This window comes from Haliotis cracherodii, unplaced genomic scaffold (genome assembly GCF_022045235.1).
Source record: "Haliotis cracherodii isolate W230 unplaced genomic scaffold, xgHalCrac1.p SCAF_23, whole genome shotgun sequence".
In the NCBI taxonomy this organism is placed as follows: Eukaryota; Metazoa; Mollusca; class Gastropoda; order Lepetellida; family Haliotidae; genus Haliotis; species Haliotis cracherodii.
In genome coordinates, this window is record NW_027266279.1 from 5,184,461 (window position 1) to 5,312,401 (window position 127,941).

Here is a 127,941-nt window from a genome sequence, read left to right on the forward strand (position 1 = left end):
AACCGAAAATAAATTTAGAAAAGATGTTTGTCTAGAAATAGTGAGTATTTGAAGACCGTCGATACACTGCATTTCCATGCGATGATATATTGCCAACGTTTATGTATTGAAAAGCTTCTGTGATGTAAAGTGCAAAACAGTCATTGTTCAGTCATGTAATTTAACTATCAACCTAATATTCATCAAATGTCTTTCTTATCCAATTCCCGCTCATACCATTGCTGACAACAGCGTAAAATAAGATATTGCCTTCTTCCTACTTCTTACAAGGAAACACATATTAGTCATTGAAAGGCTGACGTGAGTTAACATGTAATGCTATACAATATTATTATTGTTCCCAGTATTGTTCCCGAGTTAACATGATATAAATGTAGTTCATGCCATAGTATCCAGTTAAATGTATAATTTAAGCAGTAAATGTTCCTAAAATTGGTTTCAAGTGTGTCGAGATAATAGAATTTTGACATGTGTTTAAAAGCCTCATCTTTGCTTTGTCATTACTCTTAATTGAAGTAAATTCAGAATTCATCAGAATAGTCAAACAAACTATTGAACAAGAAGCGTATTTTGGTATTAACTTGTATATTAAGATAAACAGTTTCATTCCCTCTTTGTTTGACCCAAGGAGGGCTAATACTTACGAAGACTGTATACATCTTCTTTACTTAATATATTCTATTGTGAAATTAGACAGGGGTTATGGGCAGAATCCGTGGTCTAGTGCATAGAGCAACGTTATACCCCAGTTCACCTCACCTCACCTCTTCGTGGTTATGACTCGGGATTATGAAGGATTATCTACAGGTAATTAAAAACTGCAGGATCATCATTACTAGAAGTGGAAAAATCACTGACACACTGGCACATCGAAATACATAAAAGTTTCCCCACTTTAATGACAAAGCAAAATATCTATACACCATCCTGTCCTGTTTAAACCAGCAATCCAAATAATGTCACGACCTGCTTTTATCCATAGGTAGGAGTTGTGTGTTCATGTTTGGGGGAAGACAAAATAATACTTTCTTTCAACATTAAATACTGATTTATATTTTGTATACTGTCAAATGCCTGGGAATTAATGTGTGTTTGTTCACTGTATTGTCCTTCCTGTATTATTGGGTGTACCAGAAAAACAAAATGACGCTCTGTTGTACACTGCATTCTCGTCCAGCACCAATACATGGAAATATTGTGGTAATTACTGGTGAAATAATAAGTACGCGTCAAGAGTATTTCGGTAAAAGAATGTTTTTTATTTGTAACGCAATATGCTGTGAACTTTAATCATGTATTGGTTCCCTATTCGTTAGAATTACTGTGGGAAGTATGTGGCTAACAAGAATATTCTTTATGCTGTTAACAACTAGCTGATTTGTAGAAGAAGCAACGGGGCCATAACCCCACAATCTTACATGACATAAGTAAATAATACAAAACTCTACAATTACATTACTGTGAAAATACCGGCATGTATATATCAGGTAATGTACCATGGACTCTTCAATACATACTTTACTTCATACATATCCATTTATCTGTCTGGCTACTGTAATGAAGTGTAAACAATAAACTGTTAATGGAATCACAACATATGTACCCTGAGGTGCAACTACTACTACTACTACTACTAATAATAATAATAATAATAATAATGATAATAATAATAATAAAAATAATAGATTTTTTAAAGAAAATTTAGAAATCTTTTTTTGTTAAGTGCTTTCATTTCTTTATTTTTAAGAACAAAAGATTCTGAGTCTAAACTAAATGAAACCCAATAAATGCGTTCAATTTTTTACATTTTCACAAAGTAATGTGCGCAAAGAATACTATGTCAATTCATTATTATTATTATTATTATTATTATTATTATTATTTACGGATTAAAAAATAAATATGCAGCAAAGAGGTTTGGGTGATCCTGGCACAGTCAGCCTGGTTAGGCTCATCATCAGCTCAGGGCCCTTGCCCCCTCTACACACAGCCTAGGCAGCGACTAGGACTTTTCCCAGGAAGCGATGCCTAGTCGAATCCACCCAGAACTTGTCGAATAAGGTGAAGATTTCCCAACATTCCAGCCTTCTGTAGTACCCAGATTGTCAGAAGGGCTGTATTCCTGGCAGCAAACCCGGGTACTCTTCCAATGTCAGTCAACAGATTGGGAGGTACCAAACCTAAGGCACCGAGAACAGTGGGGAGTCGGACAACTTGGTACTTGAGATGCACGCGTGACATTTCGAAAGCAAGGTCCGCATACTTGCCATGTTTTTCCTGAATCTTGTCAATCACATGTGTCAAAAAGGACAGAAAATTCAATGATATATATGATTTCATTAGAATTATCAAAAAGGATAAGATTAGGTCTGTTGGCCTGGATAGGTATGAGGCTGTACACGGGCCTATTTCAAATAATTTTGTATTCATCATTTTCCTTGACGCCGTTTACATATTCTGGGTCGTACCTTGGATGGACCACTTCGCGTGTGTTAAAACCACAAGCATAGTGAAGACGGTAATAAAAGTCACTCCATCATTTCGCTTAAGAAACTGTGCTTGTGTCAAAGCTATTATTATTATTAGTATTATTATTATTAAATATATATTTAGATTTTTTTATTAAGATAAGACTTCAAATGTCATACAAATTAAAGGCTACACAATAACAAAAACAAGTAACATAAAGTACTAACAACAACAATTTATATACAAACACGACCTTTGAAAACTAAAACACTATATCTAAAACTATATTAGAAGCAACACTGAAGCATTTACCTAAGACACGTTGGAATTTTGAGCTGCTCGTGTTATTTGTCTCCTATGAATCACGAGGTATGCATGACCCATCCCTTCTGTAGAAGCCATTAGTGGTCGAACAGTCAGTTTGCGGTTTACAGCTGTTCAACATGTTCAAGGTGGAACAACGCAATTGTTGAATTCACTCCAAATGAGACCTTACTATCATTCAGACATTAGACAGAAAAAGGACCAATAGTAAAAACTCTGTGGACAAATTTGGTTTACTTTGTAAAATAAAAAACACAGTTCGCAAAAGAAAATGAATATGGTTAATAATGTAGAACACTGGGGTTAAGCTCACCTCGTGTTGGCCTGATATTAATGTCCAGTATGAAACACCAGTCCGAAATGGCAGTGAGTTGTTATTGGAACCAGTGTTTATTCCATCTGTACTGAGAAGGACATCTGGCCACATGGAACTGACCAGCAACAGGATGTAAGGAGTGGACGGAATGCGACACTCCTAGAAGGAAAACAAATGTAGTATTCATATTGTATTTGCCACGACTAAATGTATTTTCACATTATAACAGAGATTATTGGCTACAAAATAGCATGCAGTATGAAGTGAAATTACGCTTTCTCCACAATTGCATACGCTGTATATACAAAGGACCCCCTAACAATGATTCGTTAATGCGCGTACTTTAAGATCATTATCTGCCTTAAAAATTTTTCATTGATTTATGGTTTTGATAATGTCCGACACGATGCCTCATTTGGTAGCTGTGTCAGAGACCCTCACTGCTTCAAAACACCCCATTCTGTACTGTGGAAGCAATTAAAAAAGCAAGTTTTTAAGGTCGCTTCCCCTATAACGAGAGCAGTTTTGCCTCGGTTCAAACTGCATGCCCATCGCCCCGGGGAGTTTTTACAACCCAAACTATCCCTATGACGCTAGTTTACAATCTCACTGTACTCATTCGCTGAAGGGTGTAAACATTGAACAAAGGATTACAAAATACAACCTGAATTATTTTTCAGATGTAACAGTTCCCTAAATTAACAAAGAAATTTGACAAGTGATGGAGTTTGCATGTTAATCATATAGTTACATGATGGAAAGCATCACGTGGATTTCAAAACAACTAAGCGTCGACCTTATCGCTTACATATAGCATACAGCATTTATTTCTGCTATACAAGGTGGATTTGATACTTCCGTAACATGTACAACTTTAAACAGTCAAAGAACACCGGATACTTTCATATTACAGTTAATCTATTTAACTATTAACTGCAGATTAACTTCAGTAATATGAAAAAGATCGGGTGTTTTTTAACTTCTTTTGAGTAGTATAAATTAGCTACATGTGTACACAGCGACTATGCGGGTTGTACATTAGGAATAAATCCAAAGGCACTAAAAGAAACTAAGAGATTGTCTATGAAATGATACTACGTTCATATCATTTTGTACGAAATCCTCTAAAATAAAGCATTATCTTTAATTATAAGAAAAGCGCCCACTTCGAAATGGAAGAAATCTGGACTTGCCAAACTATTCGAGAGTTGCGTGGGGTTTCCCGAATAGTTATGTTTCAGGGTCTTTGTGAGAGACTATTAGAGGTGATTGCTGCATTTGCCTTATTTGTCTTTAGGTTATAATTTCCTGAGAAAAATTAAAAGGTATCACAAGTTCGAAGGTAGCAAAGCTGTAGAAGTAGAAGCCACCAATCACAAATGTATAATACCTTTGAAAATGTTTCATTTAATCTATCCCAACGTGTAAGAAATTAAAGTTTGTTTGAAAATGCAAATGACAAGATGAAGAACTGCCGCTCGAGACGAGGAGTGGCGCTTCAGTCTCATCATCCATCACTGTTGTCGTTGGTGCATTCATCTTCTTATATAATTACATTATTGCGGAATAGGTAACCTTGAATAACAAATACACACATCCAGGCTGTATTTAAAGTACACATGGGCACAACTTGTATAACTTCAGTAGGGATGCATTTAAAAAAGGAAGTTATTCAGGATATACACTAGTGTGATCATAATAAAAAAGACAGAAGGTATGTTCATAGACTAACATATGACCCCTGACATAAAGTTATGTGTTAGGTTCAATAACATCATTTCTGTAAAGAAACCCTTGACTAGTGTGCAAACTAACACAGTTTCTTAGGTTAGGAGCTGAAAAGGGGATGAGTATAGGCTGCTAAAGATGAGAGTGAGTGAGTGAGTGAATGAGTATGGTTTTACGCCGCTTTTAGCAATATTTCAGCAATATCATGGCGGGGGACACCAGAAATGGGCCTCACTCATTGTACCCATGTCGGGAATCTTTAACCACCAGGCTACCCGACCGCCCAGCTAAAGCTGAGAAGGGCGTTGGGAGTGGAGTGGGGTGAATATTTCATTAAATCAACTGCCTGGCAAAATAAAGTATACACTTGAAAATTCACACTTTACTCTGGTACTGTGAAATTGCGCCACCTATGTTCCTTGAGACGTCACGTGCACGTCTCCTGTTGTGAGACACTCATTGATATGATGCATGTGATATCGCCTAAGATCCCGCATCAAATACATCACCACCGAATTACCAGTTTTTGTTTGTTTCATTTTTAGCCACCATCAAACATTGGTGTATACTCTCTTTTGCCCGGCAGTATATATACTCTGGTTCCTGTAAGTGAGACTAGTATGTTAAGATCATGCCCAATTACCTTCTTTGTGCAATTTTGGTCATGTGGCTTTGCATAGAGTTTGCACTATATTTTGGGGGGACAGCAAGCCCTATCTTTACGTTATTATTGAATTTCAATTTCAACATGTTCAAAATTTCCAATTAATAAAAGAGAAATAAAGAAAAACACGTTGATAGATAAAACAATATATGTATTCAAAGGTTAACCTTTATACTGAACATCTTTGGAATCAAATATATTTTATATTATTTTTTCTGCATTGAAACATACAATGAATTCATATATGTTATCTCATATCATTATCAACGATTACGATCTAACTACCACCAATTATTCAGTTTGTATTACAAGATCTGTTGACGATGTCACAAGTATTGCATAGTCGATGGAGGAGTTGTCCATAGTCCATGGCGATTCATACGACATTGGACGCAAACCCGCTGTTCTTGCACGCACGCACACACACGCACGCACGCACACACACACACGCACGCACGCACGCACGCACGCACACACACACACACACGCACGTGCATGTACGTCGATATACAAGTGAAATAATCTTGAACGCGACGATAAACCCCATTTCAAACACACACACACACGCTAAAAATATATAATAATAAGTAATATCGGAATTAATATTATGTGTGACATATCTACGAAATACATATCTAAATAGTTCGTACAAATAATAAATCGTCCATAAATCAAACTATAATGAATGTGTATTCCTTTACTGTCGGAGTGTACTGATCTCAGTCTGGCAAGATAAGGTGAGGTAGCCGAGTGGTTCAAGTGTCAGCTCGTCAACCCAAAGATTCTATTTCCACCAGGGGTGTTGTTGGTGTCCCCCCTCGTAATATGGATGAAATATTGCTTAAAAAAAACACTAAGTAAAATCCCCCTCACTCATCAATCGGGAACCTTTTAGAATAACGTACACTTTTATGGATTATAACTTCTGGTTTATTGCATATAGCGAAGTTTCGATGTAGATTCTTACACCGTTATCAAGACAGAGTGGATGATTCTACATCGAAAGGTCGCTATGGGAAAAAAAACCAGAAGTTGTTATGCTCAAAGTTGAACGCTTTCTTATTTACTCACCAACTTCTAGAATGAATACACAATGACATTTAAAAGTGGTCCAATGTAACAAATGTTATATTTGTGATAACACTTTCTTAGTAAAGTACAGATTCTAGTACGTTTTGTACTAGAGTCTGTACTTTACAAAGAAAGTGTTATCACAAATATATTTTGTTAAACTTCTATAATGCCAATCAGAGTTAATCAGGAATTTCATTTTACACAGTTGAGAGTTGGGGGGTCTTGCATGTCTTTAAACTGCCACATGTTCGTGTGGGAAGACGCTACAGTTATAGGGTGCGCGCACATCACGAGAAAACAGAGCATGTTGTCATGACAGGGCATCTGTCATTGCTGGGGATCTGTCACCGTGTCGCCCCTCCAGGGCGTGGTGTGCGGAGGGTGTATTTGATGCTGACATCAACTGCCGAGTATAAGAAAGTATACACCCACGTTTGATGGTGGCTAAAATGAAGCAAACAAGAAATAGTTATTCGATGGTGATGTATTTGATACGGGTATCATAGTTGCGTTTTGGACCTGAAGTTTGCAGTGTTTCGGCGACTGTTTTCAGCCTAGTAACGTTTGTATTATTTTTGTCGGATGCAAATGTCAAGTGTATACTTTTTATCTGTTAAGTGAAGACCGGTCTGCAAGGTTTTCCCCGATAAAATACACTTTTCAGTTTGTTTACAGTCCAAGTAAATAATGAACAGCTCAAATAACTGAGTAGACTGAAAATGAACAGCATAACTATCCTTTGTAAATGAATTGATGAAATTCAATAATCTTTTGAAAACCTTCCTTGCATGGTGTGCAGCTTTTCCTTGCATGGTGTGCAGCTTCTGCTGTATAAATAACATGTAGGCTTTGAACTCTGATCCATTTGTTTGATGTCAACGTCTCCACAACTTAGGTGAGGTGAGGAGTGAGTGAGTGAAGATGGCTTTACGCCGCTTTTAGCAATATTCCAGCAATATCACGGCGGGGGACACCAGAAATGGGCTTCATGTCGGGGAAATGGGGCTCAACAACGCGTCAAGATTATTTCACTTATATAGCTGTGTGTGTGTGTGTGTGTGTGTGTGTGTGTGTGTGTGTGTGTGTGTGCGTGCGTGTGCGCGCGTGTGTGCTCTCCAGGCAGACGCCCTCTTCACAAGACCATGGAGGCGGGAATAAGGGGGTTGTCTCAAAACCAAAGAATTATTATCCGACATCAAACTTTTGAACTGCTCCCTAAATTGAAATAAACGAAACACGCTTTCGCTTTTGTCTTCCTGTTGTACCGAAAATTCAGGATATTCTTGTTTCTAAACTGAATAAACTTAGCTTTCAGTTAAGAATACATATAAATCATTTCGCGGAAAAGTGGGTTCGAGCAACGGATATGTCAGTCCAAGTACCATTTCCGAGAGGTACGGAGAAACTGGTTACTGTTGGTAAATGGTATTAAGTATTTGAATGTTAACCTTTGAAACAAATGGCAACAGCTCTGGTTTTAACGCGTCACAGTTGTGTTACCTCCAGCTATCTCTATTGAAGCTTAGTGGGGGGCGAAAGTGATGTAACCACACTCTGGATGGTAGATTCGAAGGCCTGAGATAGAATTGTAATAACCATTTTAGATCCCCATCAAAGAAATGTTTCCTTCTCCAGAAAAAAACAACAACATATTCTTAGTGCGGCATGTGTTATAGTTACAATTTCCAGGCAACTCAATATATATATGTGTAAAAATTGCAAGTGATCCCGTGGCTAACCAAACAACATTTTTGCGTTTCTGTTTCCATGAACCGAAAAAGAAATTAGGGCACGCCCATAAACGGAATACGCTTTCCTGATTGGGCTATAGAGTGGGCGGGACTTGTGTTGCATTATTGCGCTGAACGATGTCGCTAATTTCGTATTGTTGTCTACAGTTGTTTGTATGTTTCGATGATAAAATAGACAGTTTGTGAAGTTATTATTTGTTTCGCATTATTAATAAGAATTAATTTTAACATGTTTTTTGCGCTTATGCAGTTATAAACGGGAAAAACTGGCGTGCACACAGTGGAAAAGCGCGCAGTGTGCACATCGGTGTTTACGTTTACAGTCTATTAACGCTAAAACCCATTTCAGCCTCAGTCTATAATACTGAAACTGAGGAGCAATAGAAACTGCACCTCTCAGATGAATGTATCATATGTTTGATTTTCAATTGAAAATATCTTAATTAAGCGATGTTCCATCCAACAAGGCAAAATGTGAGCAGGTTTCATTAATACCCCTAACCTCGACTCGAACATATTTCTAAGTTCAAAACATGAAACAAGCAATGTCTTCTCAGAAAATCGATTTGTCGAAATCAAATATTGCACTGCACCTCTTGTATTGTTATAAAAACTGTGACCCCAAATGGAAACAAATAGATGGAATAGTTTCCATGTTATAGGTCGCACAAATGTAGGGGAAAAAAAGGTATAAAACATGAAAAAATATCAGTTTCTCAGAAAATCCACATATCAAAATCAAACTTTGCACTGCACTTACATTAGTATGGAAACTAAAAGAATCCATGCATCAGTTTTCAAGATTTAGGTCGCACAAATGTGTTAGTAAAAACGTTCGAAGTGAAAAAAAGGAAAAATAGCTGCATTTTAAAAATAAATCAAAATATTTAATTCAAACATTATAGAAAATGTTTAAAAAGAATCTACGCAATAGTTTTCAAGTCATAGGTCGCACAAACAAAATCGGAAGGACAGACGGATGGACGGAATCTCTTGGTATGACTTTATTCCCTTTATTTATTATAAAACATGAACTGTACTTGCGCTTAGTCAGGACTCAAAGAATACTTCTATTTGGTTTTAATTTTTCAATTTGATTTAAAACTTTTAAAACTGAAAAAAATGTGTTCGCATAATTACTCTTGATGCGTTTCTTCGATGTTTTATCTTTGAAAGTCAATAAATTTGCCTTTTTTCGGCACAAATTTACAACATTTCAAACAGGGTAGGGGTTATGTGGTTGCAAAGTAATTTCTTATCCCAGTCTTCATTGAACCATATTACCGTTTAAAAACTGTTGCTTAAATGAGTGATGGTAAAATAGACATAATCAACTTTAACTCGGTATACTTTCTTTTGTCCCTCAGAATTATACCTCGTGCTTAACTATCACATATTTTGGCCTTAAACATGTTATTTCCTTAGGGATAATTTATTTGTCGTTTGTTGCGGATCGGAGAGCTGGGATAACTCTAGAATGTAGATAAAACATAAAAAACAATTTACTGCTGTCGTGAGCAAATACAGTAATCCAATGTGATGATGTAAGATCACGTGTTACTTTAGGTCTTCCAGTCACTGGGTAATACTCGATGGCTTCCTTCAAGGCAATTCCGGGTGACGACTGTCATATGACTTGCATATGAAGCAAGGGCATCATATCAAGCAACTTTAGTCAGCAGTGAGCACGCATTCAACATGCCGGGATTTACCTGACAAACTCAACTAGACACTGATACGGATATAATCAATATCTGCACGCGAAGAGCGACCGAGACTTTCAGCCGTGTACAGAGTCGGACGTCTAAAAGAGCAGGGAGATGAAGACTGCCTCCGTGGTCTTGTGGATAAGTCGTCTGTCCGGAGAGCGGAAGGTCCGGGGTTCGATCCCCGGCCGCGTCATACGAAAAGACGAAAAGTTAGAAGATGGTACTTGTTGTCGAACGCTTAGCATTAAGGAGATAATACAAGAACTGGTAGACTCGGAGTCAGTACCATGTTAAACTGAGGCTGGTATCTCACTACGAAACCGGCATTAGTCCGGACGAGACAGCACACACAGACACAGACACACACACACACACACACACAGACACACACACAGACACACACAGACACACATCACTTATAGTAGACAAACAAACTGAATGACATGCGTACTGTACATCTGTATTATGGTCACCATGACACAACTGTTCAGAGAACCATTGATATTTTATTCATGGCATTCAATATTCTTCATTTGGGTTTCCTATTATACGGCTGTGTTACATTCGCTGATTTTCACTTTGTGTTATCAATGATAGGTGGTCATCTGGGAATTCACTGGAAAAACGTTCAACGAATTGAGAACATGATGAGTTACAACATGTACACATTGTCAAGACTGCATTTAGGAAGCTTTAGCAACATGGTTTATAGAATGTAACAAATAAGTGTATAGCCCTATGCAGTTACTTTTTCAGGCTAACAATTACCCTGCCTCTGCATGTGTTTGTATTTACCTTATGGCGAACACCTGGTGTAATCACTGTTTGATAGTGATTCATAAACACATGCTCATGATGTAGTCGGACGTTCGAACAACGAACGTTTGTTTAAGTAGAGAATTATTATGGAAATGGCCTTTGTTTATATTTCTCTATTTGGCATGTAACACACATCATAAACAAGGTATATACGCAATAACATGCAAGGTATTTCTAAGGTGGACAACGAGGCACAGGTAAATATCTTCTTACTTACAGTGTAAAGCATTTTTCTTTGTACAAATATAAAAGGTGCATATGATTCCTATTCGTGTATGTGCTTGTGACAATTAGTGTACAGTGTTACCAATTCGTGTATGTTCATGTACAGTGTCACCCAGTCGTTTATGTTCATGCACAGTGTCACTCATTACTGTATGTTCTTGTACAGTGTCACCCAGTCGCGTATGTTTATGTACAGTGTCACTCATTACTGTATGTTCTTGTACAGTGTCACTCAGTAGTGTATGTTCATGTACAGTGTCACCCATTCCTGTATGTTCATGTACAGTGTCACCCATTCCTGTATGTTCTTGTACAGTGTCACCCTGTCGTGAATGTTCATGTACAGTGTCACTCATTACTGTATGTTCTTGTACAGTGTCACTCAGTAGTGTATGTTCATGTACAGTGTCACCCATTTCTGTATGCTTATGCACAGTGTCATCCATTCCTGTATGTTCATGTACAGTGTCATTCATTCCTGTATGTTCATGTACAGTGTCATCCATTCCTGTATGTTCATGTACAGTGTCACCCTGTCGTGAATGTTCATGTACAGTGTCACCCTGTCGTGAATGTTCATGTACAGTGTCATTCATTCCTGTATGTTCATGTACAGTGTCATTCATTCCTGTATGTTCATGTACAGTGTCATCCATTCCTGTATGTTCATGTACAGTGTCACCCATTCCTGTATGTTCATGTACAGTGTCATTCATTCCTGTATGTTCATGTACAGTGTCACCTGGTCGTGTATGTTTATGTACAGTGTCACCCTGTCGTGTATATTCATGTACAGTGTCACCCAGTCGTGTATGTTTATGTACAGTGTCACCCTGTCGTGTATATTCATGTACGGTGTCACCCCTTCCTGTATGTCCATGTACAGTGTCACCCAGTCGTGTATATTCATGTACAGTGTCACCTCTTCCTGTATGTTCATGTACAGTGTCACCCCTTCCTGTATGTGCATGTGCAATGTTACCCATTCCTATATGCTTATGTACAGTGTCACCCTGTCGTGTATATTCATGTACAGTGTCACCCATTCCTGTGTGTCCATGTACAGTGTCACCTGGTCGTGTATGTTCATGCACAGTGTCACCCTGTTGTGTATATTTATGTACAGTGTCACCCCTTCCTGTATGTGCATGTGCAATGTCACCCATTCCTGTATGTTCATGTACAGTGTCACCCATTCCTGTATGTTCATGTACAGTGTCACCCATTCCTGTATGTTCATGTACAGTGTCACCCATTCCTGTATGTCCATGTACAGTGTCACCCAGTCGTGTATGTTTATCTACAGTGTCACCAAGTCGTGTATGTTCATGTACAGTGTCACCAAGTCGTGTATGTTTATGTACGGTGTCACCCATTCCTGTATGTTCATGTACGGTGTCACCCATTCCTGTATGTTTATGTACAGTGTCACCCAGTCGTGTATGTTCATGTACAGTGTCACCAATTCGCGTATGTTCATGTACAGTGTCACTCATTCCTGTATGTTCATGTACAGTGTCACCTCTTCCTGTATGTTCATGTACAGTGTCACCCATTCCTGTATGTGCATGTACAGTGTCACCCTGTCGTGTATATTCATGTACAGTGTCACCCATTCCTGTATGTGCATGTACAGTGTCACCCATTCCTGTCTGTTCATGTACAGTGTCACCTTTTCCTGTATGTTCATCTGCACTGTCACCCTGTCGTTAGTATGCATGTACAGTGTCACCCATTTGCGTATGTTCATGTACAGTGTCACCCATTCCTGTCTGTTCATGTACAGTGTCACCTTTTTCTGTATGTTGTTAGTATGCATGTACACTGTCACCCATTCGTGTATGTTCATGTACAGTGTCACCCATTCCTGTATGTTCATGTGCGGTGTCACCCATTCCCGTATATTCATGTACAGTGTTACCCAGTCGTATATGTGCATGTACAGTGTCATCTCTTCCTGTATGTTCATGTGCAGTGTCACCCTGTCGTTAGTATGCATGTACAGTGTCATCTCTTCCTGTATGTTCATGTGCAGTGTCACCCTGTCGTTAGTATGCATGTACAGTGTCATCTCTTCCTGTATGTTCTTGTGCAGTGTCACCCTGTCGTTAGTATGCATGTACAGTGTCATCTCTTCCTGTATGTTCATGTGCAGTGTCACCCTGTCGTTAGTATGCATGTACTGTGTCATCTCTTCCTGTATGTTCATGTGCAGTGTCACCCTGTCGTTAGTATGCATGTACAGTGTCATCTCTTCCTGTATGTTCATGTGCAGTGTCACCCTGTCCGTTAGTATGCATGTACAGTGTCATCTCTTCCTGTATGTTCATGTGCAGTGTCACCCTGTCGTTAGTATGCATGTACAGTGTCATCTCTTCCTGTATGTTCATGTGCAGTGTCACCCTGTCCGTTAGTATGCATGTACAGTGTCATTTCTTCCTGTATGTTCATGTGCAGTGTCACCCTGTCGTTAGTATGCATGTACTGTGTCATCTCTTCCTGTATGTTCATGTGCAGTGTCACGCAGTCGTTTGTGTGCATGAACAGTGTCACCCATTTAGATACACATGTTCGCCTAGATACCTTCATAAGTTACACATGAATATGTCATCGTGTGTGTGAGTGCGTGTGTGTGTGAGTGAGAGACAGAGAGAGTGTGTGTGTGTGAGTGAGTGTGTGAGTGCGCGTGTGTGGGAGAGTGAGTGTGACTGTGCGTGCGTGAGTGAGTGAGTGAGTGAGTGAGTGCGTGCGTGCGTGCGTGCGTGCGTGTGAGAGAGAGGTATATTTTTTGACATATAACAGGCCACACTAGTTCTAGATCTTCCACAAAAGGAGCATGTTTCCTTCCGCTGAAAACTATGACAGTCATGTGACACAACCTGTGCGACTGAAACTGCTGTTCAAAACAGAAAGTGGAACAGGGAAACACTTAGTAAAGTGTTGTAGGGACATGACCAGGAAGTATAGCATCCCCCGAGCTCCAGCATGCAACAATAGAACATCACGACCAGGTCATCACGACGCGACCTCCACTGACCCCATGCAGGCGTCAGTGTACTTCCGGGTCACTGAATGTATGCCTGTATTTCCTTCTTATCATGGGGTGGCTTTATTGAGGAACTAGTCAGATACAATATGACAAGTTTATCAAATCACACATGGCGGAAAGTTTTCTTTCCTGGGGAACTTGGAAGGAAATTGCAACAGAGCTGTGTTTGTTAAGCTGCATTCTTCAATAAATTTAGATATGAAACTTAAAATATTGACACTTTTGATTTTCAAAATATTTTATGTTATGAAGAGGAATACAGTTTCAGTTTTGCAAATATTATTTAAGTTTTATAAAGATGGCTTCACCCTACACATTTGCCGATTTATATTTACCAACGAAAGTTGTGTATGTGAAGGTTGCGAAAAAGAATTCCAAAGTAGTTTGACAAACTGTTGGCGAAAAACGGAATCGGTCTAACCAATATCATGGCAAACAATTTAGTGTTATCAAACTAGAAAATGATGTGTGAATGATTGTCAAACATATGTCGGTCGCATACAACTAATCCATAGATATCACATGATGTTTGTTTACATCCTACAAAATGGAGTCGGCATTTGATATAAGTGAAGCCGCCTTCATTTATACTACTCACGGAAACATTTTATTTCGATTAAAGTCTTCCTTTGAACAGAATAGGCATGACGCCCTCCAAAGAGATACAAAAGTATAGTTACTCTTTGTATAAAACGTCATTTGGTTTAGAAATGTTCCTAAATATAAGTAAAATCTCAAAGTTTAGAAACTGTCTTGTAAAACACAGATGCAGTTCCCATCAGTTTAGAATTCAAACCGGACGACACTGCAAACAACCAAGATGCGAGAGAGTGTGTTAACTGTGTAACAAATTGTATATAGAAGATGAGAACCATTTTACCGTTGTTTGTGATATACATACATTCACCAGGAACTGTCATATACAAGCAAAAATCTGTGTCAAGTCTTCTATAAATAATTTTAATATCATACAAGTCTACACGAATCAGAGAAGCCACAATAGAACACAATAATACCGTCTCCCCTTTGTACTATGTGATATGGACCGCTGGCCGTCACACCCGAATAAAGCCCATTGAAACATACCATTGATACATCTTTCTTCCCAATGGACTAAATGCGGCTAAAAACGATGTGTTCAAATCGGCTCAACACAACATTGTTGGTTAGATGTGGTTGGTTAGATGTTTGCAAGATGTGGTTGTTGATTATTTGGAAACAATGAATATGCGGAAGTAAAAACATGATACCGCACAGGGCACATAAGGAACACGCTACTACTGTAAAACGAGGAAATATTTGTCTCATTATAAGGTCAGATACCCCCCCACTGGTCAACTTCCTCAGCGACATTGCGCAAGATGTTTTCTGTCTCACACAGTTTCAGTATGAAATCCTTGATTTGAAGAAAGATGGGGTAATATCCGTCACCTTGAACTGTGCAACATAACTCACATGACCATGCTAACACAGAACAACCCTTGTAGCGTCACTGTCGAGGGTAATATCACACAGACAACATACAACCATATGTGTCTGGGCTCAATAGTGAGTGAGTGTGGTTTTATGTCACTTTAGCAATATTTCAACAATATCACGGCGGGGGACACCAGAAATGGGCTTCCCACTTTGTACTAATGAATCGAACCCGGGACTTTGACGTGACGGGCGAACGCTTTTACAAGGCTACCCCAACCGCCCGGTTTAATAGAAAAGGGTATGGTATCTGACACAAACTGAAAGGGAACTTGATGTTAAGTCTTGGTCTAGACGTTATAATAGCTGGCATTACATGTTGGGCAATATTACAGCAGCTCCAGCCTTTGATGTGACGGCTGCTGGTGGGATAGGGCAGGCTCATCTTTTCACCTGGTATTGTCACTTTCATAAACACTCTTTTTTTCGCAGAGATTACTTACGATTAGGGAAAAGGTAGACTAACATCGAGTCTCCGAAATTAACATGTTTTACACAAAAATAGTTGTTAAATTATCTTAATAAAATATAATAAAAGAGACCCCTAGAGATTCGATTCATTTTCAGGAAACTGCAGTAATCTAGACATGATCACTATTATAGACTTGCTTGGACAGTGTTAGATATATACATTTCATGGTCTGTGTGACAGACTACGCAAATGGTTTTGTCCCTTTAAATTATTTGATTTATGTTTTATTGTAAAAAAATATATACACGAAGAAGATTATGTTCCAGTAAAGTTTAAGCTTTTTCACATCATTTTTTTATTTATGTATAGTTCATAAGTAAATGAATAAGGAGTCTATAGGATACTTGACTGCTACTGTAACAAGGTAACCAACTGAAATCAAAACCATTAGATTTACATACAGTGTTCCTAGTTACATATACTCTGGTGACAAGTATGCATTACAATGTATCATGCTTATGTTATGTCGCTTCTATTTTTGTAGAGGCAATTTGGGCATTCATCAACTACTGGGCTGATATGGTCCATAAAGTATGAGTTACAGACAAACAAGCTGGATTTGGAATGCCTTGAAACAAATTTGCTAGGATTGCCAACTGACTGGTGCCATGTCCTTTCAACACTGATTTGATAGTGTACGTTCTTCATAAGATCGCGACCGCCTTCGTGATGAAGGGGAAAAGAAGTCTATTCGGAGAGCGAAAGGTCGAGGGTTCGATCCCCTGCCACGTCATACCAATTATTTTTTTGAACATGGTACTTGTTGTTTCCCTGGCTGGCGTCCGGCATTAATGGATTAAATCAAAGACTGGTCGGCTCGGAGTCAATATTCTGTGTCTGAGTGGTGTATTCATGATAAACTGCGGCATGGTATCTCAGTGAGCTAGCACTATAAATCGGCATCAGTCCGGACTAGTACAAGCAGTCACACACACGTGGATGCACGTCGCTATATGAGTGCAATAATCTTTGACGCGACGTTAAACTCCATTTCACCTCGCCTCAGTAGGCTAGTGACTATGAAAACGGCATTAGCTGGAACTAGTAAAAGCACACACACACACACACACACACACACACACACACACACACACACACACACACACACACACGCACGTGCATGTACGTCGTTATACAAGTGAAATTATCTTGAACGCGACGATAAACCCCATTTCAAACACACACACACATGCTCGCGCTAAACCCCATTTCACACAAACACAATAAATAATAAATGCAATAACCTTTGACGCAACGTTTAACCCCATTTCACTTCATTATGTCGCTTTCATGTCTAGGGTCTTGTTCAGTTTCCCCCGAAATAGATACAGATATATGAATATAGCAGAGACGCGTTTGTTCACATAATTCCGACTTGATTCCTGGTTTCAACCCCGATTACAATTGCAAGTCACCGTGACTGATATGGACTTATATACTAATTCCTGCTCCAGATAATCTGCGACGACAACCATCTTCGTAAAAGTACATAATTTGGCATAACTTCAGTGAAGCTAACTTATAACGTATCATGTCTTAGTTACGACCACACAGTATATAGTAACCCCAACATCAACAAACCCACACAACACCCGCATATTGTAGCGCTTGCCGGGATTCCAAGGAAGGTCTGTAATGTTACTGAAAGCAGTTTTGGAACATTTTTGGTACTTAATGGGTAGATTGTCTTTGGTGCGTAAAACAGTGGGTCTTATGCATGTTGTTCTTAATATAGGCTTATGGGTATTGTCGAGTGCACTCATTATCCTGTGGAATAGCTATTTCAAGGAAGCGTTGGTCTCCGTACACTGTATCTGTGCCAGAACGTAAGGCAGCTGCAATACATTCATAAAGACAGAAAGGAATTTTAAGAGAGGCATAGCCGCATTTAAGGGCGCAAATGGACCTTATTTGGCCCCAAAGTAGGCCTTAATACATAATATAGCTACTAGTATCGTGATAGGTAAGACCAGATTCTCCATGCGGATCATGAGGAATTTTCTACGATGTCTAGACGGATGCTCAGACGGAATATCAGCTATAAAAAGGCATTAATTCTAAATTTCCAGCGACACAAAGAAACCTAGGGATGTTGATGCTTGTTGATCTTGTAGACTGGAGAATGTTGGGGTGAGTGGATTATCAGGCCATTGTCATCGACACTGCGAGTTTTCGAACACAGTGACTGATAAAAATGGCATGGCACACCACAAGACACATCTTGCTCTGTCGACGTCCTCAAAATGCTGACGATAGACTTTTCCCACACAATGCGAATGAAAGAAATCCAGCCTCGTCATTGGCTAGTTGGTATGGCTTCCTCGCTGGGCAGCCAATCAGAGGGCGTTTGACGCACACTGATTGGTTGTCCAGTCAATCCTTATTCAGAATGATCATTTTACATGGCAACCAGTTTTGATCTTCTTCCTCGTTTAATCAATAGGTTGTTTCGTCACCGGGAGAGTCGCCAACAGGGATGTTATACGAACGGGAAGCAAATTGCATTGCTAACTTTGCGCTACTCGAGAATGTTGACTAAATCCCTCAGTTGGTCCAGATCATGGTCACTGGTGGGATGAAGGAGATATGATATATCTAATAACGCGAACTATAAACCTAATATTAGAACACTGTAGTGGATATCGCCCTACTTTAAACAACATTTCGTCATGATTCGGCGGGGAAAGTCCTTCACGGGATTTTGAAGATGTTTCTCGCATGGAGTAGTGAAAATAATCCTTACTCTGAATACTGATACTCAGTTTTGCAATAAAAACCCAAATCACTGCATATCAAAAGAGATATATCAAGTTTGGTTTACAATAAGGGCTGGTTACACGAGAAAGACTATTTACAATGGCCGAAACGGAGTAACGCAGCCTTTAGCAATATTCCAGCAATGTCAAGGTTATACTAAACACTAGAACCCTGACCGTTTTTACACAACGCCTAGCAATATTTCGTCAGTAGCAAGGCGATACATCATTATTAGAGAAGTTACTATTCTGACCAAAAACAATTAGCACAACGTTTAGAAAATTTTCAGCAGTTTCAAGGCGGTAAAAACCTTACGAGGAATTTACATTGACGGAAACGGTTTAACGCAGGGCAGAGCAATATTCCCGAAATATCAAAAAGATACAACCTACAAAGATACAAAGCAAAACATATCATACCTCCTCCGTCAGCCTTGCAGTATGGGAGACCTGCGTCGAGGCAGCCAGGTAGAGGTCGAGCCAGGTACAGATGCCGCAGGTTTGACTCCAAGTCCCAGGTGGAGGTGACGTCGTTTGCCTCTGTGTCCTTGTGTCCAGGCCAGGACCGAGTGAAGACCCCAGGAGGGCCAGCGACTTTTATACACCTACCAACCAATGGGGTGCTCGTTCTTTCATTTCCCGGTCACTTTATCAATTTTCCTTAATTTCGAGTATCAGCGAGGAAGAAGGAAACTCGCGGGCTCGGAGCTTTCTGTGCATCGACATCAACAAGGATAAAGCTAGATTTTGCCGGGTTAGCTCGTGTGAACTCAGTCTTTGGGAGGAAATATTATATTATTTATATCTCGCAGGTTTGAGGTGGTTGTTTATCATTGGTCAGTTTATATATTTTAACGCCCAATACGGTAGATAAATATGACTAGGTCACGTGAGACTTTCATTCTGATCTGAAACGGCTTCGCAAAGATTTGTCTGCGAAGGTGGTCGACGATTCAACGTTGGGAGTGAAACACATTCGTTACTCGGGGTTATTGCTGAAGGTGTCGGGTTCCCGGCAGAGGTAGGCTAATTAAGTGGCGTGTGGAATTAATTCTAAATAATTTAAACTTATGTAATTTATTGTTAAAAACTTGTTTCTATTTTCCCCCAGGTTTTGCTTGAACATTGTACAGTAATAAGAAAAACATTTTTATATAACTCTTGACATACTGACATATATTTTTGAAGTAGTTTAAAACTTCATATTACTATGTTCTTAATTGTAGGTTGACACTGTAACCAGTTGACGTTGTAACAAGAAGATGCTGTGAGCCGTTCACGATGTGAGCAGGAGATTTTGTAAGCAGTTAAAAGGGAACACGATTCTCGTTCCATATTTCACACGGTTATTTCAAATCAAAATATGTTCAACTCGTGCAAGTACGTCGCGGACCCCCCGAACTTTAATTAGCCGCGTTGTGGGCACATAGGGAAATATATTTCAATAATATGTTTTGAAGGATCGGCTTTAGTTAGGAGTGGTCTAAATTCTTCACTCGGGTTCGTTGAGATAGCAGAGGGTCGATAAGTTGATGATACTCGCTGCCGGGGAGATAAGTACAGGAACGTTTCATAAAGACTTACCACAAATCAGGAACAAATCTTAGTAATATCTAACACGTTTTGTTTATTAGTTATGACTAATTATGCTTGAAACCTGAGCATTCGTACCGCGATTTCGCACTTGGAAATACCGCAAGACCGCCATACTCGCTTCTGATCAGCCCTGATGCACTGAGCTAGCGTTAGAATTACCAGTCCTTGCAGCTCGGGTTGTATGCACTCGGAGAAACTTACATATAAACAACAAGCTTGTTACTGCGGAGGAAAATTAAAAATATTTGCATCTGGCGTTGTGCAAGTCCGACACATAGGAATTAAAAAAGAAAGATATGTATATTTAGAAAATGAACTCAGTTCGTGTGTGAAGAGATCTCGTTTAATGTGGTTGATTAAGCACTGAATTACCAGCTATATCAACATCAACAGACGATGACACTCCATCTTCGCTCACGAAAATCTCAACATATTTGTATTAGAATGCTGTAGATTGCAAAAGTATCGCGTTATTTATTTCAAAATTACAGATAGAGTTTCGGCGAAAAACATGCATGTTGATATAATTGTAAGAACACTTTGCGTTTTGCCACTCAGTTAAAATGGAACATGCGAAAAAATATTACCAAACAGGCCCGACATTTTATTATCTAGTATGGCCGGTGTAACAGGAATTGTTGCGTGACTACTGATCATGAGGTGTGACATGTCACTCTATGTTGATTACAGTGTCACACTGACCTACCTGACTTTCCTAGGTTATATATTAACATAATACACCTCCCATATATCCCATATTTCTCATAACTGTCTGTTCAAGCATCAGTTGAATCATCCGTTAATTCACAATGAGCGTGTGTCAAGAGCACATTTCCTTTGTATAAAGGTCATTAAGTTCATATATTCAATGAACGGCCCGCACAAGCAGCACACCGGGTTGGAAATATCTCACAATTCCGGGTCTAATTCTATAAATATATGAAAACGCAACATAACACAAAGGTATTCACTTCGGAAATTATTTCCGTGCAAAAATGTAAAAAATAGAGCCAATACATTATGTATGATTAATGTATATCTTTCAACAAGTTTGAAATTATAAAAGTTCATAAGCCTACTAACCTTAGTTGACGATGTTCCGAGATGGGGGTATATCTTGTGGTTGTCGGGATGAGGGAGTGCCAAACGATGGGCCGTATCCACAGACACTGTGGGAATCACACACAGTTCCTGACGGATAGGGCACAACGTGAGGCACAACGCCATTTTAAAAACCATTTGAGCTTAAAACATGCGCAGTCTTCACTTCCGGTGGTTCTCCATCTTCTTAATTTCAACATGGCGACAGACAATGAATTTTTAAAGCATCACACGCAATGATGAAGTCAAAGTCATTAAAGAAAAACATGTAATTCTTTCCTCAAAGCACAGCAGATGCCATCGAGACATTCTCCCGCGGTGTCTGTCGGAGTACTCTGCGAACAAGCCACAGAGCCCTGGTCATACCCCTATTTAAATAATGCAGGCATATTTCGTTGAGGCATTTACAAAACTGGTTGTTGATTGGCTTAGAAGTAGAGCAAGCATGCTTCCTGTGAATGGCTTCCCAAAACGGAATTTAGGATGGGCCAATCCTCTAGAGTTGGTCAGCTGTAAACCGCAAAGCTTGCTCTAAGAATGACAGGCCTGGTCTCGCCCCGAGTTAGGACAAAAACGCTTCGCGCCGCCCGTGCAGGGTGGCGTCTGTGTATCCAGAGACATTAGTCATTCATCTTTCTCCATACCTGTGGTTTTCCTGTTGCCATTATACCGTGACCTTATGAGGTGCACGAATATCATCTTCTCATAATAACATCCTACAGTATTGTCCACTACATCCAGATACATCCACCCATATACCGTTCACATCCGTGTGATGACACCGCCACCCTGTTTCTGTGGAGGTTAAAACCTTGCTAACCAACAAGGTCACTCCTTGTCCAGACCAGATGTGAACACACCTTCCTTTCTTGCTCTGACGACTTCCATAAACACACAGGCACACACACACACAAATACATATACCTACACACGCGGATATTTGTAGCTCTCTCCCTCAAGGTCGTGTATTTCTGAAGGGTTAGTCATCCCTGGTAGTCATTGCTTGCCAGACCAGCAATCATCTAAGCCTTCAACAACATGCCGATGATTAATCACACTCTTCCAGTAATGATAAGCCTAATTATTAGCAGTTTTGTTCATCCAGAATCGTATTACGAGTTCCAGTTGTTATATAGACACATCCCGTATGCGTTATCTCGTGAACCATGTTTATGACCACGGTAAGACAAAAAGGGTCCAGAATTACATTTTTTACACAAGCAGAGAAACTGAAGATTTAACAGATATATCGTGAACATCCATCGGTTCTTTTTCAAGAAAATAACAGCACGCGCATAAATGATGTTGTTTGCAATACGAGATATTGTAAAATTAAACAATATATTTCCATGGTATTTCTGAGCTGTATCAATGGAGACGAAGTTGACATGGGGTTCAACTTGTTTTGATGAAATCCATGTCACCCCTGACTTCATCGCAAAATTAAACTAACTATATTTCGAAAATGACAAAAAGCAAACCTAGGAAGAAATTGCATATCAAAATCAGAGTTTGTCAATGAGTTTCCCTATTGAGTGTAAGCCAATATGATTGTAATCTCCAGGAAACATCAATGAGCTGAGTCCAAGATCCTGTACCAGAGTAGCGGTCAGCTAGTAATATACCTTGCCTCAATCTAAAAACAGGTGATCATAAATCATTGTGGCAAAATTCGATTTGACGAGTAGCTTGTGAAAAATTATTTCGTCACCACAAATTACATCAGTTCTAAAAGCCCTATTTTAATAAATAATTTTCGCAGAATTGCATGGTTAATTTTGTTTTGTTTTTGAACGCCGTTGCAATGTTGATCAATAACATAGTACAACGTTACGTTCTGTTTTAATTTGGTATCTTGTTTATATCATTCTTTTGCCAAACGACGAAGGAAAGTGTAGTTATTTCCATACACTTCTGGTACCGTTAAAGTAAATGATCCCTTCTCCCTCGCCGTTGGAATTGAAGCGTATTTATAACTCTCCCCACAGTATACTACACAGGTGAAACGACTAACACAATCGGAATCTCGGGACGTCCTTCTCTGACAGTTTCCGAAATAACATTCACTGTAGTTCCTAGAACCAATAACCTTAACATCCAGAATTGATACACATAAATGTGGATGCGGATGCGTAGTATTGTACCGCTTTAGAAAAATATATATATAGAAACGTTGATGTAATAATTTTCCTGCCATGTGAAAAGTCTGAAGACGTTTGAAGACATATTTGAAAATCTAAGCGACATAATATTTGAAATAGATTTATAATATGGTCATTTAACTGTTCGTGGTTAAACCAGTGTGTAAGTGAATATGTTTATTATTTCTGATTAGTTTTTATTATAGTAAATTAGGACAAAAGCGATACTTTTAACCATACATTAAAACAAGATATCTTTACATCCTGGCGACTCCTCAAACATTAACCGAGATGTGCCCCGCTATTTTTAAAAGAAGTTGAAGCCACAATTGTCTTTTCTATTTTCAGGAGACACAATGCAATTACTTTACATTTTCCAACAATTTTAACAAAACAAATAGGGCAGAAAAAATTCAGCTTCAAGATGGTAGTGAAATTATCAGCATTTCAACGCGGTTTCAAATTTGATGTAAGTCCTTTTAGATCGGGGAATCTTAACCAAATGATACATAAATATTTAACATTTGACTTTTATGAAAATTATTGTTTTCAAATTCTTTCTTTTCAGACGCAGTCATAATAGTTCTGTTGTTTTTGTAACATTCGGTTAGAACAAAGCCCTTCGGTGCCATTAGCTCCTTGTGACTAGAGAAGATTTTAAATGATAAATATTAATTCACGTCGTCTCTTACTTGATTCAAATCATTTGTTACATTAGATAACGAATTTATCGATTAAAGCATCAATTTAAAACGTTTGCAGCCGTACGAAACATGCAAAGCGTTCCGACTGAAGACGATAAGAACAGAAAAATAACAAGGAGTTTTATTTCAAGAGCTGGGCGAACATCCCATCAGGGATGTTAAAATGATCCACACACCCTGAATTTCTTAAGGGTTATTGAAGGATGGCCATCCATGAAAATATTTCAAGAATAACGCGTCATGCGACAATCGCATGATTTAGCTATTTCACATTCCTGATCTTTTTCTTCTTGAAATTCTAGACTTGAACGCATTAGTTTTCTTCTCTGGAAAACTAAAAATATTGTTAAAATGCTTATGTTTAAACTCTTTTCCTTGTCACTACTATTTTAAGCTAAAGAACAAGAGGACAAACATTTCACACAACAGTTCGGTAACTTCCATTATTACGACGTTAGAAATACCAAGTAAAGTACTAAAATCTCGATTCTCTTTCCAAGATACTACCTGTAATTGCCCTTCATAAAAGCGTAATTGTTGACAATTACTTTTAAACCATGATCGTTGATAACAAAAAAAGTAAAAATTAGATATATTTCTCCTGAACTTGTTTCTTTGTCAAAATTATATTAAATATAGTCAAACAACAAAATCCGGTCGATCGTCTATAACACTTATATTTCTAACACGGAATGAGACCTAAATTTGATTTTTATGTAGCAAAGTTTTTCTTTGATGAACATTACAACGAGACATCAAACAAAAATATATATATTTATATCATATCATCATGAGTCAAGTGTAATATTTACCTCAAATACATCGAACAGAATGCAGAAAATACTACATTATTCTATGAAATATTGCAGTTTACACAAGGCAACTTTGACATTTTCAACGGTATGATCAATGTGTAAAACTATGTTAAAATAAATAAATGAATAAATAGTTCACAAAGGTTATTCAAAACAAAAGGCTTCTCGGTTGCTTGATTACCTGTTAATTTGTCTCATCAATGGTCGCCGTTTCTTTTAACTTTTGATTGCTTTGTTCACGCCACACCTGTAGACTAGAGCCAAGGTGAGCAAGTTCACTTCAGTTAATACGACTTATTGTAAAACTTGAAGCACTCTTAAGGCTCTATAGTTAAGGTAAGAGTTAAGGTAGAATTTCTGTCACAAAAGGCCACTCCTCGCTAGGGGAGACGTTTCGGTATTCCATAGATAGATATCAACTACATTCACCGTCTCATATTAGGTGGGGCCACCCTGCTAGCAGAGGTTAGAGCTGGGTGCACAGGTGATACGTAATAACATACCTACCACGCATTAAATAGAATGTGCCTCCTGGATCGTTAATCATAAACACTCTCACAGAATTCCCCGCGCCAATGTATTGTATAGCAGAACAGTATCCAGTCTCTGTGATTGAATTCCATAAGATTATTTCTTACATGTATAACGAAATCTACAAGCTACTCGATAAGACATTACTGGGAGGTGAAAAAATACTTTGCTGGCTGTTGAACGAGCTTGTTTTTTTTTAAAAATTTGCTGTTACAAACGTGTCCCAGAGTGTGAAGGTCTTATACGTGCGCATCTTAAGGTAACTTCGACGGTGAATACAATGATGTCTTTTTTCGCAGTTCAGTAAGCAGCTTCAGAATTGTCAGTGTTGGGGCGTAATTACCGTTATAATAAGTCTTCAGATAATTAAAAATGTGCGTTTATAAACGAGTGTAAGCTCGAGCTTAAAATAAGGAATAAAATGTCTGTCAACGGAACAACCGTTCCAATCATTATTTCAGTCACAAGTGAAATGACCATTTCTTCAGCAGCTGTCATCATGCATTATCAGTAACATCTGTAACAGCACCGGTAGTTGAAGTAGTTCACAATTGACAACATCATTAAATCCCAAGTATAGCAGTATTAGCAACAACAGTAGTAATAAAGGTCGCAGTAGCAATAGTTATAGGTTTTGAAGTGGTAATAGAATAGGAGCAGCAGCAGCAGCAGCAGCTGTAGTAGTGGTAGTAGTAGTAGTAGTAGTAGTAGTAGTAGTAGTAGTAGTAGTAGTAGTTGTATGATAAACAGCAGAGGTGGTAGTGGTAGTAGTATAGGAATAGGTTGTTGGGAAATAGGAGCAGGAGAAGCAGTAGCAGTCGAAAGAAAAGTAGCAACAGAAGCAGCAGAGGTAGTCGTAGTTATAATAGTAGTGGTAGTAGTAGTAGTAGTAGTAGTAGCAGTGGTGGTAGTGGTAGTAGTAGAACAGGAGCAGCAGAAGTAGTCGTCGTAGGAAGTGCAACAGGCAGAAGTGTTTGTGGTAGTAGTAGTCGTAGTAGTAGTAGCAGTATTTGTAAAACTAGCAACAACAGTAGAAGTCATATGACTAGCAGGAGTAGAAGTAGAAGCAGCAGTAGTAGACATCGTATGAATAACAGTTGTTGCAGTAGTAGCAGTGGTGGTAGTAGTAGTAGTAGACCTAGAAGTGACAGTAGTAGTAGTAGTAGAACTAGTAGTGGCAGTAGTAGTAGTAGTAGTAGTAGTAGTAGTAGTAGTAGTAGTAGTAGTAGTAGTAGTAGTAGTAGGGTAGTAGTAGTAGTGGTAGTAGTAGTAGCAGTAGTGGTTGTAGTAGAAGAACTTGATTTGCCATTAGTAATCGAAGTAGGAGTAGCAGTAGAAGTAGATCTAGTAGTAGCAGTAGTAATATTACTAATAGCAGTAGCAACAGTAGTAGTCGTCGTATGATTAGTAGTGGCAGCAGTAGTAGTGTGAGGTAGGAGTAGTAGTTGTAGCAGCAGCAGTAGACGTCATATGAATAACAGTAGTTGTAGTGGCAGCAGCAACAGTAGTAGTAGTTGTGGCAGTAGTAGACATGAATGGATTGTAGTAGTAGTAGTAGTAGTAGTAGCAGTAGAACTAGAAGTGGCAATATTATTAGAACCAGTAGTGGCAGTAGTAGTTCTAGTAATAGCAGTAGTAGTCGAAGTAGTAATAGTAGAAGTAGTAGTAGTAGTAGTAGAACCAGTAGTGGCAGTAGTAGTTGTAGTAATAGTAGTAGTAGTAGAACGAGTGGTGACAGTAGTAGTTGTAGTAGTAGAGTTAGAAAGGGCAGTAGTAGTAGTAGCAGAACTAGTAGTAGTAGTAGTAGCAGTCGTAGTATAACTAGTAATGGCAGTGGTAGTGGTAGAACTAGTAGTGGCAGAAGTAGTAGTAGAACTAGTGGTGGCGGTAGTAGTAGTAGAACTAGTGGTGGCGGTAGTAGTAGTTGTAGTAGTAGAACTAGTAGTGACAGTAGTAGTAGTAGAACTAGTAGTGGCAGTAGAAGTAGTAGTAGTAATAGAACTATTAGTGGCAGTTGTCGTTGTAGTAGTAGTAGTAGTAGTAGTAGTAGTAGTAGTAGCAGAATTAGTGGTGGCAGTAGTAGTTGTAGTAGTAGTAGTAGAACTAGTAGTGGCAGTAGTAGTAGAACTAGTAGTGGCAGTAGTAGTAGTAGTAGTAGTAGTAGTAGAACTAGTAGTGGCAGTAGTAGTAGTTGTAGTAGTAGTAGAACTAGTAGTGGCAGTAGTAGTAGTAGTAGTAGTAGTAGTAGTAGTAGAACTAGTAGTGGCAGTAGTAGTAGTTGTAGTAGTAGAACTAGTGGTGGCAGTAGTAGTAGTAGTAGTAGTCGTAGTAGTAGTAGTAGAGCTAGAAAGGGCAGTAGTAGTAGTAGTAGAACTAGTAGTGGCAGTAGTAGTAGTAGTAGAACTAGTAGTGGCAGTAGTAGTAGTAGAAGTAGCAGAACTAGTGGTGGCAGTAGTAGTAGAACTAGTAGTGGCAGTAGTAGTAGAACTAGTAGTAGTTATACTAATAGTAGTGGTAGGTAGGTAGTAGTGGTAATAGCAGCAGCAGTAGACATCATATGAATAACAATGGTTGTAGTGACAGCAGCAATTGTAGTAGTAGTAGTAGTAGTAGTAGTAGTAGTAGTAGTAGAACTAGTGGTGGCAGTAGTAGTAGTAGTAGTAGTAGTAGAACTATTAGTGACAGTAGTAGTAGTAGTAGTAGTAGTAATAGAACTAGTAGTGGCAGTGGTAGTAGTAGAACTAGTAGTGGCAGTAGTAGTTGTAGTAGTAGTAGTAGTAGTAGAACTAGTGGTGGCAGTAGTAGTAGTAGTAGAACTAGTAGTGGCAGTAGAAGTAGTAGTAGTAGTAATAGTAGTAGTAGTAGCAGAACTAGTGGTGGCAGTAGTAGTAGAACTAGTAGTGGCAGTAGTAATAGTAGTAGTAGTAGTAGAACTGGCAGTGGTAGTAGTAGAACTAGTAGTGGCAGTAGTAGTTGTAGTTGTAGTAGTAGAACTGGCAGTAGTAGTAGCAGAACTAGTGGTGGCAGTAGTAGTAGAACTAGTAGTAGTTGTAGTAATAGTAGTAGTAGCAGAACTAGTAGTGGCAGTGGTAGTAGTAGAACTAGTAGTGGCAGTAGTAGTTGTAGTTGTAGTAATAGTAGTAGTAGCAGAACTAGTAGTGGCAGTGGTAGTAGTAGAACTAGTAGTGGCAGTAGTAGTTGTAGTTGTAGTAGTAGAACTAGTAGTGGCAGTAGTAGTTGTAGTAGTAGTAGTAGAACTAGTAGTGGCAGTAGTAGTTGTAGTAGTAGAACTAGTAGTGGCAGTAGTAGTTGTAGTAGTAGTAGTAGAACTAGTAGTGGCAGTAGTAGTTGTGGTAGTAGCAGAACTAGTAGTGGCAGTGGTAGTAGTAGAACTAGTAGTGGCAGTAGTAGTTGTAGTTGTAGTAGTAGAACTAGTAGTGGCAGTAGTAGTAGTAGCAGAACTAGTGGTGGCAGTAGTAGTAGAACTAGTAGTAGTTGTAGTAATAGTAGTAGTAGTGGCAGTAGTAGTAGCAGAACTAGTAGTGGCAGTGGTAGTAGAACTAGTAGTGGCAGTAGTAGTAGAACTAGTAGTAGTAGTAGTAGTAGTAGTAGTGGCGGTTGTAATAGTAGTAGTAGTGGTAGGTAGGAGGAGTGGTAATAGCAGCAGCAGTAGACGTCATATGAATAATAGTAGTTGTAGTGACAGCAGCAACAGTAGTAGTAGTAGTAGTAGTAATAGTAGTAGTAGCAAAGGCAGTAGTAGACATCGTATGAATTACAGTAGTTGCAGCAGTAGTAGTAGTAGTAGTAGTAGTAGTAGTAGTAGTAGTGGCATTAACCACAAAGCTCCCCCATCGTCTCAGTCGTAGTATAAATAACAAGAGTAGCAGCAGTGGTAGAAGCAGTAATGTAAGAAATAGTCGTTGTGGTGAACAGGTTGTCATTGAAACCCTTCACCGATTTTACGCATTAGCTGTTTCTACATACAAAACAGAAAATACCTTGACATACACATGAACAAACTGAGCCAGAATGAACGTTGTTTTACACCGCGCTATCACAGCAATACCAAAACATGACATGGGAGCATGAGCATCCATCTACGTCATCAGGGTCAAGGAGACACCCCCAGTCACGTCGCACATTGGGACCACCCGATAACCACTTTACTGGCGACAAGCAAGCGCCACTGTGCATCTAGTCAAACACCGAACTCCCAAGAAATAAACAGCAAATAGAACAGACAAATGTGATTTTACAATTCATGATTGGGGCGAACATGCACTATACACAAGCCCGGTACATGGATACCCATCACCAACAAGAGAAGGGCCCCACACACAACAGCAGATGCAGCACGTGTGAATGTTGTCATGTCAACCAGCCACCACGCCCCGTTGTCCAACGCAGCGACTGACCAAACCAGGCACGTTCGGTTACCACAGTCAATACATCTGTCATTCTGTTGCGCAATAGCCGTGTTTTGGACGGTTGCTATGACGGACAGGACACACTGGAATTTCGAATTCTCGGTGATAAACAAGTTGTTGGTCAGCTAACAGTATTCTCGACCCTAGCGACGTCAAAACACATAATCGAGGAACTGAAAAGACTTAATATACGTCAAACATTTTTTTAAAAGGAGAAAATTGCAGCCTAAAGACTTCAGTAAAAAAATAAACAAGTAAGATTATCGGATTTTGTAATGCAGCGTGAAAGTGAATACCTAATTTGGAAGTGTTGGATAAAAAATGCGCGTAAAACTAGCCGCATAATTTCATTGATAAGAAAATAGTCAATATGTACATATTATATCAAACGCCCAATCAATAGGCCATGTTGTGATGACCCTTGCACAAAAACACATGCTAGCGAATGTTATGAATGAAGCCACGAGGGTGTTAAGAGTTACCTCCCTTCGTCCACATACAAATAATGATTGAATACGACCTGAAAAGCTATTTTTGTATATCTGACAAGGCCGATCGTAAATTTATCATCAAATAAATGTTAGCTGAAGTGATAAATCGATGGGTTGTTTCGTTTTAAACTATGTAAGAATATGATCCCGACCTCACGATACGCCTTTATCCCACGTGATTATCAGTGGGGTGTTATGAATGGTATCACGTGACACAGCAGTCCCACGCAGTACCAGCGCACCGAGAGCATATATGTAATTTCAACATTCCCCAGTCCGCAGTAAATACAACGTCCGATTTATCGATAACAGAGAGATTTGACACGCCCAAGCTTTCGAGAATCGAGCACTGTTGAACACAACACAAGCTAATTTGCACATAACACAATATTGTTTGAAACAGAGCGACGTAAGTGCTAACAGCAAAGTATCACGTGACACGTGCGAGCTTTGGTATTGAACAGCTCCCGGCACTGGTAGGTATCTGGGGCCCTCACGCAAGGGGAGGGGGGTGGGGGCGGCGGATGTGTATCATAATTCTACCCTTACTCATCAGCGAGGAGTGCTCGACTTTCAAATTCCAAACGGAAACCTGTCGACAGAGATATGCCTGAAGGGATGATAGAAATTCTTTGTTCACTTATAGTATGTACGTTGGAGAGTAGCTTTTTGTACTTAATGTGTGACGGATACGTCCCGCTGAAACCACAGTTGCGATTCCTTTATCTATTCTATGATATAAAACATAATGTAACTGTTTGTTACACTTTGTCTTTTATAACGTGTTTCAATTTGACCTTTATAACTTGTTTCAAATCTTACCCAAATTTAAAAATGCCTCACACATCTTTTGGTTCACAAAATATGAAGTATGTCTGAAGCAGAGAGAGAGAGAGAGAGAGAGAGAGAGAGAGAGAGAGAGAGAGAGAGAGAGAGATTAACACCCTGCAACACAATATGACCATGTGCTTGACAAAGATCACCAAGGCCTACCTGGTCTGTTCCCTTACCTGCAAGAAGTGAACAAGTTGAATCACGAACATAAATCAAGTTTTACGAGAACAAAGCCCCGTGGGCTCGCGCTCTTCCCACCCCCGCACGCGTGCCAATCGGCTTTGTTGGCGACTGGTCACAAGTAGGGTCGGGCCTAACATTGCCTGGCCCTGCTACATTGACATTCCGCGCGTTACTGGGGACTCTCGTTCAATCGCAATTGGTTGTCTTCAAATGTTTGAGAAGCTCGCCGCACAGCGAGAACAAAGGATACAAAATATTAATGCGCAATAAATGTCTTTATTTTGTTTAGGGCGGAGTGTGTGGGCGGGCTATTTGATGAATGGTTATCATTCGACCGATCGTTGAAATTACTCATTCGGGCGAGATAATTAATTCTTTAGAAGCGCATCAGGGGAGACTTTTAAAAAAAAAAAAATTGTCTGCTTCAGTGCCGTGAAAAATAATAGTTTATAACATACACTTAGTATACACACGTACATATGTAAACGCGCTGTAACATGGCTGTACTAAAATAGTAACACTGATCGATACCAACGGCACAGTTGAACTCGGAAAGAATAATGGGATACTTGCAAACCAAGGGAGATTAATTCAATTTTGAAAATGATTGATGGATTTATGATATATAAATTTGGAAATTCGTGTTGCTTACCTTAACCACGCTTCCGCCAGTCTTGTCAGTTTCCAATCATTTGCGTCTAAGTACTCTGCGATATGTCGTAAGTAGATGGCGGGTTGACTCAGTACAAAGGACTATTACGCGTGGCAGGCGTGGCATACGCTTACACATCGATCAATAGCCATCAAGAGGCAGTGTAGCGTTAAATATCAAATTTTATATGATCAGTCCAGTTACATGCAAATTCAATGACTACAATAAGCAATTATTTAAAACACATGTTGATACAACGCTGATGAAATATGTTCAAATATATCGTTATGAAAATCGATTGGGTTCCAAGAACCATTCCAATAGATGTACTCTATTTCGACCTTGTATCAAACATATGACACGAAAATAGGAGACATATGTCCAGCCAAGAAATAGATGCAAACTCCCGTGTAACCAAATTACCGATACAGATAGAAAACGTTGATATCTGAAGAAGAAATATCCCAACCAACCTTGAGTCGCCCGTAGGTATCGGTGCTCCTACCACGAGGCTCACCCGGACATGCTGAAACCATTAGCAACAATCCGGGGAATCCCCTCTCTCCCCAGGTCGCTGTGTAAACGACAACGATGACGTTGGCATTAGCGACGGCGGCAGACATAGCACATGACCTCACCGACAGCAGCAATCGCGGGTAGTTATCAGAGAAACACGACCACCCGTCTAACGATCCCGAATTCAAATCTTACATGCCAACCAGGCGACAGCGCAGAGATGGGATGGGCTCGTTCTGAACTTAATGACCGGCCGGTAACCACGTGGTCGAAAGTCTAGAGACATCATCAGTGAAATTTTACGGCTTGTAATATCAATATATACGAGGTTTTGATATCAGACCAAAATGGTAAAACAGATTCACAAATTGAATGATTTTACCCAATTAGCGTGAACGGGTTTAACGTTATACAAATGTATCCAGATTGTCTAGAGAAATTAAGCGATCTACCGTTCAACTTCCTTGTGTAAAACCGAGCAAGGATATGACACGAATTTCTCTCCTGTTGTCAGACAAGCTCAACTATCACGGATCAGGGTTCTCGCGCCTTCTCATTGGTCACTGATAACCAGGAAATGATTTTGCAGTCTACTACACACTGAACAATGTGGGTTAAATCCGGTCGGTAACGATAGAACGTTGTTATAACATATTTCGACATCAGATCTGGTAGATATAACCCATACATACACACATATTTATCAAAATTAAACTGTGGCTTGCAAAGGTTCAAAGTTACTACGATTGTTGGTAATTGTCGTGGATATCTGCCGTATAATTTTTCTCGGAAAACATTATGCAAACCTTTCGCAGTGTAATTTTAAGAGCGTAAAATGTTACAACATGTACATGACGATTAGGCAAGAAGGGTCTAGGTCGTTGTTGCGACATGTACGATGTATGCCAACAGTGGTAGGTTGGGTCCCTTAGGCTAAAGCGCAGTGCCCTTATCATGTATAATCATCAACTGGCATTTCCAACCATGTGGTGAAACACTGGGTTGGAAAAAAATAGACAAATTTAAAAAAATCACTGGTTTCAAAACGGCTCTCAAAACGTTCGCAAATAAAGCTCGGTCGTTGGATATTCAACGTTACGATTTCTGTGCCCACATCTTATTTGTCTCGATTTAAATGAATACTTGACATGGAGCAAATGACAGATCACCCATACTTGATAACGTGTTATATCGCAATCTGTTTGCAAATAGGACCATGGATAAAATCTCTATATCGCTCTGACAAACATCCATTTATATGAAAAAGTTAAAATATGTTTACAGCACAACGAAAGCGAAGGTTAGGCGATAGAGCTGATCGACACATATACTAAAGAATGTTGACGTGTGTATATGTCAAACCAATTATTAAACCTTCAGTTGACGAAATACATGCCTGTTGGGGGTGGGGCTGTGGGGGTTGGGGAGGGGGGGGGGGGGGGGGGGGGGGTTTGGGCTGCAATACTGTCAAACGTTACCTCCAGTGTCGGACCATGAGAACCAGACAACCGTATTTCCAGCTTGAGTCTAACTGAGATGAGACTATCCTATAAACCCGGTTGTAGATAGTATCTCTCTCCACACCCAATGATTCTGACGTCATGTCGTCATGTGCGTTGAGAGAGCGGTTGTTTAGGTCTTAAGGCGTAGACAAGCTGTATTTCAGTGCCGTATCCTATTGCATCGTGACATTGGTTCATGGTACGGACTTTTTAAAACATGACTGGCGATTGATGAAACACTACAGGAAAAGGAATTCACGACTTGCACATGGTAAAACACGACGAGCGATTAATACTAAAACGCGACCAGAAATTATAGTCGAACCTCGTTATCTCGAACCTACCTATATCTCGAACCTATTCTCCGGTCCCGACCGCATTACTATATAATGTTCAGGCCTCGTTATGTCGAATCGTTTATCTCGAAGCTACAACACGGTCCCGCAGGGTTCGAGAAAATGGGGTTTGACTGTACTTTCCCGAACACAATTCACTCTCAGAGGTTCCCTGTGTCACATTGTGTCTTTTTCTCTCATTCTCTATGTCACTTTGTGTGTGTGTGTCTGTCTCTCCCGCTCTAAAATTTAAAACTAACTCTCTCTCTCTCTCTTTGGATGTGGCATGACGTCTCTGTTGAACCACCCCCACACCCCCACCTACATGGACGTCGTCTACCCCTACCTCAAACACAAAGCTTTGTTAAAAGAAACAACCATGATGTTCAAAGGACATAAACTAATTACACAACTTCAAAAAATGAAACTCCAACCCAGCAGTTCATCCACCATACATTGTTACGCCACAACCTCGATATTCAAAATACATCAACAAATTAAACAATATTAAAAAGATGAATGAAATACGAACCTACCAGACACATATCCCAACCCGACATAATCCATCAGTCCAGAGCTGGGCGTTGAGTCGAGTGTTCACACCGCCATGAAGCAGATTGAATACAGCCGAGTCACTGGTAGCCGCAAGCCTATCCCGTGTAACACTGGGTGTAAGATCACGAGCCCGTAGTACTCTATCGTAGACCCAGCTCCATTGATAGGTCGCCCACGCACGCGGCCAGGAATGTCTGTCCCACCGACACTAGCTGCTAGATCTCGATGAATGCGTAGTGACATACTTCAGTCTGACAAGAAACTAGGAAACTGATATGTGTTCTACAATCCGAATTGTTTTTCCTTGTGTTTATTTTAACTGTTCTCCGTACTCCAATTCATTCTGTTGCAAGACTGATGAGAATAGGTCCACTCAATGAAAGGGATACTCTGCTCCATTTTCAGTCAATGTCTAGACGTTTCATGTGCCATATGTGAAATGAGACGATGTAATTTAGGTAACATCATGCAATTTGTGTTTGGATACTCACAAAGGGGTGTTAAATGTCTTGAATTCACTTTGCTAGGACTGTCAGTTTGCCCGAGCCTTGCAATACTCTTTAACTATATTTATTTCATTGTGGAAAGCAGTGTGAAGTCATGGATCATAGGACCCACCAAGTCAAGTTGTAATAAAACTACTTTCATAATACCCCTCGCCAAACTCGGTCTACGATCTCCTTTAAATCTCAGCTTTATCGACATACAGTAAAATCCGACACACACACACACACACACACACACACACACCTCTTTCCGGACCATTACATAGGCACAATATGATATCTTGATCGGTGCCAATTCTTCATTTTTCTGGATATGTGACCGTTCGAATGATTTCATTGGGAACGGATTAGCGGGGTTTCACTGTATACGCTATGCTAGTTTCTGATACAGTACTAAATACTTTGTTAAACTTGGCACTCGCCTATAACGCGAAAAATGTCTTGTCTCATCTGTATAACATTTCTGTCATCAGTTGATCCAGTACCGTAACCTGTGGGACCGTTTTAGGGACCTTCAAGTAGAAAAAATACTGGCATTTCTACTCATGTCTGAATGCCATGAAAAACATATTTGAAAAAAAACCCCAAAAAAATCGGCTTATTTCACACAACAAAAAGTGTATTTTAACCTATCTCTCGAGACCTACAGTCGGTACCCGGGTAGGGTCGGGTAATAGGGGGATTGGTACCCGGGTAGTAAATTTGGACTCGTCCCAGCCATACACCCCCCCCCCCCCCCCCCCCTAGCAATATATAACAGTCGCCCTTTATGTGAAGCAAAACATGAAGTCGTATTTCTGGATCACGGTCATTTATAAGTAACCACGAAGGGCGTTGTGTGTGATCGTCAGAGATCGTGTCAGTTTATACATCACATTAGATCTGTGTAAACACGGTAATAAAGGCCATAAATTTCCATCCACTCCCAAGCATTAACAGGTATATCGTGCTTCAGTGCAGCTGTGTATATCGGTACACGTATGCGAGGGCGATATCGACAAATCCCATAACTATTATGATATATTATTTGTACAGGTGAAGTATAGTTCGGACAAACATCAATCAAATATACTTATCCATGTTATGGGTAAGATGAATAATTACATCCGCCCTTGATCAGCGTATACATGTCGTGGTTAGTGACACGACGGTTTTCGTTAATTCCCTACCAGTTGACGGCATGTCGCAACGATAACCGGACTAGGATCCCGTCCAACATAGAACCTGTGAAACATTCACATAGCTCTGTGCGCATTTAAACAGTGGAACCAGTCACTTTCTGCTGGGAAAAACTGCATGCTTTCTTCGGTGGTTTTCTGACGGCCTATGGCGTGGTTTTATTTATACCGGTCCTACGACAACCCGGATGTAGAGATGACTTATATTCAGATTGTCCAAGTAAATCGTGTCACGGCAAAGCATTTCCGACTTTGAAATTCATATTTGTCATTATGAAATTGAAAACGTCATAATTTACGCATCTTTCCTTCCTTTCGGTAATATAATTATTTGCCAAGTTCATTATTCATTACAATATTTGGAAATTTATTCTATTTACATTCCAAGGGAAATTAATTGTCATGCATTATGCCTTGGATGGCGCAACTCGCATCATGACATATCCTGTTTTGGAACAAGATTTGTCACGTGACATCACGGGCGCATCCAAACTTCCGGTCACGACAGCAATTAATAAAAACAGCGGGAAAACTAATTGATTTCTTCTTCAAATGGATGAATTGTGTAGGTTTTGTTAAAAAAAGTTACACTTATAAGATTAGAAATTTACTTTGTGTCAACACATGGCTGTGCAGAGGCCTGTCATAAAGATTTTACTTCTTTTTTCCAGTCATTTAGTAAAGGGAGGCACCGAAAACGCTGTTTTGGGCAATATTCCAACCACGGTACCCGTGAAGATCCGGGTTAGAATTGGTCTTCAGCAACCCATGCGGGTCGTAAGTGGCGACTAACGGGATCGGGTGGTCAAACTCGCTGACGTGGTTCATGCATGTCATCGTATACCAATTGCGCAGATCGATGCTCATGATGTCAATTACTTGATGGCCTCGTATAGACTCACTTATATACCGATCGCTGTCAAATAGCTGCTGCGCTAAACAACAAACAAAGAAAAGCTATATCCCGACAAAGAACACCAGAAAACTACACTTACTATACTTGGGGAATCGAACCGTAAATTGAACGGGATAATTAACATAAAGGCTACCCCGCCACGTAAAGGCAAGCATGTAACTTCTAAATGCAAGATATGGCAAAGGGTTGTCATAGTATATATTATTGTTTGTGATGTTTATAAAGGATTCGGGTGCACGGGTGTCGGTTTCTAAGGAGTCGCAGCGCGGTTTGTAGAGTAAGCCACCACTTGTCTCTGATTACGATCCTTAGTTTGTCAGCACCGAACCTGTTAATGGGATGAAGTCAACGAACTGTTTCACTTGCCCCCTTCTTCATGATGGCCGTGATGTAACTTAAATACTGTCAAACGTGGCCTTACGTATAACTCACCTACTACATTCAGACCATCATTCGTTTGTTATCACAGCTACGCCATGAAGCACCGTGTCTCTTCATCGATTCTGTGTTTCACTGCATGCAGTGTGTGAGGTTGGATCACCCAACCTAACAGGTGCTCTCAGTACTGAATGGCCTGTACTATACGAACAGTGAGAAACTAAGACCAACCATTATCATTGGCAAATAACACAGGTCATGCACCAAAAGCCCAGGTTGGTATTCGACAAGATATCTTCAAGAATTTAATTCAAGTCCTGCTATTAATAAAACCACCGAACAATTAAGAAAACAAGTCATCTGTGGGTTGATCCAGTACAGATATCGTCATCACTGAACACGATAAACTGGGACAATCATATTGCACTTGAGTGACAGACACATGAAATATTGAGTGCACGCCATACATACTGAACTTGTACTGGGTTACAGCAGATGTGACACGAGGGAGGGGTCGACTGTACGCAGGGGTTGGGTACGAAGGGGGTGGGGTGGGGAAGGGTGGGGCTTAGGGTCATGAGGTGTGGAAGTACAGCGTAAAGCGAATGTTGGGGTTAAGGTGAAGATGAGGATGGAAGATAACCTGCAGAATGTAACGATGCGCGTGATGGCGAAGTAACGGTGGGGGTAATGACAAGAGTGGAAGATTGAGGTGGGGTACAGATTCTATGAGATGGGACAGGGAAAAATGAATCTGCTCGGGCAAATATTTGCAAAGACAACAGTTTGGGAAGGTTTTGGGGTGGGGGAGATTGGGGATGCGGATTCAATGATAAAAGTGCGCCTTGAGAAGTGAAATTGTGTGTGAGTTTTGTTTGTAACGTTCACATTGTTGAGCCAGATGTTGCAGGTAGCGTTGGGAGGTCGTATCCACGTGTTTGTTTGCTGTGTGGGTGGGGTTGGGGGTTGGGTGTTGGGTGTGAGCGCAGGGCGAAGTAGTGGTCGGGCCTGGAAGAGGTGACGAAGTGTACACGAAGTGTGACAATGCACCTTAAGTTCGCGGCTCAGATCAATAAGGATGCTACTTTGACTGCAACATGCTGAATCAGCGCAGTCATGCGTGTCGATGTCACCTGGTACTCTCTCCAGGTCGGCAGTGACTTCCATTTTCAATTAAATCAATAACTCTGTTTTTACAATAACATCTGATTCACACGTTCGATCACATCTACATTTTATATGCTCGTGTATATACACCATCGGGCGTAGCAACAGTGATAGCTTCACCGAGTTCCGGGTTTAGGACAACACGTGTGTGCAAATCAATGTTGTCACATCCCAGACAGGGACGGGTTTCATTCAACTTGATACAATGAAATGAATGTCTAACTGCACCTTAAACTCCACTTAAAACATGCGACAGATGAAAACATCGTATGATAATAAGTTTTATTTTCATAGGAAAATCCAATGAAATAACATTGAAATGACTTTTATAACTCATATTTTGGAAACAAATATTTCATCCAGTGACATACCATCTGATATCTTTTAATAAGTGTTTATTTAACACTTATTCTTAAGGAACATTTTGTACTGGCGTCCCGTACCACTTAGTGCAGAGATGAGGGACGGAGTGCAGTCGAGATGTTGTTCAGAAAGCGTTGCAGCCGACGACGTCAACTAGAAGGCGTGACAGTTTGTCATTAACTTCGTCATTCATCAGAAAAGTTGTCGGTTTTGAGCCTATAGAAGACTTTTGTCAGCATGTCGCGTGTTTTGCAGTTCATGGGTAAGGGTGCGTGAAAGGACTCCGTAATCAGCGACGCGACCGGTAAGGAGGGCGTCGGTTGTCTTCATAATGTCTTTGTAAGTTGTGCCGTCAGTTGGTACAGTCACAGGGCGCATACGTACACTGTACCCGATGTACACGGCAAGACGGGTAGCTGTTTACTATAAAAGTACCCTGGACTGGGGTACAGTCTTCCTGTGAAACAAGGTCAGGACATTATACCGGTGGACCTCTAAAAACATCGTGGCGTGCTTTGTCTCTTTGTTATCAACCGTCAAGGTCGAATAGGACGAGCTCTGACTGCAATATGGTAAAAGTGAATTTGGGACAAAACCAACTCAGATTGGCACTGCACTGAACTAGCTGACCATGTATAAAGCAAAGTGTTAGTAACCATTCACCAATAAGGTGCTGATGAGCGCGAAACCATTATTACCCCAGAAATAAGTGTCCACCAGGTATTCATTCTCAGCTCCCTGGGGAGTATACAACCCAAGTTGCCTGTGGGGCGCTAGAAGGTCCACCGCCACATTACCTTCTCATACCGCTGCTGGGTGACCAGAGGCATAATTATTTCGAAGAAGTAATAAGAAACATAATATTTCGAACTAAGGAGGCACTACATGTAGAACGTTCTTCAGTGTGAGGCAGGACAGAAACCCTTGAAACTCTCAGAAGTCAAACTGCCGAACACGGCCACCCAACCACCCACCTACTCTCCGCAACCAACGTCGCTTAACTGCTCCTTCCGCTGCAAACAGGACCACGTACAACGTAACACGAAGGCAATCAGGATGTTTCCATGTGGTGAAGTTCAAAGGATTTCACTGTGTTCATCAACTCTGACAATAAGGAGGATCAAAGTAACAGAAATATTAAAACATAATAACTAAAAAATAATAAATGTTATATTATTTTATTAAACCTACAACATATGTAATTACATTTATTGACGATTACTATTGGGAACATATACTTGTAATGAAGAATGTAATTAAAGGTGCGTGAGTTTCAACGCCGCATTGAACAGTATTTCAGCTAATCGCGGCGTGTCGGCTTGATGAGTGTGGGTGTGGTGCTGAGATGTGTATAATAAAAGGAACATTACTATCTGTCAATGTTTGCACAGTAACGTACAGATTATCGTGAATTAACCACATACAAAAGCAGTGGATTCTTTCTTAACAGTGATATGTAAATAATCCCAGATCATGTCCTGGTGGACGCTGTCGAGTGACCTTGACTAATCCTCGTGGGCGTAAAACTAAAAGCTGTCCACTGACCTTGACATAATACCACCTGCCAGAGTGACTCAACCCGCCCCACGTGGGTGTGGGAGGTCACTCCGATGGTCAGTGTGACTATTTATCCCTGGTATGTGCGTGGGTGGGGTCATTAGGGTACCTCTTGGTCAGCCGGATTGTGATTGACGCTTCTGTTGTGTTTGGTTAATGTAGCATGCAGGCTAATCGCTAAACAACAGAATTACAGTCATGGAATCGCTACTTGTTTAAAAGCTGGTGGTTGGTTAGTATAGGTGTTTGCTTGGTAATACCACGAGGTGTGGATGGAGAACGCCTACGAGTGTCAGCTGGTGAAGTACTGTTGTGTAAGTAACATGAGCGGAACTGTATTGACAGTCCGCCTTCGAGATTCCGAACACAATCAAATGAACTTTCAAAACTCAGAATTATGGTATCGTTTATCTCGAATAACCAATAAAAGAACATGACGGTACACAAGTGACAGAAGAGTCATGTCTACAAATGTCATGTCACGACACGAGGAGGTCCATGCGTGACACGTGCTCATTCGTTATGTTGAGGGTCCGTCTTACAGACCTCGAAACCAAAATACGAGAAGAATACAAAGTCTACATTAAATTGGCAAGTCTTGATCTCAGGGCTCCTTTCTATTATATATTTAGTGACAATATGACAAATAAATCTTAAAATATCTCATTTCAGAGACTGTAAGTTAGTCTAGCCTTCCACAAGAGAGAACCAACGTAGCCCGTCAAACTATATGTCACTAAAACGCTCCAACAAGAAAAAGGAATGTCGCTCCATTCACAAGGCGGTTCCCAAATCACTACCATATTATTGATCAGACACAATGCCATGAAAATACAACTACGCTCATCCGAATAGGTAAACACCGAGATGGTCGCCTCTGCTATTCAGATGTCGGTGTTTATGAGTTTATTGCGAAATAAAGGCGTCAACACGAGATCCCGTGTCTACCGCCCACCACTCGACATCACCTGATGTCGTTCATGCCAGTCGTCCCGAAAGACAAGTCCACGTGTTTTTCGGATCAATGCGCCTCGGTACACCTGTACAGTTTGCCGTATAGATTTATCGAGGTTCATAGCCGACCTGTTTATATGTAGGTCTACTCACAGTCTGGGCGCTGTCGGTAACATCGAGCATTAAAAACTGATATATAACCACGACGAAGAGCGAGTGAGTGAGTTGGGCAAGACTAACACACGGCCTGTGCAATACTTCATCCAACAACACATTTCTCTAATCTTCTCATTTCCTATATAAGAATTAAAAAAATAAATTAAATAAAAAACAATACATATATTCCACAGTCATGGTATAGGTCTAGAACGGGCCAATCATTTTTAGCTATTATCCATCAATATCATAGTGCGGACTTCAAAGGTGGACTAGCTTCCTGTTTTGATTTGATCCTAAATCTGCTGCGTGACCCCACTTTCATCACTAGGCTTGCCCCCCACAGCCACCGATAAAGGAAAATTCTGTGAATATAACCTTTATCACAATACCACCATAGTAATATAAGGATAACTGATAAATTAGTATTCGTTTTGATTTACGCCTAAATATAAACAAAGATATGTAAACCCACACTTACTTAGAATATAAGTTTTTCAAAATTATTATTTGGTTTAAATATCTTTTCCTAGAGAAATGTATCATCGTGTAATACAGATAAAATATAATGTTCTCATCAAATAGAATTGTTTACTTCACCAAAGTATATCTGTTTTTCATTCATTCACGATTGTCTGAATGTGGTGTCGGTGTTAATTCAAAGGGAAGTAACTCTTGGCTTCTTAATGGACGATAACGGAAAGACAATATCATCGTGACTAAATGATGACCCAGTTCGGTAATTACTAAAATGACGGCCTGTCTTGATGTCTCATACAACAGGTTCTTACTGATGACGGAATTTTACAAGCTCATATTATCTATGAGCAATGTCCCACTATGAGGAGAAGCTATTTTCGTCAGCCAATCGGAAAGCGTCACGTGTACATGAATATGCAATAGACCTTATTTCTATTTTAGGAAAGTGTGCAATATCCGAGGTTAATACAACTGCGCAAAAAGACCAAGCGAACACGTGGCCTCTGTGTGATATAACAGATTCTAAATACGCATCGCGAATAAAGATAACCAGTAATTCATAAGATCTCATTCCTAATAGATTGACAATGGTTTGTTAATATTCACGATATTAAATTTTTAAATATGAGGATTACAACTGAAAGGAATGCCTATATTAAATTTCGGAGAAAAGTGGCATGTGTTTATAGTTGGTTGCTCTTGACTGTGCGTGGAATGCTGTGCATCAAATAATTTCGACATCAACAAAGGGTTATCGCAATTACACCACGAACCACGTCGCGTGCCAACACCGCCCAAAGCAGGTGAGACGTAACTTGGTGATCAAAACAACACGACGGAATAATGACATGGAAAAACTCTACAGCAGGTGCGAGCAAAAACATTTCAAAATTTACGTAGTTAGTGGAACTCCTCACAGCGACCCAGCGCACCTGCCTGCCTGGTTAACACACACAATTCTTAGTGACATTGCTGCATTCAAAGGCGGAAATACCACACACACGAACTCACCTCCGAACCTCACATGGGCGTATTTTTTCATGTCACATGGGGTGTACTTTGTATTTTAGAACGCAGTAGACGAGATTGACGTTGTTTGGGACTTTAAACCTCGAATTTGTAGCTCCGGGGAAATCGGATAAACAGCTTTTGTATGAATCATTTCACAGCTTAAATACGTTTTTAGTGAAGAATTTCCCCGCCAAAAATATTTTGCATCTCATAAACATTGTTGCTGTAGCAACGGTGTGGATATAGTAGCCTTACATATGTTAATTCAGAGACTTATGTGGTAAATACAAATTTCTTAAAGAAACATATAAACAACAAATACCACGAATTGATGATAAAACTCAATGCATAATTTCATCAGAACTTACCGTTATTCAAAATAGTGCCTCCAAATGGATTCCTCACCATACTTTGAGGGTGCGGACGGACAAAGGGTAGCTGCCCGTCCCTTCACCGTCCTCAGCCCGACCCCACAGCCTGAATCTGTATGTATGCGTCAGGTGAAACTTCAGTCACTCAATGAATCACACCTATACGTAAGGGCGTATTTATAGTGTTGCGAGAACTTTCCGATCCCCGTGAACCGAACACTCCTTCAGTGGAGGGGAACCCCGACCTATTTCTAAAAATAGCACAGTCTCGACGAGTGGGGAATCTCCCAACCTGGCAGCCGTTTGTTTCATCGTTGTGGATTCGTCGGTTTTTATATCAGATAGGTATGGTTGCATAGATTCGGTGCTTAATGTGATGTTAATTAGCATGATACTGCGCACTAGATATGACCTGTATTGACTCACTGACAACTCACTGCTATCGATCTGTAAGCTTCATCACTACCGTGGCGCCTTCGCCTGCCTGCTATGTGTGAGCCAGTCTCCCGTTAACGCGCAGAAGATGGGACAGATATGATTGCAGTGTTCTACAAGCAGAAACAAATGCATATACAATGAAACCCCGTTTATCTGGTCGCTGAGTCCGGATTATTGGTACTGAATAATGTCACTTTGTATACGAGTCCCACTAGTTATTGACCTGACAGAGGGATTTCCGGATTAGCGGTGTCCGGATTAACGGGGTCCGGATTATAGAGGTCCGTATTATCGAAGTTTTCAATGTTCATGAATTCGATAATCTACACAACCTGCATCCATACAGACACGCATCCTCAACTCATCCTCAATCAATTATGGTTTTGAAATGATAATTAGTATTACGTTTTTATACAAGACAAAGTATTCAGGGAGTGAGTGAGAATGGACTACTACAAGGATGGAACTGTGTCGTAATACTGCCTGCAAACGATTTCTCGAAAGAAAAACACTAGTATTATATCATCGTTGCTAGGTTTGTTTAATCATGGTTTGAATACTTTGTAGCGCAAATACTCCTTGGGTAATTTTTATGCAAGTAATGATAACCTTAAAAGGATGGCTCGTTCACGTTTTATCTACACTTATTTGTATTACGGTACATGTGGCTGTTGGTCTCATAGATTAGAACATTGATAATATGTGTGTTATGAAACCATCAGTAGTCGCTCTTTGCCACCACAGCCGTGACCACCACGGTACTACTAAACCCATGCAACCGATGTTATGATGCATACGCTTGATCAGCCATATTTTGATCAACTTAAACTGGCATGGCCCCAAAGTTACTTGGAGTAGAAATTTTGTTGCTGTTGTGTCAAGTTACACATATAGTGGATTGTATATGGAACAAAGATTGCAGACGGTATGGTAGATTTGAAAAAATGCATAAAAAATCATGGAACCGATGGTATGCTACTAGTATTAGCACTATTTTGATGAACTTAAACTAGCACGTCACCAGAGTTTTATTGAAGGTAATACATACAGACGGTGTGGTATATTTGAATAAATGCAGAAAACCCATGCAATCGATGGTATGATGCATGCACTAGATCAGTAATATTTTGATGAACTTAAACTAGCATGTCACCAGAGTTTTATTGAAGGTAATACATACAGACGGTGTGGTATATTTGAATAAATGCAGAAAACCCATGCAACCGATGGTATGATGCATGCACTAGATCAGTAATATTTTGATGAACTTAAACTAGCATGTCACCAGAGGTGTATTTGAGGTAATACATACAAAACCTTTTGTCTTGACTTTTGACTATATTCGGTGTGTGTCAGCATATGTGGCACTATTTGTGATATCATAATTCTGTGTATAATACAGCCACTTTGGATTCTGAAAATTGCACTGAATAGAAGAAGAGATGTTAGAGCTCCTGATTGTAGCTGGAAGCTGTGTGTGTTTCAGCTATGAGTTTTAAACCGAGAAAATAACGACAGTTCATGCCTACACATATATTTGTTGTTCTCACCCTTGCTTCGAAGGCTTTGTCAGCCGTGATTCAGAGGTTTTTACAGCTTCTTACGGGTGATTTTTCTAAAACTACTAATTTGAGGCAGGAGGCAGACAATTGAGATTATATAATAGACTACCTATTTTTCAGTCGCATTGGAAACACGTGTACGTTTATCAATACAACTGACACATTATCTGTGTATATGAACGTGTCCTTTAAGGTGCAACAGGTGCTAAAATTAAGACATGTTTACTCGGAACCAGACCACTGATATATTATGCAAAGCATATTCGCACAATACAGATGTTGATTTTTGTTTTTACTTTCGATAAACAATCCCAATAACATCAGCTTTGCATTGATGCCTACTTTTGGTGAGGATACCAATTGTATGAGGTGCTGAAAATAGTTTCAGAAAGATGGTGAGCAATGTTTTTCAATAAAAACGACCTTCTTTCATCCATTGTGCCCTTGTATCAAACATGGGTTCTCAGTACATGTGGCTGTTGGTCTCTAAGATTAGAAATTAACAGCATGTGTGTTGTGTATCCAGCAATAATCAGCCTGTCAAAATAAATTCAAGAAAGGGAAGGCTTATTTCTCATCGTTTTATTTTCTACAGTATCTGAAAGTTGACATTGTACAGGGTGGTGCAGAAACCAAGGCTACAGTTGCAATAATGCTGTCAAATGTCCAGCAATTGGTAGGAATATGGAGACATAGTTGTCTTTAACCGTGGTGTCCACCTCCTTTGCCACCTCCTCCATGTCCGCCTCCTCCTTTGCCACCACCTCCATGTCCGCCGCCTCCTTTACCACCACCTCCGTGGCCGCCTCCTCCTTTGCCACCGCCGCCTTTACCACCGCCTCCTTTCCCGCCTCCTCCTTTGCCACCGCCGCCTTTACCACCGCCTCCTTTGCCACCGCCTCCCTTGCCGCCGCCGCCTCCTTTGCCGCCACCGCCTCCTTTGCCACCACCGCCGTGGCCACCATAGGCTGAACCAAAGAGAGCTGTGAACACTGCAAAGATAAACAGCGTATCAGTGGTTTTACATTATCAGACAGGGTATGCTTATACTTCTAAATGGTAGACAGTTTCCAAGCATAGCTTTATTAATATGCATTTAGCCGCATAACAGTTGAAAGAAGTAACCCATAATGAAAGCTTCAGTAAACACATCACTCAGGCACGTTTATAATTGATAAGTCAGAATGTCGATGTTAGAATTTCTGTACTTACCCAAGGCCACCACGAGAGCAACTTTAAATATTTGCATCTTGGAGCTAACGTCTATTCACTTTTAGAATAAACACTCTGGATGACAATGTGACAGCTTACAGGGTCTTATATACGAATGAAACAGGAAATCAACGTACTTAATCTCAATACTAGCACTGGATGAAGCATGATATTTGATTATTTACTGGTACTTTTTCCCCCAGCTTTTGTTTTGAAATAAAATTACATTATGTAATATCACCTTGACTTTTGTCATTTTCCATTCTTTATCATGTACATCTTCCTGCATGATCATCAAAGTCATGCTGTGTATCTGCGACCTAACCTGGAATCCCTGGGTTCTTTCACTGCTGGATCGCATGCTGGGTATATTGAATCATCCAATGAAATGACATCAATACCCATATAGAAAAAAGTGAATGAACAGAAGACTCATAAAAGGAAGCGACAATGCATTAGTGGCAGTGCCATATTTCGGAGATGTGCTGACGCTGGTTACTTGGAGTAGACATTTTGTTGGTGTTGTGTCAAGTTACACATATAGTGGATTGTATATGGAACAAAGATTACAGACGGCATGGTAGATTTGAATAAATGCATAAAAGTCATGGAACCGATGGTATGCTACTAGTATTTGCACTATTTTGATGGACTTAAATTAGCATTTCACCAGAGTTTTATTGAAGGTAATACATACAGACGGTGTGGTATATTTGAATAAATGCAGAAAACCCATGCAACCGATGGTATGATGCATGCACTAGATCAGTAATATTTTGATGAACTTAAACTAGCATGTCACCAGAGGTGTATTTGAGGTAATACATACAAAACCTTTTGTCTTGACTTTTGACTATATTCGGTGTGTGTCAGCATATGTGGCACTATTTGTGATATCATAATTCTGTGTATAATACAGCCACTTTGGATTCTGAAAATTGCACTGAATAGAAGAAGAGATGTTAGAGCTCCTGATTGTAGCTGGAAGCTGTGTGTGTTTCAGCTATGAGTTTTAAACCGAGAAAATAACGACAGTTCATGCCTACACATATATTTGTTGTTCTCACCCTTGCTTCGAAGGCATTGTCAGCCGTGATTCAGAGGTTTTTACAGCTTCTTACGGGTGATTTTTCTAAAACTACTTTGAGGCAGGAGGCAGACAATTGAGATTATATATAGACTACCTATTTTTCAGTCGCATTGGAAACACGTGTTCGTTTATCAATACAACTGACACATTATCTGTGTATATGAACGTGTCCTTTAAGGTGCAACAGGTGCTAAAATAAAGACATGTTTACTCGGAACCAGACCACTGATACATTATGCAAAGCATATTCGCACAATACAGATGTTGATTTTGTTTTTACTTTCGATAAACAATCCCAATAACATCAGCTTTGCATTGATGCCTACTTTTGGTGAGGATACCAATTGTATGAGGTGCTGAAAATAGTTTCAGAAAGATGGTGAGCAATGTTTTTCAATAAAAACGACCTTCTTTCATCCATTGTGCCCTTGTATCAAACATGGGTTCTCAGTACATGTGGCTGTTGGTCTCTAAGATTAGAAATTAACAGCATGTGTGTTGTGTATCCAGCAATAATCAGCCTGTCAAAATAAATTCAAGAAAGGGAAGGCTTATTTCTCATCGTTTTATTTTCTACAGTATCTGAAAGTTGACATTGTACAGGGTGGTGCAGAAACCAAGGCTACAGTTGCAATAATGCTGTCAAATGTCCAGCAATTGGTAGGAATATGGAGACATAGTTGTCTTTAACCGTGGTGTCCACCTCCTTTGCCACCTCCTCCATGTCCGCCTCCTCCTTTGCCACCACCTCCATGTCCGCCTCCTCCTTTACCACCACCTCCGTGGCCGCCTCCTCCTTTGCCACCGCCGCCTTTACCACCGCCTCCTTTCCCGCCTCCTCCTTTGCCACCGCCGCCTTTACCACCGCCTCCTTTGCCACCGCCTCCCTTGCCGCCGCCGCCTCCTTTGCCGCCACCGCCTCCTTTGCCACCACCGCCGTGGCCACCATAGGCTGAACCAAAGAGAGCTGTGAACACTGCAAAGATAAACAGCGTATCAGTGGTTTTACATTATCAGACAGGGTATGCTTATACTTCTAAATGGTAGACAGTTTCCAAGCATAGCTTTATTATGCATTTAGCCGCATAACAGTTGAAAGAAGTAGCCCATAATGAAAGCTTCAGTAAACACATCACTCAGGCACGTTTATAATTGATAAGTCAGAATGTCGATGTTAGAATTTCTGTACTTACCCAAGGCCACCACGAGAGCAACTTTAAATATTTGCATTTTGGAGCTTACGTCTATTCACTTTTAGAATAAACACTCTGGATGACAATGTGACAGCTTACAGGGTCTTATATACGAATGAAACAGGAAATCAACATACTTAATCTCAATACGAGCACTGGATGAAGCATGATATTTGATTATTTACTGGTACTTTTTCCCCCAGCTTTTGTTTGGAAATAAAATTACATTATGTAATATCACCTTGACTTTTGTCATTTTCCATTCTTTATCATGTACATCTTCCTGCATGATCATCAAAGTCATGCTGTGTATCTGCGACCTAACCTGGAATCCCTGGGTTCTTTCACTGCTGGATCGCATGCTGGGTATATTGAATCATCCAATGAAATGACATCAATACCCATATAGAAAAAAGTGAATGAACAGAAGACTCATAAAAGGAAGCGACAATGCATTAGTGGCAGTGCCATATTTCGGAGATGTGCTGACGCTGGTTACTTGGAGTAGACATTTTGTTGGTGTTGTGTCAAGTTACACATATAGTGGATTGTATATGGAACAAAGATTACAGACGGCATGGTAGATTTGAATAAATGCATAAAAGTCATGGAACCGATGGTATGCTACTAGTATTTGCACTATTTTGATGGACTTAAATTAGCATTTCACCAGAGTTTTATTGAAGGTAATACATACAGACGGTGTGGTATATTTGAATAAATGCAGAAAACCCATGCAACCGATGGTATGATGCATGCACTAGATCAGTAATATTTTGATGAACTTAAACTAGCATGTCACCAGAGGTGTATTTGAGGTAATACATACAAAACCTTTTGTCTTGACTTTTGACTATATTCGGTGTGTGTCGGCATATGTGGCACTATTTGTGATATCATAATTCTGTGTATAATACAGCCACTTTGGATTCTGAAAATTGCACTGAATAGAAGAAGAGATGTTAGAGCTCCTGATTGTAGCTGGAAGCTGTGTGTGTTTCAGCTATGAGTTTTAAACCGAGAAAATAACGACAGTTCATGCCTACACATATATTTGTTGTTCTCACCCTTGCTTCGAAGGCTTTGTCAGCCGTGATTCAGAGGTTTTTACAGCTTCTTACGGGTGATTTTTCTAAAACTACTTTGAGGCAGGAGGCAGACAATTGAGATTATATATAGACTACCTATTTTTCAGTCGCATTGGAAACACGTGTACGTTTATCAATACAATTGACACATTATCTGTGTATATGAACGTGTCCTTTAAGGTGCAACAGGTGCTAAAATAAAGACATGTTTACTCGGAACCAGACCACTGATACATTATGCAAAGCATATTCGCACAATACAGATGTTGATTTTGTTTTTACTTTCGATAAACAATCCCAATAACATCAGCTTTGCATTGATGCCTACTTTTGGTGAGGATACCAATTGTATGAGGTGCTGAAAATAGTTTCAGAAAGATGGTGAGCAATGTTTTTCAATAAAAACGACCTTCTTTCATCCATTGTGCCCTTGTATCAAACATGGGTTCTCAGTACATGTGGCTGTTGGTCTCTAAGATTAGAAATTAAGAGCATGTGTGTTGTGTATCCAGCAATAATCAGCCTGTCAAAATAAATTCAAGAAAGGGAAGGCTTATTTCTCATCGTTTTATTTTCTACAGTATCTGAAAGTTGACATTGTACAGGGTGGTGCAGAAACCAAGGCTACAGTTGCAATAATGCTGTCAAATGTCCAGCAATTGGTAGGAATATGGAGACATAGTTGTCTTTAACCGTGGTGTCCACCTCCTTTGCCACCTCCTCCATGTCCGCCTCCTCCTTTGCCACCACCTCCATGTCCGCCTCCTCCTTTACCACCACCTCCGTGGCCGCCTCCTCCTTTGCCACCGCCGCCTTTACCACCGCCTCCTTTCCCGCCTCCTCCTTTGCCACCGCCGCCTTTACCACCGCCTCCTTTGCCACCGCCTCCCTTGCCGCCGCCGCCTCCTTTGCCGCCACCGCCTCCTTTGCCACCACCGCCGTGGCCACCATAGGCTGAACCAAAGAGAGCTGTGAACACTGCAAAGATAAACAGCGTATCAGTGGTTTTACATTATCAGACAGGGTATGCTTATACTTCTAAATGGTAGACAGTTTCCAAGCATAGCTTTATTATGCATTTAGCCGCATAACAGTTGAAAGAAGTAGCCCATAATGAAAGCTTCAGTAAACACATCACTCAGGCACGTTTATAATTGATAAGTCAGAATGTCGATGTTAGAATTTCTGTACTTACCCAAGGCCACCACGAGAGCAACTTTAAATATTTGCATCTTGGAGCTTACGTCTATTCACTTTTAGAATAAACACTCTGGATGACAATGTGACAGCTTACAGGGTCTTATATACGAATGAAACAGGAAATCAACATACTTAATCTCAATACGAGCACTGGATGAAGCATGATATTTGATTATTTACTGGTACTTTTTCCCCCAGCTTTTGTTTTGAAATAAAATTACATTATGTAATATCACCTTGACTTTTGTCATTTTCCATTCTTTATCATGTACATCTTCCTGCATGATCATCAAAGTCATGCTGTGTATCTGCGACCTAACCTGGAATCCCTGGGTTCTTTCACTGCTGGATCGCATGCTGGGTATATTGAATCATCCAATGAAATGACATCAATACCCATATAGAAAAAAGTGAATGAACAGAAGACTCATAAAAGGAAGCGACAATGCATTAGTGGCAGTGCCATATTTCGGAGATGTGCTGACGCTGGTTACTTGGAGTAGACATTTTGTTGGTGTTGTGTCAAGTTACACATATAGTGGATTGTATATGGAACAAAGATTACAGACGGCATGGTAGATTTGAATAAATGCATAAAAGTCATGGAACCGATGGTATGCTACTAGTATTTGCACTATTTTGATGGACTTAAATTAGCATTTCACCAGAGTTTTATTGAAGGTAATACATACAGACGGTGTGGTATATTTGAATAAATGCAGAAAACCCATGCAACCGATGGTATGATGCATGCACTAGATCAGTAATATTTTGATGAACTTAAACTAGCATGTCACCAGAGGTGTATTTGAGGTAATACATACAAAACCTTTTGTCTTGACTTTTGACTATATTCGGTGTGTGTCGGCATATGTGGCACTATTTGTGATATCATAATTCTGTGTATAATACAGCCACTTTGGATTCTGAAAATTGCACTGAATAGAAGAAGAGATGTTAGAGCTCCTGATTGTAGCTGGAAGCTGTGTGTGTTTCAGCTATGAGTTTTAAACCGAGAAAATAACGACAGTTCATGCCTACACATATATTTGTTGTTCTCACCCTTGCTTCGAAGGCTTTGTCAGCCGTGATTCAGAGGTTTTTACAGCTTCTTACGGGTGATTTTTCTAAAACTACTTTGAGGCAGGAGGCAGACAATTGAGATTATATATAGACTACCTATTTTTCAGTCGCATTGGAAACACGTGTACGTTTATCAATACAATTGACACATTATCTGTGTATATGAACGTGTCCTTTAAGGTGCAACAGGTGCTAAAATAAAGACATGTTTACTCGGAACCAGACCACTGATACATTATGCAAAGCATATTCGCACAATACAGATGTTGATTTTGTTTTTACTTTCGATAAACAATCCCAATAACATCAGCTTTGCATTGATGCCTACTTTTGGTGAGGATACCAATTGTATGAGGTGCTGAAAATAGTTTCAGAAAGATGGTGAGCAATGTTTTTCAATAAAAACGACCTTCTTTCATCCATTGTGCCCTTGTATCAAACATGGGTTCTCAGTACATGTGGCTGTTGGTCTCTAAGATTAGAAATTAACAGCATGTGTGTTGTGTATCCAGCAATAATCAGCCTGTCAAAATAAATTCAAGAAAGGGAAGGCTTATTTCTCATCGTTTTATTTTCTACAGTATCTGAAAGTTGACATTGTACAGGGTGGTGCAGAAACCAAGGCTACAGTTGCAATAATGCTGTCAAATGTCCAGCAATTGGTAGGAATATGGAGACATAGTTGTCTTTAACCGTGGTGTCCACCTCCTTTGCCACCTCCTCCATGTCCGCCTCCTCCTTTGCCACCACCTCCATGTCCGCCGCCTCCTTTACCACCACCTCCGTGGCCGCCTCCTCCTTTGCCACCGCCGCCTTTACCACCGCCTCCTTTCCCGCCTCCTCCTTTGCCACCGCCGCCTTTACCACCGCCTCCTTTGCCACCGCCTCCCTTGCCGCCGCCGCCTCCTTTGCCGCCACCGCCTCCTTTGCCACCACCGCCGTGGCCACCATAGGCTGAACCAAAGAGAGCTGTGAACACTGCAAAGATAAACAGCGTATCAGTGGTTTTACATTATCAGACAGGGTATGCTTATACTTCTAAATGGTAGACAGTTTCCAAGCATAGCTTTATTAATATGCATTTAGCCGCATAACAGTTGAAAGAAGTAGCCCATAATGAAAGCTTCAGTAAACACATCACTCAGGCACGTTTATAATTGATAAGTCAGAATGTCGATGTTAGAATTTCTGTACTTACCCAAGGCCACCACGAGAGCAACTTTAAATATTTGCATCTTGGAGCTTACGTCTATTCACTTTTAGAATAAACACTCTGGATGACAATGTGACAGCTTACAGGGTCTTATATACGAATGAAACAGGAAATCAACATACTTAATCTCAATACTAGCACTGGATGAAGCATGATATTTGATTATTTACTGGTACTTTTTTCCCCAGCTTTTGTTTTGAAATAAAATTACATTATGTAATATCACCTTGACTTTTGTCATTTTCCATTCTTTATCATGTACATCTTCCTGCATGATCATCAAAGTCATGCTGTGTATCTGCGACCTAACCTGGAATCCCTGGGTTCTTTCACTGCTGGATCGCATGCTGGGTATATTGAATCATCCAATGAAATGACATCAATACCCATATAGAAAAAAGTGAATGAACAGAAGACTCATAAAAGGAAGCGACAATGCATTAATGGCAGTGCCATATTTCGGAGATGTGCTGACGCTGGTTACTTGGAGTAGACATTTTGTTGGTGTTGTGACAAGTTACACATATAGTGGATTGTATATGGAACAAAGATTGCAGACGGCATGGTAGATTTGAATAAATGCATAAAAGTCATGGAACCGATGGTATGCTACTCGTATTTGCACTATTTTGATGGACTTAAATTAGCATTTCACCAGAGTTTTATTGAAGGTAATACATACAGACGGTGTGGTATATTTGAATAAATGCAGAAAACCCATGCAACCGATGGTATGATGCATGCACTAGATCAGTAATATTTTGATGAACTTAAACTAGCATGTCACCAGAGGTGTATTTGAGGTAATACATACAAAACCTTTTGTCTTGACTTTTGACTATATTCGGTGTGTGTCAGCATATGCGGCACTATTTGTGATATCATAATTCTGTGTATAATACAGCCACTTTGGATTCTGAAAATTGCACTTAATAGAAGAAGAGATGTTAGAGCTCCTGATTGTAGCTGGAAGCTGTGTGTGTTTCAGCTATGAGTTTTAAACCGAGAAAATAACGACAGTTCATGCCTACACATATATTTGTTGTTCTCACCCTTGCTTCGAAGGCATTGTCAGCCGTGATTCAGAGGTTTTTACAGCTTCTTACGGGTGATTTTTCTAAAACTACTTTGAGGCAGGAGGCAGACAATTGAGATTATATATAGACTACCTATTTTTCAGTCGCATTGGAAACACGTGTTCGTTTATCAATACAACTGACACATTATCTGTGTATATGAACGTGTCCTTTAAGGTGCAACAGGTGCTAAAATAAAGACATGTTTACTCGGAACCAGACCACTGATACATTATGCAAAGCATATTCGCACAATACAGATGTTGATTTTGTTTTTACTTTCGATAAACAATCCCAATAACATCAGCTTTGCATTGATGCCTACTTTTGGTGAGGATACCAATTGTATGAGGTGCTGAAAATAGTTTCAGAAAGATGGTGAGCAATGTTTTTCAATAAAAACGACCTTCTTTCATCCATTGTGCCCTTGTATCAAACATGGGTTCTCAGTACATGTGGCTGTTGGTCTCTAAGATTAGAAATTAACAGCATGTGTGTTGTGTATCCAGCAATAATCAGCCTGTCAAAATAAATTCAAGAAAGGGAAGGCTTATTTCTCATCGTTTTATTTTCTACAGTATCTGAAAGTTGACATTGTACAGGGTGGTGCAGAAACCAAGGCTACAGTTGCAATAATGCTGTCAAATGTCCAGCAATTGGTAGGAATATGGAGACATAGTTGTCTTTAACCGTGGTGTCCACCTCCTTTGCCACCTCCTCCATGTCCGCCTCCTCCTTTGCCACCACCTCCATGTCCGCCGCCTCCTTTACCACCACCTCCGTGGCCGCCTCCTCCTTTGCCACCGCCGCCTTTACCACCGCCTCCTTTCCCGCCTCCTCCTTTGCCACCGCCGCCTTTACCACCGCCTCCTTTGCCACCGCCTCCCTTGCCGCCGCCGCCTCCTTTGCCGCCACCGCCTCCTTTGCCACCACCGCCGTGGCCACCATAGGCTGAACCAAAGAGAGCTGTGAACACTGCAAAGATAAACAGCGTATCAGTGGTTTTACATTATCAGACAGGGTATGCTTATACTTCTAAATGGTAGACAGTTTCCAAGCATAGCTTTATTAATATGCATTTAGCCGCATAACAGTTGAAAGAAGTAGCCCATAATGAAAGCTTCAGTAAACACATCACTCAGGCACGTTTATAATTGATAAGTCAGAATGTCGATGTTAGAATTTCTGTACTTACCCAAGGCCACCACGAGAGCAACTTTAAATATTTGCATCTTGGAGCTTACGTCTATTCACTTTTAGAATAAACACTCTGGATGACAATGTGACAGCCTACAGGGTCTTATATACGAATGAAACAGGAAATCAACATACTTAATCTCAATACTAGCACTGGATGAAGCATGATATTTGATTATTTACTGGTACTTTTTTCCCCAGCTTTTGTTTTGAAATAAAATTACATTATGTAATATCACCTTGACTTTTGTCATTTTCCATTCTTTATCATGTACATCTTCCTGCATGATCATCAAAGTCATGCTGTGTATCTGCGACCTAACCTGGAATCCCTGGGTTCTTTCACTGCTGGATCGCATGCTGGGTATATTGAATCATCCAATGAAATGACATCAATACCCATATAGAAAAAAGTGAATGAACAGAAGACTCATAAAAGGAAGCGACAATGCATTAGTGGCAGTGCCATATTTCGGAGATGTGCTGACGCTGGTTACTTGGAGTAGACATTTTGTTGGTGTTGTGTCAAGTTACACATATAGTGGATTGTATATGGAACAAAGATTACAGACGGCATGGTAGATTTGAATAAATGCATAAAAGTCATGGAACCGATGGTATGCTACTAGTATTTGCACTATTTTGATGGACTTAAATTAGCATTTCACCAGAGTTTTATTGAAGGTAATACATACAGACGGTGTGGTATATTTGAATAAATGCAGAAAACCCATGCAACCGATGGTATGATGCATGCACTAGATCAGTAATATTTTGATGAACTTAAACTAGCATGTCACCAGAGGTGTATTTGAGGTAATACATACAAAACCTTTTGTCTTGACTTTTGACTATATTCGGTGTGTGTCAGCATATGTGGCACTATTTGTGATATCATAATTCTGTGTATAATACAGCCACTTTGGATTCTGAAAATTGCACTGAATAGAAGAAGAGATGTTAGAGCTCCTGATTGTAGCTGGAAGCTGTGTGTGTTTCAGCTATGAGTTTTAAACCGAGAAAATAACGACAGTTCATGCCTACACATATATTTGTTGTTCTCACCCTTGCTTCGAAGGCATTGTCAGCCGTGTTTCAGAGGTTTTTACAGCTTCTTACGGGTGATTTTTCTAAAACTACTTTGAGGCAGGAGGCAGACAATTGAGATTATATATAGACTACCTATTTTTCAGTCGCATTGGAAACACGTGTTCGTTTATCAATACAACTGACACATTATCTGTGTATATGAACGTGTCCTTTAAGGTGCAACAGGTGCTAAAATAAAGACATGTTTACTCGGAACCAGACCACTGATACATTATGCAAAGCATATTCGCACAATACAGATGTTGATTTTGTTTTTACTTTCGATAAACAATCCCAATAACATCAGCTTTGCATTGATGCCTACTTTTGGTGAGGATACCAATTGTATGAGGTGCTGAAAATAGTTTCAGAAAGATGGTGAGCAATGTTTTTCAATAAAAACGACCTTCTTTCATCCATTGTGCCCTTGTATCAAACATGGGTTCTCAGTACATGTGGCTGTTGGTCTCTAAGATTAGAAATTAAGAGCATGTGTGTTGTGTATCCAGCAATAATCAGCCTGTCAAAATAAATTCAAGAAAGGGAAGGCTTATTTCTCATCGTTTTATTTTCTACAGTATCTGAAAGTTGACATTGTACAGGGTGGTGCAGAAACCAAGGCTACAGTTGCAATAATGCTGTCAAATGTCCAGCAATTGGTAGGAATATGGAGACATAGTTGTCTTTAACCGTGGTGTCCACCTCCTTTGCCACCTCCTCCATGTCCGCCTCCTCCTTTGCCACCACCTCCATGTCCGCCGCCTCCTTTACCACCACCTCCGTGGCCGCCTCCTCCTTTGCCACCGCCGCCTTTACCACCGCCTCCTTTCCCGCCTCCTCCTTTGCCACCGCCGCCTTTACCACCGCCTCCTTTGCCACCGCCTCCCTTGCCGCCGCCGCCTCCTTTGCCGCCACCGCCTCCTTTGCCACCACCGCCGTGGCCACCATAGGCTGAACCAAAGAGAGCTGTGAACACTGCAAAGATAAACAGCGTATCAGTGGTTTTACATTATCAGACAGGGTATGCTTATACTTCTAAATGGTAGACAGTTTCCAAGCATAGCTTTATTATGCATTTAGCCGCATAACGGTTGAAAGAAGTAGCCCATAATGAAAGCTTCAGTAAACACATCACTCAGGCACGTTTATAATTGATAAGTCAGAATGTCGATGTTAGAATTTCTGTACTTACCCAAGGCCACCACGAGAGCAACTTTAAATATTTGCATCTTGGAGCTTACGTCTATTCACTTTTAGAATAAACACTCTGGATGACAATGTGTTAGCTTACAGGGTCTTATATACGAATGAAACAGGAAATCAACATACTTAATCTCAATACGAGCACTGGATGAAGCATGATATTTGATTATTTACTGGTACTTTTTCCCCCAGCTTTTGTTTGGAAATAAAATTACATTATGTAATATCACCTTGACTTTTGTCATTTTCCATTCTTTATCATGTACATCTTCCTGCATGATCATCAAAGTCATGCTGTGTATCTGCGACCTAACCTGGAATCCCTGGGTTCTTTCACTGCTGGATCGCATGCTGGGTATATTGAATCATCCAATGAAATGACATCAATACCCATATAGAAAAAAGTGAATGAACAGAAGACTCATAAAAGGAAGCGACAATGCATTAATGGCAGTGCCATATTTCGGAGATGTGCTGACGCTGGTTACTTGGAGTAGACATTTTGTTGGTGTTGTGACAAGTTACACATATAGTGGATTGTATATGGAACAAAGATTGCAGACGGCATGGTAGATTTGAATAAATGCATAAAAGTCATGGAACCGATGGTATGCTACTCGTATTTGCACTATTTTGATGGACTTAAATTAGCATTTCACCAGAGTTTTATTGAAGGTAATACATACAGACGGTGTGGTATATTTGAATAAATGCAGAAAACCCATGCAACCGATGGTATGATGCATGCACTAGATCAGCAATATTTTGATGAACTTAAACTAGCATGTCACCAGAGGTGTATTTGAGGTAATACATACAAAACCTTTTGTCTTGACTTTTGACTATATTCGGTGTGTGTCAGCATATGCGGCACTATTTGTGATATCATAATTCTGTGTATAATACAGCCACTTTGGATTCTGAAAATTGCACTTAATAGAAGAAGAGATGTTAGAGCTCCTGATTGTAGCTGGAAGCTGTGTGTGTTTCAGCTATGAGTTTTAAACCGAGAAAATAACGACAGTTCATGCCTACACATATATTTGTTGTTCTCACCCTTGCTTCGAAGGCATTGTCAGCCGTGATTCAGAGGTTTTTACAGCTTCTTACGGGTGATTTTTCTAAAACTACTTTGAGGCAGGAGGCAGACAATTGAGATTATATATAGACTACCTATTTTTCAGTCGCATTGGAAACACGTGTTCGTTTATCAATACAACTGACACATTATCTGTGTATATGAACGTGTCCTTTAAGGTGCAACAGGTGCTAAAATAAAGACATGTTTACTCGGAACCAGACCACTGATACATTATGCAAAGCATATTCGCACAATACAGATGTTGATTTTGTTTTTACTTTCGATAAACAATCCCAATAACATCAGCTTTGCATTGATGCCTACTTTTGGTGAGGATACCAATTGTATGAGGTGCTGAAAATAGTTTCAGAAAGATGGTGAGCAATGTTTTTCAATAAAAACGACCTTCTTTCATCCATTGTGCCCTTGTATCAAACATGGGTTCTCAGTACATGTGGCTGTTGGTCTCTAAGATTAGAAATTAACAGCATGTGTGTTGTGTATCCAGCAATAATCAGCCTGTCAAAATAAATTCAAGAAAGGGAAGGCTTATTTCTCATCGTTTTATTTTCTACAGTATCTGAAAGTTGACATTGTACAGGGTGGTGCAGAAACCAAGGCTACAGTTGCAATAATGCTGTCAAATGTCCAGCAATTGGTAGGAATATGGAGACATAGTTGTCTTTAACCGTGGTGTCCACCTCCTTTGCCACCTCCTCCATGTCCGCCTCCTCCTTTGCCACCACCTCCATGTCCGCCGCCTCCTTTACCACCACCTCCGTGGCCGCCTCCTCCTTTGCCACCGCCGCCTTTACCACCGCCTCCTTTCCCGCCTCCTCCTTTGCCACCGCCGCCTTTACCACCGCCTCCTTTGCCACCGCCTCCCTTGCCGCCGCCGCCTCCTTTGCCGCCACCGCCTCCTTTGCCACCACCGCCGTGGCCACCATAGGCTGAACCAAAGAGAGCTGTGAACACTGCAAAGATAAACAGCGTATCAGTGGTTTTACATTATCAGACAGGGTATGCTTATACTTCTAAATGGTAGACAGTTTCCAAGCATAGCTTTATTATGCATTTAGCCGCATAACGGTTGAAAGAAGTAGCCCATAATGAAAGCTTCAGTAAACACATCACTCAGGCACGTTTATAATTGATAAGTCAGAATGTCGATGTTAGAATTTCTGTACTTACCCAAGGCCACCACGAGAGCAACTTTAAATATTTGCATCTTGGAGCTTACGTCTATTCACTTTTAGAATAAACACTCTGGATGACAATGTGTTAGCTTACAGGGTCTTATATACGAATGAAACAGGAAATCAACATACTTAATCTCAATACGAGCACTGGATGAAGCATGATATTTGATTATTTACTGGTACTTTTTCCCCCAGCTTTTGTTTGGAAATAAAATTACATTATGTAATATCACCTTGACTTTTGTCATTTTCCATTCTTTATCATGTACATCTTCCTGCATGATCATCAAAGTCATGCTGTGTATCTGCGACCTAACCTGGAATCCCTGGGTTCTTTCACTGCTGGATCGCATGCTGGGTATATTGAATCATCCAATGAAATGACATCAATACCCATATAGAAAAAAGTGAATGAACAGAAGACTCATAAAAGGAAGCGACAATGCATTAATGGCAGTGCCATATTTCGGAGATGTGCTGACGCTGGTTACTTGGAGTAGACATTTTGTTGGTGTTGTGACAAGTTACACATATAGTGGATTGTATATGGAACAAAGATTACAGACGGCATGGTAGATTTGAATAAATGCATAAAAGTCATGGAACCGATGGTATGCTACTAGTATTTGCACTATTTTGATGGACTTAAATTAGCATTTCACCAGAGTTTTATTGAAGGTAATACATACAGACGGTGTGGTATATTTGAATAAATGCAGAAAACCCATGCAACCGATGGTATGATGCATGCACTAGATCAGCAATATTTTGATGAACTTAAACTAGCATGTCACCAGAGGTGTATTTGAGGTAATACATACAAAACCTTTTGTCTTGACTTTTGACTATATTCGGTGTGTGTCAGCATATGCGGCACTATTTGTGATATCATAATTCTGTGTATAATACAGCCACTTTGGATTCTGAAAATTGCACTGAATAGAAGAAGAGATGTTAGAGCTCCTGATTGTAGCTGGAAGCTGTGTGTGTTTCAGCTATGAGTTTTAAACCGAGAAAATAACGACAGTTCATGCCTACACATATATTTGTTGTTCTCACCCTTGCTTCGAAGGCTTTGTCAGCCGTGATTCAGAGGTTTTTACAGCTTCTTACGGGTGATTTTTCTAAAACTACTTTGAGGCAGGAGGCAGACAATTGAGATTATATATAGACTACCTATTTTTCAGTCGCATTGGAAACACGTGTACGTTTATCAATACAATTGACACATTATCTGTGTATATGAACGTGTCCTTTAAGGTGCAACAGGTGCTAAAATAAAGACATGTTTACTCGGAACCAGACCACTGATACATTATGCAAAGCATATTCGCACAATACAGATGTTGATTTTGTTTTTACTTTCGATAAACAATCCCAATAACATCAGCTTTGCATTGATGCCTACTTTTGGTGAGGATACCAATTGTATGAGGTGCTGAAAATAGTTTCAGAAAGATGGTGAGCAATGTTTTTCAATAAAAACGACCTTCTTTCATCCATTGTGCCCTTGTATCAAACATGGGTTCTCAGTACATGTGGCTGTTGGTCTCTAAGATTAGAAATTAAGAGCATGTGTGTTGTGTATCCAGCAATAATCAGCCTGTCAAAATAAATTCAAGAAAGGGAAGGCTTATTTCTCATCGTTTTATTTTCTACAGTATCTGAAAGTTGACATTGTACAGGGTGGTGCAGAAACCAAGGCTACAGTTGCAATAATGCTGTCAAATGTCCAGCAATTGGTAGGAATATGGAGACATAGTTGTCTTTAACCGTGGTGTCCACCTCCTTTGCCACCTCCTCCATGTCCGCCTCCTCCTTTGCCACCACCTCCATGTCCGCCGCCTCCTTTACCACCACCTCCGTGGCCGCCTCCTCCTTTGCCACCGCCGCCTTTACCACCGCCTCCTTTCCCGCCTCCTCCTTTGCCACCGCCGCCTTTACCACCGCCTCCTTTGCCACCGCCTCCCTTGCCGCCGCCGCCGCCTCCTTTGCCGCCACCGCCTCCTTTGCCACCACCGCCGTGGCCACCATAGGCTGAACCAAAGAGAGCTGTGAACACTGCAAAGATAAACAGCGTATCAGTGGTTTTACATTATCAGACAGGGTATGCTTATACTTCTAAATGGTAGACAGTTTCCAAGCATAGCTTTATTATGCATTTAGCCGCATAACGGTTGAAAGAAGTAGCCCATAATGAAAGCTTCAGTAAACACATCACTCAGGCACGTTTATAATTGATAAGTCAGAATGTCGATGTTAGAATTTCTGTACTTACCCAAGGCCACCACGAGAGCAACTTTAAATATTTGCATCTTGGAGCTTACGTCTATTCACTTTTAGAATAAACACTCTGGATGACAATGTGTTAGCTTACAGGGTCTTATATACGAATGAAACAGGAAATCAACATACTTAATCTCAATACGAGCACTGGATGAAGCATGATATTTGATTATTTACTGGTACTTTTTCCCCCAGCTTTTGTTTTGAAATAAAATTACATTATGTAATATCACCTTGACTTTTGTCATTTTCCATTCTTTATCATGTACATCTTCCTGCATGATCATCAAAGTCATGCTGTGTATCTGCGACCTAACCTGGAATCCCTGGGTTCTTTCACTGCTGGATCGCATGCTGGGTATATTGAATCATCCAATGAAATGACATCAATACCCATATAGAAAAAAGTGAATGAACAGAAGACTCATAAAAGGAAGCGACAATGCATTAATGGCAGTGCCATATTTCGGAGATGTGCTGACGCTGGTTACTTGGAGTAGACATTTTGTTGGTGTTGTGACAAGTTACACATATAGTGGATTGTATATGGAACAAAGATTACAGACGGCATGGTAGATTTGAATAAATGCATAAAAGTCATGGAACCGATGGTATGCTACTCGTATTTGCACTATTTTGATGGACTTAAATTAGCATTTCACCAGAGTTTTATTGAAGGTAATACATACAGACGGTGTGGTATATTTGAATAAATGCAGAAAACCCATGCAACCGATGGTATGATGCATGCACTAGATCAGCAATATTTTGATGAACTTAAACTAGCATGTCACCAGAGGTGTATTTGAGGTAATACATACAAAACCTTTTGTCTTGACTTTTGACTATATTCGGTGTGTGTCAGCATATGTGGCACTATTTGTGATATCATAATTCTGTGTATAATACAGCCACTTTGGATTCTGAAAATTGCACTGAATAGAAGAAGAGATGTTAGAGCTCTTGATTGTAGCTGGAAGCTGTGTGTGTTTCAGCTATGAGTTTTAAACCGAGAAAATAACGACAGTTCATGCCTACACATATATTTGTTGTTCTCACCCTTGCTTCGAAGGCTTTGTCAGCCGTGATTCAGAGGTTTTTACAGCTTCTTACGGGTGATTTTTCTAAAACTACTTTGAGGCAGGAGGCAGACAATTGAGATTATATATAGACTACCTATTTTTCAGTCGCATTGGAAACACGTGTACGTTTATCAATACAACTGACACATTATCTGTGTATATGAACGTGTCCTTTAAGGTGCAACAGGTGCTAAAATAAAGACATGTTTACTCGGAACCAGACCACTGATACATTATGCAAAGCATATTCGCACAATACAGATGTTGATTTTGTTTTTACTTTCGATAAACAATCCCAATAACATCAGCTTTGCATTGATGCCTACTTTTGGTGAGGATACCAATTGTATGAGGTGCTGAAAATAGTTTCAGAAAGATGGTGAGCAATGTTTTTCAATAAAAACGACCTTCTTTCATCCATTGTGCCCTTGTATCAAACATGGGTTCTCAGTACATGTGGCTGTTGGTCTCTAAGATTAGAAATTAAGAGCATGTGTGTTGTGTATCCAGCAATAATCAGCCTGTCAAAATAAATTCAAGAAAGGGAAGGCTTATTTCTCATCGTTTTATTTTCTACAGTATCTGAAAGTTGACATTGTACAGGGTGGTGCAGAAACCAAGGCTACAGTTGCAATAATGCTGTCAAATGTCCAGCAATTGGTAGGAATATGGAGACATAGTTGTCTTTAACCGTGGTGTCCACCTCCTTTGCCACCTCCTCCATGTCCGCCTCCTCCTTTGCCACCACCTCCATGTCCGCCGCCTCCTTTACCACCACCTCCGTGGCCGCCTCCTCCTTTGCCACCGCCGCCTTTACCACCGCCTCCTTTCCCGCCTCCTCCTTTGCCACCGCCGCCTTTACCACCGCCTCCTTTGCCACCGCCTCCCTTGCCGCCGCCGCCGCCTCCTTTGCCGCCACCGCCTCCTTTGCCACCACCGCCGTGGCCACCATAGGCTGAACCAAAGAGAGCTGTGAACACTGCAAAGATAAACAGCGTATCAGTGGTTTTACATTATCAGACAGGGTATGCTTATACTTCTAAATGGTAGACAGTTTCCAAGCATAGCTTTATTATGCATTTAGCCGCATAACGGTTGAAAGAAGTAGCCCATAATGAAAGCTTCAGTAAACACATCACTCAGGCACGTTTATAATTGATAAGTCAGAATGTCGATGTTAGAATTTCTGTACTTACCCAAGGCCACCACGAGAGCAACTTTAAATATTTGCATCTTGGAGCTTACGTCTATTCACTTTTAGAATAAACACTCTGGATGACAATGTGTTAGCTTACAGGGTCTTATATACGAATGAAACAGGAAATCAACATACTTAATCTCAATACGAGCACTGGATGAAGCATGATATTTGATTATTTACTGGTACTTTTTCCCCCAGCTTTTGTTTGGAAATAAAATTACATTATGTAATATCACCTTGACTTTTGTCATTTTCCATTCTTTATCATGTACATCTTCCTGCATGATCATCAAAGTCATGCTGTGTATCTGCGACCTAACCTGGAATCCCTGGGTTCTTTCACTGCTGGATCGCATGCTGGGTATATTGAATCATCCAATGAAATGACATCAATACCCATATAGAAAAAAGTGAATGAACAGAAGACTCATAAAAGGAAGCGACAATGCATTAATGGCAGTGCCATATTTCGGAGATGTGCTGACGCTGGTTACTTGGAGTAGACATTTTGTTGGTGTTGTGACAAGTTACACATATAGTGGATTGTATATGGAACAAAGATTACAGACGGCATGGTAGATTTGAATAAATGCATAAAAGTCATGGAACCGATGGTATGCTACTAGTATTTGCACTATTTTGATGGACTTAAATTAGCATTTCACCAGAGTTTTATTGAAGGTAATACATACAGACGGTGTGGTATATTTGAATAAATGCAGAAAACCCATGCAACCGATGGTATGATGCATGCACTAGATCAGCAATATTTTGATGAACTTAAACTAGCATGTCACCAGAGGTGTATTTGAGGTAATACATACAAAACCTTTTGTCTTGACTTTTGACTATATTCGGTGTGTGTCAGCATATGTGGCACTATTTGTGATATCATAATTCTGTGTATAATACAGCCACTTTGGATTCTGAAAATTGCACTGAATAGAAGAAGAGATGTTAGAGCTCTTGATTGTAGCTGGAAGCTGTGTGTGTTTCAGCTATGAGTTTTAAACCGAGAAAATAACGACAGTTCATGCCTACACATATATTTGTTGTTCTCACCCTTGCTTCGAAGGCTTTGTCAGCCGTGATTCAGAGGTTTTTACAGCTTCTTACGGGTGATTTTTCTAAAACTACTTTGAGGCAGGAGGCAGACAATTGAGATTATATATAGACTACCTATTTTTCAGTCGCATTGGAAACACGTGTACGTTTATCAATACAACTGACACATTATCTGTGTATATGAACGTGTCCTTTAAGGTGCAACAGGTGCTAAAATAAAGACATGTTTACTCGGAACCAGACCACTGATACATTATGCAAAGCATATTCGCACAATACAGATGTTGATTTTGTTTTTACTTTCGATAAACAATCCCAATAACATCAGCTTTGCATTGATGCCTACTTTTGGTGAGGATACCAATTGTATGAGGTGCTGAAAATAGTTTCAGAAAGATGGTGAGCAATGTTTTTCAATAAAAACGACCTTCTTTCATCCATTGTGCCCTTGTATCAAACATGGGTTCTCAGTACATGTGGCTGTTGGTCTCTAAGATTAGAAATTAAGAGCATGTGTGTTGTGTATCCAGCAATAATCAGCCTGTCAAAATAAATTCAAGAAAGGGAAGGCTTATTTCTCATCGTTTTATTTTCTACAGTATCTGAAAGTTGACATTGTACAGGGTGGTGCAGAAACCAAGGCTACAGTTGCAATAATGCTGTCAAATGTCCAGCAATTGGTAGGAATATGGAGACATAGTTGTCTTTAACCGTGGTGTCCACCTCCTTTGCCACCTCCTCCATGTCCGCCTCCTCCTTTGCCACCACCTCCATGTCCGCCGCCTCCTTTACCACCACCTCCGTGGCCGCCTCCTCCTTTGCCACCGCCGCCTTTACCACCGCCTCCTTTCCCGCCTCCTCCTTTGCCACCGCCGCCTTTACCACCGCCTCCTTTGCCACCGCCTCCCTTGCCGCCGCCGCCTCCTTTGCCACCACCGCCGTGGCCACCATAGGCTGAACCAAAGAGAGCTGTGAACACTGCAAAGATAAACAGCGTATCAGTGGTTTTACATTATCAGACAGGGTATGCTTATACTTCTAAATGGTAGACAGTTTCCAAGCATAGCTTTATTATGCATTTAGCCGCATAACAGTTGAAAGAAGTAGCCCATAATGAAAGCTTCAGTAAACACATCACTCAGGCACGTTTATACTTGATAAGTCAGAATGTCGATGTTAGAATTTCTGTACTTACCCAAGGCCACCACGAGAGCAACTTTAAATATTTGCATCTTGGAGCTTACGTCTATTCACTTTTAGAATAAACACTCTGGATGACAATGTGACAGCTTACAGGGTCTTATATACGAATGAAACAGGAAATCAACATACTTAATCTCAATACTAGCACTGGATGAAGCATGATATTTGATTATTTACTGGTACTTTTTCCCCCAGCTTTTGTTTTGAAATAAAATTACATTATGTAATATCACCTTGACTTTTGTCATTTTCCATTCTTTATCATGTACATCTTCCTGCATGATCCTCAAAGTCATGCTGTGTATCTGCGACCTAACCTGGAATCCCTGGGTTCTTTCACTGCTGGATCGCATGCTGGGTATATTGAATCATCCAATGAAATGACATCAATACCCATATAGAAAAAAGTGAATGAACAGAAGACTCATAAAAGGAAGCGACGATGCATTAGTGGCAGTGCCATATTTCGGAGATGTGCTGACGCTGGTTACTTGGAGTAGACATTTTGTTGGTGTTGTGACAAGTTACACATATAGTGGATTGTATATGGAACAAAGATTGCAGACGGCATGGTAGATTTGAATAAATGCATAAAAGTCATGGAACCGATGGTATGCTACTCGTATTTGCACTATTTTGATGGACTTAAATTAGCATTTCACCAGAGTTTTATTGAAGGTAATACATACAGACGGTGTGGTATATTTGAATAAATGCAGAAAACCCATGCAACCGATGGTATGATGCATGCACTAGATCAGTAATATTTTGATGAACTTAAACTAGCATGTCACCAGAGGTGTATTTGAGGTAATACATACAAAACCTTTTGTCTTGACTTTTGACTATATTCGATGTGTGTCAGCATATGTGGCACTATTTGTGATATCATAATTCTGTGTATAATACAGCCACTTTGGATTCTGAAAATTGCACTGAATAGAAGAAGAGATGTTAGAGCTCCTGATTGTAGCTGGAAGCTGTGTGTGTTTCAGCTATGAGTTTTAAACCGAGAAAATAACGACAGTTCATGCCTACACATATATTTGTTGTTCTCACCCTTGCTTCGAAGGCATTGTCAGCCGTGATTCAGAGGTTTTTACAGCTTCTTACGGGTGATTTTTCTAAAACTACTTTGAGGCAGGAGGCAGACAATTGAGATTATATATAGACTACCTATTTTTCAGTCGCATTGGAAACACGTGTTCGTTTATCAATACAACTGACACATTATCTGTGTATATGAACGTGTCCTTTAAGGTGCAACAGGTGCTAAAATAAAGACATGTTTACTCGGAACCAGACTACTGATACATTATGCAAAGCATATTCGCACAATACAGATGTTGATTTTGTTTTTACTTTCGATAAACAATCCCAATAACATCAGCTTTGCATTGATGCCTACTTTTGGTGAGGATACCAATTGTATGAGGTGCTGAAAATAGTTTCAGAAAGATGGTGAGCAATGTTTTTCAATAAAAACGACCTTCTTTCATCCATTGTGCCCTTGTATCAAACATGGGTTCTCAGTACATGTGGCTGTTGGTCTCTAAGATTAGAAATTAAGAGCATGTGTGTTGTGTATCCAGCAATAATCAGCCTGTCAAAATAAATTCAAGAAAGGGAAGGCTTATTTCTCATCGTTTTATTTTCTACAGTATCTGAAAGTTGACATTGTACAGGGTGGTGCAGAAACCAAGGCTACAGTTGCAATAATGCTGTCAAATGTCCAGCATTTGGTAGGAATATGGAGACATAGTTGTCTTTAACCGTGGTGTCCACCTCCTTTGCCACCTCCTCCATGTCCGCCTCCTCCTTTGCCACCACCTCCATGTCCGCCGCCTCCTTTACCACCACCTCCGTGGCCGCCTCCTCCTTTGCCACCGCCGCCTTTACCACCGCCTCCTTTCCCGCCTCCTCCTTTGCCACCGCCGCCTTTACCACCGCCTCCTTTGCCACCGCCTCCCTTGCTGCCGCCGCCGCCTCCTTTGCCGCCACCGCCTCCTTTGCCACCACCGCCGTGGCCACCATAGGCTGAACCAAAGAGAGCTGTGAACACTGCAAAGATAAACAGCGTATCAGTGGTTTTACATTATCAGACAGGGTATGCTTATACTTCTAAATGGTAGACAGTTTCCAAGCATAGCTTTATTATGCATTTAGCCGCATAACGGTTGAAAGAAGTAGCCCATAATGAAAGCTTCAGTAAACACATCACTCAGGCACGTTTATAATTGATAAGTCAGAATGTCGATGTTAGAATTTCTGTACTTACCCAAGGCCACCACGAGAGCAACTTTAAATATTTGCATCTTGGAGCTTACGTCTATTCACTTTTAGAATAAACACTCTGGATGACAATGTGTTAGCTTACAGGGTCTTATATACGAATGAAACAGGAAATCAACATACTTAATCTCCATACGAGCACTGGATGAAGCATGATATTTGATTATTTACTGGTACTTTTTCCCCCAGCTTTTGTTTTGAAATAAAATTACATTATGTAATATCACCTTGACTTTTGTCATTTTCCATTCTTTATCATGTACATCTTCCTGCATGATCATCAAAGTCATGCTGTGTATCTGCGACCTAACCTGGAATCCCTGGGTTCTTTCACTGCTGGATCGCATGCTGGGTATATTGAATCATCCAATGAAATGACATCAATACCCATATAGAAAAAAGTGAATGAACAGAAGACTCATAAAAGGAAGCGACAATGCATTAATGGCAGTGCCATATTTCGGAGATGTGCTGACGCTGGTTACTTGGAGTAGACATTTTGTTGGTGTTGTGACAAGTTACACATATAGTGGATTGTATATGGAACAAAGATTACAGACGGCATGGTAGATTTGAATAAATGCATAAAAGTCATGGAACCGATGGTATGCTACTAGTATTTGCACTATTTTGATGGACTTAAATTAGCATTTCACCAGAGTTTTATTGAAGGTAATACATACAGACGGTGTGGTATATTTGAATAAATGCAGAAAACCCATGCAACCGATGGTATGATGCATGCACTAGATCAGCAATATTTTGATGAACTTAAACTAGCATGTCACCAGAGGTGTATTTGAGGTAATACATACAAAACCTTTTGTCTTGACTTTTGACTATATTCGGTGTGTGTCAGCATATGTGGCACTATTTGTGATATCATAATTCTGTGTATAATACAGCCACTTTGGATTCTGAAAATTGCACTGAATAGAAGAAGAGATGTTAGAGCTCTTGATTGTAGCTGGAAGCTGTGTGTGTTTCAGCTATGAGTTTTAAACCGAGAAAATAACGACAGTTCATGCCTACACATATATTTGTTGTTCTCACCCTTGCTTCGAAGGCTTTGTCAGCCGTGATTCAGAGGTTTTTACAGCTTCTTACGGGTGATTTTTCTAAAACTACTTTGAGGCAGGAGGCAGACAATTGAGATTATATATAGACTACCTATTTTTCAGTCGCATTGGAAACACGTGTACGTTTATCAATACAACTGACACATTATCTGTGTATATGAACGTGTCCTTTAAGGTGCAACAGGTGCTAAAATAAAGACATGTTTACTCGGAACCAGACCACTGATACATTATGCAAAGCATATTCGCACAATACAGATGTTGATTTTGTTTTTACTTTCGATAAACAATCCCAATAACATCAGCTTTGCATTGATGCCTACTTTTGGTGAGGATACCAATTGTATGAGGTGCTGAAAATAGTTTCAGAAAGATGGTGAGCAATGTTTTTCAATAAAAACGACCTTCTTTCATCCATTGTGCCCTTGTATCAAACATGGGTTCTCAGTACATGTGGCTGTTGGTCTCTAAGATTAGAAATTAAGAGCATGTGTGTTGTGTATCCAGCAATAATCAGCCTGTCAAAATAAATTCAAGAAAGGGAAGGCTTATTTCTCATCGTTTTATTTTCTACAGTATCTGAAAGTTGACATTGTACAGGGTGGTGCAGAAACCAAGGCTACAGTTGCAATAATGCTGTCAAATGTCCAGCAATTGGTAGGAATATGGCGACATAGTTGTCTTTAACCGTGGTGTCCACCTCCTTTGCCACCTCCTCCATGTCCGCCTCCTCCTTTGCCACCACCTCCATGTCCGCCGCCTCCTTTACCACCACCTCCGTGACCCCCTCCTCCTTTGCCACCGCCGCCTTTACCACCGCCTCCTTTCCCGCCTCCTCCTTTGCCACCGCCGCCTTTACCACCGCCTCCTTTGCCACCGCCTCCCTTGCCGCCGCCGCCGCCTCCTTTGCCGCCACCGCCTCCTTTGCCACCACCGCCGTGGCCACCATAGGCTGAACCAAAGAGAGCTGTGAACACTGCAAAGATAAACAGCGTATCAGTGGTTTTACATTATCAGACAGGGTATGCTTATACTTCTAAATGGTAGACAGTTTCCAAGCATAGCTTTATTATGCATTTAGCCGCATAACGGTTGAAAGAAGTAGCCCATAATGAAAGCTTCAGTAAACACATCACTCAGGCACGTTTATAATTGATAAGTCAGAATGTCGATGTTAGAATTTCTGTACTTACCCAAGGCCACCACGAGAGCAACTTTAAATATTTGCATCTTGGAGCTTACGTCTATTCACTTTTAGAATAAACACTCTGGATGACAATGTGTTAGCTTACAGGGTCTTATATACGAATGAAACAGGAAATCAACATACTTAATCTCCATACGAGCACTGGATGAAGCATGATATTTGATTATTTACTGGTACTTTTTCCCCCAGCTTTTGTTTTGAAATAAAATTACATTATGTAATATCACCTTGACTTTTGTCATTTTCCATTCTTTATCATGTACATCTTCCTGCATGATCATCAAAGTCATGCTGTGTATCTGCGACCTAACCTGGAATCCCTGGGTTCTTTCACTGCTGGATCGCATGCTGGGTATATTGAATCATCCAATGAAATGACATCAATACCCATATAGAAAAAAGTGAATGAACAGAAGACTCATAAAAGGAAGCGACAATGCATTAATGGCAGTGCCATATTTCGGAGATGTGCTGACGCTGGTTACTTGGAGTAGACATTTTGTTGGTGTTGTGACAAGTTACACATATAGTGGATTGTATATGGAACAAAGATTACAGACGGCATGGTAGATTTGAATAAATGCATAAAAGTCATGGAACCGATGGTATGCTACTAGTATTTGCACTATTTTGATGGACTTAAATTAGCATTTCACCAGAGTTTTATTGAAGGTAATACATACAGACGGTGTGGTATATTTGAATAAATGCAGAAAACCCATGCAACCGATGGTATGATGCATGCACTAGATCAGCAATATTTTGATGAACTTAAACTAGCATGTCACCAGAGGTGTATTTGAGGTAATACATACAAAACCTTTTGTCTTGACTTTTGACTATATTCGGTGTGTGTCAGCATATGTGGCACTATTTGTGATATCATAATTCTGTGTATAATACAGCCACTTTGGATTCTGAAAATTGCACTGAATAGAAGAAGAGATGTTAGAGCTCTTGATTGTAGCTGGAAGCTGTGTGTGTTTCAGCTATGAGTTTTAAACCGAGAAAATAACGACAGTTCATGCCTACACATATATTTGTTGTTCTCACCCTTGCTTCGAAGGCTTTGTCAGCCGTGATTCAGAGGTTTTTACAGCTTCTTACGGGTGATTTTTCTAAAACTACTTTGAGGCAGGAGGCAGACAATTGAGATTATATATAGACTACCTATTTTTCAGTCGCATTGGAAACACGTGTACGTTTATCAATACAACTGACACATTATCTGTGTATATGAACGTGTCCTTTAAGGTGCAACAGGTGCTAAAATAAAGACATGTTTACTCGGAACCAGACCACTGATACATTATGCAAAGCATATTCGCACAATACAGATGTTGATTTTGTTTTTACTTTCGATAAACAATCCCAATAACATCAGCTTTGCATTGATGCCTACTTTTGGTGAGGATACCAATTGTATGAGGTGCTGAAAATAGTTTCAGAAAGATGGTGAGCAATGTTTTTCAATAAAAACGACCTTCTTTCATCCATTGTGCCCTTGTATCAAACATGGGTTCTCAGTACATGTGGCTGTTGGTCTCTAAGATTAGAAATTAAGAGCATGTGTGTTGTGTATCCAGCAATAATCAGCCTGTCAAAATAAATTCAAGAAAGGGAAGGCTTATTTCTCATCGTTTTATTTTCTACAGTATCTGAAAGTTGACATTGTACAGGGTGGTGCAGAAACCAAGGCTACAGTTGCAATAATGCTGTCAAATGTCCAGCAATTGGTAGGAATATGGCGACATAGTTGTCTTTAACCGTGGTGTCCACCTCCTTTGCCACCTCCTCCATGTCCGCCTCCTCCTTTGCCACCACCTCCATGTCCGCCGCCTCCTTTACCACCACCTCCGTGGCCGCCTCCTCCTTTGCCACCGCCGCCTTTACCACCGCCTCCTTTCCCGCCTCCTCCTTTGCCACCGCCGCCTTTACCACCGCCTCCTTTGCCACCGCCTCCCTTGCCGCCGCCGCCGCCTCCTTTGCCGCCACCGCCTCCTTTGCCACCACCGCCGTGGCCACCATAGGCTGAACCAAAGAGAGCTGTGAACACTGCAAAGATAAACAGCGTATCAGTGGTTTTACATTATCAGACAGGGTATGCTTATACTTCTAAATGGTAGACAGTTTCCAAGCATAGCTTTATTATGCATTTAGCCGCATAACGGTTGAAAGAAGTAGCCCATAATGAAAGCTTCAGTAAACACATCACTCAGGCACGTTTATAATTGATAAGTCAGAATGTCGATGTTAGAATTTCTGTACTTACCCAAGGCCACCACGAGAGCAACTTTAAATATTTGCATCTTGGAGCTTACGTCTATTCACTTTTAGAATAAACACTCTGGATGACAATGTGTTAGCTTACAGGGTCTTATATACGAATGAAACAGGAAATCAACATACTTAATCTCAATACGAGCACTGGATGAAGCATGATATTTGATTATTTACTGGTACTTTTTCCCCCAGCTTTTGTTTTGAAATAAAATTACATTATGTAATATCACCTTGACTTTTGTCATTTTCCATTCTTTATCATGTACATCTTCCTGCATGATCATCAAAGTCATGCTGTGTATCTGCGACCTAACCTGGAATCCCTGGGTTCTTTCACTGCTGGATCGCATGCTGGGTATATTGAATCATCCAATGAAATGACATCAATACCCATATAGAAAAAAGTGAATGAACAGAAGACTCATAAAAGGAAGCGACAATGCATTAATGGCAGTGCCATATTTCGGAGATGTGCTGACGCTGGTTACTTGGAGTAGACATTTTGTTGGTGTTGTGACAAGTTACACATATAGTGGATTGTATATGGAACAAAGATTACAGACGGCATGGTAGATTTGAATAAATGCATAAAAGTCATGGAACCGATGGTATGCTACTAGTATTTGCACTATTTTGATGGACTTAAATTAGCATTTCACCAGAGTTTTATTGAAGGTAATACATACAGACGGTGTGGTATATTTGAATAAATGCAGAAAACCCATGCAACCGATGGTATGATGCATGCACTAGATCAGCAATATTTTGATGAACTTAAACTAGCATGTCACCAGAGGTGTATTTGAGGTAATACATACAAAACCTTTTGTCTTGACTTTTGACTATATTCGGTGTGTGTCAGCATATGTGGCACTATTTGTGATATCATAATTCTGTGTATAATACAGCCACTTTGGATTCTGAAAATTGCACTGAATAGAAGAAGAGATGTTAGAGCTCTTGATTGTAGCTGGAAGCTGTGTGTGTTTCAGCTATGAGTTTTAAACCGAGAAAATAACGACAGTTCATGCCTACACATATATTTGTTGTTCTCACCCTTGCTTCGAAGGCTTTGTCAGCCGTGATTCAGAGGTTTTTACAGCTTCTTACGGGTGATTTTTCTAAAACTACTTTGAGGCAGGAGGCAGACAATTGAGATTATATATAGACTACCTATTTTTCAGTCGCATTGGAAACACGTGTACGTTTATCAATACAACTGACACATTATCTGTGTATATGAACGTGTCCTTTAAGGTGCAACAGGTGCTAAAATAAAGACATGTTTACTCGGAACCAGACCACTGATACATTATGCAAAGCATATTCGCACAATACAGATGTTGATTTTGTTTTTACTTTCGATAAACAATCCCAATAACATCAGCTTTGCATTGATGCCTACTTTTGGTGAGGATACCAATTGTATGAGGTGCTGAAAATAGTTTCAGAAAGATGGTGAGCAATGTTTTTCAATAAAAACGACCTTCTTTCATCCATTGTGCCCTTGTATCAAACATGGGTTCTCAGTACATGTGGCTGTTGGTCTCTAAGATTAGAAATTAAGAGCATGTGTGTTGTGTATCCAGCAATAATCAGCCTGTCAAAATAAATTCAAGAAAGGGAAGGCTTATTTCTCATCGTTTTATTTTCTACAGTATCTGAAAGTTGACATTGTACAGGGTGGTGCAGAAACCAAGGCTACAGTTGCAATAATGCTGTCAAATGTCCAGCAATTGGTAGGAATATGGAGACATAGTTGTCTTTAACCGTGGTGTCCACCTCCTTTGCCACCTCCTCCATGTCCGCCTCCTCCTTTGCCACCACCTCCATGTCCGCCGCCTCCTTTACCACCACCTCCGTGGCCGCCTCCTCCTTTGCCACCGCCGCCTTTACCACCGCCTCCTTTCCCGCCTCCTCCTTTGCCACCGCCGCCTTTACCACCGCCTCCTTTGCCACCGCCTCCCTTGCCGCCGCCGCCGCCTCCTTTGCCGCCACCGCCTCCTTTGCCACCACCGCCGTGGTCACCATAGGCTGAACCAAAGAGAGCTGTGAACACTGCAAAGATAAACAGCGTATCAGTGGTTTTACATTATCAGACAGGGTATGCTTATACTTCTAAATGGTAGACAGTTTCCAAGCATAGCTTTATTATGCATTTAGCCGCATAACGGTTGAAAGAAGTAGCCCATAATGAAAGCTTCAGTAAACACATCACTCAGGCACGTTTATAATTGATAAGTCAGAATGTCGATGTTAGAATTTCTGTACTTACCCAAGGCCACCACGAGAGCAACTTTAAATATTTGCATCTTGGAGCTTACGTCTATTCACTTTTAGAATAAACACTCTGGATGACAATGTGTTAGCTTACAGGGTCTTATATACGAATGAAACAGGAAATCAACATACTTAATCTCAATACGAGCACTGGATGAAGCATGATATTTGATTATTTACTGGTACTTTTTCCCCCAGCTTTTGTTTGGAAATAAAATTACATTATGTAATATCACCTTGACTTTTGTCATTTTCCATTCTTTATCATGTACATCTTCCTGCATGATCATCAAAGTCATGCTGTGTATCTGCGACCTAACCTGGAATCCCTGGGTTCTTTCACTGCTGGATCGCATGCTGGGTATATTGAATCATCCAATGAAATGACATCAATACCCATATAGAAAAAAGTGAATGAACAGAAGACTCATAAAAGGAAGCGACAATGCATTAATGGCAGTGCCATATTTCGGAGATGTGCTGACGCTGGTTACTTGGAGTAGACATTTTGTTGGTGTTGTGACAAGTTACACATATAGTGGATTGTATATGGAACAAAGATTACAGACGGCATGGTAGATTTGAATAAATGCATAAAAGTCATGGAACCGATGGTATGCTACTAGTATTTGCACTATTTTGATGGACTTAAATTAGCATTTCATCAGAGTTTTATTGAAGGTAATACATACAGACGGTGTGGTATATTTGAATAAATGCAGAAAACCCATGCAACCGATGGTATGATGCATGCACTAGATCAGCAATATTTTGATGAACTTAAACTAGCATGTCACCAGAGGTGTATTTGAGGTAATACATACAAAACCTTTTGTCTTGACTTTTGACTATATTCGGTGTGTGTCAGCATATGTGGCACTATTTGTGATATCATAATTCTGTGTATAATACAGCCACTTTGGATTCTGAAAATTGCACTGAATAGAAGAAGAGATGTTAGAGCTCTTGATTGTAGCTGGAAGCTGTGTGTGTTTCAGCTATGAGTTTTAAACCGAGAAAATAACGACAGTTCATGCCTACACATATATTTGTTGTTCTCACCCTTGCTTCGAAGGCTTTGTCAGCCGTGATTCAGAGGTTTTTACAGCTTCTTACGGGTGATTTTTCTAAAACTACTTTGAGGCAGGAGGCAGACAATTGAGATTATATATAGACTACCTATTTTTCAGTCGCATTGGAAACACGTGTACGTTTATCAATACAATTGACACATTATCTGTGTATATGAACGTGTCCTTTAAGGTGCCAGACCACTGATACATTATGCAAAGCATATTCGCACAATACAGATGTTGATTTTGTTTTTACTTTCGATAAACAATCCCAATAACATCAGCTTTGCATTGATGCCTACTTTTGGTGAGGATACCAATTGTATGAGGTGCTGAAAATAGTTTCAGAAAGATGGTGAGCAATGTTTTTCAATAAAAACGACCTTCTTTCATCCATTGTGCCCTTGTATCAAACATGGGTTCTCAGTACATGTGGCTGTTGGTCTCTAAGATTAGAAATTAACAGCATGTGTGTTGTGTATCCAGCAATAATCAGCCTGTCAAAATAAATTCAAGAAAGGGAAGGTTTATTTCTCATCGTTTTATTTTCTACAGTATCTGAAAGTTGACATTGTACAGGGTGGTACAGAAACCAAGGCTACTGTTGCAATAATGCTGTCAAATGTCCAGCATTTGGTAGGAATATGGAGACATAGTTGTCTTTAACCGTGGTGTCCACTTCCTTTGCCACCTCCTCCATGTCCGCCTCCTCCTTTGCCACCACCTCCATGTCCGCCGCCTCCTTTACCCCCACCTCCGTGGCCGCCTCCTCCTTTGCCACCTCCGCCTTTACCACCGCCTCCTTTCCCGCCTCCTCCTTTGCCACCGCCGCCTTTACCACCGCCTCCTTTGCCACCGCCTCCCTTGCCGCCGCCGCCTCCTTTGCCGCCACCGCCTCCTTTGCCACCACCGCCGTAGCCACCATAGGCTGAACCAAAGAGAGCTGTGAACACTGCAAAGATAAACAGCGTATCAGTGGTTTTACATTATCAGATAGGGTATGCTTATACTTCTAAATGGTAGACAGTTTCCAAGCATAGCTTTATTAATATGCATTTAGCTGCACAACAGTTGAAAGAAGTAGCCCATAATGAAAGCTTCAGTAAACACATCACTCAGGCACGTTTATAATTGATAAGTCAGAATGTCGATGTTAGAATTTCTGTACTTACCCAAGGCCACCACGAGAGCAACTTTAAATATTTGCATCTTGGAGCTTACGTCTATTCACTTTTAGAATAAACACTCTGGATGACAATGTGACAGCTTACAGGGTCTTATATACGAATGAAACAGGAAATTAACATACTTAATCTCCATACGAGCACTGGATGAAGCATGATATTTGATTATTTAGTTGTACTTTTTCCCCCAGCTTTTGTTTTGAAATAAAATTATATTATGTAATATCACCTTGACTTTTGTCATTTTCCATTCTTTATCATGTACATCTTCCTGCATGATCATCAAAGTCATGCTGTGTATCTGCGACCTAACCTGGAATCCCTGGGTTCTTTCACTGCTGGATCGCATGCTGGGTATATTGAATCATCCAATGAAATGACATCAATACCCATATAGAAAAAAGTGAATGAACAGAAGACTCATAAAAGGAAGCGACAATGCATTAATGGCAGTGCCATATTTCGGAGATGTGCTGACGCTGGTTACTTGGAGTAGACATTTTGTTGGTGTTGTGACAAGTTACACATATAGTGGATTGTATATGGAACAAAGATTGCAGACGGCATGGTAGATTTGAATAAATGCATAAAAGTCATGGAACCGATGGTATGCTACTAGTATTTGCACTATTTTGATGGACTTAAATTAGCATTTCACCAGAGTTTTATTGAAGGTAATACATACAGACGGTGTGGTATATTTGAATAAATGCAGAAAACCCATGCAACCGATGGTATGATGCATGCACTAGATCAGCAATATTTTGATGAACTTAAATTAGCATGTCACCAGAGGTGTATTTGAGGTAATACATACAAAACCTTTTGTCTTGACTTTTGACTATATTCGGTGTGTGTCAGCATATGTGGCACTATTTGTGATATCATAATTCTGTGTATAATACAGTCACTTTGGATTCTGAAAATTGCACTGAATAGAAGAAGAGATGTTAGAGCTCCTGATTGTAGCTGGAAGCTGTGTGTGTTTCAGCTATGAGTTTTAAACCGAGAAAATAACGACAGTTCATGCCTACACATATATTTGTTGTTCTCACCCTTGCTTCGAAGGCTTTGTCAGCCGTGATTCAGAGGTTTTTACAGCTTCTTACGGGTGATTTTTCTAAAACTACTTTGAGGCAGGAGGCAGACAATTGAGATTATATATAGACTACCTATTTTTCAGTCGCATTGGAAACACGTGTACGTTTATCAATACAATTGACACATTATCTATGTATATGAACGTGTCCTTTAAGGTGCAACAGGTGCTAAAATTAAGACATGTTTACTCGGAACCAGACCACTGATACATTATGCAAAGCATATTCGCACAATACAGATGTTGATTTTGTTTTTACTTTCGATAAACAATCCCAATAACATCAGCTTTGCATTGATGCCTACTTTTGGTGAGGATACCAATTGTATGAAGTGCTGAAAATAGTTTCAGAAAGATGGTGAGCAATGTTTTTCAATAAAAACGACCTTCTTTCATCCATTGTGCCCTTGTATCAAACATGGGTTCTCAGTACATGTGGCTGTTGGTCTCTAAGATTAGAAATTAAGAGCATGTGTGTTGTGTAACCAGCAATAATCAGCCTGTCAAAATAAATTCAAGAAAGGGAAGGCTTATTTCTCATCGTTTTATTTTCTACAGTATCTGAAAGTTGACATTGTACAGGGTGGTACAGAAACCAAGGCTACAGTTGCAATAATGCTGTCAAATGTCCAGCATTTGGTAGGAATATGGAGACATAGTTGTCTTTAACCGTGGTGTCCACCTCCTTTGCCACCTCCTCCATGTCCGCCTCCTCCTTTGCCACCACCTCAATGTCCGCCGCCTCCTTTACCACCACCTCCGTGACCCCCTCCTCCTTTGCCACCGCCGCCTTTACCACCGCCTCCTTTCCCGCCTCCTCCTTTGCCACCGCCGCCTTTACCACCGCCTCCTTTGCCACCGCCTCCCTTGCCGCCGCCGCCTCCTTTGCCGCCACCGCCTCCTTTGCCACCACCGCCGTGGCCACCATAGGCTGAACCAAAGAGAGCTGTGAACACTGCAAAGATAAACAGCGTATCAGTGGTTTTACATTATCAGACAGGGTATGCTTATACTTCTAAATGGTAGACAGTTTCCAAGCATAGCTTTATTAATATGCATTTAGCCGCATAACAGTTGAAAGAAGTAGCCCATAATGAAAGCTTCAGTAAACACATCACTCAGGCACGTTTATAATTGATAAGTCAGAATGTCGATGTTAGAATTTCTGTACTTACCCAAGGCCACCACGAGAGCAACTTTAAATATTTGCATCTTGGAGTTTACGTCTATTCACTTTTAGAATAAACACTCTGGATGACAATGTGACAGCTTACAGGGTCTTATATACGAATGAAACAGGAAATTAACATACTTAATCTCCATACGAGCACTGGATGAAGCATGATATTTGATTATTTACTGGTACTTTTTCCCCCAGCTTTTGTTTTGAAATAAAATTATATTATGTAATATCACCTTGACTTTTGTCATTTTCCATTCTTTATCATGTACATCTTCCTGCATGATCCTCAAAGTCATGCTGTGTATCTGCGACCTAACCTGGAATCCCTGGGTTCTTTCACTGCTGGATCGCATGCTGGGTATATTGAATCATCCAATGAAATGACATCAATACCCATATAGAAAAAAGTGAATGAACAGAAGACTCATAAAAGGAAGCGACAATGCATTAATGGCAGTGCCATATTTCGGAGATGTGCTGACGCTGGTTACTTGGAGTAGACATTTTGTTGGTGTTGTGACAAGTTACACATATAGTGGATTGTATATGGAACAAAGATTACAGACGGCATGGTAGATTTGAATAAATGCATAAAAGTCATGGAACCGATGGAATGCTACTAGTATTTGCACTATTTTGATGGACTTAAATTAGCATTTCACCAGAGTTTTATTGAAGGTAATACATACAGAGGGTGTGGTATATTTGAATAAATGCAGAAAACCCATGCAACCGATGGTATGATGCATTCACTAGATCAGCAATATTTTGATGAACTTAAACTAGCATGTCACCAGAGGTGTATTTGAGGTAATACATACAAAACCTTTTGTCTTGACTTTTGACTATATTCGGTGTGTGTCAGCATATGTGGCACTATTTGTGATATCATAATTCTGTGTATAATACAGCCACTTTGGATTCTGAAAATTGCACTGAATAGAAAAAGAGATGTTAGAGCTCCTGATTGTAACTGGAAGCTGTGTGTGTTTCAGCTATGAGTTTTAAACCGAGAAAATAACGACAGTTCATGCCTACACATGTATTTGTTGTTCTCACCCTTGCTTCGAAGGCTTTGTCAGCCGTGATTCAGAGGTTTTTACAGCTTCTTACGGGTGATTTTTCTAAAACTACTTTGAGGCAGGAGGCAGACAATTGAGATTATATATAGACTACTTATTTTTCAGTCGCATTGGAAACACGTGTACGTTTATCAATACAATTGACACATTATCTGTGTATATGAACGTGTCCTTTAAGGTGCAACAGGTGCTAAAATTAAGACATTTTTACTCGGAACCAGACCACTGATACATTATGCAAAGCATATTCGCACAATACAGATGTTGATTTTGTTTTTACTTTCGATAAACAATCCCAATAACATCAGCTTTGCATTGATGCCTACTTTTGGTGAGGATACCAATTGTATGAAGTGCTGAAAATAGTTTCAGAAAGATGGTGAGCAATGTTTTTCAATAAAAACGACCTTCTTTCATCCATTGTGCCCTTGTATCAAACATGGGTTCTCAGTACATGTGGCTGTTGGTCTCTAAGATTAGAAATTAAGAGCATGTGTGTTGTGTAACCAGCAATAATCAGCCTGTCAAAATAAATTCAAGAAAGGGAAGGCTTATTTCTCATCGTTTTATTTTCTACAGTATCTGAAAGTTGACATTGTACAGGGTGGTACAGAAACCAAGGCTACAGTTGCAATAATGCTGTCAAATGTCCAGCATTTGGTAGGAATATGGAGACATAGTTGTCTTTAACCGTGGTGTCCACCTCCTTTGCCACCTCCTCCATGTCCGCCTCCTCCTTTGCCACCACCTCAATGTCCGCCGCCTCCTTTACCACCACCTCCGTGACCCCCTCCTCCTTTGCCACCGCCGCCTTTACCACCGCCTCCTTTCCCGCCTCCTCCTTTGCCACCGCCGCCTTTACCACCGCCTCCTTTGCCACCGCCTCCCTTGCCGCCGCCGCCTCCTTTGCCGCCACCGCCTCCTTTGCCACCACCGCCGTGGCCACCATAGGCTGAACCAAAGAGAGCTGTGAACACTGCAAAGATAAACAGCGTATCAGTGGTTTTACATTATCAGACAGGGTATGCTTATACTTCTAAATGGTAGACAGTTTCCAAGCATAGCTTTATTAATATGCATTTAGCCGCATAACAGTTGAAAGAAGTAGCCCATAATGAAAGCTTCAGTAAACACATCACTCAGGCACGTTTATAATTGATAAGTCAGAATGTCGATGTTAGAATTTCTGTACTTACCCAAGGCCACCACGAGAGCAACTTTAAATATTTGCATCTTGGAGTTTACGTCTATTCACTTTTAGAATAAACACTCTGGATGACAATGTGACAGCTTACAGGGTCTTATATACGAATGAAACAGGAAATTAACATACTTAATCTCCATACGAGCACTGGATGAAGCATGATATTTGATTATTTACTGGTACTTTTTCCCCCAGCTTTTGTTTTGAAATAAAATTATATTATGTAATATCACCTTGACTTTTGTCATTTTCCATTCTTTATCATGTACATCTTCCTGCATGATCCTCAAAGTCATGCTGTGTATCTGCGACCTAACCTGGAATCCCTGGGTTCTTTCACTGCTGGATCGCATGCTGGGTATATTGAATCATCCAATGAAATGACATCAATACCCATATAGAAAAAAGTGAATGAACAGAAGACTCATAAAAGGAAGCGACAATGCATTAATGGCAGTGCCATATTTCGGAGATGTGCTGACGCTGGTTACTTGGAGTAGACATTTTGTTGGTGTTGTGACAAGGTACACATATAGTGGATTGTATATGGAACAAAGATTACAGACGGCATGGTAGATTTGAATAAATGCATAAAAGTCATGGAACCGATGGAATGCTACTAGTATTTGCACTATTTTGATGGACTTAAATTAGCATTTCACCAGAGTTTTATTGAAGGTAATACATACAGAGGGTGTGGTATATTTGAATAAATGCAGAAAACCCATGCAACCGATGGTATGATGCATTCACTAGATCAGCAATATTTTGATGAACTTAAACTAGCATGTCACCAGAGGTGTATTTGAGGTAATACATACAAAACCTTTTGTCTTGACTTTTGACTATATTCGGTGTGTGTCAGCATATGTGGCACTATTTGTGATATCATAATTCTGTGTATAATACAGCCACTTTGGATTCTGAAAATTGCACTGAATAGAAAAAGAGATGTTAGAGCTCCTGATTGTAACTGGAAGCTGTGTGTGTTTCAGCTATGAGTTTTAAACCGAGAAAATAACGACAGTTCATGCCTACACATGTATTTGTTGTTCTCACCCTTGCTTCGAAGGCTTTGTCAGCCGTGATTCAGAGGTTTTTACAGCTTCTTACGGGTGATTTTTCTAAAACTACTTTGAGGCAGGAGGCAGACAATTGAGATTATATATAGACTACTTATTTTTCAGTCGCATTGGAAACACGTGTACGTTTATCAATACAATTGACACATTATCTGTGTATATGAACGTGTCCTTTAAGGTGCAACAGGTGCTAAAATTAAGACATTTTTACTCGGAACCAGACCACTGATACATTATGCAAAGCATATTCGCACAATACAGATGTTGATTTTGTTTTTACTTTCGATAAACAATCCCAATAACATCAGCTTTGCATTGATGCCTACTTTTGGTGAGGATACCAATTGTATGAAGTGCTGAAAATAGTTTCAGAAAGATGGTGAGCAATGTTTTTCAATAAAAACGACCTTCTTTCATCCATTGTGCCCTTGTATCAAACATGGGTTCTCAGTACATGTGGCTGTTGGTCTCTAAGATTAGAAATTAACAGCATGTGTGTTGTGTAACCAGCCATTATCAGCTTGTCAAAATAAATTCAAGAAAGGGAAGGCTTATTTCTCATCGTTTTATTTTCTACAGTATCTGAAAGTTGACATTGTACAGGGTGGTACAGAAACCAAGGCTACAGTTGCAATAATGCTGTCAAATGTCCAGCATTTGGTAGGAATATGGAGACATAGTTGTCTTTAACCGTGGTGTCCACCTCCTTTGCCACCTCCTCCATGTCCGCCTCCTCCTTTGCCACCACCTCCATGTCCGCCGCCTCCTTTACCCCCACCTCCGTGGCCGCCTCCTCCTTTGCCACCGCCGCCTTTACCACCGCCTCCTTTCCCGCCTCCTCCTTTGCCACCGCCGCCTTTACCACCGCCTCCTTTGCCACCGCCTCCCTTGCCGCCGCCGCCTCCTTTGCCGCCACCGCCTCCTTTGCCACCACCGCCGTGGCCACCATAGGCTGAACCAAAGAGAGCTGTGAACACTGCAAAGATAAACAGCGTATCAGTGGTTTTACATTATCAGACAGGGTACGCTTATACTTCTAAATGGTAGACAGTTTCCAAGCAAAGCTTTATTATGCATTTAGCCGCATAACAGTTGAAAGAAGTAGCCCATAATGAAAGCTTCAGTAAACACATCACTCAGGCACGTTTATAATTGATAAGTCAGAATGTCGATGTTAGAATTTCTGTACTTACCCAAGGCCACCACGAGAGCAACTTTAAATATTTGCATCTTGGAGCTTACGTCTATTCACTTTTAGAATAAACACTCTGGATGACAATGTGACAGCTTACAGGGTCTTATATACGAATGAAACAGGAAATCAACATACTTAATCTCAATACTAGCACTGGATGAAGCATGATATTTGATTATTTACTGGTACTTTTTCCCCCAGCTTTTGTTTTGAAATAAAATTACATTATGTAATATCACCTTGACTTTTGTCATTTTCCATTCTTTATCATGTACATCTTCCTGCATGATCATCAAAGTCATGCTGTGTATCTGCGACCTAACCTGGAATCCCTGGGTTCTTTCACTGCTGGATCGCATGCTGGGTATATTGAATCATCCAATGAAATGACATCAATACCCATATAGAAAAAAGTGAATGAACAGAAGACTCATAAAAGGAAGCGACAATGCATTAATGGCAGTGCCATATTTCGGAGATGTGCTGACGCTGGTTACTTGGAGTAGACATTTTGTTGGTGTTGTGTCAAGTTACAAATATAGTGGATTGTATATGGAACAAAGATTGCAGACGGCATGGTAGATTTGAATAAATGCATAAAAATCATGGAACCGATGGTATGCTACTAGTATTTGCACTATTTTGATGGACTTAAATTAGCATTTCACCAGAGTTTTATTGAAGGTAATACATACAGAGGGTGTGGTATATTTGAATAAATGCAGAAAACCCATGCAACCGATGGTATGATGCATGCACTAGATCAGCAATATTTTGATGAACTTAAACTAGCATGTCACCAGAGGTGTATTTGAGGTAATACATACAAAACCTTTTGTCTTGACTTTTGACTATATTCGGTGTGTGTCAGCATATGTGGCACTATTTGTGATATCATAATTCTGTGTATAATACAGCCACTTTGGATTCTGAAAATTGCACTGAATAGAAAAAGAGATGTTAGAGCTCCTGATTGTAGCTGGAAGCTGTGTGTGTTTCAGCTATGAGTTTTAAACCGAGAAAATAACGACAGTTCATGCCTACACATATATTTGTTGTTCTCACCCTTGCTTCGAAGGCTTTGTCAGCCGTGATTCAGAGGTTTTTACAGCTTCTTACGGGTGATTTTTCTAAAACTACTTTGAGGCAGGAGGCAGACAATTGAGATTATATTTAGACTACCTATTTTTCAGTCGCATTGGAAACACGTGTACGTTTATCAATACAATTGACACATTATCTGTGTATATGAACGTGTCCTTTAAGGTGCAACAGGTGCAAAAATTAAGACATGTTTACTCGGAACCAGACCACTGATACATTATGCAAAGCATATTCGCACAATACAGATGTTGATTTTGTTTTTACTTTCGATAAACAATCCCAATAACATCAGCTTTGCATTGATGCCTACTTTTGGTGAGGATACCAATTGTATGAGGTGCTGAAAATAGTTTCAGAAAGATGGTGAGCAATGTTTTTCAATAAAACGACCTTCTTTCATCCATTGTGCCCTTGTATCAAACATGGGTTCTCAGTACATGTGGCTGTTGGTCTCTAAGATTAGAAATTAACAGCATGTGTGTTGTGTAACCAGCAATAATCAGCCTGTCAAAATAAATTCAAGAAATGGAAGGCTTATTTCTCATCGTTTTATTTTCTACAGTATCTGAAAGTTGACATTGTACAGGGTGGTACAGAAACCAAGGCTACAGTTGCAATAATGCTGTCAAATGTCCAGCATTTGGTAGGAATATGGAGACATAGTTGTTTTTAACCGTGGAGTCCACCTCCTTTGCCACCTCCTCCATGTCCGCCTCCTCCTTTGCCACCACCTCCATGTCCGCCGCCTCCTTTACCCCCACCTCCGTGGCCGCCTCCTCCTTTGCCACCGCCGCCTTTACCACCGCCTCCTTTCCCGCCTCCTCCTTTGCCACCGCCGCCTTTACCACCGCCTCCTTTGCCACCGCCTCCCTTGCCGCCGCCGCCTCCTTTGCCGCCACCGCCTCCTTTGCCACCACCGCCGTGGCCACCATAGGCTGAACCAAAGAGAGCTGTGAACACTGCAAAGATAAACAGCGTATCAGTGGTTTTACATTATCAGACAGGGTACGCTTATACTTCTAAATGGTAGACAGTTTCCAAGCAAAGCTTTATTATGCATTTAGCCGCATAACAGTTGAAAGAAGTAGCCCATAATGAAAGCTTCAGTAAACACATCACTCAGGCACGTTTATAATTGATAAGTCAGAATGTCGATGTTAGAATTTCTGTACTTACCCAAGGCCACCACGAGAGCAACTTTAAATATTTGCATCTTGGAGCTTACGTCTATTCACTTTTAGAATAAACACTCTGGATGACAATGTGACAGCTTACAGGGTCTTATATACGAATGAAACAGGAAATCAACATACTTAATCTCAATACTAGCACTGGATGAAGCATGATATTTGATTATTTACTGGTACTTTTTCCCCCAGCTTTTGTTTTGAAATAAAATTACATTATGTAATATCACCTTGACTTTTGTCATTTTCCATTCTTTATCATGTACATCTTCCTGCATGATCATCAAAGTCATGCTGTGTATCTGCGACCTAACCTGGAATCCCTGGGTTCTTTCACTGCTGGATCGCATGCTGGGTATATTGAATCATCCAATGAAATGACATCAATACCCATATAGAAAAAAGTGAATGAACAGAAGACTCATAAAAGGAAGCGACAATGCATTAATGGCAGTGCCATATTTCGGAGATGTGCTGACGCTGGTTACTTGGAGTAGACATTTTGTTGGTGTTGTGTCAAGTTACAAATATAGTGGATTGTATATGGAACAAAGATTGCAGACGGCATGGTAGATTTGAATAAATGCATAAAAATCATGGAACCGATGGTATGCTACTAGTATTTGCACTATTTTGATGGACTTAAATTAGCATTTCACCAGAGTTTTATTGAAGGTAATACATACAGAGGGTGTGGTATATTTGAATAAATGCAGAAAACCCATGCAACCGATGGTATGATGCATGCACTAGATCAGCAATATTTTGATGAACTTAAACTAGCATGTCACCAGAGGTGTATTTGAGGTAATACATACAAAACCTTTTGTCTTGACTTTTGACTATATTCGGTGTGTGTCAGCATATGTGGCACTATTTGTGATATCATAATTCTGTGTATAATACAGCCACTTTGGATTCTGAAAATTGCACTGAATAGAAAAAGAGATGTTAGAGCTCCTGATTGTAGCTGGAAGCTGTGTGTGTTTCAGCTATGAGTTTTAAACCGAGAAAATAACGACAGTTCATGCCTACACATATATTTGTTGTTCTCACCCTTGCTTCGAAGGCTTTGTCAGCCGTGATTCAGAGGTTTTTACAGCTTCTTACGGGTGATTTTTCTAAAACTACTTTGAGGCAGGAGGCAGACAATTGAGATTATATTTAGACTACCTATTTTTCAGTCGCATTGGAAACACGTGTACGTTTATCAATACAATTGACACATTATCTGTGTATATGAACGTGTCCTTTAAGGTGCAACAGGTGCAAAAATTAAGACATGTTTACTCGGAACCAGACCACTGATACATTATGCAAAGCATATTCGCACAATACAGATGTTGATTTTGTTTTTACTTTCGATAAACAATCCCAATAACATCAGCTTTGCATTGATGCCTACTTTTGGTGAGGATACCAATTGTATGAGGTGCTGAAAATAGTTTCAGAAAGATGGTGAGCAATGTTTTTCAATAAAAACGACCTTCTTTCATCCATTGTGCCCTTGTATCAAACATGGGTTCTCAGTACATGTGGCTGTTGGTCTCTAAGATTAGAAATTAACAGCATGTGTGTTGTGTAACCAGCAATAATCAGCCTGTCAAAATAAATTCAAGAAAGGGAAGGCTTATTTCTCATCGTTTTATTTTCTACAGTATCTGAAAGTTGACATTGTACAGGGTGGTACAGAAACCAAGGCTACAGTTGCAATAATGCTGTCAAATGTCCAGCATTTGGTAGGAATATGGAGACATAGTTGTCTTTAACCGTGGTGTCCACCTCCTTTGCCACCTCCTCCATGCCCGCCTCCTCCTTTGCCACCACCTCCATGTCCGCCTCCTCCTTTACCCCCACCTCCGTGGCCGCCTCCTCCTTTGCCACCGCCGCCTTTACCACCGCCTCCTTTCCCGCCTCCTCCTTTGCCACCGCCGCCTTTACCACCGCCTCCTTTGCCACCGCCTCCCTTGCCGCCGCCGCCTCCTTTGCCGCCACCGCCTCCTTTGCCACCACCGCCGTGGCCACCATAGGCTGAACCAAAGAGAGCTGTGAACACTGCAAAGATAAACAGCGTATCAGTGGTTTTACATTATCAGACAGGGTATGCTTATACTTCTAAATGGTAGACAGTTTCCAAGCAAAGCTTTATTATGCATTTAGCCGCATAACAGTTGAAAGAAGTAGCCCATAATGAAAGCTTCAGTAAACACATCACTCAGGCACGTTTATAATTGATAAGTCAGAATGTCGATGTTAGAATTTCTGTACTTACCCAAGGCCACCACGAGAGCAACTTTAAATATTTGCATCTTGGAGCTTACGTCTATTCACTTTTAGAATAAACACTCTGGATGACAATGTGACAACTTACAGGGTCTTATATACGAATGAAACAGGAAATCAACATACTTAATCTCAATACGAGCACTGGATGAAGCATGATATTTGATTATTTACTGGTACTTTTTCCCCCAGCTTTTGTTTTGAAATAAAATTACATTATGTAATATCACCTTGACTTTTGTCATTTTCCATTCTTTATCATGTACATCTTCCTGCATGATCATCAAAGTCATGCTGTGTATCTGCGACCTAACCTGGAATCCCTGGGTTCTTTCACTGCTGGATCGCATGCTGGGTATATTGAATCATCCAATGAAATGACATCAATACCCATATAGAAAAAAGTGAATGAACAGAAGACTCATAAAAGGAAGCGACAATGCATTAATGGCAGTGCCATATTTCGGAGATGTGCTGACGCTGGTTACTTGGAGTAGACATTTTGTTGGTGTTGTGTCAAGTTACAAATATAGTGGATTGTATATGGAACAAAGATTGCAGACGGCATGGTAGATTTGAATAAATGCATAAAAATCATGGAACCGATGGTATGCTACTAGTATTTGCACTATTTTGATGGACTTAAATTAGCATTTCACCAGAGTTTTATTGAAGGTAATACATACAGAGGGTGTGGTATATTTGAATAAATGCAGAAAACCCATGCAACCGATGGTATGATGCATGCACTAGATCAGCAATATTTTGATGAACTTAAACTAGCATGTCACCAGAGGTGTATTTGAGGTAATACATACAAAACCTTTTGTCTTGACTTTTGACTATATTCGGTGTGTGTCAGCATATGTGGCACTATTTGTGATATCATAATTCTGTGTATAATACAGCCACTTTGGATTCTGAAAATTGCACTGAATAGAAAAAGAGATGTTAGAGCTCCTGATTGTAGCTGGAAGCTGTGTGTGTTTCAGCTATGAGTTTTAAACCGAGAAAATAACGACAGTTCATGCCTACACATATATTTGTTGTTCTCACCCTTGCTTCGAAGGCTTTGTCAGCCGTGATTCAGAGGTTTTTACAGCTTCTTACGGGTGATTTTTCTAAAACTACTTTGAGGCAGGAGGCAGACAATTGAGATTATATTTAGACTACCTATTTTTCAGTCGCATTGGAAACACGTGTACGTTTATCAATACAATTGACACATTATCTGTGTATATGAACGTGTCCTTTAAGGTGCAACAGGTGCAAAAATTAAGACATGTTTACTCGGAACCAGACCACTGATACATTATGCAAAGCATATTCGCACAATACAGATGTTGATTTTGTTTTTACTTTCGATAAACAATCCCAATAACATCAGCTTTGCATTGATGCCTACTTTTGGTGAGGATACCAATTGTATGAGGTGCTGAAAATAGTTTCAGAAAGATGGTGAGCAATGTTTTTCAATAAAAACGACCTTCTTTCATCCATTGTGCCCTTGTATCAAACATGGGTTCTCAGTACATGTGGCTGTTGGTCTCTAAGATTAGAAATTAACAGCATGTGTGTTGTGTAACCAGCAATAATCAGCCTGTCAAAATAAATTCAAGAAATGGAAGGCTTATGTCTCATCGTTTTATTTTCTACAGTATCTGAAAGTTGACATTGTACAGGGTGGTACAGAAACCAAGGCTACAGTTGCAATAATGCTGTCAAATGTCCAGCATTTGGTAGGAATATGGAGACATAGTTGTTTTTAACCGTGGAGTCCACCTCCTTTGCCACCTCCTCCATGTCCGCCTCCTCCTTTGCCACCACCTCCATGTCCGCCTCCTCCTTTACCCCCACCTCCGTGGCCGCCTCCTCCTTTGCCACCGCCGCCTTTACCACCGCCTCCTTTCCCGCCTCCTCCTTTGCCACCGCCGCCTTTACCACCGCCTCCTTTGCCACCGCCTCCCTTGCCGCCGCCGCCTCCTTTGCCGCCACCGCCTCCTTTGCCACCACCGCCGTGGCCACCATAGGCTGAACCAAAGAGAGCTGTGAACACTGCAAAGATAAACAGCGTATCAGTGGTTTTACATTATCAGACAGGGTATGCTTATACTTCTAAATGGTAGACAGTTTCCAAGCAAAGCTTTATTATGCATTTAGCCGCATAACAGTTGAAAGAAGTAGCCCATAATGAAAGCTTCAGTAAACACATCACTCAGGCACGTTTATAATTGATAAGTCAGAATGTCGATGTTAGAATTTCTGTACTTACCCAAGGCCACCACGAGAGCAACTTTAAATATTTGCATCTTGGAGCTTACGTCTATTCACTTTTAGAATAAACACTCTGGATGACAATGTGACAGCTTACAGGGTCTTATATACGAATGAAACAGGAAATCAACATACTTAATCTCAATACTAGCACTGGATGAAGCATGATATTTGATTATTTACTGGTACTTTTTCCCCCAGCTTTTGTTTTGAAATAAAATTACATTATGTAATATCACCTTGACTTTTGTCATTTTCCATTCTTTATCATGTACATCTTCCTGCATGATCATCAAAGTCATGCTGTGTATCTGCGACCTAACCTGGAATCCCTGGGTTCTTTCACTGCTGGATCGCATGCTGGGTATATTGAATCATCCAATGAAATGACATCAATACCCATATAGAAAAAAGTGAATGAACAGAAGACTCATAAAAGGAAGCGACAATGCATTAATGGCAGTGCCATATTTCGGAGATGTGCTGACGCTGGTTACTTGGAGTAGACATTTTGTTGGTGTTGTGTCAAGTTACAAATATAGTGGATTGTATATGGAACAAAGATTGCAGACGGCATGGTAGATTTGAATAAATGCATAAAAATCATGGAACCGATGGTATGCTACTAGTATTTGCACTATTTTGATGGACTTAAATTAGCATTTCACCAGAGTTTTATTGAAGGTAATACATACAGAGGGTGTGGTATATTTGAATAAATGCAGAAAACCCATGCAACCGATGGTATGATGCATGCACTAGATCAGCAATATTTTGATGAACTTAAACTAGCATGTCACCAGAGGTGTATTTGAGGTAATACATACAAAACCTTTTGTCTTGACTTTTGACTATATTCGGTGTGTGTCAGCATATGTGGCACTATTTGTGATATCATAATTCTGTGTATAATACAGCCACTTTGGATTCTGAAAATTGCACTGAATAGAAAAAGAGATGTTAGAGCTCCTGATTGTAGCTGGAAGCTGTGTGTGTTTCAGCTATGAGTTTTAAACCGAGAAAATAACGACAGTTCATGCCTACACATATATTTGTTGTTCTCACCCTTGCTTCGAAGGCTTTGTCAGCCGTGATTCAGAGGTTTTTACAGCTTCTTACGGGTGATTTTTCTAAAACTACTTTGAGGCAGGAGGCAGACAATTGAGATTATATTTAGACTACCTATTTTTCAGTCGCATTGGAAACACGTGTACGTTTATCAATACAATTGACACATTATCTGTGTATATGAACGTGTCCTTTAAGGTGCAACAGGTGCAAAAATTAAGACATGTTTACTCGGAACCAGACCACTGATACATTATGCAAAGCATATTCGCACAATACAGATGTTGATTTTGTTTTTACTTTCGATAAACAATCCCAATAACATCAGCTTTGCATTGATGCCTACTTTTGGTGAGGATACCAATTGTATGAGGTGCTGAAAATAGTTTCAGAAAGATGGTGAGCAATGTTTTTCAATAAAAACGACCTTCTTTCATCCATTGTGCCCTTGTATCAAACATGGGTTCTCAGTACATGTGGCTGTTGGTCTCTAAGATTAGAAATTAACAGCATGTGTGTTGTGTAACCAGCCATTATCAGCCTGTCAAAATAAATTCATGAAAGGGAAGGCTTATTTCTCATCGTTTTATTTTCTACAGTATCTGAAAGTTGACATTGTACAGGGTGGTACAGAAACCAAGGCTACAGTTGCAATAATGCTGTCAAATGTCCAGCATTTGGTAGGAATATGGAGACATAGTTGTCTTTAACCGTGGTGTCCACCTCCTTTGCCACCTCCTCCATGTCCGCCTCCTCCTTTGCCACCACCTCCATGTCCGCCGCCTCCTTTACCCCCACCTCCGTGGCCGCCTCCTCCTTTGCCACCGCCGCCTTTACCACCGCCTCCTTTCCCGCCTCCTCCTTTGCCACCGCCGCCTTTACCACCGCCTCCTTTGCCACCGCCTCCCTTGCCGCCGCCGCCTCCTTTGCCGCCACCGCCTCCTTTGCCACCACCGCCGTGGCCACCATAGGCTGAACCAAAGAGAGCTGTGAACACTGCAAAGATAAACAGCGTATCAGTGGTTTTACATTATCAGACAGGGTATGCTTATACTTCTAAATGGTAGACAGTTTCCAAGCATATCTTTATTATGCATTTAGCCGCATAACAGTTGAAAGAAGTAGCCCATAATGAAAGCTTCAGTAAACACATCACTCAGGCACGTTTATAATTGATAAGTCAGAATGTCGATGTTAGAATTTCTGTACTTACCCAAGGCCACCACGAGAGCAACTTTAAATATTTGCATCTTGGAGCTTACGTCTATTCACTTTTAGAATAAACACTCTGGATGACAATGTGACAGCTTACAGGGTCTTATATACGAATGAAACAGGAAATCAACATACTTAATCTCAATACGAGCACTGGATGAAGCATGATATTTGATTATTTACTGGTACTTTTTCCCCCAGCTTTTGTTTTGAAATAAAATTACATTATGTAATATCACCTTGACTTTTGTCATTTTCCATTTTTTATCATGTACATCTTCCTGCATGATCCTCAAAGTCATGCTGTGTATCTGCGACCTAACCTGGAATCCCTGGGTTCTTTCACTGCTGGATCGCATGCTGGGTATATTGAATCATCCAATGAAATGACATCAATACCCATATAGAAAAAAAGTGAATGAACAGAAGACTCATAAAAGGAAGCGACAATGCATTAATGGCAGTGCCATATTTCGGAGATGTGCTGACGCTGGTTACTTGGAGTAGACATTTTGTTGGTGTTGTGACAAGTTACACATATAGTGGATTGTATATGGAACAAAGATTGCAGACGGCATGGTAGATTTGAATAAATGCATAAAAGTCATGGAACCGATGGTATGCTACTAGTATTTGCACTATTTTGATGGACTTAAATTAGCATTTCACCAGAGTTTTATTGAAGGTAATACATACAGAGGGTGTGGTATATTTGAATAAATGCAGAAAACCCATGCAACCGATGGTATGATGCATGCACTAGATCAGCAATATTTTGATGAACTTAAACTAGCATGTCACCAGAGGTGTATTTGAGGTAATACATACAAAACCTTTTGTCTTGACTTTTGACTATATTCGGTGTGTGTCAGCATATGTGGCACTATTTGTGATATCATAATTCTGTGTATAATACAGCCACTTTGGATTCTGAAAATTGCACTGAATAGAAGAAGAGATGTTAGAGCTCCTGATTGTAGCTGGAAGCTGTGTGTGTTTCAGCTATGAGTTTTAAACCGAGAAAATAACGACAGTTCATGCCTACACATATATTTGTTGTTCTCACCCTTGCTTCGAAGGCTTTGTCAGCCGTGATTCAGAGGTTTTTACAGCTTCTTACGGGTGATTTTTCTAAAACTACTTTGAGGCAGGAGGCAGACAATTGAGATTATATATAGACTACTTATTTTTCAGTCGCATTGGAAACACGTGTACGTTTATCAATACAATTGACACATTATCTGTGTATATGAACGTGTCCTTTAAGGTGCAACAGGTGCTAAAATTAAGACATGTTTACTCGGAACCAGACCACTGATACATTATGCAAAGCATATTCGCACAATACAGATGTTGATTTTGTTTTTACTTTCGATAAACAATCCCAATAACATCAGCTTTGCATTGATGCCTTCTTTTGGTGAGGATACCAATTGTATGAGGTGCTGAAAATAGTTTCAGAAAGATGATGAGCAATGTTTTTCAATAAAAACGACTTTCTTTCATCCATTGTGCCCTTGTATCAAACATGGGTTCTCAGTACATGTGGCTGTTGGTCTCTAAGATTAGAAATTAACAGCATGTGTGTTGTGTAACCAGCAATAATCAGCCTGTCAAAATAAATTCAAGAAAGGGAAGGCTTATTTCTCATCGTTTTATTTTCTACAGTATCTGAAAGTTGACATTGTACAGGGTGGTACAGAAACCAAGGCTACGGTTGCAATAATGCTGTCAAATGTCCAGCATTTGGTAGGAATATGGAGACATAGTTGTCTTTAACCGTGGTGTCCACCTCCTTTGCCACCTCCTCCATGTCCGCCTCCTCCTTTGCCACCACCTCCATGTCCGCCTCCTCCTTTACCCCCACCTCCGTGGCCGCCTCCTCCTTTGCCACCGCCGCCTTTACCACCGCCTCCTTTCCCGCCTCCTCCTTTGCCACCGCCGCCTTTACCACCGCCTCCTTTGCCACCGCCTCCCTTGCCGCCACCGCCTCCTTTGCCGCCACCGCCTCCTTTGCCACCACCGCCGTGGCCACCATAGGCTGAACCAAAGAGAGCTGTGAACACTGCAAAGATAAACAGCGTATCAGTGGTTTTAAATTATCAGACAGGGTATGCTTATACTTCTAAATGGTAGACAGTTTCCAAGCAAAGCTTTATTATGCATTTAGCCGCATAACAGTTGAAAGAAGTAGCCCATAATGAAAGCTTCAGTAAACACATCACTCAGGCACGTTTATAATTGATAAGTCAGAATGTCGATGTTAGAATTTCTGTACTTACCCAAGGCCACCACGAGAGCAACTTTAAATATTTGCATCTTGGAGCTTACGTCTATTCACTTTTAGAATAAACACTCTGGATGACAATGTGACAGCTTACAGGCTCTTATATACGAATGAAACAGGAAATCAACATACTTAAACTCAATACTAGCACTGGATGAAGCATGATATTTGATTATTTACTGGTACTTTTTCCCCCAGCTTTTGTTTTGAAATAAAATTACATTATGTAATATCACCTTGACTTTTGTCATTTTCCATTCTTTATCATGTACATCTTCCTGCATGATCATCAAAGTCATGCTGTGTATCTGCGACCTAACCTGGAATCCCTGGGTTCTTTCACTGCTGGATCGCATGCTGGGTATATTGAATCATCCAATGAAATGACATCAATACCCATATAGAAAAAAGTGAATGAACAGAAGACTCATAAAAGGAAGCGACAATGCCTTAATGGCAGTGCCACATTTCGGAGATGTGCTGACGCTGGTTACTTGGAGTAGACATTTTGTTGGTGTTGTGACAAGTTACACATATAGTGGATTGTATATGGAACAAAGATTGCAGACGGCATGGTAGATTTGAATAAATGCATAAAAGTCATGGAACCGATGGTATGCTACTAGTATTTGCACTATTTTGATGGACTTAAATTAGCATTTCACCAGAGTTTTATTGAAGGTAATACATACAGAGGGTGTGGTATATTTGAATAAATGCAGAAAACCCATGCAACCGATGGTATGATGCATGCACTAGATCAGCAATATTTTGATGAACTTAAACTAGCATGTCACCAGAGGTGTATTTGAGGTAATACATACAAAACCTTTTGTCTTGACTTTTGACTATATTCGGTGTGTGTCAGCATATGTGGCACTATTTGTGATATCATAATTCTGTGTATAATACAGCCACTTTGGATTCTGAAAATTGCACTGAATAGAAGAAGAGATGTTAGAGCTCCTGATTGTAGCTGGAAGCTGTGTGTGTTTCAGCTATGAGTTTTAAACCGAGAAAATAACGACAGTTCATGCCTACACATATATTTGTTGTTCTCACCCTTGCTTCGAAGGCTTTGTCAGCCGTGATTCAGAGGTTTTTACAGCTTCTTACGGGTGATTTTTCTAAAACTACTTTGAGGCAGGAGGCAGACAATTGAGATTATATATAGACTACTTATTTTTCAGTCGCATTGGAAACACGTGTACGTTTATCAATACAATTGACACATTATCTGTGTATATGAACGTGTCCTTTAAGGTGCAACAGGTGCTAAAATTAAGACATGTTTACTCGGAACCAGACCACTGATACATTATGCAAAGCATATTCGCACAATACAGATGTTGATTTTGTTTTTACTTTCGATAAACAATCCCAATAACATCAGCTTTGCATTGATGCCTACTTTTGGTGAGGATACCAATTGTATGAAGTGCTGAAAATAGTTTCAGAAAGATGGTGAGCAATGTTTTTCAATAAAAACGACCTTCTTTCATCCATTGTGCCCTTGTATCAAACATGGGTTCTCAGTACATGTGGCTGTTGGTCTCTAAGATTAGAAATTAACAGCATGTGTGTTGTGTAACCAGCAATAATCAGCCTGTCAAAATAAATTCAAGAAAGGGAAGGCTTATTTCTCATCGTTTTATTTTCTACAGTATCTGAAAGTTGACATTGTACAGGGTGGTACAGAAACCAAGGCTACAGTTGCAATAATGCTGTCAAATGTCCAGCATTTGGTAGGAATATGGAGACATAGTTGTCTTTAACCGTGGTGTCCACCTCCTTTGCCACCTCCTCCATGTCCGCCTCCTCCTTTGCCACCACCTCCATGTCCGCCGCCTCCTTTACCACCACCTCCGTGGCCGCCTCCTCCTTTGCCACCGCCGCCTTTACCACCGCCTCCTTTCCCGCCTCCTCCTTTGCCACCGCCGCCTTTACCACCGCCTCCTTTGCCACCGCCTCCCTTGCCGCCACCGCCTCCTTTGCCGCCACCGCCTCCTTTGCCACCACCGCCGTGGCCACCATAGGCTGAACCAAAGAGAGCTGTGAACACTGCAAAGATAAACAGCGTATCAGTGGTTTTACATTATCAGACAGGGTATGCTTATACTTCTAAATGGTAGACAGTTTCCAAGCATAGCTTTATTATGCATTTAGCCGCATAACAGTTGAAAGAAGTAGCCCATAATGAAAGCTTCAGTAAACACATCACTCAGGCACGTTTATAATTGATAAGTCAGAATGTCGATGTTAGAATTTCTGTACTTACCCAAGGCCACCACGAGAGCAACTTTAAATATTTGCATCTTGGAGCTTACGTCTATTCACTTTTAGAATAAACACTCTGGATGACAATGTGACAGCTTACAGGGTCTTATATACGAATGAAACAGGAAATCAACATACTTAATCTCAATACGAGCACTGGATGAAGCATGATATTTGATTATTTACTGGTACTTTTTCCCCCAGCTTTTGTTTTGAAATAAAATTACATTATGTAATATCACCTTGACTTTTGTCATTTTCCATTCTTTATCATGTACATCTTCCTGCATGATCATCAAAGTCATGCTGTGTATCTGCGACCTAACCTGGAATCCCTGGGTTCTTTCACTGCTGGATCGCATGCTGGGTATATTGAATCATCCAATGAAATGACATCAATACCCATATAGAAAAAAGTGAATGAACAGAAGACTCATAAAAGGAAGCGACAATGCATTAATGGCAGTGCCATATTTCGGAGATGTGCTGACGCTGGTTACTTGGAGTAGACATTTTGTTGGTGTTGTGACAAGTTACACATATAGTGGATTGTATATGGAACAAAGATTGCAGACGGCATGGTAGATTTGAATAAATGCATAAAAGTCATGGAACCGATAGTATGCTACTAGTATTTGCACTATTTTGATGGACTTAAATTAGCATTTTACCAGAGTTTTATTGAAGGTAATACATACAGAGGGTGTGGTATATTTGAATAAATGCAGAAAACCCATGCAACCGATGGTATGATGCATGCACTAGATCAGCAATATTTTGATGAACTTAAACTAGCATGTCACCAGAGGTGTATTTGAGGTAATACATACAAAACCTTTTGTCTTGACTTTTGACTATATTCGGTGTGTGTCAGCATATGTGGCACTATTTGTGATATCATAATTCTGTGTATAATACAGCCACTTTGGATTCTGAAAATTGCACTGAATAGAAGAAGAGATGTTAGAGCTCCTGATTGTAGCTGGAAGCTGTGTGTGTTTCAGCTATGAGTTTTAAACCGAGAAAATAACGACAGTTCATGCCTACACATATATTTGTTGTTCTCACCCTTGCTTCGAAGGCTTTGTCAGCCGTGATTCAGAGGTTTTTACAGCTTCTTACGGGTGATTTTTCTGAAACTACTTTGAGGCAGGAGGCAGACAATTGAGATTATATATAGACTACCTATTTTTCAGTCGCATTGGAAACACGTGTACGTTTATCAATACAATTGACACATTATCTGTGTATATGAACGTGTCCTTTAAGGTGCAACAGGTGCTAAAATTAAGACATGTTTACTCGGAACCAGACCACTGATACATTATGAAAAGCATATTCGCACAATACAGATGTTGATTTTGTTTTTACTTTCGATAAACAATCCCAATAACATCAGCTTTGCATTGATGCCTACTTTTGGTGAGGATACCAATTGTATGAGGTGCTGAAAATAGTTTCAGAAAGATGGTGAGCAATGTTTTTCAATAAAAACGACCTTCTTTCATCCATTGTGCCCTTGTATCAAACATGGGTTCTCAGTACATGTGGCTGTTGGTCTCTAAGATTAGAAATTAACAGCATGTGTGTTGTGTAACCAGCAATAATCAGCCTGTCAAAATAAATTCAAGAAAGGGAAGGCTTATTTCTCATCGTTTTATTTTCTACAGTATCTGAAAGTTGACATTGTACAGGGTGGTACAGAAACCAAGGCTACAGTTGCAATAATGCTGTCAAATGTCCAGCATTTGGTAGGAATATGGAGACATAGTTGTCTTTAACCGTGGTGTCCACCTCCTTTGCCACCTCCTCCATGTCCGCCTCCTCCTTTGCCACCACCTCCATGTCCGCCGCCTCCTTTACCACCACCTCCGTGGCCGCCTCCTCCTTTGCCACCGCCGCCTTTACCACCGCCTCCTTTCCCGCCTCCTCCTTTGCCACCGCCGCCTTTACCACCGCCTCCTTTGCCACCGCCTCCCTTGCCGCCGCCGCCTCCTTTGCCGCCACCGCCTCCTTTGCCACCACCGCCGTGGCCACCATAGGCTGAACCAAAGAGAGCTGTGAACACTGCAAAGATAAACAGCGTATCAGTGGTTTTACATTATCAGACAGGGTATGCTTATACTTCTAAATGGTAGACAGTTTCCAAGCATAGCTTTATTATGCATTTAGCCGCATAACATTTGAAAGAAGTAGCCCATAATGAAAGCTTCAGTAAACACATCACTCAGGCACGTTTATAATTGATAAGTCAGAATGTCGATGTTAGAATTTCTGTACTTACCCAAGGCCACCACGAGAGCAACTTTAAATATTTGCATCTTGGAGCTTACGTCTATTCACTTTTAGAATAAACACTCTGGATGACAATGTGACAGCTTACAGGGTCTTATATACGAATGAAACAGGAAATCAACATACTTAATCTCAATACGAGCACTGGATGAAGCATGATATTTGATTATTTACTGGTACTTTTTCCCCCAGCTTTTGTTTTGAAATAAAATTACATTATGTAATATCACCTTGACTTTTGTCATTTTCCATTCTTTATCATGTACATCTTCCTGCATGATCCTCAAAGTCATGCTGTGTATCTGCGACCTAACCTGGAATCCCTGGGTTCTTTCACTGCTGGATCGCATGCTGGGTATATTGAATCATCCAATGAAATGACATCAATACCCATATAGAAATAAGTGAATGAACAGAAGACTCATAAAAGGAAGCGACAATGCATTAATGGCAGTGCCATATTTCGGAGATGTGCTGACGCTGGTTACTTGGAGTAGACATTTTGTTGGTGTTGTGACAAGTTACACATATAGTGGATTGTATATGGAACAAAGATTACAGACGGCATGGTAGATTTGAATAAATGCATAAAAGTCATGGAACCGATGGTATGCTACTAGTATTTGCACTATTTTGATGGACTTAAATTAGCATTTCACCAGAGTTTTATTGAAGGTAATACATACAGAGGGTGTGGTATATTTGAATAAATGCAGAAAACCCATGCAACCGATGGTATGATGCATGCACTAGATCAGCAATATTTTGATGAACTTAAACTAGCATGTCACCAGAGGTGTATTTGAGGTAATACATACAAAACCTTTTGTCTTGACTTTTGACTATATTCGGTGTGTGTCAGCATATGTGGCACTATTTGTGATATCATAATTCTGTGTATAATACAGCCACTTTGGATTCTGAAAATTGCACTGAATAGAAGAAGAGATGTTAGAGCTCCTGATTGTAGCTGGAAGCTGTGTGTGTTTCAGCTATGAGTTTTAAACCGAGAAAATAACGACAGTTCATGCCTACACATATATTTGTTGTTCTCACCCTTGCTTCGAAGGCTTTGTCAGCCGTGATTCAGAGGTTTTTACAGCTTCTTACGGGTGATTTTTCTAAAACTACTTTGAGGCAGGAGGCAGACAATTGAGATTATATATAGACTACCTATTTTTCAGTCGCATTGGAAACACGTGTACGTTTATCAATACTATTGACACATTATCTGTGTATATGAACGTGTCCTTTAAGGTGCAACAGGTGCTAAAATAAAGACATGTTTACTCGGAACCAGACCACTGATACATTATGCAAAGCATATTCGCACAATACAGATGTTGATTTTGTTTTTACTTTCGATAAACAATCCCAATAACATCAGCTTTGCATTGATGCCTACTTTTGGTGAGGATACCAATTGTATGAGGTGCTGAAAATAGTTTCAGAAAGATGGTGAGCAATGTTTTTCAATAAAAACGACCTTCTTTCATCCATTGTGCCCTTGTATCAAACATGGGTTCTCAGTACATGTGGCTGTTGGTCTCTAAGATTAGAAATTAACAGCATGTGTGTTGTGTAACCAGCAATAATCAGCCTGTCAAAATAAATTCAAGAAAGGGAAGGCTTATTTCTCATCGTTTTATTTTCTACAGTATCTGAAAGTTGACATTGTACAGGGTGGTACAGAAACCAAGGCTACAGTTGCAATAATGCTGTCAAATGTCCAGCATTTGGTAGGAATATGGAGACATAGTTGTCTTTAACCGTGGTGTCCACCTCCTTTGCCACCTCCTCCATGTCCACCTCCTCCTTTGCCACCACCTCCATGTCCGCCGCCTCCTTTACCACCACCTCCGTGGCCGCCTCCTCCTTTGCCACCGCCGCCTTTACCACCGCCTCCTTTCCCGCCTCCTCCTTTGCCACCGCCGCCTTTACCACCGCCTCCTTTGCCACCGCCTCCCTTGCCGCCGCCGCCTCCTTTGCCGCCACCGCCTCCTTTGCCACCACCGCCGTGGCCACCATAGGCTGAACCAAAGAGAGCTGTGAACACTGCAAAGATAAACAGCGTATCAGTGGTTTTACATTATCAGACAGGGTATGCTTATACTTCTAAATGGTAGACAGTTTCCAAGCATAGCTTTATTATGCATTTAGCCGCATAACAGTTGAAAGAAGTAGCCCATAATGAAAGCTTCAGTAAACACATCACTCAGGCACGTTTATAATTGATAAGTCAGAATGTCGATGTTAGAATTTCTGTACTTACCCAAGGCCACCACCAGAGCAACTTTAAATATTTGCATCTTGGAGCTTACGTCTATTCACTTTTAGAATAAACACTCTGGATGACAATGTGACAGCTTACAGGGTCTTATATACGAATGAAACAGGAAATCAACATACTTAATCTCAATACGAGCACTGGATGAAGCATGATATTTGATTATTTACTGGTACTTTTTCCCCCAGCTTTTGTTTTGAAATAAAATTACATTATGTAATATCACCTTGACTTTTGTCATTTTCCATTCTTTATCATGTACATCTTCCTGCATGATCATCAAAGTCATGCTGTGTATCTGCGACCTAACCTGGAATCCCTGGGTTCTTTCACTGCTGGATCGCATGCTGGGTATATTGAATCATCCAATGAAATGACATCAATACCCATATAGAAAAAAGTGAATGAACAGAAGACTCATAAAAGGAAGCGACAATGCATTAATGGCAGTGCCATATTTCGGAGATGTGCTGACGCTGGTTACTTGGAGTAGACATTTTGTTGGTGTTGTGTCAAGTTACAAATATAGTGGATTGTATATGGAACAAAGATTGCAGACGGCATGGTAGATTTGAATAAATGCATAAAAGTCATGGAACCGATGGTATGCTACTAGTATTTGCACTATTTTGATGGACTTAAATTAGCATTTCACCAGAGTTTTATTGAAGGTAATACATACAGAGGGTGTGGTATATTTGAATAAATGCAGAAAACCCATGCAACCGATGGTATGATGCATGCACTAGATCAGCAATATTTTGATGAACTTAAACTAGCATGTCACCAGAGGTGTATTTGAGGTAATACATACAAAACCTTTTGTCTTGACTTTTGACTATATTCGGTGTGTGTCAGCATATGTGGCACTATTTGTGATATCATAATTCTGTGTATAATACAGCCACTTTGGATTCTGAAAATTGCACTGAATAGAAGAAGAGATGTTAGAGCTCCTGATTGTAGCTGGAAGCTGTGTGTGTTTCAGCTATGAGTTTTAAACCGAGAAAATAACGACAGTTCATGCCTACACATATATTTGTTGTTCTCACCCTTGCTTCGAAGGCTTTGTCAGCCGTGATTCAGAGGTTTTTACAGCTTCTTACGGGTGATTTTTCTAAAACTACTTTGAGGCAGGAGGCAGACAATTGAGATTATATATAGACTACCTATTTTTCAGTCGCATTGGAAACACGTGTACGTTTATCAATACAATTGACACATTATCTGTGTATATGAACGTGTCCTTTAAGGTGCCAGACCACTGATACATTATGCAAAGCATATTCGCACAATACAGATGTTGATTTTGTTTTTACTTTCGATAAACAATCCCAATAACATCAGCTTTGCATTGATGCCTACTTTTGGTGAGGATACCAATTGTATGAGGTGCTGAAAATAGTTTCAGAAAGATGGTGAGCAATGTTTTTCAATAAAAACGACCTTCTTTCATCCATTGTGCCCTTGTATCAAACATGGGTTCTCAGTACATGTGGCTGTTGGTCTCTAAGATTAGAAATTAACAGCATGTGTGTTGTGTAACCAGGCATTATCAGCCTGTCAAAATAAATTCATGAAAGGGAAGGCTTATTTCTCATCGTTTTATTTTCTACAGTATCTGAAAGTTGACATTGTACAGGGTGGTACAGAAACCAAGGCTACAGTTGCAATAATGCTGTCAAATGTCCAGCATTTGGTAGGAATATGGAGACATAGTTGTCTTTAACCGTGGTGTCCACCTCCTTTGCCACCTCCTCCATGTCCGCCTCCTCCTTTGCCACCACCTCAATGTCCGCCGCCTCCTTTACCACCACCTCCGTGGCCGCCTCCTCCTTTGCCACCGCCTCCTTTACCACCGCCTCCTTTCCCGCCTCCTCCTTTGCCACCGCCGCCTTTACCACCGCCTCCTTTGCCACCGCCTCCCTTGCCGCCGCCGCCTCCTTTGCCGCCACCGCCTCCTTTGCCACCACCGCCGTGGCCACCATAGGCTGAACCAAAGAGAGCTGTGAACACTGCAAAGATAAACAGCGTATCAGTGGTTTTACATTATCAGACAGGGTATGCTTATACTTCTAAATGGTAGACAGTTTCCAAGCATAGCTTTATTATGCATTTAGCTGCATAACAGTTGAAAGAAGTAGCCCATAATGAAAGCTTCAGTAAACACATCACTCAGGCACGTTTATAATTGATAAGTCAGAATGTCGATGTTAGAATTTCTGTACTTACCCAAGGCCACCACGAGAGCAACTTTAAATATTTGCATCTTGGAGCTTACGTCTATTCACTTTTAGAATAAACACTCTGGATGACAATGTGACAGCTTACAGGGTCTTATATACGAATGAAACAGGGAATCAACATACTTAATCTCAATACGAGCACTGGATGAAGCATGATATTTGATTATTTACTGGTACTTTTCCCCCCAGCTTTTGTTTTGAAATAAAATTACATTATGTAATATCACCTTGACTTTTGTCATTTTCCATTCTTTATCATGTACATCTTCCTGCATGATCATCAAAGTCATGCTGTGTATCTGCGACCTAACCTGGAATCCCTGTGTTCTTTCACTGCTGGATCGCATGCTGGGTATATTGAATCATCCAATGAAATGACATCAATACCCATATAGAAAAAAGTGAATGAACAGAAGACTCATAAAAGGAAGCGACAATGCATTAATGGCAGTGCCATACTTCGGAGATGTGCTTACGCTGGTTACTTGGAGTAGACATTTTGTAGGTGTTGTGTCAAGTTACACATATAGTGGATTGTATATGGAACAAAGATTGCAGACGGCATGGTAGATTTGAATAAATGCATAAAAATCATGGAACCGATGGTATGCTACTAGTATTTGCACTATTTTGATGGACTTAAACTAGCATGTCACCAGAGTTTTATTGAAGGTAATACATACAGAGGGTGTGGTATATTTGAATAAATGCATGAAACCCATGCAACCGATGGTATGATGCATACACTAGATCAGCAATATTTGGATGAACTGAAACTAGCATGTCACCAGAGGTTTATTTAAGGTAATACATACAAAACCTTTTCTTTTGACTTTTGACTATGTTCGGTGTGTGTCGGCATATGTGGCACTATTTGTGATATCATAATTCTGTGTTTTATACAGCCACTTTGGATGCTGAAAATTGCACTGAATAGAAGAAGAGATGGTAGAGCACCTGATTGTAGCTGGAAGCTGTGTGTGTTTCAGCTATGAGTTTTAAACCGAGAAAATAACGACAGTTCATGCCTACACAGATATTTGCTGTTCTCACCCTTGCTTTGGAAGGCTTTGTCAGCCGTGATTCAGAGGTTTATACAGCTTCTTGTTGGTGAATTTTCTAAAACTACGTTGAGGCAGGCAGCAGACAATTGAGATTATATGTAAACTACCTATTTTTCAGTCGCATTGGAAACACGTGTACGTTTATCAATACAATTGACACATTATCTGTGTATATGAACGTGTCCTTTAAGGTGCAACAGGTGCTAAAATTAAGACATGTTTACTCGGAACCAGACCACTGATATATTATGCAAAGCATATTCGCACAATACAGATGTTGATTTTGTTTATACTTTCGATAAACAATCCCAATAACATCAGGTTTGCTTTGCTGCCTACTTTGGGTGAGGATACCAATTGTATGAGGTGCTGAAAATAGTTTCAGAAAGATGGTGAGCAATGTTTTTCAATAAAAACGACCTTCTTTCATCTATTGTGCCCTTGTATCAAACATAAGTTATCAGTACATGTGGCTGTTGGTCTCTAAGATTAGAAATTAACAGCATGTTTGTTGTGTATCCAGCAATAATTAGCCTGTCAAAATGAATTCAAGAAAGAGAAGGGTTATTTCTCATCGTTTTATTTTCTACAGTATCTGAAAGTTGACATTGTACAGGGTGGTGCAGAAACCAAGGCTACAGTTGCAATAATGCTGTCAAATGTCCAGCATTTGGTAGGAATATGGAGACATAGTTGTCTTTAACCGTGGTGTCCACCTCCTTTGCCACCACCTCCATGTCCGCCTCCTCCTTTGCCACCACCTCCATGTCCGCCGCCTCCTTTACCACCACCTCCGTGGCCGCCTCCTCCTTTGCCACCGCCGCCTTTACCACCGCCTCCTTTCCCGCCTCCTCCTTTCCCGCCTCCTCCTTTGCCACCGCCTCCTTTGCCACCGCCTCCCTTGCCGCCGCCGCCTCCTTTGCCGCCACCGCCTCCTTTGCCACCACCGCCGTGGCCACCATAGGCTGAACCAAAGAGAGCTGTGAACACTGCAAAGATAAACAGCGTATCAGTGGTTTTACATTATCAGACAGGGTATGCTTATACTTCTAAATGGTAGACAGTTTCCAAGCATAGCTTTATTATGCATTTAGCCGCATAACAGTTGAAAGAAGTAGCCCATAATGAAAGCTTCAGTAAACACATCACTCAGGCACGTTTATAATTGATAAGTCAGAATGTCGATGTTAGAATTTCTGTACTTACCCAAGGCCACCACGAGAGCAACTTTAAATATTTGCATCTTGGAGCTTACGTCTATTCACTTTTAGAATAAACACTCTGGATGACAATGTGACAGCTTACAGGGTCTTATATACGAATGAAACAGGAAATCAACATACTTAATCTCAATACTAGCACTGGATGAAGCATGATATTTGATTATTTACTGGTACTTTTCCCCCAGCTTTTGTTTTGAAATAAAATTATATTATGTAATATCACCTTGACTTTTGTCATTTTCCATTCTTTATCATGTACATCTTCCTGCATGATCATCAAAGTCATGCTGTGTATCTGCGACCTAACCTGGAATCCCTGGGTTCTTTCACTGCTGGATCGCATGCTGGGTATATTGAATCATCCAATGAAATGACATCAATACCCATATAGAAAAAAGTGAATGAACAGAAGACTCATAAAAGGAAGCGACAATGCATTAATGGCAGTGCCATATTTCGGTGATGTGCTGACGCTGGTTACTTGGAGTAGACATTTTGTTGGTGTTGTGTCAAGTTACACATATAGTGGATTGTATATGGAACAAAGATTGCAGACGGCATGGTAGATTTGAATAAATGCATAAAAATCATGGAACCGATGGTATGCTACTAGTATTTGCACTATTTTGATGGACTTAAACTAGCATGTCACCAGAGGTTTATTGAAGGTAATACATACAAAACCTTTTGTCTTGACTTTGGACTATATTTTGTGTGTGTCGGCATATGTGGCACTATTTGTGATATCATAATTCTGTGTTTTATACAGCCACTTTGGATTCTGAAAATTGCACTGAATAGAAGAAGAGATGTTAGAGCACCTGATTGTAGCTGGAAGCTGTGTGTGTTTCAGCTATGAGTTTTAAACCGAGAAAATAACGACAGTTCATGCCTACACAGATATTTGCTGTTCTCACCCTTGCTTCGAAGGCTTTGTCAGCCGTGATTCAGAGGTTTTTACAGCTTCTTGTTGGTGAATCTTCTAAGACTAAAACATGGGTTCTCAGTACATGTGGCTGTTGGTCTCTAAGATTAGAAATTAATAGCATGTGTGTTGTGTAACCAGCAATAATCAGCCTGTCAAAATAAATTGAAAATAGGGAAGGGTTATTTCTTATCGTTTTATTTTCTACAGTATCTGAAAGTTGACATTGTACAGGGTGGTGCAGAAACCAAGGCTAGAGTTGCAATAATGCTTTCAAATGTCCAGCATTTGGTAGGAATATGGAGATATAATTGTCTTTAACCGTGGTGTCCACCTCCTTTGCCACCCCCTCCATGTCCGCCTCCTCCTTTGCCACCACCTCCATGTCCGCCGCCTCCTTTACCCCGACCTCCGTGGCCGCCTCCTCCTTTGCCACCGCCGCCTTTACCACCGCCTTCTCCTATACCACCGCCTCTTTTAATGATTCGTGTGTTAGTGAATGTTGGTTAACTCCACAGGCAGCAATCCTGATTATGATCTTTGTTTTGTCCGTATCCTCCCATGTTTGAGGGTTCCAAAAACGTAGTGAACGTCTGAGTAGACGACCTGCGTCATTGCGACCTGAAAGTCAACTTTCCCTTTATGTCGAGCACTATTCCAGCAGCTCAAGCCTTTGGTGTCTACATCTGAGGTACAATCAAGCATGCTCTTCCAAATTGTTGTTTAATCCAGCTTAATGTTACACCAGTCACGGCAAAATGTCTTATGGTAGACATGTGGAGGACATTATTCAATTTGACACACCAGTGACATAGATAATCCCTATTTTGACTTGTACCACATGTTCCCCTTTTTTTCAAGTGAACAACTGACTTGCTTTTGCGTGTGTTTGTAACGGTTGCTATCCACTGGGGCAGGATTTCTCACCTTTCGCGAACATCTGATATCATTATTTACTATTTGACAGTGATTCATAAACACATGTTCATTATATAGTCGAAATCGCACACTTGACTCTGCAATACTGACCAAAGCGGTGCCAAATCAAACTCACTCACTCAATCTATTCCCGACCCATTTCCCCAGTCTTCAAAGAACAAAGTGCATCGCCCTGAATCACACCATACGTTTCACTCCACCGCCCGGAGCGTCAAGTGCGTCCACGACTGATTGCTGCCCGCATCACCACCGCTGACTGTGGATGGTCCTGGGTGACTGCATCACCACAGCTGACTGCGCATGTCCGGGGTGACTGGGTATCGACCAGACTTTGCCACCAGGGACTGACAGATGTGTCGGGTCGTCACCTGCAGCACGGTGAACCAGATGCCCGCTAATGCTGAGGTGCACGGCCAAGGTGTGTTCCCTGACAATAGGTGCCATCGCGTACAGCAGGACTGACGAACGGGAGATGGCGCTCGATAAGACAGTTAATCATCCAAGTACGCCGATAACATGAGCTATCGGATACGGTTGGCTGGAAAATACTAGATTGAAATAAAAGATGATTATCGCACACAGTGCACACGTTCTTTTAAACTGAATAACTGTGTGGCTTCACCCTTTCGAATTAAAATTCAGTGCAATGAAACAACTCGGGCTATTTAGCATCCTCTGGGAGGTTCACGGACTAACAATTAGGAGGGAAGATATTTGGGAGGGGTAAATTGTTTCATACAGGAGGAAATATTAATTTGTTTTGCCTTGTGTTAAAGTTTATCTTTGTTAACCACTATGTCAACGCGTCCGATGAAGATCCGGGTTAAATAGGTCCTCAGCAATCCGTGCTTGCCATAAAAGGCGACTATGCTTGTCGTAAGAGGCGACTAACGGGATCGGGTGGTCAGGCTCGCTGACTTGGTTAATACATGTTATCGCATCCCAATTGCGTAGATCGGTGCTGATGATGTCAATCACTCAGTCTGGCTTGTCTGGTCCAGACTCGATTAGTTACGGACCACTGTCATATAGCTGGAATATTGTTGGGTGCGACGTTAAACAACCAACAAACGAACAAGCTATATCGACGCATAACACAATCTCTTTGTGTCTCTTTTGAAGATAGGAGGTATGGGTGCTCCAGTCGTCTAAGGTGCCGGAACTAGCCATACAGTGTTACGTTCCTTAGAGGTACCAGAATCCTATGATCTTAAGTTCGAATCATTTTGACATGCCCTGCAATAACGGAAATACTCTTCAGAGCGGCGTTAAACCATACTCCATCATTAGGTGTAGTACTATTCTCAGGTTCTGCAACGTATCTTTATACGTTTTAGCATTCATCACGCTTACTCAGTTAAGCGAACACTTAGTGTCATCAAAACATTTTTACAGAGATTTTGTGATGGGGTTTTGAATGTATTGATTCGATTATCTTTTTCATTCTTTTCGAACAGAGATCTGATAATGAATATAGCATGACCGCTTTTACCTTTTGTTGCTAATGCAGCACTCTATACTAGTATTGTGTGTTGACAATTTCATTTTTTTACAGTTTGCAGCGTAAATCTTTTCAACAAGCATTTTCGGAGACGGCTAGCAGGTTAGTGTAAACAACAACAGATCGTGTTATTTATTAAAGGAAAAAAACGCAGCAAAGAGGGTTTGGGTGATCCTGACACAGGTTCGTCATTAGCTCAGGGCCCTTGTCCCCTCCACACGTAGCCAGGATAGCGAATGTCAGACTACAGATGGGGAGGTACCAAACCTAAGGCAGCGTGAACAATGGGGAGTCGGACAACTTGGTATTTGGGATGAAATTTCGAAAGCGAAGTCCGCATATTTGCCGTGTTTATCCTGAATCTTGTGAATCACGTTGGTGTCAAAAGGGACAGAAAAAAAATCATTATAAATTATTTCATTGGACTTATCAAAAAGGACAAGATCAGGTGTGTTGGCCTAGATAGGTCTGAAACTGTATACGGGCCTATTCCAAAGAATTATATTTTATCATTTTACATGACGCCCTCTACATATTCCGGGTACATATAGACCTCTATGACAAACCCTCAAGCATTGCGAAGACGGTAATAAAATGATCAAGCCACACCAACATGTCGCTTAAGATACTGTATTTGTGCCAAAGCGGGGCATCCACTGACAATGTGTTGGACAGTCTCATTAAATTCATTACATAATCTACATTTCATATTTACATTTTGATGCAATTTATTATTATTAATATTAATATTAATATTAATATTATTATTATTATCATTATTATTATTATTATTATTATTATTATTATTATTATTATTATTATTATTATGTCAGCAACATCAACATCGTCATCATCTAATATCAAGAACAATGTTAAGTGTGCATGTATATTTATTTTTTGGTCATTTTGTTTTACATTTTCCCTTTTAGTATGACAACACACTTAATCTTCGACAAATTAGAAAACAAGGATGCGGTCCTCATATACTCTCAGATAATCGTCATGCTAAACAGGAAGGCATTCTGAGACCGACATGTTTCAAAGTTTGAATGACGTCTCTCTGTGAAACATTTGAAATCGTGAAATGCTTTCCGGCTGCCTTGTGAAACAGATAGCCCCCTTCCCGTGATGCACACCACTCCATTTGTCATTCTGACAGGGGCTTATTTTCAACCAAGAGGGAAGTCTCCTCTCTGTTCCATGTTCTCCTCTATATGCCAGTTGTCAGCATCCCACACATGTACCTCCCTGCTTGCTCCAGGGACACGTGCGCGGGATGGGGATGGAGGGGTGGGTGGTGTGGGTAGGGGTGGTGAGGAAGCACCTCACACATTACCTCCCTGCCTGCTCCAGGGACACGTGCGCAGGATGGGGATGGAGGGGTGGGTGATGTGGGTAGGGGTTGTCAGGAAGCACCTCACACATGTACCTCCATGCTTGCTCCAGGGACACGTGCGCGGGATGGGGATGGAGGGGTGGGTGGTGTGGGTACGGGTGGTGAGGAAGCACCCCACACTGGTACCTCCCTGCCTGCTCCAGCGACACGTGCGCAGGATGGGGATGGAGGGATGGGTGATGTGGGTAGGGGTTGTCAGGAAGCACCTCACACATGTACCTCCATGCTTGCTCCAGCGACACGTGCGCAGGATGGGGATGGAGGGGTGGATGGTGTGGGTAGGGGTGGTGAGGAAGCACCTCACACATGTACCGCCCTGCCTGCTCCAGGGACACGTGCGCGGGATGGGGATGGAGGGATGGATGGTGTGGGTAGGGGTGGTGAGGAAGCACCCCACACATGTACCTCCCTGCTTGCTCCTGGGAAACGTGCGCGGGATGGGGATGGAGGGGTGGGTGGTGTGGGTAGGGGTGGTGAGGAAGCACCTCACACATGTACCTCCCTGCTTGCTCCAGGGACACGTGCGCGGGATGGGGATGGAGGGGTTGGTGGTGTGGGTAGGGGTGGTTAGGAAGCACCCCACACTGGTACCTCCCTGCTTGCTCCAGCGACACGTGCGCAGGATGGGGATGGAGGGGTGGGTGGTGTGGGTAGGGGTGGTGAGGAAGCACCTCACACATGTACCGCCCTGCCTGCTCCAGGGACACGTGCGCGGGATGGGGATGGAGGGATGGATGGTGTGGTTAGGGGCGGTGAGGAAGCACCCCACACATGTACCTCCCTGCTTGCTCCTGGGAAACGTGCGCGGGATGGGGATGGAGGGGTGGGTGGTGTGGGTAGGGGTGGTGAGGAAGCACCTCACACATGTACCTCCCTGCTTGCTCCAGGGACACGTGCGCGGGATGGGGATGGAGGGGTTGGTGGTGTGGGTAGGGGTGGTGAGGAAGCACCCCACACTGGTACCTCCCTGCTTGCTCCAGCGACACGTGCGCGGGATGGGGATGGAGGGGTTGGTGGTGTGGCTGGTGGTGGTGAGGCAGCACCCCACACTGGTACCTCCCTGTCTGCTCCATGGACACGTGCGCAGGATGGGGATGGAGGGGTGGGTGGTGTGGGTAGGGGTGGTGAGGAAGCACCTCACACATGTACCGCCCTGCCTGCTCCAGGGACATGTGCATAGGATGGGGTAGGGACTGGAGGAAGCACCCCACACATGTACCTAAGATTGTAATGTTAAACATTTGTGGCCGCAAATAACAGCTCAATGTTTCTGATGCGACTTTATCACTCATTATGCACTCACTGGCCACGTCTACAGGAAATATGGTAAAATGTCATGTAGGCTCATCGTGTCTCCTTCAGGCAACAGAAAACCCTTCAGGCATTTACAATTGTAGAGACCGCCTCCGTGGTCTAGAGGTAGAGCGTCCGCCCGGAGAGCGGAAGGTCCGGGGTTTGATCCCCGGCCGCGTCATTCCAAAAGACGTTAAAAGATGGTACTTGTTTTTACCCTGTCTGGCCCTCGGCATTAAGGGGCTAAAACAAGGACTGGTCGGCTCGGCGTCAGTATACTGTCTCTGGGTGGGATCGGCATCAGTTCGGACCAGTTCAAGCAGCCACACACACACACACACACACACACACACACACACACACACACACACACACACACACACACACACACACACACACACACAGTGCAATAATCTTGGACGCTACGTTAAGCTCCATTTTCTCCATTTCATCTCACCTTAAGGTACGGACAAGTGCTACTTTAAGGTTTAGCTGGAGATGCCCTAGGGCCTAAGGTCAGTGTTTCGATCTCCGACCGCGTCTTATCAATAGATGCTGAAGGGTGTGACTTGATGTTACACTGTAACACGTACTGGTCCGCTGGGAGTCAGTATAATGTCTGAGTGGTGTAATAATGTTAAACTACGGTATGTCAGCGGCCTGTACATTTAAAAACGCCGTTAGTCCGGACTAGCACAAGCATCCACACACACACACACACACGTTCATGCACGTCGCTATTTTAATAAAATAATATTAATCTTGAACCTTACGTGTAATGTCTTTTAAGCATAAGTTTGTCTTCAGGTATATGAAAGGTGTTATTTCTAAGTTCATGTGACCCGTGAAGATACGGGGTAGAATAGGTTCTCAGCAACCCATGCTTGCCATAACAGGCGACTATGCTTGTTGTAAAGGGCGACTAACTGGATCGGGTGGTCAGGCTCACTGACTTGGTTGATACATGTCATCGTATCCAAGTTGCGTGGATTGATGCCCATGATGTCAATCACAGGGTTGTCTGAACCAGACTCGATTATTTACAGACCGCCGTCATACAACTGGAATATTGCTGAGTGCGGCGTTAAACAACAAACAAACAGATACTAAGTTCATGTCAACAACTGATAGTTCTACTCTTAAACCAGTATCAATATTCATTTACCATGTTATGTAAATTAGAATATGAACTGTTTAACGTATTTGCAACCCCTCCGAAAATAGAATTATACTGTTGGCCAGCTGGGGAGAATGTTAGATATATCGTGTGTCTTTATCAAATATATATAATGTCAACGCCAGAGAATAACCAGCCTCGATTATCCGATTAAATAGATCTCAAAAGGTAAAATAGGGGCGAAACTTGTATGAATGGATTACTGAACATGCAGTGGTGCAGACTGAAATTGGTGAAAAGGTTTCAAGATCAGGTCGATTGCTCCGCGGTCTGGAGGTAGAGCATCCGCCCGGAGAGCGGAAGGTTCGGTGTTTGATCCCCGGCTGCGTCATACCAATGACGTTAAAAGATGGTACTTGTTGTTACCCTGTCTCGCGCTCGGCATTAAGGGGCTAAAACAAGGACTAGTCGGCTCGGAGTCAGTATACCGTGTCTTAGTGGGGTATTTATTTATTTGTTTTGAAACAAAATTACTTTCTTCAAGATTATTGGGGAAAAAACACTTTTACAAACAGAACCCCTCCGCCCGCCACCCCACCCCACAATATAAACATAAATACGTAAATGTATCATCAAGAAAACATAAATTACCAACACTAATATCTCATTCACTGGCGTTAAACCTGCTATACGCCAATATGCAAAAGATCAGCGATAGCACAGCTGGAATGAACTGATTTGAATAGTCCTCATGCCAGGCATCCAAACACAGGACATTGTGCATTTTCTGGACTGGCTTGAAATCATGAAGTTGTAATGCGGCGATGTCGTTCAGGACATATTCACTGCAGACGTTGATAGGTTTAAGAATATAAACTGAAGGCCGGATATTGCATAAATTTTATGGCATCAAACTACGTTTTTCTGTGAATAGCAATATGTGACACTTAAAGTTATCTTCTTATTCACATTCCTTTTTATTGGAAGAAGAGATCCACCTCAGTGCATCCCTTGCAATAGTACAATCACAGTCAAGAACGTTTCGGTCCCCCGCGAAGCTAGTTATTACATGCATGCTAATAAAACAGCTAAAACTAATATTAACATTCCGGCTCGGAGTTTTGAATAAGTCATTATAAGTCATACATCGCGTTACGATGCCATGCTGTGATATTTAAACACTCATTAAAATGTTAAACGTAATTCATTGCTGACGTCCTCTGAACTCCTGAAGTTATGCGGAATTCCTGTCATTTAACTGTGAAGCAATTTCACTGAAAAATAATGTTTCTGTATATGACTTTGAGGTAGACTGACTGTATTGCTGTCATTTACAGACAGTTGCTTGAAAACGTGATCACCTTCAGCCTACGAAGAATAACTGAGTTACAAAGACATCAAGGACAAAAGAGTTTATTTGATAGCAAATGAATCGATTTGACCAGATTCTTCCTCATATTTTTCCGTTAGTCACCAGTCTGTCCAATCACTCCATTGATGACTGGACCCACGAGTGCATGGAATTGTACCAGTGCTTTACGCGCTGTCGTGAGGAATGTAACCTTGAACTCTGACCTCTTGGCGCGTGCCACAACTGTCTCGCCCACGCACATCACGTGATCTAAATTAGGTTGCCCAATGAGGCCCAAGTGCAGCTGTCTATGCGGCTGCGCAGTCGGCGAGAGACTGCATCTGTCTCAATCACACTCAGTGGTGAACACATTAATTTGTTATCGCGCTGCACGAGAAATCGGTTAATGTATGCGTAGGGTTTCTGTCAGGTTGGAGATTAGGGGTGGGGCAGGCGGATGGGGGATGGGAGGGGAGAGGGGGTGGTGGTTGCAGACAGACCGAGTCATCATCACATGTTGCAGCGCAGAGCTAGTGCTTGTCCTACCGCCTATGGGATGGTTGACAGAAATCTATTTGTATGTTTCACGAGAGCTCTGCTGGATGCTGTGCCGTGTGTGGAATCGATCTGAAATAGGTAGTACGCAAATGTACTCAACGAACTTTCGCAAGGTGATACAGTGCAGCGTCAGAAATCTCGAGCATGCAATCTTTGCACTTGCATCATACATCTCCTGTCCTAGTGCACTGAAGTGCTATACTTAATATATGTCATTAGTAAAACGCCGATCCAGATATTTGGAGAAAAATGGGTGGTGTTGTGTGGTATGGGTGCACTTAAAATACAGAAATGCCTCAATCGGATAACAGTATGTCCGTCAATATAAGGCAATTATTTGTGCATGTTGTTGAAAATATGTCGTGGATCACCAAATGATTCAGTTATCTGTGTTTTATATACGTCAGCATAATAAGTATGCTTCACAAAGTGGGCATGTGGTGTGTGTGTGTGTGTGTGTGTGTGTGTGTGTGTGTGTGTGTGTGTATGTGTGTGTGTGTTGGGGGGTTGGGGGTCGGGAGATCGAGGCGCACCATTCTGGATCCGTGCAAGGGGATTGCTTTCGTCATAAGGCTAACTACCTGTAGTCGATACTCAGAAAACTAATTGTTGTGCTGTGTCATTTACGTTTTTTTAAACACCATTGATGTCACTTCATGTTCATGTGACTGAAATTAGTGAATGCTATTTTACGCCCCAGGTATATTACGACTGTATGACGGTAGCCTGTAAATAATCGAGTCTTGGCCAGGCAAACTAGTAGGTATGATCAGCGAAGTGACCCTGTTCCACCATCCGGGTCTTAAGTTCAGACTTAATAATTTGGTACTGGGAACTGGTTTCGTATGCATTCTGACATCTTCCGTTAACAACTTGTTACAATTGTGAGAAATTACTAGTTGAAAGTGAAGCAGAATGGAAAGGTTTGCACGCATTGCTGGTACATTTGGGATGTGAAGAGGACGAGCTTGTCATGATGAAGTTATAATGGGTTGATGTCGTTCAGGGCGTAATCACTACAGACGTTAAAATGTTTATGAATATATTGCGTGTATATGGCACCAAACTACGTTTTGCTATGAATAGCAACATGTGACACTTAAAGTAATCTTCTTCAACACATTCCTTTTATCGGAAGAAGAGATCCATCTCAGTGCATCCCTTGCAATAGTACAATCACCATCAAGAACGTTTTGCTACATAGCACATGACGTACTCATCAAAATAATGTAGTAATCACAATGGATTGGAGATATCTCGCACAAGACACTCGAACACTTTCCGAGGGTGCAGCTGAATGCATGGAAGGTGCTTGTATAAATATAATGACCATAAGAAACGGTTAATACCATACCCGCACGAATGAGCGAGTTGTGCTTTACGCCGCCCTTAGCAATATTCTTGTTGCGTGTGGGACACACCTCTGCACAAGAATACTGAACGAACACATTTTGGATTGAACAGAAGCAGCTTGTGACCATTTCTTTTTAGTGATCACTTGGACACTCCTTTGAGACCGCTGTCTTCAATGATTCACGATGACATCACACAGTCTCATTTGATGAAAGCTGGCATGGCCACAGTCGACTTCAAAGAAGCGCAATGACCTTCACCTTGCTGGAGAGAAAAACAAAAGTTGAGGTCATGCTGTCCCGCCGGGAGAAAACTGACGAGGATCAAGCTACCTACCATGTCGTCACTGTGATTCACCTTACTACCACTACGATTTATGTGACATACACAGCGGGAGATAATGACTGAATATTATTTCATCATATACTACTCCAGGGAAGTTGAAAGACACCCGATTCTTTCATAGAAAATATAACTAAATATAACTTCTTGTTAATAGTATTCTTAGTTTATCTGTATACTGTCAATATATCCTGGCAGTAGGGTAGTGAAGTAGTTAACGTTTTGCTTGTTACGCCGAAGACCCGGGTTTGTGGCACTCATTTCTGGGATATTGCTGGGATGTTGCTGGGATGTTGCTAAACGCCGCGCAAAGTCCACTCAGTCACTCACTCACTCACACCATTGGGTTAAACATCAAACACGTCGATGAAGTGAGGTTGGTACGGAAGCCTTTTAGGGCTATTTGTTTTTTTATTATTTTCTTGAAATTTCAAGACACTAAGTTGAAATTTCAACATAATAACCTTGAAATATCAAGATAAAGAAATTTCAAGTTAGCATCTTTAAATTAGATACTAAGTTGAAATTTCAAGACACTAAGTCGAAATTTCAAGATGATTATCTTGAAATTTCAACTTAGTATGTATCTTGAAATTTCAACTTAGTATCTTGAAATTTCAACATACACTACTGCCTAAAAGTTCATTCCCCTAACACGCGTTGAGAACGCGTGTAACACGCATGTGACACGGGTGCTCAACGGGTTGCACACGGGGTGAGCACCCGTTGGACACGGGTGTGCAACGGGTGTGCGTCGCGTGTGCAACCCGTTGCACACGCGTGTGCCACGCGTGTAACACGGGACCGGGTTCCAGTTGAAGTTGACAAATTTATCAAATGAATAGTGAGATAAAACAAAACAGTGAGACGTGAAATTTGAGTTAATGAGCGGCCATTGAGCTGTGCTCACCAGACCGTAAATACAAGGTCGGCCCATCTTAATTAGTGTTCGGTTGCTAGACTTTTATGGCATGAACCATTCCACTAGGGTCCAGTCTAGCCATTGTGGCTAGCCGACAGAAAAACAGTAGTGAATTTAGATGCGAGTTTATTGCTAGGGGAACCCCCGTGTTGACACGATTGTCGCGGGTTGGTAAATGTTGGCCATTAATAAAATGATTGTTTGTGGATTGCGAACATATTCATTTGCCCACACGAGTCATTCCATTTGATTGCAAATATAACGTTTTTCGTTCGCCAAATTTATGCTTTAGACAGTACAATTATGATATAGCCGTCACCACTACTAATGTCTCATTATTTCACGTAGGAATATGTCCCATTTCCCCACACCCCACTTTCTGTGTTGTATTTTGAAAGAATAAATAAAAGAAGGTTTTGTGTGGGACACTTTTATACTAATTATAAGAGGATGTTGTAAATGAATATGAACAGCCATGCTGTCTGACAGTTGATAGAATTTGAGATCTTCACAATAACCGGGTGTTGACAGAATCTCGTTAGGGTTTGTGATTTTCACATTTGCCCATGGTGAGTATTGCTGGGGATACCAAACGTAACAGTTTATTATTAGAGGTTGTGAGTACCTGTACCACGTAGATAGGATATCTTTAGGATTTTAATCCTTCTTTGAGAGGCATTTAGAAGTTGGAGTACTACGTTAGGAGAAGATTTATGGGTGACTTTAATCCTTTCTTTCTCTGTGGGTAATCCTTTCATGTTGATTGGAGGAAGTCACTCAACCAGGTCATGACAGGTCGTGAGTTTACTCACTAAGTACTGTGAGCGTTTTTGGCATGACATCTTTTCTTGTATAAACATAGAAACGATGCTCACTCACTCACTGTTAATCTTCTGCAGTTTGCTGGCAAAGTGGGGATAAACCTTAGTGTCAAAGACGATCAAATTTAGTTCGAATCCTTGTTTATATGTGACATCTCCCAAATGGGGACATTTTCATAAACTTGGCAAGTGATGATGAATTTTAATATTAATATTATTATAGTTTATGAAATTGTTAATAAAACTTTAATAAAATTGTGCTTCACTCTCACGAAAAATATATTGTCTGTGAGTAAATTTATATGTCACGTTACATCGGCATTTTTCAGTGATATTGGGACTACATGAAACATGGCTGGTTTTACATTTCTGATACAGGTGCTTGACTGACTGAGTAGTTCATGATCAATAAGATATGTTTAAATCAGTCAAGTTTGCAACAATAGATGAATAAGTTGATACATTTGGACCGCAGTTACCGATTAACAACTTAAGACATAGAGACAGGGAGGAGATATATAACCAAACCTATGATCCTGTTGAGACAGTTGACAGTTAGAACGTTGCTGTAAGCTGTAAATAATCTAGCCTCCCCATGTACGTAACTTACATATATTTATGTATGACCAGAACAGCAAATAAAGTTCTGGTAGATAGGTACCTCGGAGATTTAACGTGCGCTTTCCGACTTTAGCCTATCTCGCACACGGGGAAGCACTTATACTATTAGGGTAAAAAAGCGTAATGATTAAATAAAGAAGTGCATCTGGTCAACCTTGAGATCCGGTCGGGGCTTGTAGTGGTTGATCGGAATGTCTGATTTTTCCACTAGTAAATAAAGTTCTTTGGTATGACCTCTTTTATCCCTGCTGACGTTATCCTAATGTTCAATTTCAATCTGCCTCACCAAGCGTAAGAAAGCATTGTACATGATAAACCACACTGATGCAATTTTCTATATATATATTTGTAGATATGAAGCATTCTAGTTAATTGTGGATACACTGGGCAGACAGAATTGTGTTTATTTCCAGGCCATCCTGATCGTCGTTTACTACTATAAGATGTATGGTTGGAGGCAAGATCAAAGGCGCCGCACAGCATTTATTAGATAACAGACGGGGTCGTCCGTTTCGCTTTGAACAACCACCCCACCTGTCTGTAGGAGTTATATAATCAGTGCGCAAATAACTGTGTCAAGTCCACTGCCGGGCTGATGCGGTGTCAGTGTCAGCGATGAACATGAATGCCCAAATCATAGACCTGTAGCACTCACAAGTTGCTTAGCCAAAACATTTGAAAAGTGTATATTCAATTCTCTGATAACAGCAAATATAACCTTAGAAAAAGATTCAACATACAAACAATCAAATGTGGAACACAGACCTATGCTTATTATCATTTCTTCTGGATATGATCAACCTGCGGAACCCTCTATCCGATGAAGTAACTAATGCTCGCTCATTAAAAGAAATCAAATCCTTAATTAATCGTTCTGATGCAATTATTAATAATTTTGACTTCAAATATTTTCATAGATCATGCCAAATTGTCCACTGTCGCCTTAGGCTCGGCTGCAGTGACTTAAACGCTGATAAGTTTAGACGACATGTATCAGACATACCAGACTGCACTTGTGGATATCACCTTGAAGATGCAATTCACTTTTTCTATAACTGTTAAAAAATACGATAATATCAGAAGCACTGTGTATTTCTACACACATGGGTATGGTCTAAACATGATATTACATGGCAGTAGTTAAGCAGTTCTACAAACATGACTCTTCTTAAATCAGTTCATGACATCATTGTCAAAAGCAAAAGGTTTGAGTAGCTTAATTTTATGCATGTAGTAAAGGAAAACTGCATTACCTTATTTCACAGACACCACTTGCTTCAGTGTACTGGCTTCGTGTATTTCATTTGTGCATTTTGTATGTTTATGTTCATCACTCTCTTATATATATATATCCAGCTGTTGTTAAGTTGTTACCTGGAGAGGTATTACATAAGCAAGTTTTGCTTGTTTACCGATCCAGATTTCTTTTGAAATAAAAATACGTTTAAGCCAACACAGCTAACCCTAAAACACATGATTGTAAACTATTCAAAAAGGAACACTAATCTCTGGCTTCTTCTCGGGTGTCGAACTCAAACTCAAACTCATTTATTCTTAGAATAACATGACATACAATTATCTACAATTTTTATTATGTACAATTTAACAAAAATAATAAAAATAGGATACGTGGATACTAATACAATTTACCAATTGTATTGTACACATTGTTAAGGAATTTAGATAGGCCTTTTAGATTTCTTACACTGTTAGTGGTCATAATTTTCTTAAATGTTTGGAAACTTAAGATATTGCTTATTTAAGAGTTCATATCGCCGTTGGTGTAAAGCTTCACATCGGAATGAATAATGCAATTCATCTCCCACAGCGATAGAATCACAGAGTGGACACTGGCTGTCTTCCCTGGGAATGTTCAGCCATCGACCAGTTTCAACTGGTAATCCTTGGTTAGAAAGTTCTGGATTTTAGTATTGGGAGAAATATTGATTTTAAGAGCAGTAGATATTTCGCAAATGAAGGTTGATTCTTCAGGTAATACGACCTTTGGATTTCCGCTTGGGCTTACTAGCTGCCGTGAGTCAATTTGCTCGTTAACGCAACCGAGCGTGACAAGAGACTGGGCTACCAGTCTGCAAGGACAGCTAAATAAACTTGCGCATTTTTGAAAACTGATTGGTTACCCGTGATCTATGAAGATTTCAACAAAGGGCGCATGGTAATTAATTTCTTCAGCCTAAACAAACAGACAAATAACGGCGAAAGCTCATCGGATGTCGTTATTTGGAAATACCCCTGATTGTTACAGTTTGATAATAAAAAAAGTATCCCTGAGTGAAAGCATTTGCGGATTTCGGATTGCGTGGATGATACAATTACTACTCCCTTGTTGTCATCCACATTTTCTGGTATAACCCTACACTTCTGTATTTGTCGTAATTCACATGCTGCTCATTTAATGAATTTATATTATGTATACTCAGTTGTAGCACCACTCAGATTACCGGATAAAGGTTCAAATTTGGTCTTTCTTGTACCTGGGGTAATTATTTAATCTAAATCCAGGTTTGAAGTGAGGTGGAATGTGAATTATGCACGTGGCAGCCCAGCAAGAGATGTATGATCAGTTGATGTACTTTTTTTGTAAATCAACTGATCATTCCCAGACATCAAAGGATCAACAGGAAATACGTTGATTGATTAATTACTGTTATCTTGCACAGTGGATATGTCAAAAGTAAGTGTTTACATGTGAAGGTAGGGTTACTAAACCTAGGCAATACACTCATATCATGGCGTGAAGTACAGATGTAAAAACAACATACTTTGTTCAAAGGGTAACCGATAATACACTGACTGGTTGTTCATTGTTATCTAACTCAATGTATGTTTTTAAGAACCGTGGACATTATAAAAATAGTTGTCACGTGGGCTTTCTCAGCTAACTTGGCATCTATGTGAAACAATTGAAACAAACTAAGTGATCAGTTAAGAAACAGACACGGGTTATAATATTCGATACATTTAAATAACGTTTAAAAACGATATATTTAAATATTTTAATATATTTCATATATATTCCAAATATTGTTTCCAAATAATTATTATTAAAGTATTTGATTCTCACATAGACATTTGACATCGAATAAGTATTTTTGTACAGCTGCAGACGCAATGGATATTGTTCCTTCATGTTGATATTCCCGGATACATTATAACTTTGGTAGGTTGTAATAATGATATTTGCATTTTGTTTTCATTCATTCGCTGCAGCTTTGAACAGAATCATTCTTGTTCCTTTCCGTTTGGTTGGGAAGTTTTTCGATGCGCGATAGACGTTGTTTTCACAAGTATTTTCTTTTGTAAGCGTGTATATGTTACAGTCAATGTGTAAAATATGATTCACTCAGGCAATTTATTAAATATCTAAATATTTCAGTCATTTTACAAATTGACTGAATAATCCATTCATTTATTTAACCGACTGACTAAAAATGATAAAGACGACCAAAAGAGCTTAAACACATCACAATATATTAATTATGCTAAGAAAAGAAGCCAAACAATACAGAACTGTTCTTGGTGATGATATTAAACATAAACAAATATTTGGAATTCGTTATCATATTAATAAAGATGGACATATTTTTCAGTTAATTTGTAAAATAAACTGAATATTTAGGCGTTTAATACATTTCCTTAGTGAAATCTGTTTACATTTTGAATGTAAACATATACACACGGTAAAATAAGCAATGTGCAGATGAAATATTTACTTTGTGTTGCAAGTCAAAATAGTGTACACGAAGATCGCACAATTACCAAGCAAGTGACTTATCAAAACTGCATCACCATTACCGATGCTCCCCACAAATATGCCTACATTTCAAAAACTGTATTTCATTTTTGTTGATCAGTGTGACCATATGTCCTTCTACTTTCAATAAAAATGCGCTTACGAATGGCGAGCACAGGTCGCGAACAAGTCTAGATTTCTGCTATATCATCCGGGTACTCACTGAGAAAATACAGTAATGCACAGGTAACAACTACTCCCGCGGAATTGCTTTAGATCAGTGCTCTTTTGTACGTTGAAATACTATATATTGTGAATGCCAAAATGATGTATCAAGGATCAAGTAGAAGATACATTGACCGTTGCACTGGGAGTTTATTCAACAGACCGTGAAAATAACACTGCTGTATCTTATTATTTATTTTAGATGACACAGTCCAAGCTCACTTCTCCTGGCGGCCATTATCGAACGGCCAGCTAAAACACAACCCCGCGCTTACGTCTACAGGTCTCTTCCTGTAGTACGGTAATTAGTATTCTCTCCCTCAAGTGTATCCTCAATGATATAACCCACCCTCATTAATTACATGCTGCTCTTTTCCAGCCTCACGGCTATGGAGCTGTGATAAAGAGTCCAAGTCATCATAAAGTAATTAGGGTCCAATAAAAACAATGCGCCGCCAAACCTCATACATATTATCACTGAAAGTCGTACTACAGACGGTTAATGTCAAATCACAATAAAAGCATTTCAATTGCAATAACATGTTCCAGGACCATGTATTCTCTTAACACCATCGGATTTAGAAGCAATGGTCGTATAAAACAAAACACATCTATTTGATCACAACAGTATTCATGTTATTCCCACAAAATCACATAAAGAAAGGAGACATTAGGAAATACATGTGCATTATCATTTTTCGTCAGGATAACAAAATTTTCTCTCCTTGTTACCACCTCCAGGTTCAGCTTAAGACGGGTCCTCCTTTGGTCAAAAGTTTGTTCCCCCTCTAATGAGTGTGTCACGCGTTGCACACGAGTGGCGGACGGGGTGCACACCCGTGCGCAACGCGTTGCACACGGGTATCACACGCGTGACCAACCCGATGCACACTGGTTGCGTAACGCGTTGCCCATGCGTGTAAGGGGAATGAACTTCTAGGCAGTAGTGTAATTAACATATTGAAATTTCAATTTCGTATCTTGAAATTCCAAGAAAAGAAGAGAAACACAATAGCCCTTAAAAGGCTTCCGTGGGTTAGGGCTGAAGAGAGTAACCGTGTGGCGCCCTATCTCTGCGCCACGCCCAACGTGCACACAACACGGAAGGTCAGGGACGACAGCAATAGAATCTTGATCAGATCGAATCAGGAATTTGAACCCGGCCGTTCAAATGCAGTTAGCTGTGCAGAGTTACGTCCCTTAGTCTTGTCAGGGTAATCACTTCAAAGAGCTTTATACGCCGATTCAATTTTAATCTCAGTCAACATCTGACAACTCGCCCTAGGCGAAATTTGATCGCACATTCAAAATGAAAGATTCGTGTAATTTTATGCGAATCAGATGTCATCTACAAAATATGATTACATTTGTAATATATAGTTTGTCAACATGACCCCTTTGCCATTTCTATTCTTCATTAACATATTCGAACTGAACAAAAGAATAGCAACATCTATTTTAGAGAAAAAGAAATCAGACATGATTTCCCAAATGTTTCGCATACTCGTGTCAAGAATTAAGAAACATCCACCTTGTCCTAGTCCGGACTCTATGCCAGCTATATGGTGCCAGCCCACTGAATGCCATGCCGCAGTTTAACATGGATACCCCACTCAGACACAGTATAAGCTGAGCCGACTTGTCCTTGTTTTAGCCCCTGAATGACCATGGAGGCGGTCTCGACAATTGTAAAGTCCAGAAGGGGTTTCTGTTGCCTGAAGGATGAGCCCACATGACATTTTATCATATTTCCT

The 127,941-nt window shown here is 40.5% G+C and overlaps 5 protein-coding genes across 5 annotated transcripts; all 5 read right to left on the reverse strand.

The window, feature by feature from the left end:
- Positions 1-12,571: 12,571 nt before the first annotated feature.
- LOC139471954 (uncharacterized) lies at positions 12,572-13,330 on the reverse strand. The gene has a single exon (XM_071254465.1). It carries the CDS (start codon positions 13,328-13,330, stop codon positions 12,572-12,574), a length of 759 nt encoding a protein of 252 aa, XP_071110566.1.
- Positions 13,331-46,893: 33,563 nt separating this feature from the next.
- LOC139471955 (uncharacterized abhydrolase domain-containing protein DDB_G0269086-like) lies at positions 46,894-65,301 on the reverse strand. Its single transcript, XM_071254466.1, has 9 exons — positions 65,239-65,301; positions 63,127-63,240; positions 60,670-60,954; positions 58,387-58,671; positions 56,101-56,385; positions 53,815-54,099; positions 51,532-51,816; positions 49,249-49,533; positions 46,894-47,247 (listed from the first exon to the last, which is right to left on the reverse strand). The coding sequence occupies exons 1-9, from the start codon at positions 65,299-65,301 to the stop codon at positions 46,894-46,896; spliced, it is 2,241 nt and encodes a 746-aa protein (XP_071110567.1).
- Positions 65,302-67,455: 2,154 nt separating this feature from the next.
- Positions 67,456-76,710, reverse strand: LOC139471956 (antifreeze protein Maxi-like). The gene is made up of 5 exons (XM_071254467.1): positions 76,648-76,710; positions 74,536-74,649; positions 72,076-72,363; positions 69,790-70,077; positions 67,456-67,791 (listed from the first exon to the last, which is right to left on the reverse strand). Exons 1-5 carry the CDS (start codon positions 76,708-76,710, stop codon positions 67,456-67,458), a joined length of 1,089 nt encoding a protein of 362 aa, XP_071110568.1.
- A 2,118-nt stretch (positions 76,711-78,828) lies between these two features.
- LOC139471957 (uncharacterized) lies at positions 78,829-111,377 on the reverse strand. The gene is made up of 16 exons (XM_071254468.1): positions 111,219-111,377; positions 110,317-110,454; positions 108,551-108,835; positions 106,267-106,551; positions 104,020-104,304; positions 101,737-102,021; positions 99,625-99,738; positions 97,171-97,455; positions 94,887-95,171; positions 92,604-92,888; positions 90,321-90,605; positions 88,038-88,322; positions 85,756-86,040; positions 83,470-83,754; positions 81,184-81,468; positions 78,829-79,182 (listed from the first exon to the last, which is right to left on the reverse strand). The coding sequence occupies exons 1-16, from the start codon at positions 111,375-111,377 to the stop codon at positions 78,829-78,831; spliced, it is 4,185 nt and encodes a 1,394-aa protein (XP_071110569.1).
- Positions 111,378-113,759: 2,382 nt separating this feature from the next.
- On the reverse strand, positions 113,760-117,853 carry LOC139471958 (uncharacterized). The gene is made up of 2 exons (XM_071254469.1): positions 117,770-117,853; positions 113,760-115,049 (listed from the first exon to the last, which is right to left on the reverse strand). Exons 1-2 carry the CDS (start codon positions 117,851-117,853, stop codon positions 113,760-113,762), a joined length of 1,374 nt encoding a protein of 457 aa, XP_071110570.1.
- Between the last annotated feature and the right edge of the window lie 10,088 nt (positions 117,854-127,941).

What these genes read in the sequence shown, in the direction of transcription:
- LOC139471954 (XM_071254465.1), bottom strand. Translation starts at nt 13,330, where the DNA reads ATGACACTGTACATGCATACTAACGACAGGGTGACACTGCACATGAAC.
- LOC139471955 (XM_071254466.1), bottom strand. Translation starts at nt 65,301, where the DNA reads ATGGAGGTGGTGGCAAAGGAGGAGGCGGACATGGAGGAGGTGGCAAAG. An exon ending in CAAAGGAGGTGGACACCACG is followed by an intron (nt 58,672 to 60,669) that starts GTTAAAGACAAC and finishes TTATCTTTGCAG; the next exon opens with TGTTCACAGCTCTCTTTGGT. An exon ending in CAAAGGAGGTGGACACCACG is followed by an intron (nt 56,386 to 58,386) that starts GTTAAAGACAAC and finishes TTATCTTTGCAG; the next exon opens with TGTTCACAGCTCTCTTTGGT.
- LOC139471956 (XM_071254467.1), bottom strand. Translation starts at nt 76,710, where the DNA reads ATGGAGGTGGTGGCAAAGGAGGAGGCGGACATGGAGGAGGTGGCAAAG. An exon ending in AGGCGGTGGCAAAGGAGGCG is followed by an intron (nt 72,364 to 74,535) that starts GTGGTAAAGGCG and finishes TTATCTTTGCAG; the next exon opens with TGTTCACAGCTCTCTTTGGT. An exon ending in CAAAGGAGGTGGACACCACG is followed by an intron (nt 70,078 to 72,075) that starts GTTAAAGACAAC and finishes TTATCTTTGCAG; the next exon opens with TGTTCACAGCTCTCTTTGGT.
- LOC139471957 (XM_071254468.1), bottom strand. Translation starts at nt 111,377, where the DNA reads ATGGCACCTATTGTCAGGGAACACACCTTGGCCGTGCACCTCAGCATT. An exon ending in GACATGCGCAGTCAGCTGTG is followed by an intron (nt 110,455 to 111,218) that starts GTGATGCAGTCA and finishes GCGGTGGTATAG; the next exon opens with GAGAAGGCGGTGGTAAAGGC. An exon ending in CAAAGGAGGTGGACACCACG is followed by an intron (nt 92,889 to 94,886) that starts GTTAAAGACAAC and finishes TTATCTTTGCAG; the next exon opens with TGTTCACAGCTCTCTTTGGT.
- LOC139471958 (XM_071254469.1), bottom strand. Translation starts at nt 117,853, where the DNA reads ATGTGCGTGGGCGAGACAGTTGTGGCACGCGCCAAGAGGTCAGAGTTC. An exon ending in CGACAGCGCGTAAAGCACTG is followed by an intron (nt 115,050 to 117,769) that starts GTACAATTCCAT and finishes TTACAATCTTAG; the next exon opens with GTACATGTGTGGGGTGCTTC.